This window comes from Anser anser (genome assembly GCF_964211835.1).
Source record: "Anser anser genome assembly, chromosome: 5".
In the NCBI taxonomy this organism is placed as follows: domain Eukaryota; kingdom Metazoa; phylum Chordata; class Aves; order Anseriformes; family Anatidae; genus Anser; species Anser anser.
The window spans coordinates 9,971,213-10,110,639 of NC_139725.1; the positions used below are offsets into that span (position 1 = coordinate 9,971,213).

At 41.3% G+C, this 139,427-nt stretch overlaps 3 protein-coding genes and 1 long non-coding RNA gene across 6 annotated transcripts in view; 3 read left to right on the top strand and 1 right to left on the bottom strand.

The window, feature by feature from the left end:
- LIN7C (lin-7 homolog C, crumbs cell polarity complex component) overlaps positions 1-12,124 on the top strand; it is a 13,016-nt gene extending 892 nt beyond the window's left edge. The window contains exons 2-5 of the mRNA XM_083838653.1: positions 4,072-4,190; positions 5,294-5,365; positions 5,709-5,918; positions 8,566-12,124. Coding sequence (XP_083694779.1) covers positions 4,072-4,190; positions 5,294-5,365; positions 5,709-5,918; positions 8,566-8,721 — 557 coding nt within the window. The 3' untranslated portion in view covers positions 8,722-12,124. The remainder of the gene's footprint in view (positions 1-4,071; positions 4,191-5,293; positions 5,366-5,708; positions 5,919-8,565) is intronic.
- A 6,727-nt stretch (positions 12,125-18,851) lies between these two features.
- Positions 18,852-94,229, top strand: LGR4 (leucine rich repeat containing G protein-coupled receptor 4). Of its 3 annotated transcripts, none has more exons than XM_083838647.1 (18): positions 18,852-19,251; positions 50,117-50,188; positions 65,257-65,328; positions 66,802-66,873; positions 77,446-77,661; positions 78,189-78,260; positions 79,995-80,063; positions 80,657-80,728; positions 80,815-80,886; positions 81,575-81,643; positions 81,886-81,957; positions 83,085-83,150; positions 84,394-84,465; positions 85,363-85,434; positions 85,750-85,875; positions 87,298-87,395; positions 88,057-88,131; positions 91,259-94,229. In XM_083838647.1, exons 1-18 carry the CDS (start codon positions 19,061-19,063, stop codon positions 92,533-92,535), a joined length of 2,835 nt encoding a protein of 944 aa, XP_083694773.1. In that variant the 5' UTR covers positions 18,852-19,060; the 3' UTR covers positions 92,536-94,229. The 3 variants fall into 3 exon arrangements, with proteins under 3 accessions (XP_083694773.1, XP_083694772.1, XP_083694774.1); XM_083838646.1 differs by having other exon boundaries at positions 18,855-19,251; positions 87,298-87,419; XM_083838648.1 differs by lacking the exon at positions 18,852-19,251 and adding an exon at positions 34,049-41,052 and having other exon boundaries at positions 87,298-87,419.
- LOC310900528 lies at positions 93,862-99,405 on the bottom strand. The gene is made up of 2 exons (XR_014585200.1): positions 98,004-99,405; positions 93,862-95,598 (listed from the first exon to the last, which is right to left on the bottom strand). It is a non-coding gene; the product is annotated as an uncharacterized lncRNA (long non-coding RNA).
- Positions 99,406-99,524: 119 nt separating this feature from the next.
- On the top strand, positions 99,525-121,668 carry CCDC34 (coiled-coil domain containing 34). Its single transcript, XM_083838652.1, has 6 exons — positions 99,525-99,716; positions 103,004-103,139; positions 104,397-104,504; positions 118,393-118,551; positions 119,411-119,552; positions 121,215-121,668. The coding sequence occupies exons 1-6, from the start codon at positions 99,559-99,561 to the stop codon at positions 121,427-121,429; spliced, it is 918 nt and encodes a 305-aa protein (XP_083694778.1). The 5' UTR covers positions 99,525-99,558; the 3' UTR covers positions 121,430-121,668.
- The last annotated feature ends 17,759 nt before the right edge of the window (positions 121,669-139,427 follow it).

Consider the following 139,427-nt stretch of genomic DNA (forward strand, 5'->3'; position numbering starts at 1 on the left):
AGAGCTAGCAAGGAGAAAGCTAAAGTCCATTCGTGTCGTCTATCCAGCGCTTTTAGGAGGCTGAGGTAAATCTCGGCCAGTGTGGTTCTTCCTGCCTGTGAAAGGGAAGGCGGTTACATGGGGGGCAGGTGACCGAAGGAACCGTTCCCCTGTTGCCGTTCCCTCTGGGTCCACCGGCTTGGCTCAGAGCGCTCGGTGCCTCTCTGTAGGCGCGTAATGCGCTGTATGTACCCGCTTTATTGTGCTAGCTGCCGTCACGTGTTACCTGCCACAGAATTCAGGTCTGTTTGCCCAGCCCTCCTTCCCGCTCCACGAGTAAATCGCTTGTAATGTGTGAGGGAAAGCCTGTAAATAGTGACTTATGTAAGAACTTTACTTCCCACTCCACGGCTCCAAAGCTTCTTAATTAGGGCAGCTGCTTTGGCAGTGGATTAGTTGCTCTTGGTAGGTCTGCTGAGTTAAACCTCAGGCAGCATCCTCCTCCACCTCATTACCCTGCCACTATGCTCTATCCGTGAAAACAAACAAATCTGCGGAGTTACTTGGGGATCGGTGGAACAAAGGAGCTATTCATTCTTCTGGCAGATTGGTCTTTTTAAGGAAAAGAAGAAAAAGGGAACACAGTGTAATGGACCTACAAAAGCAAGCGCTCTATTTACAGAAATAAACAACCTCTGTTAATTGTGTAGGGTTGACTGCAGATAACCTTATGATGAATCATCGTCGGCTTGAAAATGAACATCACTGATGTTGTTAGCATATAGCAGAAGAGAAGAGAGAATAGTGTAGAAAATGTGCTGATTTAAAATGGTTACCATATGCTTACCATGAGGGCAATGGAAAATTCTCCCCATCTGTTCTTTCTTCCAAGCTGCATTGCAAAAGACACCACCCAAATTTACTGGAGTGCAGGGATCCAACAACGTTTATCACTTGGAAATTTTTCTTATGTTTTGGTGGTGATGTGTGGCGAATCTGCGTATTCCTTAGGCGTCCACACTGTTTGAACATAAGCAGCTAAAGTGGTTAATCAGGAGTGTCTGTGAGGACACAGCATTTTCCCTCTTTGTTTGATTCACACATGCATGGAGTGGTGGCATCTCACTGTAGGTTTGTTTTTGTTTTTCCCAATGTTATTTTAGTTTAAATGCATCTTCCTTTCAGGTTTCCAGTCTGGTAACCTGTGATCAGAAAAATAATTCCTGAAGAATGGGCAATTAATCTAAAGAGGCTGAAGAGGTTAAAAGAAAATAAAATTTAAAATTATTTATGAATTCTGTTTTGCAGTGAGTTTTATGGGGGTTGTTTGTTTGTTTGTGTTTTATCACATCTGGAGTTACTTCTACATTGTTCCTTCTTGAAATCCTTCACGGAAGCAGAATTCTCTAGTGTTCATTTCTGTCTAATTCTGAACGGTTGGCTAAACTATAGTGTCAGGACTATGAGGAAGACAGCTTTCAGACACCTTTTTTTTTTTTCAGTAGTTAAAGTGCATTTTTGCTTTAGTTTCGTCTAAAATAAAACCTCCTCATGTGCGACCTGTGTGTATCACAGTAACTTTTTGACAAGCTGAATCTGTGCTCTTAGTTTGCTTTTTGAATGACCCAGCTGATTCCCAAGCTAGCTGATTTTGCCTTAAGGTATAAAACGCTACATAGTTAAAGTCTGAGCTCTTAGGAGATGCAGGTGGGAACTGTATCCAGTTTATTGACGAAAGATCCATGTTACAAAAGAGAAATTAGCAAGTGGAGTTCTGGAGTCCTGATTACTGCAGCTACTCATCGGATCAGTAGACTGCTGTCATTTTTTAAATTGATTGTAGTATCCTAATCAAACTGTTAGGTAACAACTTCACGCACTTACAGCATAACACGATTCAGGGACCACAGGCGTGAGGACTACTGCACGGAACGGTGATCTTCATATGCACGAACCAGTCATTTGTCTGCAAACATCTGCACGTATTTGATAGTTGTATTGTAATTTACATAATTACCAGACTTCTGTCATGAATATATGGAGTGTTGCGGGATTGCAACTGCTGCTGTTGCCAAGGGAGGTGAACAGCTTCTTCCTTCCGTTTGTTGATCGTTCCACTTCAAGCTGTTCAGTGCGAGACTTCGTGAAACGAAGAGAATTTGTGCTGCTGATGCTGAACATAGAGATTCCTGAGAATTTTAGTCAATTTGCATCAGTAAGATAAAGAGATTAATAAACAATCGCACCTAGAGTATCTTCAATTTCATTACATATTTTTTAGTTAAAAACAAATCCAAGTGTGTATTAGGAAATTAAAAGTTTTAGGAGCGTTTTCTTCATTTGTAATTTTTGTACAAATAGCAACTATGCAGTGCCTCTGTGACGCTAGTTCTCTGCAGACTTGGGGTTAGTAATAGCTCGAATGTAGGTTTTGACATTTATTTGTGTTAGGCACCCGATCCTCTTAAAGCTTGAAAGAGCCAAAAAATGCGTAGTTGTGTTGGCATGTGGAAACTTCAACTCTTGTGTGAAATAATGTGTCTCGTGGCTGTGGCTGTGATACTCGGGTGCTCTTCTGTGAATGATTTTTTTTTTCCAGTCCCTGGCACAAACACAGCTTTAACTGTGCTAAGGGATGACCAGTCTGTTAAGTTGGACTTTGTTTAATTGACTGTACCACCTGATAATCATTGTGGCAGTCTGTAAGAGCTCTGACTGATACCTTACAGAACTGGACAGCGTTAGCTGTGGGTTGTCTTTTGTCAGTGCATTTCACCTTAATTTCAGAACATAACGATCAGTGTCTTTCCATCCTGTTGTGACTCCTCACTTCTTACACTCCTGTACTCTTGCAGGCAGTTTCGTGGCTGTTGAATGTCTTCTGTGCTGGTACAATGCCATCGAGTGGACGTGCATTTACATGAAAAATGATTGTCTAAAGGTTAATTACTGAAAAAAGAAAGTAATACATTTGGGACGTAGCTGTGTCCCAGATTTCAGCCTTTTCTAAAATGATCAATGCTTTGTTTGTATAGTAGATTAATCACTGCTTCTTTGTGCCTTTGTGGTAATGAAGGCAATCCTTTCTATCTACCTTTCTGAGAGATTGTTCTACTTCTGTTCAAGGACTTACGTGATTCAGAATCGTCGCTAATGTAACACTCTGGAAATACAAGTGAGGAATATTAATCCTTCCTACTCTTGAAGAGCTGCCTGCAGCATATCACGTAGCATTTGATGTCATGTTTGATGCGCATCTTAATTGGTACTGGTCTGAAATCAAATCCTTCAGAGGGGAGTTTGGTTTCACCAAACAGCATGTGCATTTATTAGAATATCAACAGGGTGATCTTTAGGGACAAACGTTTAGGATCTGGGAAAAAGGTTTGGGGTTCAGGATTCTGGGCTACAGAATGCTCAGCTGAGATTATTGAGGAGTTTAGGTCGTTTTTCGAAACGCTTTGATAAATTAGATACATCAGAGATAGAGGAAATAAGAAAGCATTTCAAACTGGTAAAAGACCTAGCCAAGCTTTTATGATTCCAGACTGCTGTCTGGAATCCCGTTAATGTAATTGCAGGCTAGTGGTGCCTGAATAGGCCAGATATTACTCAGTCCTGTTGTGGGGAAAGCATTGGGTGTACGCTTGTTGAACTGGGTTTTGAATGTAAGAGGAATGTCAGCATACCTGACAGCACTCCAGGTGGTCATAACAAAGTGATATCCACGTAGATAGATTGTGACGTTCTGCATGTGAAATGTTGGTAGTATATATTATCAAAGAAATATTTCAGCCTGATCTCAGCTTCAAGGAAAAATCAAATTCTTTAAAATATGGATATGGTAGTGTTATCTCCAGATTCTTTACAGGCTTGTATTGCTGTGCTTGACCTAAATAGTCTGTAAATAAGGTTTTTTATGGTAACATTTTTAAATACATAGAGGTATGGAAGAAATGAAACTATAACATAGTCTTAAGATGTACACAAGCACACACAGACTGCTCTATTAATTTAAAAACAAACAAAAGAAAAGCCACCACTAGAATCTCCTCAGGCATTCCTCTTTACCAGTGCTTTGTTTTTCCGTAGACATCTGCAGAGCAATTGAGTTGCTGGAAAAATTACAGAGAAGCGGAGAAGTGCCGCCACAGAAACTACAGGCTTTGCAAAGGGTCCTTCAGAGTGAATTCTGTAATGCTGTAAGGGAGGTAAGTTAACTGCGCGCTGTTACCTTGCGTTAAGAATGGTACTTTTCTTTTTATGTTCAGTTCAGTAACCTACTGTTTTTCTTTCTAAAACTGAATTTGACTTATGGATCTTTTTGGAGCAAGACTCATTTTTTAGAAGTTCAAGAGAAAATAATTCGGGATCATATAGGTGTGCTAAGTAATGGCTCAGAAACAGATTACTTACTATAGGTTATTTTGAGGGTCTGCCCTTACCAACAGCTCAGCTAGCAGTGTGTTATTCTGTTGGCAGGTAAGAATGGGTGAAGTATAAATGGCCTCTGTTTCTTTTCAGCCAAATCAGCATCGTAGCCTTGCACCACCTCTTCTTCATTCCAGATACTCTTTCAGAGATTTGAAGTGATTGAAAGTGCCCTATAATTGCTGCTGGCGATGATGCTACCACTGGTGTTAACACCTGCAGTGATTTAAAAGATCTCTTTGTAGGCAGGGAAGTTGTCAAGGACCGTGTGTTTATTGCTTAGCAAATCCAGATGATTGGCAGGTCAATGTGAAGATGTGGTTAGCTCTAGGTGTGAGCACCTCCCTGGCATTAGTGTTCTTATTGCCTCTGTGTTTTCAATACTTTTCTTAAGATACTCGGTCTGTTGCATCAGTTGAAGGAACATAAGGGTTTGGGGGGGCGGGGGGGGGCAGGGGCTGGATGTTCGGGAGGGCTTTGAAGAGCAGTCCTTAAATTAATTTTTCATGCATCGTTATGGAGGAGTTCCAACTTGAATCAAACATGAGAAGGTAATCACCCATATCTCCAGTCAGGTGTGTTACGCTAGCAATAAACATTTCTAAATGGATAATGACGTCTGCATGCCACAGAAGGAGGGAGTATTTGGGTTGAGACCTAGAAGATCCATGGTTTGACCAAGAAATAAAGATGCTGAGAGAGTTATTTTCTCATAGTATGGGAGATTCTCACTTGGCACCTTGCAGGGAATTGGAGAGCAACTTATTAGAGGTGTAGGTTTTTTTCATCTACACAGTTTTAAGTTGTAACTGGTATTTTGTTACATTGTTTAAGCATAAAAATAACTGTTTTCACCATACTTAAGCTGTTTTTTTCCCTACAGGTGTATGAACACGTATATGAGACCGTGGATATCAGCAGTAGCCCAGAAGTCAGAGCTAATGCGACAGCAAAGGTAAAAGCCAAACTGTAGATTAAGTAAAATTCAGTAGTTTGTTGCTTTAGAAGCAGAAGATGGGTATTTAAAATTCAGAAGGGTATTATCGTGATGTCTGATAAAATGGATAAGCATAATGGGTCATTAAAAAGTATAATAAAAGACTTGTTATTTTTAATTTTTTTACATTGGATTTTATTCTTAGGGTTCTAAATTTTTCACACTAGTGTTGGCATCTAGGAAATTAATCTCATTTGTCTTGTACAAATGAGATAAAAATAATTTTTCAACCTGCTCACTGTGTCTAGCTAAGGGGTCTATATTTAATTTCTTATAAATAGGAAAATTTTATTTCTTACAGGCCACTGTAGCTGCATTTGCTGCTAGTGAAGGTCATTCCCATCCCAGAGTGGTTGAACTACCAAAAACTGAAGAAGGTCTTGGATTCAATATCATGGGAGGCAAAGAACAAAATTCTCCGATCTATATCTCTCGAATTATCCCTGGTGGTATAGCTGATAGACATGGAGGCCTGAAACGCGGAGACCAGCTTCTTTCTGTAAACGGAGTGGTAGGAATTGGTTTTCACTTTACGTAGCAGTAACTACTTGCTTCCACTTGGGGGCATACAAAGAATATACATGGCATGAGCTCAACGTCCTTGTCTGATCTTGGCCTAATTGGTTCTTTTTGTCCTTGCAAGAACATCTTGCTTAGTTTTCTGAACTTCAGTGTGTGCAGTGAGAGGCCTTGGATTATGCTTTCGTTACCATTCTCTACTGGGAACTGTACTATTTATGTCAACATTTCAGATTTTAGAGGTGGTGTAAGTCTAGTCAAGGTGTGGTATTCTGAAATAACATTCAATTGCCATTGTGGCTTCCTGTTTGATCCAAATTTGATGATGCAGATTTTGATTAATAGACTTTTCTGTAGCTTCTAAAGGTAAGTAGTAAATTAGGTTACATTGCTCTAGACTGAGGAGGGGTTCCTTGACATCATTATCCCAATAAATATGCTAGTGCATAATGAAAGCTGTATTAAGATGGAAGAACAAGGTGGTGTTATCTTTGGTTGTGTGCTTTATTGTCTTCGCTTAAGTGTACTGAGCTTCAAAAAGAGGCTTCCTATCGTTTGAAGGAGTATATGTCTGAAGTGCTCTGTAGCTATTTATTTTTAATAAGTATCCTCTTCTGATGAGTTACAATACAAAAAGAAAAACACAGGTTGACTGGAAAGAGGAGGCTGCGGACAGGATTTGATTTAAGACAGCTGCTTGTCAAATGCGGCTAAATCTCTCAAACTTTCTGTTTTATTTACAGAAGCTTTTATCATATGGTAGCTTGACATCAATGTTCTTGTAACTACATCTGCCAACTCAATTTAGCTCGACTCTCAGTCTTGAAATAAATTTCTGTATAGCCTGAGTGTTTTTGGACTCACGGAAGGAATGGAGACTTATTGGCTGTCTACTGTGGGAAATTCCTGCTAGCAAGGACCTGACGTGCTTGTCTCCTGACTGTTACCTGGGAGTCCAACTGTTCTTTTCAGGAAACACTCCTGAAATTATGGCCAAAGTGCTGCAACTATCCCTGTCCTAGCTTTCCTAGTACTTTAAAGTATCAAGGGACAAGTCTACTGTCCCTGAAGTATCAGCTGTCCTCAGATGAGGCCTTCCCCGCCCACAGACCCTCCTAAAGAAAAAGCAATCACTCCACCGCAACCTGATCCTGATCATCAGACAGTTGTCACAGCCAGCAGTGCCTGAATCTGTGTGCATACATGTATATAAGTATATAGAGATGTGGTAAGAATACAGTGAGTGCATAAAATACTGTGAGAATGCAAAATCTGACTCAGAGGGAGAACCTCCTGATGTTTACAGATGGATTACTGTCATCTTAATACATGACAGACATTATTGTAATTGTAATTGCTAATTTAATACTTGAAAAGTAATTTGCCACAGCCAAGACTGCAATGAATGTGCCTTAAAACAAGTTGTGGGGTGTTTTTTTTTACTTTCCCACTGGGAGATTTTAAGTGTACTTCAGAATTTTAGGTATTTGGGCATAAAACTTAGCCAGCTTTTTGTTACCGGTTTTAATTGGAACAACCTACACATCCACTTGAATAACAAACATGAAAGCATTCAACTGTATGTGTTTGAGTCTGACAGAGGAGAAATATCTTGGGTTTTTTTAACTGTTGTTTTTCTTTCTGTAAGTAACTTTATAGTAACGGGGATACCCTCCAATCAACAGGTACATCACCTGCCTTCTAGCTTCTAATAGCACCAGTGGGAGGTAGGCTTGGGGTAGTCCCATCATTGTGTTTGATAAGTTTGGAAGAAATAAGTTGTGCTGATAGAATGTATGCTATCCAGGAATGTGTATTTGGATGCAGTTGTTGAGAATTGTTGCTTCAATTTTATAATAGGATGAATCTAGTATAACCTTAATAAATTGTGAGAGTTGTTTTAGGAAGGGTTTTTGTTGTTTTTGCTTTGATTTGTGTTTTTTTGTGCGTGTTTTTTTTTTTTATCTGTTCTTGTTTATTTGGGCTTTGTTGTTCTTGATCAGTCTAGGGGAAGTTAATCCCAATACCTTGCAGTTATGATTAGACATATATGGAGAGCTAAGACAAGCAACGTGCAGTGCGTTAGCTGTTCCATTGCACCTGCCCAGTAGACACCATTTTGCCCAACATAGGATAGCATCCAGAAGGCAGCTACCTTGCAGGGTTTTTTTTGTGGGGGGAGGGGGGGGGGTCGCTTGTCCTTAGCTAAATGCAAGATAATTTGAAGTAGCTTACTAGGTAAATTGAGGTACACTGCTAAATTTAAAATGCGTGACAAAAGAAGAAGCAAATTACAAGCGTCCTCCTGAAGTTGTTGATTTTTAAATATAATTTCATAATTGCCTAATACTCTCCTTATTTCACTTACTGTATGTAAATGAGTAGATGTATATAAAGGCTCAGCATAAGCCTAACCAGAAGTTTTGCACTACTCTTACTAATATTGATCAGTATATTTATTTTCACTTCTTAGTGATATGCTGGAGAAAAAATCCTAAGCTTGGGTGACGTTGTTCTTGTGAAGTCTTCGAACTAGAATATTTTAATATTTGATTATATAGAAGTTGTAAAAAAAAAAAAAAGTCTTTTTTCTGTGTTTGTCCTTACTAATATGATACTTAATGCTTTATGCTTTGCAGAGTGTCGAAGGTGAACACCATGAAAAAGCTGTAGAACTGCTGAAGGCAGCCCAAGGAAAGGTTAAATTAGTTGTACGATACACACCAAAGGTCCTGGAAGAAATGGAGTCAAGATTTGAAAAAATGAGGTCGGCAAAACGCAGGCAGCAAAACTAACGTTTGTATGCAATAACTTAAAGAGAAAATATATTCCATTTACATTGTATAGTTTGCTTTGTGACTCAGTCGATGCAATTCCTGGGCTGCAAAAGATACTGTCATTTTCATAGAATCACAGAGTGACTGAGGTTGGAAAGGGCTCCTGGAGATCATCTCATCCAACCCCCCAGCTAGAGCAGGTTGCTTAGGGCTGTGACAAATTGAATTCTGAGCATCTCCAAGGATGGAGACTCTACAAGATCTCTGGGCAACCTGTTCTAGTGTTCTGATCTCTCTCACACTAAAAATGCCCATTTTTATGTGTAAATGGAGTTTCTTATATTACAATTAGGGGCTGTTGCCTCGTGTCCTATCACTGTATACTACTGAGAAGAGTCTGGCTCCTGGTTTTTTTTCTTTTTAACTCCTCCACGTCAGGCATTTACAGATCTTGGTAAGAAAACCCCTGAGCCTTCTCTTCTCTGAGTTAGACAATCTCAATTGTCTCAGTCTCTCTCCTTGTCTGTCAGATGCTCCAATCACTTAATCATCTTTGTGGCCCTTCACTATATGCCCGTGTCTGTCTTCTACTGGGGAGCCCAAAACTGGACCCATCACTCCAGCTGTGTCTCGTGGGGGCTGAGCAGAGGGGAAGGATCACCTCCCTCGCCTTGCTGGCAGTGCTTTTCCTAACGCAGACCAGGAGGCTGTCACCTGTCTTTGCTGCAAGGGCGCATCGGTGGCTTGTGACCATTTTGGTGTCTTTCTCTGCAAGCTGGTCAGCCCCCGGCCTGTACTGGTGCATGGGATTGTTCTTCCCCAGGTTCTCACTTTCCTTTGCTCAGCGTTGAGATTCTTGATTGCTCATTTCTCCAGCCTGCCAAGGTTCCTCAGAATGGCTTGCTGGGAGCGTACTCAGTCCCATCACTCATGTTATTAACCAAGATGTTAAACAGTATGGATCCCAGTAGTGACCCCCTGGGGTACATCGGTAGTGACTGGCTTCCGGCGGGACTTGGTGCCACTGATGACAGCCCTTGGCAGTTCAGCCGTTTTTAGAATGTTTTCAGTTTCCATGCGTTTTTCACATTTTAAGAAGAATGTGTACTTTTAAAATAGCCTAGGAGACCCTGAAAAAGCATGTATATTGATTTTTATAGATCTTTTTCATGTCAGACCTTTACGCATGAAAGTGAATTTACAGATTTTTGAAAGGCATTTAATAGGACCTATTTCTACAATTGACATCACTTTTTTTTTCCCTATTTTATTTTGGCATTATTTAACATTAAATCTGAAGGTTTTTTGCTGAATTATTTTGGAAAAAAGATTCTTATGTAGCAGTATTTTGGCACTTTTCTTAAGAACATGTTATATATCAACTACAAAATGTAATCATGATCTACTATGTAACTGATAACAATACCAGATTTTGTAATGCTTTGGTGAGTACATTATTTTTACACTTCTGCTAAATCGTAATTCGTTATTCTGAAAATTTTATTACCTCACCTGTAAATAATCTACAGTTGGTGTTCTCATATAATGACTTTGTAATAGCTGACATTAACAAATTTGCAGCAATCAGTCTTTCCTGTAACTTATTTTGTACTAATTTTAAAGCAGTTAGGGGGAAAAGATGTAATTGTTTGCAGTTCTGGATTAAGTCTCTATATGTATTTTTATATTCAAAAACAGAAGATATGTTAATGCAGTGAAAAAGAATTCCAGATGTTTCCCTGACTTTCTGCTGTTTAAAAAAAAAAAAAAAAGCTGAATTTAACTGTCATACCTCTTTTGTGTTCTTAGTATGTCCTATTGTAAAGTCTTACATACAGAGTGACTGTACAGAACTTGGAGTCGTTAGTATCTAAATTACTGATTTACTGATCGTTACATTTGTAAGGGTAAAAAGTTCCGAGGCTTACATGTTGCGTAACCCTAACGTGAACTTGTCTGGGGTTAATTGCTGACTACTTCTGATTTGGAGGGTTCACGTTTGTAGTGCGGAAGGAGTAGCATCAACATCGCTGTAAAACCTTATATGGAATGGTGCTGTGGTGGCAATAAGGAAATCTCCAGGTATAAACAATGTCTTTTTCCAAGTGTGGTTGATGGTGGCTCATTTTTTGTGTGCCATTCTAAAGAACCTCTTTTCTGGACAAAAGTACACTTCTGTGAATCTACCAGGTTTGAGGCTGTACTTGTGTAGCTTAGTTTATTTTAAAAGCTTCACTTTTGGGTATATATCTATAATTAACTTGATTGTCTACTGGGTGTCTGTTAACTTGTATGGCAGCTATGAGTGCATCCTAATTGACTCTTAGTAATAAAATTCTTAGAGACTTAAAAGTGCAGTTCTGACCGTGTGGCTACTCCCTAATTTTTCCACATGGAACAGTACGATCGATTGTGAAATAATTCAGTATGTGAAAGAAAGTAAAAGGTTAAAGATCTAAAAATGGCAGCATGAAGTTTGTACTTCTTCAGCTAATCTATGGGAAAAGAAAAAAATGGGATTGCTACAGGCCAGTGAGAAATGTGATTGCTTTCTGCATGTTTGCAAGCATGGTCAGCCTGCAAAGAGAAATTGAGATTTTAAAGATACTGATAGTTTGAAAATGCAGTATAAATATTTATCAGTTAGATGACATTGAGCACTGAAATGCATGGTTGATTATCTGTCATAGGTCTCTATCTAAAGGCCTCATGTCACTGATAGGACCATGTTGTTGAATTGTATATTTTTATGGAACAACTAATGTTTAAAGTATTGAGACCAAAATCACTAGTTAGATCAATCGTGGATGTGTGTTAATTTAATTGTAAAATAGTAGATATTTGCTTTAGAGCTATATATATAAATATATATATATTAAAGAAAGGTATGGATACAAGATAGAAATGTGCATTTTAAAACGTGTATCCCTTGGTGTTACTGAACAAAGCAGTGGTTTCTGTTACTCTAAGGAAATACTTTAGTGTAGCTGGAGCTGCTAAATGCCAGTAGCTTGTCATTCTGAGTGGAAGCATTTGGATACAGTTTGTCATCCACTACAAAATGTGAGGGAGTGTACCCGGGCATATAAATTGTACATGTAGAATTTAATACCAAGTTTTTTTTAATTGCAACAACAAAAAACATCCAATAAGCAGATAACTCGTTAACGGTCATCTTTTATTACTATGAAAACCCTATTATATTGAGGAAAGGGTGGATTAAAATGTGCTGAGAAACTTGATTTCTTTTACTACTGAGCAGTGCCTGTACTGTGTTAATATGCAGTCCCTACACACTTGACATACTTGGGTGTGCAAACAGATTAAGAAGAGATAACAGTTCTGCAGGTAACTTCTGCATCTATTGCTGCTGTGAGGGATCTCTGGGTTTTATCAACAGAAAAATAAAAGGTGAATTTCACGTGCATTGTGTTTGTGTGTTTTTTTCTGACTTTCCATTTTTGGTACTGTTTTCAGGCAGCTGTAGTTGGGTGTTTATAATCTCTGGGGCATAACATAAACAGTGCATGTGTGTGGGCGTGCAAAGAAAACTTTAAATCCTGGGTTTTAGTTTGTTTTCCTGGTTGCTTATGAATCTTGCCTTTTCTGCCCTATGTTTTGTGATGTGTTGGAGAGACGAGGAGAAAATTAGAATGCTATAAAGGGCACGTAATATCGTGGACCTCCTGCATTTTAGAGACCTCCTTAGTTTCAGCTGCATGAACTTACATGATGCGTATTATTCTGAGTCTGATATTATCTTTTAATTGTTTGAAGCAAGTATCTCCAGTAATGAGATGTTAAATATCTGTAATTCCTAGCTTAAAGACCTTGTAAGGTCTTTTAAGAAAAATGTGCCTGAAGTTACGAACTGAGATAAAGGCAGGAGAAATGCTTCAGTTCTGAATGCAAAAAGATTTTTTTCATATAGGTAGGCTGGAATGGGGATTGAAAATATATGCAAAAATATTTTTATATATTTTTTTATTTGATACAGAAGACTCGTATCACTCGAATTGGAAGTATGAATTTTCAATTTAATTTTAAAAAATCAAATAATTTCCATGATCTGGCTGTGTTCTTCTGAATATAATCCAGAATCATAGAGAAAAGCTCTGAATTGCATTTTAAGACTAAAAGTGAATCGAAGACTGAATAAAGGTAATGATGTTTCGTATCTTAAAAAACATGAGCTTATCTACCTCGTGTTTTTTATTGTAATTATGGGCATAACTATTTTGACTTTAAAACAACTGGGGAAAAAATGGTAAAACACCTATTTCTACCTGACTTCTGATGTCAACCATAGCAGTCAGTATCCAAACAAGGTGGAAAAGTACTTTGTCAAAGTACATATGCCTTCTTAAAAGTGCATCCACTGAGCAGAACCAAACTTTTACACATAATAGACAGAGCAGCTGTTTCACTGAAATTATTTTTCCCTCCCAATAATTTCTTATGGAGGTTCGTGCTGGGTTTGGTGCTACTGTGTATTTTCATCTAAGTTTAAAACAATGCTAATTGGAAAAGGTAAAACTTGTATGTATCTGAGACTGGCTACGTATTAACCCGATGAACCCTGCCTGCTGCACTCCTAACACCTTTTTGTCCTCGGTTTGCTTGCTTGTGCTGGCACTCGCCGGTTTCTGCCCACATACTGCGCCGGTTCAGTTCAGTAAGCTAGCAGAGGCCGGTGAACTGTGTCTTAGTTCTTTCAGTTTTTCTGTTGCCTTACGCGAACTCAAAAAGTGCAGCATATGGTTGAGGGAACTGTGTTGGTGCAAGGGAGGGTGTGACCACAGTGGATAGACAATGGGGTGAAGTGACATGGAAGCCCAAGAGTTGGAGTCAGCTGGGCTTCTGATTAATCCTGATCAGAAGCTAATTTGAGAGCTGTGTTCCTATGCAAGATGTGTGTGAGTTGCTTAGAAGCAATTGTGTGTCCTGATGAATGTAGGTATCAGGAGACAAAGTTGTTTTAATAGGGTTAGCAAAAAATGGTTTTCCCCATCCATCCATCCATCCATCCCTCTCTCTCTCTCTCTCTCTCTCTCTCTATATATATATATATAAAAGGCATTTGTGTAACGTCTTCTGACTATAGGGCTGTTGGTTATTAGCAATGCTGTGTTAATGACCAAGCAAAAATACTATAACCTACTTCGGGCATGATAATTGTCCATAGTCCATAGTTTGCCTCCTCTTGAAAAACTCTTCTGCTTTCCCCCTTTAAAAATGAAGGAGAAAAGCCTACAAAACTGAGTTGTATTCTAATAGGTGCTTGCCAAAAAAGCCTTCAGATTAGACACATGCTAATCATTTCTTCCCGCTCTTCAAAGAAGAAAGGCGTATTGTTGCACGTTGCAAGACTTGGGGAAACTTCCTCTACTAATTTCAAAATGAGCTGTCCTCAGATACCTATTATGATCTTAGTATCTGTTTAGTTCTGCCACTTGATGTATTGATAAATCTTTCATATGTAGAAGCGTTTCTGTTAATGCAAAAAACAGAGTAAAATCAATACATTCTGATATTGCTGGGTGATCATCTTCAGTTTTAGAAAATACTGCTTTGAAATGTGTCTTGTTGAGAAATTGTGATGTTTAAATAGTAATTTCCTCCCTCTTACAATTAAGTTCCCTCCCCTTCTTCCATCATTTTAATAGTACTTTATTTTCCTGGCTTGTTAATGTGATTTGATAGCACAGAAGGCAAATATGATTATCCAAGTTAGCCAATTTGTGTGAAGTTACTGGACTTTTGTCCGTCATGAGTCTGATGATCTAAAACAGATGATAAGTTCTTCCAAGTTTCTTTCTGATTTCTCCTTTGCTATTTAGAAAATAGATCTGTGGAGTGCAAGGGAAAAAGAATAATAAAGATAAAATATTAATAATAAAAAGGAAAGTTAAAAAGTAAAAGTAAAAAATAAAATGTTGTCTTCCTGAGCAGTGTTGGGCTTTGTCCTGTGTACTTCAAAAGGTGAGTAAAATCACCTGCATGTGGTTCTTATCTAATCACAGCTCGGCTTCTCTGCCCGAGCAGCACAGTAGTATTGTCTGAATAAAATCTAATCTGTGTTGGAGACAGGCTGGCTAGCAGCAGAGCAGTCCTCACAGCTCTCACCTACTCCAAGCGGCAGTAAGTAAAATGCAAAGGTTAGTGATTTATTGTATTACTTGCATTTCAGTAGCACCTCGGAGTCCCGGTTTTGAATCAGGATCCTATTGTATTTTGCAATGTAAACACGGTACAAATAGTTTGGCTCCAAGGAGCCTCAATCTATTGCTGAGAATTCATAGGTTTAGTGACTGAAGAGAACTAAAGTGAAAACACAGTAGACAATTACAAAAACTTTTTTTTCCCCAGTTTCTTCTGTAACTTAATTTTGAGCTTTTATTTATTTATTAATATTTCCAAAGGATACAAAAGTGAGTCTGGCTATCAGCACAGACAGGCAGCTTGAGATGCAAATACCCATGTCACCTGTGGTAGCCTTTTGTTTGTTTGTTTGTTTTTGTGGTCCCAGGCGCGCTCCATAGTTAATGCGGTGTTGCTGATGCTTTGTGAAAGTATGAGATGTGTACAATGTGTCTGAGTGGCTCCCGGCAGTAACTGTGTCACACTGCAGTTTGGTAACTGTGTGCAGGGACAGCTTTAGGTGAACGTGAAGGCATAGTCAAAAGAGAAGTCCAAAGTAACTCTCATTAGACAAGGAGAATGCTGCTAGTTAAGTAATTTAAAAATAAAAAATAAAAAAGGAAGATCAGGATAAAGCGTGACAATTACTTCTGGGAAGTGATACTTGTCTTTGAAGATTGTGATCCATGAAGCACTGACAAATAATGTCACTTGGTGCCTAGTGTCCCCAAAAATTTGCACATTAATTCCTGTGACCCATCTGGCATTTTTGGCATAAATGCCATGCTTTTGGGTCATTCTTGCAATGATGGTGGGTGGATATATATTCTGAGTAGCAATTCATCAGTGACCGGTCCATTTGCTCTCCTTCACCAAAACGATATTTGCAATGTGTCCAGACCCCTTGGAAAGCATCAGCATTAATGAGTGTCAGATCCTGAATCTGTACCAGACCCTCTCCAGTGCAAGTATCCTCTGACTTTTAGGCCTGGTGGTGATTTTAAAACTTAAAGATGTTTTTTCAGTTTTTGTATAACCTCCTCACTATTTAACGACAGAGGCGACATCATAAAAAATATTTTCCAAAAATTTGACTGCTGGCAAACAAAGCTGATCTCTGAGGTGGAGAAATGCTCGTGGCCCCTAAGGGACCTACTTGTCTGGATTTTGCCCTGCAAATGTTGAAGGGAGGCCTTGGATAAAGCTCTGCTGAGCTAGGGCTACTGGTTGGCAGGAGAAACGTCGCAACCTGTCTGCTGTGACCAAAAAGCCAGCGTGTTCTCTTGAGGAACAATAGCTCTGTGACGTTTACAGCTTTCTGGTTTGTTTTGCAGGTGCAGCTGTTTTTCCATTAAGCTTATGCTACAGAACACAGCTTGAATTTCCCTGCATTGCAAGCCAGAAGGAAATTATAGGAAGTAGATTGTTGGGAGGGGAGGGGAAGGGAAGGGTAGTAAAAAATTAGCAGAGAGAAGAAAATAGTCCCAAAATAACTAGTGTATGCTTATGCCCAAATTTTTGAAGATATTTTAATAGCTGATAAGTCAATTTGATTATAAAAATTACTGAACAGTTACTTTCCCTTCCTCCATACAAAAATACAAACTACTTGAAATAAGGCTCAAATTTAGCCCTTACACCTGGTTATAGGAAATCTGAAGCCTGTTGGGTTGGGCACCTTCTCAAGAGCTTTTCAGGGTACCAACTTAAAGTTAGTCCTAGAGAAACTAAAACACCTTCAGATGAATAAATTCTTTATAATGCTTCAAAATATGAATCAACTCAGATCTGCTGTTTCACTGCAGCGTTTGAGGGAGTCAAGAGCAGCAGGGATCCTGCCCTGTTAGATAACGATGAGGAATTACTCGCTGTAACAAAACAAAAATAACACTTGTGTGGATTTTCAAGGCTCCAGGTACAGGGTTATGGCAGTTACCTAGTCATTTCTGAGAACACGCCAAAATAAGATATTTGGCATGTACACAGCCTGACTTGGATCAATAGAGGGCATCTGGGAATGTTATTGGGTTAATTTATACTAATAGAAAATCCAACCCAAAAATCTATGGGGTGCATATCCCCTGCGACTTCACTGGGGATGTTCTGTTACCTATGGCTTAAAAATAAATAATTTGCCTTGCTAGTGCAGCCGAATGTTTTGGTAATGAAAAGAGCAGAGCATGTAATTGCTCCCTTACAAGATTCAATGTGTGCTTTTTTTTTTTTTTTCTTCCCAGAGCATTAGGGTTATTCTGTGATGATGATGGGAAATTTATCAAGGGAGGTTTGTTTAATAAAGACCTTAATCAAAAGGATTACTTGTACTACACGTACTTGTTTTGCAGCCCCTTGGGAAAGCCCATAGGGCCTAAGGACTTCAAAGCTGTGCCCAGAGGAGGGCGAATGAGGAGTTGCTGCTGAAGGGACGGAGGGCCAGGGGAGGGCCAGGCGAAGGATGGTCAGGTACCAGCTGCCAGCAGGTACGGCGCTGTCTCTGGCGTGTGTCTGAGCAGTGGGACACCTGATGAAGGCATAAAATGAGTCAAAAAAAACCCAACAAACCAGTGGTGATGGGAGGTGACTGAACTTCTCCATCAGCAGTGAAAAAACATAAGCGTATGCTTGGTGAGCAGAAGTTTTCCACCTGTGGTCTTTCACCGATGGACCGCTTTGGTAGAGGGGGCTCTGGCTGTAAAAGGCCCAGGTAGCGCCAACCTTATGCACGGGGTATTTTTGTGGGGAATCACAAGGCCGGGTAAGGGCCAATTAACCCGGTGCAGCTCAGAAACCTATTGAATTACTGCCAAGTACATAAAAAGCCAGGTGACGCTCGGATCCAAACCGTGGTATCGGGCGGGGGGGGGGGGGCGGTGGCAGGAGAGCTGCCCGCTGCCTGCTGATCTTGTATTTACGGTGCACCATCCCCTTCCTACGCACAGCCCAGCTCACGGGGCCGAGGGTAGCTCTGGGGATACCCCAGCAAGAGGCAGGTCACAGAGCCAGGCCGCCAAGTGCTCGCACTCCCTGCAGGCAGCCCTTGCTGCAGGGGGTGCCGCAGGCCCCGTGCCTTTGGAAGCTGGAATACCATTTACGCGTACAGGTAACATTTCATTATGAGCATTTTTTTTTTTTAAATAAAATTCCTCTCCTTTCATTCAGTATATGAGCTGTGTATCTCTTTCCTTCGCTCTCCACGTGCTGTTTTTAAACTGTGAACCTCGGGGGCCTTGCTTGTCTGCATCAGCTTCTCTCGTGAGGTAGACGAAGGTGTCGTTACGGTCGCTTTCTGGGCAAGCCTTTGGCCTTACCAAATTAAATCTCTTTTATTTATTTATTTATTTATTTACTTATTTATTTATTTATTTCTTCAGTGTAACCGTTCTTCTGAAGTCTCAAATTGTCCTTGTGTTTCTGAGCCGTGCCAAGGCTTGGGTCGTCGCCCTCGTTATCTCCGTAAACTCGGTTTAGCCTCTCTCAGCCCTGAGGCGTTATTGCGGCGAGCTGTAGGGGTTTCCCTGCACCACCTCCCCACCGGACCTCCAGGGCGCTGCCGTGGGGCCGGGCCGGGCCGGGCCGGGCCGGGGTCGCTCCGCGGCGCTGCGCGGTCGCGTCCAGGCCGCGGGGGAACGGCGCGGAGCCAGCGCCCGCCCCCGCTGCGCCCCGCCCCCCGCCGCCCATTGGCCGCGCCGGGGCTGCGCTTTGCATATTCACGAGCTGCGGGCCAATGGGGGCGCCGGGGCGGCCGCCTCATTAGCATACGCACCTCGGCGCAGGGCGCACAGCAGCAGCAGCCGCCGCCGCCGCGGCTCGCAGCGACCCAGGGCCGGGAGGGGCGGGCGGCGCCCCGCAGCCCCGCCGCAGCCCCGCGCCGCTCGGCGGCCGCGCTCCCTGGGGACCGCCCCGCGGCAGCCGGCGATGGCCGCCCCCGCGCCCTACCTGCGGGGCTGAGCCGGGCCGGGCCGGGCAGGGCAGGGCACGGCGCTGCATGGGGCGGGCGCGCCGCTGAGACAGCCCCAGGGCCGCGCCGCGCCGGCCAGCACCGGGCTGGCGGCCGGAGAGGGCTTTTTTTAAATTATTTATCGCTGGTCGTTTCCGTGCTTTTAATTTTTTTTTTTTTTTTACCTATTGTTTTCATTATTCTCGCGTTTTTGCGGGGGGCCGAGCCGTGCCGTGCCGTGCCCCGGCGGGCGGGCGGGCGGGGGGGGGGGGGGCGGCGATGCGGTGCCTCCTCGCTCTGCTCGGCCTCGTCGCATGGGGCCCGGGGAGCTCGGCCGGAGGGCCCGGCGGCGGGGCCTCCCCCCCGCCCTGCCCGGCCGCCTGCAGCTGCGACGGGGACCGAGGAGTGGACTGCTCCGGCAGGGGGCTGGCCGCCGTGCCCCCGGGACTCAGCGCCTTCACGCACGCCCTGTGAGTGGGGCCGGGGGGCGGGGGGCTTGGGGCGGGGGGGGGGGGCTGCGGCCCCTCCGCCTTTAAACCCCGGGCAGGGGGCGGCGGCAGGTGGAGGCGGCCGGGGACCCCCGGTGGCGGCGGTGGGCTGCGGGCCGGCCGGCGGAGGCCGCGGCTTCCCCCGCGGGCCGGCCCCGGGAGGGCAGGGCAGGGCAGGGCAGGGCGGGGGGCTCCCTGCCGGTCCCGCGGCACGGCCTCGCGGCAGGGCCGGGCGGCGGCCCCCGGACCCGCGGGGCTGCTCGCGAGGAGCCGTGGGTCCGGCCCCGCTCCCCGCGCCGTGCCAGCGCGAGAAGCGCCTCTGCCCTCGGACGCGGCGCCTCGCTCCCTTTGTTCGGCAGCGCCTGAATCTGCCCGCGGGTCACCGGAGGCTCCGGCCGCTGAGCGGGGTCCCGGTTTCCCCGCCCTGCTTGGCCGAGCACCAGGCCCTGCTCCTGCCCGCGGGCACCGGGAGCCCGCCTGCGAGCCGCCGCCGTGGGGTGCCCGGCCGGGGGACGGAGGGAGCCCGGGGCTGGGAGGCCTCAGGCTGGCTGGTAACCTGCCTTCTGTGGCCCCCCAGGCGAAGCGGGGCTGCTGCCCCCATGTCAGAAGCTACTTGGAGTGTATTTGGCGGAAGCCACGTTTGAGCGCTGGGTTTTACGGCTCCTGCGCCGTCTGGCTGCCTCGTGAAATGGGATCGGTACATCCCTGCGTGCCTGCAACATGGCATTTGCCGGCTAATGGGTGCGAGTTGTCACAGCCAACACCCATTGCAGATAAGGTTGCCGAAGAGTTTCAGGTGTAGCCTCCTACTTTCCGGGCAGGTAGGTTCCCAGAAGGCTTGTGCTCCGGCTTATGGCCAAAGCGAGAGGGGACACACACACACATGGAGGGAGGGGTGTTTGTGTCTGCCTCGCCTGGCCCAGTTTGAAAGCGAGCAGCAGCTTCGTGTCCATCTCGTACTGCGACCGTGGAGGATCCCCACTTGTGTCTTGGCTCTTGTTTCCTCATTTACAACATGAAAAAATGGGTGCCTTCGTGGCACTTCTGCGCTTGAATAAGCCTCTGTTGCAGCACGGCTGCTGGAGGTGTAGGGTATGCACAAAGCAGTTTTGTAGGCCATAGAAAACTCACCTCTGAACCTGCTCGGGCTGTGCAGCGTGCAGCTTTGCCAGAGAAGCTGAATTAGCTTGTGTGGAGCAAAAAAAAAAAAAAAAAAAAAGTAATAAATAAATCGCACCCCCTAGCTGACACGTTGGTGTCACGGTCAAGCGTCTTAGCGACACGAAGAGAAGAAAGCTTCCCCGTGCCTGGCAGCACAGCTACGCCAGGAAATCCCCTTTGCCTTGCTATGGGGCTTTTTTTGATTATAGCCATGGCAGCAGAGATGGCGTGGAGATGGCTGAAGGAGGGCTGCAGGGAATGGGCTGCGATACCAAGGGCCAAGTCATGCCTACGTTTTTGGCTTTGGCCGGGAGAGAGGCTGGGAGCTGTTGCTGACAATTAACCCGAGCTGGCAGCCAAGGACTTCACAGGCAGCGGGGAAGCATGGAAGGGAGCTGGCATTTCTGTTTTACTACTCGTGTTTTAATTTCCCTGCGTTCATTTCAATAACTTAACGTAACCTCCACCCGCGTTGTTAAGGCAGCGCCGTGTTCCTGGGGCCGCAGCGAAGGGCCAGGCGGCGACTCCTTCGGGGCCTCGGCAGCGTGTCCCTCGGGACTCCCGGTCTCGCCCTGCATTTCCTTCAGCCGCTGACCACGGCATTGCATGTTCCTGCCCTTCGGTGGCTGGTGGAAGGTCCAGCAGACCTCTGGGGGGATGTGTGCTGGGCAGGGAGGCCTGTGGGGATGGCCATGGGGATAGCCATGTCAGGCCCCGCGGCGCTGAGGGACGGGCCGACCCGCTGGCAGGGCCTGAGGAAAGGAAAGGCAAAAGCGTGCCCCCAGCTGCCAGCGTCTCGTCTCGTCTCGGTGGTGGTGCTGGGAGGTAGGAGAGCCCTGGGGGGTGGCAGGGGGCTGGTGGTGGTGGTGGGAGGGGAGGAGTGGGGAGGGAGCCGGGAGGACACCGCCGGGGTAATTGCCTGGTGCTTGTGCTGGAGGTGGCCCTTGGCTCCGTGTAATTTAGGTGGGTGTTTATGTAACGCTTAATTACCAGCTGCCTGGCTCGCTGTTTGTGAAGGTTGTGATTTTTACTTTGTTGCAAAATAACTGTCGTCTGACAAGTTGATATGCCTATGCAGTAACGTCCAAGTGTTTGTTTGGCTTCGCTAATCAGTGCCGTACGTTCCCCATCTTTGCTGTGACATTTCACGTCCTGCGTGCTAGAAAACTTCCACGTTAATGGAAGGAAGTTACGGCAGGGCGTGCTGATGGTGCTTCTGCTTCCAGTGGGTGCCCGTCTGGGAAATGAAATCCCTGGTTTGGGAGGCTGATGCTTGCGTTAGTGGTCTGCAGGAGACAAAAAACAGATAATCCTAGATAATGGCTTCAGGGATGTCTTAAATGGGCCTGGCTGTTTCAGGGGCTTGCCTGACAGCCGTCGGTGATGCAGTCCCTTCACAGGGCCTGCAATTATATTTTGGGCACTTTAAATATGAAAACATTGCAGATAACTTTCTTTCTAGTGCCTCTGATGAACTTGACCAGGATTTCCCTCCCCCCACCGCTACTCTCATATTTTCCTAGTGGCAGGGTCCATGGCTTTAATTTTTCTTCCCTGGAGTTGCGAAGGGAGTGCTTTCAAGCCCCTGGTGGCCCTGCAGTCTTAACGCTTCTACACAACGCTGGGCACAAATGCTAGAAACAGCACACTTGTTTATGCTCTCTGCTACCCTCCCTTTGTGAAGCAAGCCCACAATCGCTGCTTGCTTTTGTTTTAAAAGCACTCCAGTTTTGCTGGCCGTGTTCTAGTGTTCCCTCCTTCCAAATCCATTGCCTCTCAAAAACCTCAAATCTCCTTTATCCACTTCTCCCACAAAGGGTAGTCCTCTGCAGGATGGAACAGTCCTCTTGGCTTTTGTTTTTCCTAACCCATCTAGCCTACTTCTGGCAGCCTTTCTGTGTGCTGTGTTACGCAAGACCTCCGTACGATCAAGGTGTCCAAGTTCAGAAGGATTCTGTTTTAGTCATTTTGTAACACAGGCTGGTTCACCAACCGTAGAGAGCTGATTGCCTTTTCAGTATACAGATTAAGTAGAAATACCCCGCTGTCTCACGTTTGAGTTAATTTCCTGCTGTGTTTATGTATAAATGGCAAAATTATATAGTTCTGTTTGGAATCAGCAAAGCTTGAGTGTTTTTGTGTCTTTCTTTCTGGTACTTATATTTTTTGTAGAATGGTGATGCAACGCGGTGGGTGGATGTGAGATGTGGCCTCCTCATATACCAGGCACCAACACGTGGACATTGAGCATCCCGCTGTTGTCAGATAAGCATGGTCAAGACCTGGCTGAGGTTCTGCGAATGGTGTCTCGCAGAGTGGTTATGGTGAAAAGTAAGGATGTCCAGACCCGGCCTTGAGTCTGGAAAACGTAGCATAATTGCTGCCCTGCTGAGATAGAGAAGCCTTATCTAATTAGAAGGTTTCACAGTTGCACTGTCTAGGTCTTTGCTTGCATTCGCTGTATACTGGTGCTAGGATGGCAAGTAATAAAACACTCATTCTGTCTTTTGAGAAACATGCTTTCCATAATTCTTCAGGAAAGGTACAATCATGCCATTTTAATACACGTATTTGTGTTAATCAGCAGAAACGTTGTTACCCTGCTTTACTAACCCCTGGTGCTGGTGCAGCCCCACTTCTCTGGCTGGTGCAAGCGGACAGAACCCGGCCCTAAAGCTGGCAGGGGCTTTACCTGTCCCTCATCTCGGAGATGCTGGAGGTGGCTGTGTGCACCTTTCAGCCATGGCACCTCTCTGGTCCCGGTGCTGCCGCCGTGGCGTGGTGACATGCAGCTGGCACGAGGGGACCGGCTCTATCTGCGCGACGTTGGGCTGCTCCGGGGCACGAGAAGTGGTGCACAGAGAAGTGAGGTTGCTGTTCCAAAGCCCGTTGCATATTTTTGCCCTTTTTATGTTCTCTGTTGGCAGCAGACTTTGTGTTTGGCCACTACCACTCTTTCTCTTTTCTTCCTCCCTGAAAAAACCCAATGCCCCACCATAACACATAATTTGTCAGGTATTTGGCGTGTGTTTGATATGTTGAGCTCATTTATATCAGCAATATGTCATTTCTTGTTTGGTGCTTACTGGCAGAGGCTCATAAATGTGACTTGGGGGAGCAAATACTAAGATAAGTCTGCAGTGTGGAGGAAAAAAAAAAAGGTTGGACTTTAGTGTAAGCAGGTTTATGCCAGTAAATAATTAGCTAGTTCTCGAGAGGAATTTACTAGTAACTATCTGCTTGAGATGGAAAATATGGAAGCTGTAATATAAGGACTCAAAAACAAAACAAAACCCAAAGAAACCTCCTCCGCAAGGATCTTTATTTGTTTTGTATTCTACATCTAAGCCAGCAATTTTTGCAAAACACAAGCTCTTATTTACCCAGAGAAAATTACTGGCCTAGATTTCGGAAGGGCTGAGCACCCATATCTCGTTTTAGAGAGGGTGGGAGCTGCTGGGCTTGGGGAGGGTCTCTGAGCGTCAGTCGTGCTCTTCCCTTCCCTCTTCTCTGCCACCCTTGTGCTTGTTCCTAAAGATCTCCCTTGTGTCGGGAACGGATACGAGCTGCTGTGTTTATGTGCTGGGGAATTTGCAAACAACTGGGATTTGCCTGCTTAGTGTTTCCCAAACAAGCAAGGGAGTGAAATGGATGAGGCTCTTTAGCTTCGGTGCTGTGTGTGGGACTTCACGGCCGGCAGCTATCCCACCGGGATCCCAGTGGGGTTCAGGCTGCGCTCTGTGCTGTCGGGGCCTGGCTTTGGGGCTCTTCAAGGAGGAAGTCCAAAGTCGAACGCAGCCTGGGGGAGAAATCTGCACGATCCTAGAAACAGGAGACAAAGGTCGGAGAAGACACACGAGAGGATAAGACAGGAGAAGAAGCCATCCCGACATGATCAAAATGATCAAAAGAAACCTGTAAACAGAGGCTGAGGAGTTAAATGTTAGGAAGCCTGTGTTAGCAGAGGTTTCGAGAGCATTTCCAAATGTTAGAGCTCCCCGGCCACCCTCCCTACCTGGAAGACTGCGGCAGTGGTGACCCAGGGTTTTGCTACAGGGAAATTCTCTTCCGTAGTTTTTCATACCCGCCTTTCAAGTACTGCTGCAGTTTTCTGATAAGATATTCTCAAACTGTGGTCAGAAAAGAGATTTCTGCACATGTGATATTGGTTCTTAATTATTTCCCAGTGCGCAGTTGCCCTGCAGAGCCCTTCTGGGAACGTGGGTGCAGCTGTGAACACTTCCTCTGCTAACACAGAAGCAAACAGCTCAGGGGGTGTGGGACAGTGGCTTAGGCAGAGGAGAGGAGGACCTCGACATCATTGTGTAAGCACCGTCCTCACTAGGAAATTGTGCGAAAGCCTTTCTGTCAGAATCGGGTCCAGATTCATTTGAGTTTGGGACCCAAATAAAGCTGTGAAGTCCCAATGGAGAGCATCTAGTGTTTTATGTGTTGGTGCTTGGAAAGTGTAATTAAATGATGCAGAAACGGCATGTGATCTACCTGGCAGCAGAGTGGACTTTATTTTTAAAAGTGCTGAGTTACCGCAGCTGTCAGCGAGTTTCACCGAAGTAGGAAGTTTCCAATATTTTCAAATCTTATGTCATGTATTTTAAAATACATAACTGAAATAGTTGTCTGTGTTTCGTTTTACTGTTGAATAATTTAACTGTTCCAGGACTGTAGCAAGGCCAGAACTCACAGAAATGCACTATAGTGGCTGAGAGATGAGGGGGGGAACCAAACCGGGTTTCAGCTTTATCCTGAATTTGACAGCACATTCTGTGTAGTCAATAAAATGACATTGTTACTGATATACATCTCAGAGAGAACAACAGAGCACTGTATCGGTCTCAAAATGAGCGCTTGAGTTTGGGTGTCTTTAAAAAAAAAAAAAAAAAAAAAGAATTAGAATACATAACAGATAACTGATGGCTTTATGCATAGTGTCAATCGATGTGATAACATGTTTGGGGAAAAAAAAGCAGATAGCTACTCTTGAGCAGGTGATATCTGTGTGTGTGCCCTGGTGGAGCGGGGTCTGACAGCTGTGAAAGATGTTTGGCTTTGGAAATGAAGGACATCACCTGATGAACTGTTGCCAGCCTCGTTTTCCAGGTGCTTTTTATATTTACTCTGCATACTCACTGAATTACAGGGGAGTCATATTTTTCTTAGGTGGGCCGTTCACTCATACGGTGTGCCTAGAAATTAGTAAAATTCTCTTAGGGAAGAGAATTTCAACTGTAATTTTTTTTGTAAACATGTTAAAAAGCATGTCTGGATGATTTCATTTGGTATCTTGTCAGATGAAAAATGATCTTCGCTGCATGGCAGAAATAAATTGACTTCCTTACAGGCTTTCCTTGTTTGTATTTTGCATTCCCATGTAATGAGTACAATTGGCTAAGGACACCTGAAAAGCAATGAGCATGTGGAACATAAGGGCAGTGCGTTTCGCGCTGTTGAAAAATGTTTCTCTTGTTTCTCAAGTGATGCCACTCTTAAGTGTAGCCAGATGTTTGGTGCTATAACACAGGGTAACTCCTGAAACTTAGAAGGTCTGTTGCTGAAGTGTGATGCACAGTATGACAGTAGATTTTGTTGTTGGCCAACTCTGTTATCGATAACTGCACATTTAATTAAAAGTTCTGCTCTATAACTTTGCCTGTAAGTCCTTCAGACAATGATCTGTGACTTTTGACAACTCCGCCTGAAGGTTTTGATACAGGGAAGATGAGTATTAAGCAATTTTTCAGTCTGACTTTTTTATCACCTGAAGTTGAGGAAATATTGAAGATAATTGTGTTCAGGAGTAAGAAAACTGTAATGAAAATGGAGGAACTCTTTAAAATACAGAAATCAATTCCTGTGAGTCTTACATTAACAGAGCAGGAGGAACCTCAGACCACCTCTGTGGTCTGGAGGGAGGGAACAGGAGTGATACAGGCGGTGGTGTGATTGGGGTAGGAAGAAAGACACTCGCCATGACAGCAAGTGCTATTTCTTAATCTTGAGGAAGAAATCAGGAGAAATCCCAAAGGGAGGTTAAGTTGTTGAGAGTGTTGTGAGGAGTGCCCTGAGAAATCGGGCCTCCGGAGAGCAAACAGCTGTCTTTGCAGCTCTCAGTTGAGCGCTTTATTATTTAAGTATGATTATTTAAGTGCTGTACTTCCTTCTTTCCTCTCCCCCAGCCAGTGCTGGGGGAATGCTAGGTCTCACGAGGGCTTTTCTTCACCCTGAAATCTTTGAGAAAGTGTGTTGGGGCTTTCGAATGGTGCACAATTAGCAATGAATCATAAATGGATGTGCAATTTCTGAGGTATGCAGGGGAGGCCTAAACCTGTTTAATTTAGCTTAATGATGCTGCAAGCACAGTTGTGTATTTTATAACCTTGTCCTGTGAAAATGTGTTGTTGTTTGGGAGTTCTCCCATTACCTTCTGACATCCGCATAGCTGCACATGAATAGCCTGACCCGGCGTCTCAGCGGGGAGACCCGCGTGGCTGTGCTTTCAATAGGCGTGTTACTGACAAAGAAAACATATGGGATGTTTCATTCCCGTCTTTGCAAGCAGCACGTGGGGCTGTGAGGGCACAGGCCTGGAGGCTTTGGCCTCGTAAGCTGGCCGCGAGCTTTGCGGGGAGCTCGCGAAACGCTCCTGCCAAGGCCGTCGTGCCTCGCGTGGCCACGTGTGGCTGAGGGGAGGGAATCCCAGGTGGACAACAAACCATCTCGGCAGCCAACGTCAGTAACGTGACCGTGTCTCTGAAAGCAGAGATCTGGGTGTGCGGGGCCAGGTCTCAAGAGCAGCTGATCCCTCTGCACAGAGACCTGCCCGTGCTTCTCGGCTTGGCAGGGCTGGTGGATCCAGCTTGGCTCAGCTCCAGCGTGCACAAGCTTTGAGAGAGCCATCTTCTTTCTCAGGAGGCATGGTTGAAGGCGAGAGGAACGTATTGGTTTTGAACCAGAGGAGACCTCCTTTGGACCAGGAGTTGTGCCTGCAGCTCTAAGAGAACTTCACAAAGCTGCAGTCGGCGATGATCCACAGACTCCTTGTTCATCTCTCCTGGTTGCGGTTTTGCTCACGTGGCTGCCCATCTGGAGCACTGACTGCGCACCCAGCTGTGGCCTCGCTGGGCATCTCCTTGGAGTCCCCGGTGGTCTTCATGGAGGTTGTGGTGCGGAAGAAAAGGATAAGATCCTGAACAACTTCACATGCTATGGGGCTGTGCTTTGAAAACGTAGCTGCTGCTGGTTTGGACCTGGATGGGCTCCTGCCTTCTGATAGTTGTTACTGCTGGTGGGTTTAACACTTGGATTTGGGAAGGGAAAAAAAAAAAAAGAGAGAAAATGCATGTGCTAATATTGACCAAACTGTTAATATTTTACAGAACTAGCGTGAGTCTTGTTAGGTGTAGAAAATCCATGTCTCTTCCAAGGGCAAATGTGCTAGCACTGAGTGTTTAGTGGAGGCATTACATCTCTTGAATATCTAGGTCAATTATTTTAGAATTGACGTGCTCTTCCTTGAAATCTCATTTTCAAAAACTCCAACTAATTTGTTTACGTGTTTTTTGTTACTGTTTTTCACCATGTTTCCCACAAAAACAGCTCTCTGGTTTCCAGGTCAGAAAACGTGCAGTATCCTGATATTTATTTTTTTTATGCAGGTTTTTGATCTCTTGTGAGGATAATAAATAGCAGTTGCTTACTGCTTCAGCAGAAACCTCTGCAATTGTGCAGCAGGGCCAATTCTTCCTTTGTAAAAACACTCCTGAGTAATTGTACCAGTAAAAAAAAAAAAGACTATCATTTAAGCAACAACATATCAAAAATCCTGCCCCAGAGTAGGACTGCTTGCACTGTTGTCTCTTCATTCACATAAGACAAATTTTTGTGTCCTGATACTATCATCGGGAGAGATTCCATCGCACATGAGGTTGACATGTATATCCAAATACCCTGGATATTTGTTGGACTTGTCTAACCAAGCACATTCCACAGTTCCTTCAGGCAAAGTGCATCACTGGGTCTCAGTTCATTCAGTGCCGTCATGAACAGAAAATAGGGAAATAACAATATTGAACATCAAAAATATCCTTCCCAATGCCATTTTTTCATCAAGTTGACTTCAGTAATGGGTTTCCCGTCTTGCTAGAAAAGGACCAGTTGGATTCCATAGGCCATGCTGCTGTGCAGGTTGCTCTACACCCAGCTTGTCCTTCGCCATCGTCTCTTGGATTCGACAGCTGCTGTTTCAGCTCCCTGCCACCCAAGCCCCTGGCAGGGGACAACACTCAGGGCTTGCTTCTTGCTCGGGTCTGTCTGGCAGCACCGAGGCCTTTGGGCTGTGCGATGTGGGGCTGGCAGGGAGCTCTGTACAGTTTGAGCCCCTGCGATCTGTTGTCTTAGCAAGTGTGCCAGATTGCTCTTTGTCCGTGTATGCTCAGTTGGTATAATAAATGTAACAGAAACAAATGCTTCCAACCACGAGCCATGTAATGTGCATGTAGCTTAGTAATCACGAAGTTAAGAAATTCTGCCTTAGCAGGGCAATATGAAATCATCTTCCTCCATGAGCTTCACTTGTGCTAGTGAAGAATAGGTGGTCATACGTGCCTCATGCTACCGAAAGAAAATGTTTAGCTCTCTTGCTTTGCTCCCTGATGACCACAAGATGTGTACTTGAACGCCTGGGACTTGAGCATCATACCCATCCTGTCTGGCAGCCTGATACCCAAAGCACACGTACTGCCATACGTTCCCATTGCTTTTCTGGTTTGGGGCTGTTTTATAGAACATCACGTTAATTGGCAAACATCTGTGGATGTATTAATTTTGCTATGTCCTCTAAAGCCACCTTGCTCTCGCTGGAGTGGAGTCCCCTCACTTGTTGACAGTACAGCTCAAAGAAGTCTGAGCTTTTTTCTACAACTTTAGAGCAGTAAATATTAGTCATGACAAAAACGATTATGTGTTTGCCTGCATGGAGCTGGACCTGTTGAATGGCCAAGTACTCAATGTGTACTTTACTAAACTCTAGATGACTTTTTAAAATAACTTTTTTCACTGTCCTGTTTGTGTGTTGCAGCATTGAGGACTGATGACATTGCTGGGTTATCCCTGTTCTCTAGCCTACTTCTTTTCAACAGGTGCTAGTTGAACGTGACTTCCACCTGTAGCTCCTGCGCAGTCAGTCCCCGCTGGCTTCTCACGCTTTTGAGGTACTGGCGAAACCAACTCCATGGTATTTATCCCAGAATCATCTAGGTTGGAAGAGACCTCCAAGATCACACACATGTAAAAAACAAACAAAAATGGAAACAAAAACAAAAAAAAATCCAAAGATGGTAAATCAGAATTCATTTTGCTCTTATGGAGAAAAAGGACAACAAATCTGTAGTGCCTACAATTGCTCATCTCATTTTAATTAAGTACATTTTTAATTGTGGGTGCCCTTCTTGAACTACCGTGCCGGGTTGAAAAGTGGCTTCTGATTTTAAGACAACAGGTGAATCACAGCATGAATCACCAGCAAAGATGCAGAGTATTTTGTATGTGACCATCTTCAATATTACAAAAGTCCCTGCACCTCTGATTTAAAAAAGAAACCCTAGAGTAGCAACACGTTGCTTCAGGGTTGGAGTCCTTCCTGTATGTTTGTAGTACAGAGCAAGGTGTATGTGTGGTGGTGGGGATCGCTGTGCAGACGCTCTTTGGGTTAGCTCTGTACCTCCACAGAAACGTATTGGTACGTAGAGATACAGTTTGGAAAGTTAATCTAAGGGATTTGCTGAAGGGGTTAAGAGGCAAGCAATTATGAAGTTGTTAAAAGTTTTGTAAAGGAAGCAGAACAGTTCTTGCAGCACAACAGTGTTAGCAGACACTTCTTTTGAGGCCGATAGCAGATCTCTTAACAATGCATATCTCCAAAAATATTGGGAAAGCCTTAAGGTTTGTCTACTGTAAACATTTTGCTTCTCTTTTGGAGCTCAGACTCGCAAGCATGGGTTTATATGGGATTTTCTTCTTAACCTTTCATTACTAAATAGTCTCTTTTAGATTTCCCTGAACTGCATAAGAGTGCATACTCTGTATGTGCTTTGTATTTTTAAAAGCAGTTAGGGCATAGTTTATTTTCAGAGAATATATGCAGATCATCCGAGAAGCTTCAGTGAATAATAACCAAGTGTTTGTGTAATTAAAAATGCAAGCAAAGCCTACTCTGATGCTGTCTTGCCAGCAATAAGGCATTGCTAATGCCTTAGAAAGGCTCTTTGCCCTAGATAACGCAACTCGCATAGAAGGAGGAGTTTCTGTTGCAGCTTTTCTTCACAATCTTTTTGGGTTGTTCAAATGACTTTCATTCGTTTTTTTCACAATAGCCCAAGGCTTTTGAGGAACTGCTAGACTGGAAGCTCGTCACACTTGTTCCCATATGTTGCAGTCATTTGAAGAAGGCAGTTTCCAAAACACAATGGTGGTTGAAGCACAACAAGCATCTTAAACGTTGAAAATCTCGGTCACATTTTAAGTATTTTTAACTGTTGAAAAGATGCTATCTGGGGAGAGATTAATGAGCAATAAGTAAACTATGTTGGATCCGGGCTTGCAGAATGCAGTTTAACTGCTTTAGGTTTCAGCACACTCGTTTAATTACTGGGTTACTGCATGTTTTCTCCGGGGGGTGGAGGGACGTATATATGTGTGTGTGTAGGGGAAGTGTATACATTTATACAAAGAACACGAATTAACTTTGGGGATACTGTGTTTGTGTTGCCTAAACAATCACACTTTAGATTACCACTGCCTTAATTTCCTTTCAAGAAAATTGTAGATAGGTCTTGCTATCGCTTACACTTGATTACTTCAGTATTAAATTCCCCTGTGTGATTTAACATGCATGAGCTTAATTATTCTTTTCTGGCCTAGGGAGAGATTTCCTTCCAATAATTACCTTCACTGCCCTTTACCCTTCTGCACAGGAGTTTGTTTGGAGAGCCGTAGTTGCTCGGTAAGCAATTCCAAACACGGCAGTGCCTGAAGCTGTCTTGGAAACATAATTTATACCTTTTACATTGCGTGTTAAGCTTCGTTTCACCGAAGCACAACTACTAGGTGGAGAGAATTAGTGAGTTTTAAACGTTTCTCACTTCACTGAAGGCAGTACGTGTTCACCAGAAAAACACTAGTTTGCACCTCCCTTTTATACTGTGATGGGGTGATTCAGGTAAAAAGGAAATGAAATATAAATTAGCGACTAACATCTATTAATTCAGCCATTTCTTTTTACTAGCAACTGCTGTTTAGTCATATACTATTTAAACGTCAAAAGAGAATGACTCCTCATGAGCTGGATGTGATGCAATGTTGCCAGACTGATCGCTCCTGCGATAGCAAAGAAATACATATTTAATCTGGTGGAAATTCTCAGGTCTGCATCTTTCTGATTGCTCATCATACTGCCCTTCCTGATATGTAGTATGGAGGAAAACAAATACAAGTGGTAAAGATGGGCAAAAATAAAGCAGAGAAGTTCTTTGTTAAAATCTTTTTATCTTAAGTCAGTGGTAGTTGGAGGAGGCATGACTTCTTGATTGTTTCTTGGAGTGGGTGGTACAGAATTAGTTCTAAGAGCTTTGTGCTCTGCAACTTGTATTAGGCTGTACACTATACAAGATACAGCCTGCTCTGTCCAAGGGATGTGGATGCTGCCTTCTCTGCCATGGTTACTGTTGTAGTCCACACGTAACTGTTTTGTGGTAAATAGAGTAAAAAGCAGCAGAAATACCTTTCAGATTTGGTGGTGACTCTGAGATGTGTTGGTGTTTATTGTGGGATCTGACACCGTAAGTGCAGAGTGCTAGTTCAGATCTGGTTTCCGACTTTTATAACACTTAACAAATTAAAAGAGAATAGGGCTTACCAGTCCCAATAAAACCCTTTCACCCTCTTAATTTTTTGGGGGGGGGTTAATTTTTTAGTAGTATCTTTTCACAGTTTTGCTGGCTGTAGATTGGAAAAGCTGATGGTAGTAAGGGATGAAATTGGTAATGAGGGAGACAGTGCGTTGCTAGCCCTTAGGTGTCCGTACCTGGGGCAGGTTTTGAGCCGCACGACAAGTTTTGCTGGTCCCAGCTTACTGATTCAGTAAAACAGTCTTTAAAGGGAGAAGAAACCAGACTGGATTGAAATAAGTGAGAGCAAGGAAAACCAGATGTCTTTATTAATGGAGCTTGGGGTATGTGCTTTGTCCAGCTCGCATCATCCTTTAGCGTTCTGTCTTAACAATAACGTTGTTTTTTCATCAAAACATAATGTATGTTGATCAGTGGCCTTGAGGTAAGAACTGGGGTGTGTTTCCCTGCCCATGTGATAGTTATCATGGAGCAGGAACACGGCCGTGTTCTTTGTGTGGAGAAAGCTGAGGAGACACAGGTTTGCAAGTCCAATTTTCTTGTTTGGATTCATCTGCCAAATGCATGCTGCCAGGAAGATGCACATGCACTTCTGTCTACAGGCAGGCTGGAAATACAGACAGGTTACATGGTTGCCTTTTGTGGGTCTCTTGCTTTTCCATCACACGTGCATTAGATGTGTTTGTATTATAAAAAAAAAAATAAAATTGATCCTATGTACATGATTAAACTTGACAAGCCTTAATCTCTGTTGCAAAGAGTGTGGGCTAGATAGTTCATGTGGTAGGTCTTTGTTTCTCATGTAAATACTTGTGATGTTGTATTTGCAGTAAGTATGCTGTTTTTCTCTTGACAGTTTACTGATAAAAATCTACTCAGTTTTAAATATAAGTGTAGTCATGTAAGTACTAAGAACAGTGTTAAACTGAAGAGAGAAATTGACCTTTTCAAGAAAATAACTAGTAATAAGTTCTTCTTTGACCTCATTTATTCATGACAGGGGCAGGCAGTGGCTGTCGGTTTTTGTCTGAGAGTTTCTGAGGAAGATTTCATTTGCTTTTATGATTTTCTTTTAAAGAAATAGAAAATACACTAACAGCTCTTACTTCTTTAGATTCTTGTGTCAGCAGCGGTAAGCGTTATTATCTTTTATTGATATTAGGGGAGAATCCAGAAGTGCAGAGCTCTACTACTGAATTTGTTTAGCACAGCTATTCAGCTTGGGCTGCGATTCCTGACCAACCAAGTCTTGCTGGCAGTTTCCCCCGATGTGCGGACAGCTGTAGCAGCAAACCCTGCCCATGCTGATACAGCTCGTTCTGCTTGGGCGGCGGGGCACCGAGCAGGGACGGAGGGATCCTGTCCTGATACGAGGGCAGCTTTGCCACTGTGAGCAAAGGGACAGTCCTCTGCCAATCTGTGCTACTGCTGCCACAATTCCACTGGCAAAGTGTGCCTTTTTATTTATTCTATTTGTTCTTTTCAGGCCATAGCTGTGTGTAGGTAGTGAGATCTATCTGTGTTGGATGCTAAGCCATGCACTAGCAAGAGGCAGGTCTTCCCCTTTGTGCTCTACCTGTAGAAAAAAGCTCCGAGTCTGGGGCTTTTTTGGGGGGCCAGGCAAGAGGGAGCGGGGGGTAAGTCTTGGTTGTCTTTTTTACATTATATTGCAGTGGCATGTGTTACTTCCAGTGAGAATCTGTGTGCCTCGGTATGCTGTATAATGTGTAGGGGATTACTTGGGGTGGTTTGGGAGTTGGTTTTGAAATGTGTTATACCAGAGGCTCTCGTTGAGATATTTTTTGTAGCTGATGCATTGGATGCACTCGGGATGACACTTGATGTGCATTGTTGGAATTTAAATTGCTGTTCTTTCTGTTTGCTGCTGCTCTTGAACTCCTCTGGTAAATAATGACTGGAATTGCCAATAACAACGTGAGAGCAAACTCCTGCTTGACCGATGTTGAAATTCTGTCAAGGCCAGTGCTATAACAAGTTGTGATAAAGGTTTGTGGGCAGGCTTCCTAAAAATGTATGCTTAGAGTTAGGCATTAAACCAAATCATGCATATATTAGAATCATAGAATCATAGAAGCATAGAATATCCCGAGTTGGAAGGGACCCATAAGGATCATCGAGTCCAACTCCTGGCACCGCACAGGTCTGCCCAAAAGTTCAGACCATGTGACTAAGTGCACAGTCCAAACGCTTCTTAAATTCAGACAGGCTTGGTGCAGTGACTGCTTCACTGGGGAGCCTGTTCCAGTGTGCAACCACCCTCTCGGTGAAGAACCTCTTCCTGATGTCCAGCCTAAACCTCCCCTGCCTCAGCTTGACACCCTTCCCACGGGTCCTGTCACTGGTGATAACAGAGAATAGGTCACCTGCCTCTCCACTCCCTCTCGCGATGAAGTTGTAGACTGTGATGAGGAGTCTCTCTTTCTTTTTTTTCTTTCTTATCTTTTAGTAGAGCTATGTCATATTTTCTTGGAGTAGAAGGAAGCAAGAATGCTGTGGGGAACAGGTGATAGTTGTCTATTATTTGTTGGGCCTTAAATCAGCCATCTAAGGCTGATTTAGATGCCACCTACGGCCTGAGCAGCTCGCAGGACGAGCTTTGTTAGCTGTTGGGTCTACCTTCTGCGCCTGCTGTCCCTTCCCGTCATCGCCTCGCCACTTGGTGACCTGCCAAGCAAGCTCCCATGTTAGCTTGTCACTCGGGCTGGTTTTGGGTGGAAAAGGGCTGGTTTGGGTGGAAAAGGGCTGGTTTGGGTGGAAAAGGGCTGGATGTCCTGAGCAGCCTACACCCACGAGGAGGATATTTTATAGGGGTTTTCTTAAAGCTTTTATGTTTGCTGTTTGGGGGAGAAGTCCTTTAGGAAAAGAGCTGCTGTTTGGTCTCACACAGTAAGTTTCTGTAGCTGTAAAGAGTTAAAGGGGCTGTTTAGCAGAGACTGCCTACATTGCTGCAAAGCGGCTGTGACGTGCTGTTTCACATAGAGACGCTGATACTCCAGCGGTTCGGTTGTAACTAACGGAATACAGATGACCTTCATCTGTATTATATACAAGCCCGCGCTGAATCGGCTGCGAGGCCACCAAGACCAGCAGGGTGTACCCGAGTGTGGACAAGCGCTGGTGTTTGGGCAATGCCAGTGCTTGGCGTTGCGGTCCCAGCAAGTCGGCATCCATATCGCAGCAGCTTCCTCATCTGCCCGGGCCCAGGGGTGCTTCAGCCGCATCCCCGCCGGTTGCCTGCCTTCTGGGAGCTGCTGCCTTGTGGTGGACGTGGGCGAGCTGCTCTAGCTATGTCACGTTTATGACCGGCTGGATTTTTTTTTTTCCCCCCTTAAAACAGCAAGGAACATAGAGCCAAGAGGGGACGCAGTAAACTTGGACTTCTTTTTATTGCCGATAATATTTAAAAGCTGAAATGTAACAGTATTTCGGTTGTGAATACGTGGAAATTGTGTATACTGCTTAATGTGTTTCAGAAATCCCTGTTACTTTTCTTCCTTAAATACAAGAAAACAGGCGTGTAATGCCTCATTGAAAGGAGCCTGTAGGGGTGCTTTGTGAGGGTCTTAATTAAGGGCTTTGAAAGACTAAACAAAAGGGAAAAGAAAATGCTACAGGGTTATTGTTATTCCAGCCCATTGGCTCAGCTAGCTGCCCATCCATTGGTGCCTTCTGTCCATTTGGAAGCTGAATGACACTTTTGTTCGTGGTTAACAGAGGTGAAAGAAGCCAATTATTGGCTGTCTTTTCCACAGGGCAGCTGCAGACGGATTTAACTGCAGGCAAATATGGACTTTTCTGCCACAAGGATGGTTGTGATGACAGTTAGTTTTGTGGAATTGTATGAAAGAAAACAGATTTTTTTTTTCCCCTCCAGTGACTTGTGTAGATGTTTATTGAAAACTACTGTGAATATGCTGGCTTGGAGTGGGATTGTGTAAATGGGTGGATTCCCTCTGCTAACAGTGTACTCAGCTTTTTCTCTGTGTGTGAGGGAGTGGGATTTTTTGTGCTGCTTTTTTTTTTTTTAATTGTAGTTTTTTTCTTTTCCTTTTTTTTTTTTCTTTTTTAATTGCTATGCAGTGTGCATTAACCCTCCTATAGCTGCTAGCTCAGAAGCTGCAGAAGGACACTTGCAGGTTAGCAGGAAGTCCTAGGGCTGCAGAATAACTCGGTGTATGCAACTAGGGACCTCAGAAAGTATCTGCGTGCCAGGAACTTGCCACCCCTGCTCCTACATCTCTAATCAGCTGATCCAAAATATTATCATATCTTTTCCTCCAGCCCTTGTTTTTATAAAAAGCGTACTCCTTTCCCCCAGATCTCTCTGTTTAAACCTATGGTCGTAGTTTACACGTGTGCAAAAGGCTCGGTTGAGAACAAATCAGGTTCGCTAACTGTGTTGGTTCTGGAAAAGTCTTGGGGACAAATTTTGATAAAGGACCCTTTTTGCCTTCGGAGTTTATCTATCTTAGTTTATTGTGCTGAACACCGTCTCAGCACATTAGCTGCTCAGAAGACCTGTTGGTGATTATAGTAGGTTGCTTGTGGCCTCTCTGCATAGCCACCCAAATCTGCCTTATGGCTTAGAATAACAGTATGAAAAAAAAAAAATAAAGCCCGTGGTGATCTTCTGTGGCTTTCTGCTGGTGGTGAGAGGAGTCTGCCTGTTGTCCTCTGGCTGTGGGAGGTGGCAGTTGTATGAGGTGACTGGTGGTTCATCCTGGGGTGCATAAAGCAGAGGTTTTGTGCTTTCAGTTGCTTTTTTTCTTCAGCCTGGCTGGTTACTTTCTGTTACAGACCTTGTCCCCGGCTGACTGTTTACCTGTAGCTGTGACTGCCTGATGGCCAGCACAGGCCGATGGCAATCCGCCGCGTCCCCTTGGCAGGGCGCAGGCAGCCTCCTCTCAGGCCTCCGGCCTGTCTGAGGATGCAGCTCGCCGGCCATTTGCCATCTGCTGGCTGGCGGCAGCGTAGAGCCCGGACTCTGCCAAGTTCCTGAAAACACACAAGATGTGTATGTGAGCAGTGCCCTGAAGTCATTTGTGCAGCCTTGGCAGCAATGGCTGAACGCACAGATGCGCTGGCAGGAACGAGGGTGACCAGCCTGGAGGCCTGGCTAGCCCTTCCAAGGGGGCGAGGGAGCAGCACGGGTCCTGTGAAGCAGCTTCTTTCTCAGCCTGAGGTGCCAGCAAACGGAGGTCCCCAGGTGGGGGCTGAAGGTCCCCAGGTGTGGGCCGCCTGCTGGGGGGCAAGTGCTGGTGCTGACCGCCCCCAGGCTGTGCTCTTGAAGTCCAGGCCTTACTCGCAGGAGAAGTAGAACTAGTCTGCCCGTCATTTGGAAAGGAAGAACAGTTTGTGGCCAAATTTGGAAAGCACTAATGACTTGCTGTTTTTTCCAAGTGTTTGTAATGCCAGCTAGTTTTTTATTGCAGGCTTTATGGGAGGGAACCCACCATTATGTATACAAAGTACACGGACACGAGTACTGCTGTCCCTGTAGGTCCTGGACTTTGGTGCATGTCATATTCAAATGGAGTTTGGGGGAGGAAAAAAAGTAGTTTAAAAGCTACGCAGCTTTCACCACCGAGGAGTTATGCTTTTCGAAAGAAGGCAAAGCATACCTGAGGTTTTATTTCTTGAAATGTGAGTTCTGTGTTTAGTCTGATAGGAACGAGATAATTCTTGACACTTTCATTATACAAGAAAAAATAAAGCTGAATTGAAATACTTGTTTGACGACCCTTGGTTACTAAAGTAATGATGAAGTAGAAGCTGAACCTGTAACTCGTTCCTAAGAGTGTCCTGGCAGGCGCTTTGCGCAGCTTTCATTTTGATTAGTATCTAAGGTTCATTGGAAGGTAAGAGTGGATGTTCAGCCTGCATTTTCATGTGTATTAGGGACTAGGCAATACATCTCAAATGCAAAAGAGGAATGTGGCTGAAACCAGTATAGCTCAAAAGGGATAGGAAGCTTTTTCCTTAAACTGAAAATTAACTTGTCTGTTAAAGTGTGGTAACTGATGACTAAGAATTACCCAAACCTAAATTTTACATCTTATCAAAACTGGCTAGCTCATGCTTCATCAGCTAGTTTAAGATGCCTTGCAAATTGCTATGTAAAAGCACATTTAGTGCTATAAAGGCAATTCCAGGTGCTGCCATGAAATCTATTTTGACACTAGAAAGCGGTACTGTGTGCTTTTTGTTTTCCCACAGTATATAGATAATTATAGTGCTGTAGTGCAGAAAAGGCTTTTTTTGCCAGAAATAATTTTTAGTTACATCCAAGTTATGTGTTATATGCAAGTGAAAAAATGGTAAATGTTGGCACCGTTATGTACAGGTTTGGCCTGATTGGAATGTTTATATTTTGTGTTCTTGCTTAATCCTATCAGTGACCGTGTTCATACACTAACTTTGTTTTGCTTTTTTGCTTTAGTCTTCTAAAAATGTAGGGCTTACCCAGACTTTTGAGGCTCAGGTTGCTTTCTAAACATTGGGTGGGACAGACTAGCAGACCAAAATAAACCAGAAGAAAATGAATAAAATTTAAAATACTCAGAGTTACTTAAGTTGGCTTTTTTATGAAATTGGATTTGTAGCTGTTCGTGTTCTCTCTCTCTCTTTTTTTTTTTTAACAGAACAAAAATACCAAGCGAAAATGCAACAGAAGACTTTTATAGGAATATAAGCGTACAACAATAGTACTGCTTTTCTATTGGCGTAAACAGATTTAAGTGCCGGGCTCTGTCTGGACAGCTCAAAAACATCAGTAGTTTTATCCCCCCCCTGCTTCTGAGATGCGGAAAAGATTTTTCTTCTTTGAGTAGGGTAGCAGGGGCTTGGAGAGGGGAAGCAACCTGCCCAGCCCCACGGAGTGAGTCCGGGTGGGGGTGAACCTCCATGGATGCCTGCCTTTAGCTCGGGAGGCTGCCATGCTCTCAGAGGAGCGTTCAGCTGGAAGTGTTTGTTGCAGTAAGTAAGTGCACTGTTGCTAGGTGGAGCGAGACGTCGTGTCCTTGGAGTCCAAAGGGTGAACGTGGCTCTGTACGCTCCTGTTGGGCGGTTTAAATTTTATGGAATTGCCCTTGGAACTGTAAGATGGAATGAAACACGCACTGGACGTGTTTATGGCTGTGAAATAGGGACCAGAGAGTGGAGGTGGGAAGGGGAAAAAAAAAAAACACTTTACTAAGCCGGTTAGATGCATAGTTTGGAGATGTTCTTAATATTTCAGCACTGGTTGTTCACAGAAGCTTTTGGTAAAGAAAAAATACTTACGAATTTGCTCAACAATAGTGTGCCAAACATTGACTTTTTCACATATGAAGTGTCTGGGTTAGCAATATGTGCTTTGAGTTAAAACTCCAATCTGTCTCTAACCTGGGACTAATGTAACTCATTGATGAAAATACCAAGTTCTAGAGTTGTCGTGTGGTCACCTTGCTGGCTGATGGTATGATGTGACTGAGAGATGGCAAGGACAATTGTCCCTACTGCCTGTTACTGTCCTGTTTGAAGGTGGTTGCAAACATAGTGTTAAACTTAATTTATTTAAAACATGACAAATATCTTTCTGTCACAATCCTTTAGGGAAATTGGTGTTCATTTCACTGGAGACGTAGCTGCTATGTGTAATGTTTTCTTTTGGTGGAATGTGTATTGAAGCCTTAAGCCTGTAACCTGTTGCTGTTCTCTTTCCCCTTGTGACAAGACTGGTGTCGCGTTTGTGTGTGGAGACCTATGGATTAACAATGCCTTACAGTTGGCTTTACGGGCTTTTACAAATAATCTCAAGTCTTGCCAGCAAACGCTGGTTGTTGTGAATGGTTTGGACACGTGTCTGGGCTAAGGGGATCCCAGATGCCAGCCCCTCATGTGTGGAAAGTTGTTAATCCAGCCAGTTTGATGGCGTTATTGTTAGCTGAGATGAAGGCATTAAAATATTCCTCGTAGTTCCTCATATCTAGGAGATACCTTAGTAAAATATGAAAATATCGGTAGCACGAGAATAGCATTTTGAATGTTTGTACCCCAAAATTCCGTCGTCAGGTTTACAACTTCTCTTAGCTCCGTGCTTAGACTGAGCCGTGGTGGCTGGAGGCAGGACCCTAGCCAGAAGGAAACGAAGTGGATAAAGCACAGAAGATGCACAGCAGGCATCAAACAATTACATGGCTTAGATTTGACCCCCCTCGCGAACAGCCTGGGTGGTGGCAGGATGCAGGGAGCCTGCCTGGCGAAGGTGCTTGGCGGCAGTGCTTGGGAAGATGTCGGTCCTCACAGGCACTAGATGCTGCATGGTTCTCCCGAAATCCCTGTGCTGCCCGGCACAGCACGACCCTCAGCGTGAGGGGATTATCTGCCTGGCATTCTGAACCGCGGGTGGTCTCGGAGCCCTGGATAGCAGTGGTACTTTTCATACAGAGTTTTTAAAAACCGTGAAGTCAGAGAGTAGCTGCGGTAAAACCGTGCTGAGAGCCCCTCTGCTAGGAGTGGGGTGGCAGCAGGACGTGCCAGATCCCACACTGACCTGGGACACAACACGCATGACCCCAGGTCCCGCTCTCTTCCATCCATCCACAGACTTCTCCACAGTCGGCACGGACCACTTGTTCCTGCTTCGTGACGGATCCCGGTGGGTGTACGAGGAGCGTCGCGGGCTGCTCGCCCTGCACAGGTGAAGCCTCCCTGCTCAGTCCCCAAGTCAGAGAGTAAATGGTTACAGACACCTGAGGAACGCATCATTTTACTCCCTGCTGTAAATAACTGCCGCTTATGTGAGGGAAATGCTCGTACCCACCAGCCCGTAATCTGCACCAAACGTGCGGCTCTTCTTATGTGAAAGGAGGGACGCAGGAACTCGTGCTATATTTCTGTTCCAGGCCACCATCCCTTTCCTAATAATGCAGTGGAATTTTTTTCGTGGTTAATTCCCCACCATGTGTCAACAGAGACCATTAACCGTACGTGTGATTGCTTAATGGCTGGCCTGCAGTGACTCAAATACCAGTCCAAAATAGGTCTCTGCATACAAGTATTGTTCTCTCCAGGATCTTGATGATGGCTTGATTGGCACATGAATAGGGTACATTAGAGCTAGTTACTGTGTCTGAAAGAAAGCTAAGACATCATGTTGGAGGAAAAAAACAGGTTGATGTGACATGGGAAGGAGAAGGAAGGAGAAATAACTTACAAATATGGTGGGGGAAGAGAGGGACGTTGCTTCTGTTGCAGGAACAGACCTGTCTGGCATTTTTTAGCCTTTCTGTGGCTGTGAGTGAAAATGTTGTAGGTCCTGCTTCAGCAAAATGCTCAAGGCTCACTGACATCAACAGAATGTGTATGCGTTTTTGGTATTTTCACTGAAAAGAGCTCTGTGTACCCAGATTATTAAAGCTTCTCAATGTCTAAGGCGCCTCTGGTAGCCAGGATTTGTGGCTGTTTTGAAGGGTGATTGCTCCCTGAAAAAACATGTTAAGTGCTTCATCCACAAGTGAGTGTCACACAAATGTTCCAGTTAGATCCACAGAGAAGTGGATGGAAACCCTGCCCAAATAGCTGAACGTGTCATTAATTTCCATCTCTACGAAATGGACGGAACCTACACATCTAGCAAACGAGAAACCGAGAAACCATCAGAGCACCCTCCCATCCTGGTTCCTTGCTTCAAAAAGAAGTAGAAGGAAAGGAATTTAGTCTCTATGTCTGCTCTTTTTTTGTTTTATGATTTGGATATGTTTACTTCTGCAGGTGTTTTGAAAAGGCCATTGTAGGCAGTAGCTGGGCGCAGTGGATGAGAAGGGCGTCGTGGGAGCTGGAGGGGCATCCAGGCTCCTCCTGGCTTTGGCAAGTTGCTTCGCCCTGGTGCTCCTGGCTTCCTGGCTTCCGTCCCGTGCTGTTTGTCTTGTCCACTTAGGCAGCAAACCCTTCCAGGCGAGGAGTGTCTCCAGCTGAGTATTTGTCCAGTGCCAGTCACACACGTTGAGCCGGGGCTCTTAGCTTCTTGTTGCAGTACAAACAATGGTGATAAGGCGTTGTGCTCATTAGGGAGATAGTGTGCGTACTTGGGAGACGGCCAGGGCATTTGCTGGGTGGGAGGGCAGCAGTGCGTTAATACCGGTGGCTTGTTGAGCCAATTGCAGCAGAAGTTGACTAAGGCTTTGAGTATTTGGATATTTCCTTTCTTACAAGAACAGTATCTTAGAAGAAGTGGAAAAGGAAACATACGCATAAGTGGCATGACTGATGTGTTTATTGTGAATGCAAAATGGGCTGTGCATAAAGAAAGGTTTCTGCACTTTTTAAGTGCTGGAGGTCTCTGATCATTTCAGAGGCAGTGGGACCGTATTTAAAATTAATGAGGAGGGATGGAATCACAAGCAGAAACAGCTGTAATAATGCAAAAATGATTTCAAATCTTCTGCTTCATTTTACCATTAATAAACTTGTCAGTGTGAAAAGGAACAGTAAATGAAGTCTGCAAGGAGAAAAATGTGCTGGGGCATGGCGGTGAGGACTTGGGGATATGGGACAGCTAGCGCTGGAGCACCCAAGGGTGCCCTTGCCTCCTGCTGATGCTTGTGCAGACCTTGTCAGAACACGGAGAACTTAAATTGTAAATGCAATGCCAGTCAAATGTATTGGGGCATCAGTGTGCTATTACTTTATAAATGTTAACTAATAGCATAGGTTGAGGTAGCCAAACCTTGCAGTAGTGAAAGTACGTAGTATGTAAAAGGTAAGAAATTAATTAGTCAGCCTATTACTTTACCATTTTTGAAATTCAGGCACTGTTGCAAGCTCACTTTTCAAGCGTAGGCTTCTCTGTAAGCATCATCTTTCCTTTGTCTGATAATTATTTTCCTCATGTTTGTGATTTTTAGCTGATGGGCTTGGCATGTCTGCATGTAATGTACCCTTGAGTTGTAGCTGCATTAATTGGATTCACAGTCCAGGCAATTACTGTTCAAAGTAGTAGTTGTGAAGTAATGCTTCTGGGAGATAATTGTTTGCTTCTTGTTATCAGGAAGATGCAGTAAAACAAACAAACAAAACCCCCTACTTTTTTCTTTTTAATTGAATGAATTTAATCAGAATTTCCTTGCTGATTCTTGAGGTTTTCTGCACTTTCATTACATACCAAATACGACTAAGACGAGGGACAGTGTTAATGCAAGCTCATTTGCTCTGTTCCTTGAGAGTTTTTGTTTTCATCCTGAAGGAGCTGGCTAAGGGGGAAAACAGTTCTGAAATGGGGATGGAGTTGAGCTCTCGGTCTCCCCTGAGACTGTCTGCTGGTATGTGATGTGGTTGAAAATGACATTGGTTTTCATCCTGTGAGCATGTTCCTGCAAGGCATTCAACGCTGCATGTGCTTCTTCAGGACCGTAGCACCGCAGTGCAAATTAGAAGCAGCCGAAGGTCAAGTTCCTGCCAATCTCCCTCCCTGCTCACCCTCCGCTCCAGCTCCTGTGCCTCTCCGTGCAGCTTTCTGAGCCCGTTCACTGTGGGTTGAACAAGCACCGATGCTGGCACAGCAGTGAAGAGGAAGGAACCCAGTATGAAGTGTGCACAGAGCTCCTGTGAAACCGTTAGTAGGCAGGAGTGGATTTTTCTTTGTATTATTTTTGCATTTTGCTATTATTTAATTGCCGTTCTGTGTAGGATGTAAATGACTAGCAGTAACAAAACCTGAAGTATCCTCCGGACTTGCACTGACTTACGGCCTCAGAAAGGCAGTGCCATTTTTAGCAGTTCTGTTAGCTAATGTGGGTTTAGCCTGGACTCTATTCAAAGCAATGACCGCTGCTGTACAGCTATGTATTTTTCTTAGTATACCAGTATATGAACAATTCTGTGTCTGATTGCCAAAAAAATAGGAGGGAGGAGAGGGTACAGAAAAAAATTGTTGCTTTGTGTTGGTGATCTTCACCTAAGTTAACGTAACCGGACCATTACCCAGGTATTAGTGGTCCCAGTCATAACGGACAGCTCCTTGTTGTCGAGTGTTTCCCAGCATCATGTTGACTTACATTTTCAATAATCTCGTTTATTTAATGGGCTTTTAAGAAATATTAACAGCTCCGGCTTTGCCTAGTACTACTAAACTGGGTCAGGGTTACTACCTGGGGAATTTTACATAAGACGAAGACCTTTTACCTAATTGTTTTTGTACAAGTAGGTGGGAGGGCTTTATTCAAATATAGATAACTCTGCCTAAATCATTTTGTAAGTGTTATAATTAAATTGTTCAGTGGCAGAGGGCCCAGACCTTGGAAAAGACTGAATGGAGCCTACAGTATTACATGCTATTATCTATCAGCAAACAGGTTAAGCTTGCTCAGAGGGAGTATTTTATAGGATTTTAAAGGTGCCTTGTTGAAACATGATCTTCTTTCCTTCAACAAACACTCCTCTCTCTCTGCTTCCCCCTCTCCTGTCCCTTCTTAGCTTCACAAAAGATAGAGGTGAGGTGGAGGGACAAAAAGTTGGCTGTTAATGAAGTGTAGGGGGAGCGCAGGAGTATTTTAACTTTATTTTTTAAGCAACCCGTCTTGACTGGCTTTGACCGAGATTTTCTGTAGCTAGCTCTTGCACGTCTTTTCAGGCTTAAGGCCTTTTTTTTTTTCTAACCAAGCAGAATGTTTCAGGCCATCAGCATGTGCTCAGATGCAGCGCACAAGCGTGGTGGGAAGGAGTGTGTGCAGGCTCAAGGGGTGATAGCCGAGCCTACGGTGCAGGGTAGGAACCAGCACCAGCATCTCCTGGGAGTTTGAGGAGACATACCTGCACACCAGGGCTGGGGGGGAGGAAGGTTGTTCTGTCTAACATAGGAACACCTTTCAGCTGGGAAGATGCAGTGAAGAATGGTACATTTAGCCAGAAAAAAAAGAAATAAAGAAAAGTTGTTGCAGGTAGATGGCCCTCAGTTCAGACAGACTGGCGTTGTTTTCTTTTTCTCTGCCCATTAATTACTGTGGCTCTTCAGCTTTCATTCTCTGCCTCTGTCTTGGGCCAATTTTTTGATCACTTCTGTGTGTCCTTTCTGTAGTACTCTGCTGGAAGCCGGTGCTTTCCCATGTTGTGTTCCCTCGTTGTTACAGCTTTTCTTGCCATGCAGGAACTATTTGTTGTTCCCCCTCCTCTGTTCGGTCACCTTCACTCAGCCGTCCTGCCTAGACAGAATCCCCCTGTAGCTGTCAGCAAGGAGGACATTTAGGACAAGTCGTCTCACAAGGGTCGGGCTATTTCTCAGTACAGGCAGTAATTTAAAGTAAGAGAGAAGGCTCTCTGTGCCCTGCCTGAGACTGTGAAAATGCTGGGTGTGCATTTTTATCTAATTCTTCGCGTGATCTCACCGATGAAAGCCTTGACTTAAGCCACGCTCGAAGATAGATAAATGCAGTGTTTTTATTTTTAATGCGAGAGGGTTAGTTAGGTGCCGTTCAAGACACAAGAAGTGGTGCGGAGTTTGGTGCAGCAGCGGTGGCCAGATGGGGGGGTGGGGGTGTTAAGGGACTCAGGAGAGGCACGGGATGTGTGAGGGCTGCTGTGGGGCTGGCAGGCTGCAGCAAGCCGGGAGCGCTGGGTCCTGAGAGGAACGGGAGCTGCTGGGGGATCGGGTGGGATGCGAGCGCTTCCAGCTAACCGCCACGCTCAGGTGTGGTGTTCCTGCTCGTCTCGGGGCCTGGGCGAGTTCGCCCAGCGATCGATGGAGCAGCGACCAGAACAAGCCGGGGGGGCCTGCTGGAGTGGGCTGCAGGCCGAGGACAGCGAGTAGCCGCTGGGGTGCTGCTGCTTGGCTTGCTTTCACCTTTGGCCAGGAAAAGTTAGACTGCCGTACCCGGGAGAGCGAGATAACATTTCCAGCAGTTTCTGCGAGCTACCTGTTTGACTCGTTAGTTTGTTTGCTTTCTTCCTTGGTGCGTTCCTGGAAGAAGGATGAAACCTGTGTGTTACTGGGGTGGGCGGCCGCTGCTGCGGCTCCTCGGTCCGGGCGCGTGAGCCTCGGCGACCCTGTGGGCGTCCGGCCCAGGCAGCAGCACTGCTGCCGGAGCAGGCACCGCGCTGCCTCCGTGCCGCTGCCACGGCTCCTCCGCCTCAAGTGGCGAAACTCACGGCGGCGATAGGGCCGTGATTCACCTTATCCCCTCGATGCGGCTTACTCTCGCTGAAGCGGTTGCCACCTTGGGCTGCTCATCCCCGCGGTTTCGGTGCCAGCTCCTTGCCTGCTCACGCCCCAGCCTGTCTGGCTTTGAGGCAGTGAGGGAGCCGCGGTGCGCTGCAGCTCCCCGGCGCAGATAAGCCGAGTTAATGGCTAACTGCTGAAAGGCACAGCTCTGCCCCGCGCCGTGCCTGCGGGACGGGGCACTTGGCTCGCTGAGAACAAGTCATTTAAGCCTTTCAGATATTTAGTCTGAACTTGAGCGTACCAGGAAAAGGTAGGGCAAGGTTTTTTTCGTAACGGTGGCCACATTCTTTAAGTGTTGCCTTGCTGTCACATGCAGATGTGAGTCCCAGAAGGGATGCTTTGGCATGCTCCTGCTGAAGTGTGCCGTGCCTGACCCTGCTTGCTGCTCTTCCAGCTTTGTGGCAAAGCATCAGGACACGCTCTCCCCAGGTACAGAAAGAAAATAGAGGGTGTCTATTTCAGATACTTCTCAAATCTTCACTTTTAAGGTGTTCTGATTAGTGCTTACATCCAAAGAGTCTACTCCCCATATTAAAATTATAGATGCTAACGCTCAGAGCTACAGGCAAAACATTCTTTGCTAATTTCAGATCCCAGAGAAAGCTGAAATTACGTCGAGTTTGGATGTCAGCCATGTGAGATGTGTACATGATTTCCACTGACTCTGTGGACAATTTCATGTGAAGTTTCTGAGCATCAGGCATTTCTGGCTCTAGAAACTTCAAGGCTATTGCTTTCAGATGGGCGGGATAACGTATGTCTGTCCTGAAGAGCAACAAATGCGGTTGCACGCAAAATCCTTGACGAGGTGATATGTATTTGTTTGGGAAGTGCTTTCTGAGGATGTGACCTGCTGCCCTGTTTTCACCGCCACCATTTCATACGGTGTACAACAATAAGGATTTTATACCACCTGTACGGGCTTCTGAGAAGCTTTACAGGAAGAAAGAGAGTTGTGGTTTCCATGCACACCTTACTATTTCTTATGATTCACTTAGGGGGTCTACTCTCTTCTCAGGCTCTTGCCCTACTCATAAATGCTTCCAAATGGATAGTGGAAAGGCTTGTGTGGTCGTCTGGAAGGGAAAGGACTAGCCTGGTTGTGAGAAACGCGTGTGTTGGTGACAATTTGAAAAATGTACGTGTGTGTCGGGGCAGGGGGGCAGAGAGAATGAATGTTGCAGTCTCCTGTGGAGCAGACAGCTGACGATTCATGCATCTGATACTTTTATTTGCTTTTCTGCACAAGAAGAAAAATGTCCCCCCGCAGCAACTGCAGCATCTTGCGGTACCCAAGCTGCTGGTGAGATACAAAGCGCCTTTTAAAACAGGCAGACGGCAGAACTCAGAAATAAATCATCTCTGATTCAGCTCCTCCTGGAGCGGAGTGAAGGCGCCTCTATTGTGCTGCAGTGAGTTTTATTTTGGTCATCTCTCACAACTGGACTTGTTTTCAGTGTGCTGAACCTTATTTTGATCTCCATTGATATTGGTTTACATCAGTTTACCAGCTGCTGAGGAGTAAGTCTCTTGGCTTACATTGGTGTATGTGTAAATGAAGATTTGGTCTATGTAATGAACAGCTAGTTTAAGGAAATAACTGCATCCAGATTTCATGTAGCAGGGTAATGTTAGTGCCAGCGGCAGCTAGGGCTCAGTGCTGCTCCAGAGGGAGAGCAGGGGGCAGCATACCAGATAGGTGCCAGTTATTTACCGATTTCAACATAAATTCACTGGCATCAGTTGACTTTGTCAATTGCTGTAGAGAAAAAATATTTTTCCCAGTAACTGTGCTTTTTTTTTTTTCTTTATATGGTACATTCTGTTGTCAGTATAAATACGGAAACTTTTTTAATGAGCTAGGTTAGACATTATGGTCTGGCAATTGGAGGAATAATGTGGGCATTCTTCTCGAAAAGCGGTTTAATTAGCTACTGCAATGACTTTGATTGTAGATTATATGGTACTGACATGGCTTTTGGTTCGTCACAGCATGAAAGGAGGCACAGATACCCTGAGATAGCATTTCCTTAGAAGCAGCACCAAGCCCTTTGCACGTTCCTTGCTCTCCTTTCAAGCCAATTCTGCCCTGTCCAGCACCGAGTCCTCTCCTGGGTGGGAACCGTGGAAGAGTATATCCTAATGATGAGCCTGTTCAGTTTCGTGACTTTTTTTTTTTGCTGTTACAAAATGTTTCTTCATGGATCTGTGCAGTTAGCGCGCAGCAGGGAGAGTCTAAACTGGTCTTCCTCTGCCTCACTAGAAGAAGCAGATGTTTGAAACACGGTGGAGGGTATGGCCAGGCTAGGAACATCCATACCTTGTGGTAGTTTAGGGCTGGCACTTAATTCTGAGGCTGAGCCTTTGAGGTGACAATCAGTCTGCTGGCTCGCATGCAGTCCTTAGGCCTGTGGCTCTTCGTGCGAGAGCTTCAGGGTACTTGCTGAATATGGGTGAGAAGGAAGGGGTTGTTTGGTTTGGTTTGTTTGCTTTTTACCCAAAGTACGTGGGGAGGTGACACAGATGCTAGAGGACAACAATAGTGTTCGTTTGGAGAACAGCAAACAGAAGGAGGTTGGGAAGGCTGTGCTAACGAGCATCACTGGATCTGTCTTTAAACTACATTAAAAAAAAAGAAAGCAGTCAAGTAGAAAGTAAGAACTTGGGTTATGTCATGAATTGTTAGGCAGTTATTAGTTTAATTATCAAACTGAATTGTTTTTGTGCTACTGTTACTTATATTGAGTAATGGCTTGCTTTAGGATGAGATTATCCCTGGTGGTTACGTAGATGTGAACTGAGGTGATGGCACCAAGTTTGCCACTTACTGCTTATGTGGAAAGAAAAAAAGCTGAACAGGTCTGCATACCTATCATGTAAGCACTTGCTGCTGGCCTGTCTCTGCTCATGGACTGAAAATGAAATCTGCTTAAAACTATTACCTCGAGGACGTCTATAGGTTTTGTAAAAAAAAATGACTGTGGTAGAGCTGGGACATGTTTCTGCTCTTCTTGTCAGTTGTTCCAGAAGCTGTTTGCCAGAAGCTCTTTATTAAGTCCCAATATATGTTTTTTGTTGTTGGTGGTTTTTTTTAAAGACATTGTGGGGTGAAAATTTGCATGGTGGGTGGTCACAAGCTTTTTTTTTTTTTTTTCTGTAATTTTTTCATATGCTGTGGTTTTCGAGCAGCCTTATTTGTGTGTTCAAATTGTATACACGTGCAAGTTGGCAAAAACTAGTGCTGGGGATAACAGTACCGTAGAGACTGTTCTATACATGTGTACCGTGCAGTTTACAGTCATTGTTTTGCTTATAGTTATCAGAAAACATTTTTATCAACGTTGCATTACATAGGCCTTTGCTGCAACCAGAGTCTCAAATTGCTGTGCTTTCAAAGTTTAGCATGCAAATTTCTAGAAACAGATATTACTGTTTGATGATATTTTTTTTTCTCCTACTGTCTGATCAGGCTTACTTTTTTCTCCTCCTTTTTCTAGAGTGGAAAAATCCCTTACTGTTTATTGACAAATCTGTGTTTCTTCTTCCACAGAGATGTGAGCATGAATAACATCACAAGGCTACCAGAGGATGCGTTCAAGAACTTCCCCTACTTGGAAGAGCTGTAAGTATTTCACACAAGTTAGTTTTGCTACAACATCAGGTGGCTGTGTAAAGTGGAAGGTGGGTGGGGAAATAATATTGAGTTGAGCTGTGAACAGAGAAAGCAATTATACCAAAAAAAAAAAAAATCCTCTACGTGTTTGGAAACCGGAACAGTAAATGCTACTACCTACAAGGGACTTTTTACAGTAATTATTTTAATCATGACTAGAGTGATGACACATCTTAATTACAGCGTTATCCAAAGATAACACAAGAGGTGTGTAATTACCATTGTTTCCGATGGAGCTGCAGTGTATCTGTTGCATAACTTCCATAAAATATATGTTGTTTCAGTTACTGAGCAGCTTGCTCCCTTTGCCCTTGTAGGCTGCAGAGACAGTGTTCACAAGCCCAGCCTGACCTGCTTCAGAAACTGAAGTTAAGTGGTACAGGACTTCTTGTTCTTAGTTTCTCTGTCAGAAGCTCTCTCTCCAGCTCCCATTTACCTCCTGTCCCACTTGCTTTTTAGCTTTAGGTTTTGCTTAGGTGGTACTTCTGAACTCTAGTCCCTAGTTTGTGCTTGATTCGTGTGCCCAGTATTTTGCTGAACCCAAGTCTTCACTGGGATGCCTTTGCAAAGGCGAAACCCTTAACAACACAGCGCTAAATGAGATTGGGTTTGAGAGCTGTCTGTTTTCAGAGTCAATAAACAGGGAGGAGGCTTTGACTTTGAATTACTACTTTCATAAGTACTATTATGTTACAAGTAACTTCTGTGTGCCTTAGTTTCCGTATCTTTAAAAGAGGGCAGTGGTTCAACCTTTCCCCGAGAATGTTGAGAACTTGGAATCATAAAATGTCCCGAGTTGGAAGGGACCCATAAGGATCATCAAGTCCAACTCCTGGCACCACACAGGTCTACCCAAAATTTCAGACCATGTGATGAAGTGCCCAGTCCAAACGCTTCTTAAACTCCGACAGGCTTGGTGCAGTGACTACTTCACTGGAGGGCCTGTTCCAGTGTGCAACCACCCTCTCGGTAAAGAACCTTTTCCTGATGTCTAGCCTAAACCTCTCCTGCCTCAGCTTGACACCATTCCCTTGGGTCCTATCACTGGTGACTAGGAATAAATCGGCGCCTGCCCCTCCACTCCCTCTCGTGAGGAAGTTGTAGACTGCGATGAGGTCCCCCCTCAGCCTCCTCTTCTCCAGGCTGAACAGGCCCAGTGACCTCAGCCACTCCTCATACGTCTTCCCCTCTAGGCCCTTCACCATCTTCGTCGCCCTTCTCTGGACACTCTCCAACGGTTTCACGTCCTTTTTGTACTGTGGTGCCCAGAACTGCACACAGTACTCGAGGTGAGGCCGCACCAGCACAGAGTACAGCGGGACAATCACTTCCCTCAACCGACTAGCAATGCCGTGCTTGATGCACCCCAGGATACGGTTGGCCCTCCTGGCTGCCAGGGCACACTGCTGGCTCATATTCAACTTGCTATCAACCACAACTCCCACAACTTCCAGTAGTAAGCAGTAGAGAAGCAAAAAGCACTGCAATTTTCTTTTCTTTTGCATTTTCACAGTGTCAAAGTAACATTTCTCATGGCAAAGAACATTTAAAATACAAACTAAGGCTGTCCCTATTTGTGACTTCATATAGCCTGAAAATACTAATTCTGTGTTAAGAGATTTTTTTCAATAAAAGTACCTTGGGGAAAGAAGAGTTCAGTTTCCAAAAAGATATGGGTCCTTACGAAGTAGGGAAGCATTGTTCCAACTGTTAAAGAAAAAGAAACTGAAACAAAAAAGGAAAGCCATTTATAGACGGCAACCCGATAAATTAACGCCACAGCAAAACTACAGATAAAACCTGGAACCTTTTAATTCTAGTTATCTGCTATAACTGCACCTCCTTGGAACAAAGGTACTGAGAAACTGATAGAGATGGCTCAATTGCTCCTGAAGAAAGGCTTGTGTTTCTGAAAGCTTCTCTGTGTTTGTCCCTTGTGCCGCGGCTACACTGATGGGTCTAATAAGGTGTTCTGCCTCTACTTAGAATTTTGGTCTCTCCTATGTCCTGATAATATAGCAGCTACCATTCCTGATACACGTACATGTCTGATTTCACTGTGCTTTAAGAGACTCTGGCTCAGGTCATTACAGTTGTGAAGTGTTAGATGAATGTCAGATGAACTGTGTGTGAGATTCCTCATTTCATGCTCAACAGGTTCTGTTTCCTTGCATATTACTTTAAGCATTGCTTACTTTTACAATATAGTCTAGAAAACCTGGCAGGAAACAGATTTACCAGAATTTCAGATGGTTCATAGTCACAATTGACGTGATTTGAGAAAGGCTGCGGTATGGCATGAGTAACCAATTCAAAAAAAGGAAAGGAGAAAAAAAAAAGAGAGGCCTGGGGGAAACTTGCTTGGCTCAGAATTTGTATTGGCCAACACTCCCTGTGTGCTTTATAATATGTGCTACTGTGTGGCTGTATCTTATTTTGTTAGCCTATATTTGTAGGCCATTTGTTTTCCAAATTCTTTAGCTGTATTTCACACCAAAAGTGGAAAGAAACAATTCTGTTTTCTGAACTCCACCCCCAACTTCAGATGACTGTGGGAGCCTTTATTTTTTCAGTATAAGTAATTAAGCAATAAAACCTAACTGGTGGGTGTGCATATTGTGTAACTTCCATAAACCCAGGGGTGTGTCAGGAGGTAAAGAGAAAAGGCAGAGCCTTCAGCCACCATCTATTGTGCTTATTGCCCAAGAGTCGTTTGCTACATGCACCTCATTGTCCCCTTAAATTCCAGCATTTCATTTTGCAAAAAAATAGATCGACATTAAGAATTAGATGTGAACACCCAAAGGCTTTAAATCATTCCTAGCGTGCTGACTTCAGGGTTAAATCAACTTCTGAAAACAACAACAACTTTACAGTGAAAATTAGACTTGCCAAAGGTTCAGACATACTTGAAGCAATCACAGATCCTTAGTACAAAAGAAAAAAAAAACACCCGATATTTTTTTATGCTTGAGTTACCTCTTACAAAAGGTAGCTGTTTGAAGCTGATGTTCTTACTTTGGAAGATTTGGGAAAGTAATCATGTATATCAGAGTACGTGAGTCAATCTGTTGTTTTACCCGTAGTCTCTTCTCCCCTCAGAAAAACCAGCCAGTAGAATTATGCTGCAGGGGTAGGAGAATCTCCAGAAAGAACAGTTTTGTTTTTTTTTTTTAAAGAAAAACTCTCCAATTGACAACCTGTCATGTGTAGGAAGACAGGAAGGTTGCCCAAGAGAGCAGAAGATAAATATGCTATATCTACATACTCTTCTCTTCAAATTTTCTCACCAAGAGAGCAGAAGATAAATACGCTATATCTACATACTCTTCGAATTTTCTCACTTGAAAACCATGAAGTGAGACGTGTGAGTTGTTAATGTTTCGCAGCAGCAGCCTGCTTACAATTGGAAGCCTGCCTGCAGAGCCTCTGGACCTCTCCACTGGCAGTGGGAAGGTTTCTTCTTGTTGCATAAAGATCTGGTTATGGTCATCTGCGCACAAGTCAGCTCCAGGTTCCCTCGCTTCATTTCGTGGTCTTCCTAGAGAGACTCTAACAGCCTAAAGTAGACACAGGGAAGTTTACCTCCCTATCAGAAATAACTAGTACCAGACATGGCACATTTTGGCTTCATTCTGCTGATTCCCTTTTCTCTATGGGAACAGGGTAAAGAAGCTTCTAGTCTTTACTTTTCCTGGTTGTTACTAGAACAAACTGTCGTACTTCCCAGTGTACAACCACAATTTTCCCTCTCCACTCAAAGACGATTTTCAAACTTTCTTCCTGGATTTTGTTTACAGTTGAACAGATCCAAGTTCTGACTGCCAGGCGCTAGCAAATTTGCTTTTTCAGCACACAAACCTGGGTGTGAGTCTCCATGCCAAATAAAGAGAGATGGAGTTAAAGCAAAGAGGTGTTGAAATCTGTGCTGGAAGCAACTTTTCCATCTAGACCTTTTCCCAAGAATTACATGCCTAAAGCAAATGAGAATCCCACAAACTAATGTGAATGCAGTAAGTACCACACCGCCGTGGACACTAGTAGCTGTCTTCATCCAGGAGATGAGCCCCACATACCTTTTTCTTTATACCATGGGAGAGCATGGTTCTCTCTAAAGCGTGACTTTAGCCCTGCTGTTTGTCAAATCCTCCAGGAGATTAGCCCCTTGAAAGAGTTAGTTAATATTGCAAAATAGTATCACAGAATTTAATTGAATGTAAATGGGAGGCAATTAAATGTATTATGTAGGCAACTGAGTCTTACACAGTACACATGTGGAGAGGATGGGATTAAAAAATGCATTAGGAGTTCTTTAATATGGAGCTTGTCATCTCCTTAATGCAATGTGGTAGTCTCCAGAGATTTCAGAGGATCGTTTTCCAAATCCTAAAAGGAATGCTAGCAAATAAAAATGAAAGAAGTAGCATAACAGATTTGTAAAAGCTGGCTGCTCCATTAAAAAGTGTCTTCCACATCACTAAAAGGTGGTTGATTTGGGTGCCTAAACACCTTCATCCAGTGCTGTTCTTAGGTGTGCTAGGTTTTCTGACCTAGATGCAGATGGGAGACCGGTGGCCTCCTGGAATGGCAGCGGGAGACCGGCTGGAAGAGGACATTTAACGTGACACTAAATGGCCGTGTTTAGGGAGCCGACTGCCTGGTGAAAGATCATATTTGCAGGTATAATCTGAGGTTTTGTGCTGCAGAGGTGCTGTTGTACGTGAGTCTTACTAGGAGGTACAAAGAAAGGCATTCCAGCTGTCTGCAAGCCAAATCTGCCTGGTGGGTTATGTGCTCCGTGTGCCCCTGCTCACAAGCTCGTGCATGTTGCTGCACAGTGTACTTACCATGTGTCTGTAGGATTCTTGCACTATTTATAAATGTTATAAAAATTCTCCATTTCTGTGTAACTGATACCCATCTGGAAGTAATTTGCGAATGATTGAAACAGCAATGGTCAGAGTCAGCGAGGAGCAGACCACCAAGGGTTTTGCCACAGCAGTTAAAGAAGTGTATTCTCCAGAAAATGTTAACATAAATATGCTACAGCCCTGAACTTGATATGGAAACTAAAAATCCTTGAAGAATTTGGCCACAGTTTTCTAACCACACCTTAAAGTATTTATAGAAAGCTAGAAGGGGAAAATATAGCTAGCTAATGCAGTGTTTTTAGAAAGCAGGACCCGTTTTCCAGTGTGAATTTTTAACTAGAAGAGCAAGGCTGTGCCATGTTTTGATGCTTTTCTAAACTGTTTTAGTTCCGTTCCTTCTAATATTTAAAGTTATCTGAAGGAGTCTGAAGGGTTTTGACTACACAATTTCTATTCACTGCATCGGTGGAAGATCTGCTGGATTAATTAAAAGGTGCTCTCTCATCAGGGAAGGCAAATTGAAATGATTTTTATTCTTGGCAAGTTTTCCAGTCTGACTTCAGAAACGTGCACCACTCAAAGAAAGCAAATGTCTCCTTGACTTCATGACCTTTTTACCATGGCTTGATTTCTGCTCTTAACCTTTTAAAGCATTGTCTTCTTATCTGCCCTGCACTGTTGAATAAAGTTTTGCCTCGCTGCCTTCTGGTCAGCGTGAGCTGGTGGGGGAGGCAAAGCAAAGTGTGCTGCTCATCTTCAGGCTGCCGGTGGCACAAGCGTGTGGCTGGCAGAACAAGACCATCGCTCACCCCAAGCCAGCCAGCCATGGGCAGGGCTCTGCACTTCCACAGAGGTCAGGGAGGATGCTCACTGCTCTCTGCCTGCAAGTTTCAAAGAGCGTATCGTGCCCAGTGTTATTGAGAGGAAAATCATTGCTCCTGAAGGCACCAAGAGACAGCAGTGCTCGGTTATCTTGCAGATGTGTGCTGATGCCGAGGTCTGTTTTGTTTCTGGTTTTTGTTTATATGTCATGTGAAACAGTCTCTCTTCTGTGACACTGTCCTCAGATAGTTTTTATTGGTCACGGGCAAATTTGATTGAGATTTTTGTTTAATAGCTGGTGAAAGTGCTTAGGGAATGAAAGTGACACAAAGAAAATTTTGATCTAGAAAAGGTTTCTCTTTTCTGAAAGACAATGCGTGTCTGCTTTTGGAGAGGTGAATAAACAGCGAGCGAGAGAGCATGCAACTGTAGTTTTTCAGGAAAAGGAATAGTAGGACTGAGAATGGCTTGACTATTTGATTATAGCTATGCTGATTACAGCACTAAAAGGTTTTACTGAAACACCTCACACACCCCTCCCCCCAAGCCAGAGCTTCTGATCGTGGCTTCTAATTGACAAAATACATTTTGAGAACGTAAGGATTAATTAAAATGCATACAGGCAGTGGAAAATGAGGTGTTTTGGCCATGAGGTTGTAATCAGGAAGTATCTGCAAGGGAAATGTCTCGAGTTATTTTTCCTCTTGACTGCAGCTGAAGATGACCACCTGGCTGAAATGGCACAGCTGCTTGCTTTTGTAGTATCTGCTTCAGCGTGTAATTGCGATGGTCCCTTCCTTCTAATTTCCGCATCGGTACCAAGCCGTGTTATCCTTGAGGAGGGAGGGGGAGCGTCGGTCTGTTTTATTACTTGGGTTTTATGAATAAGACATGTCGTGGAGTTGTGCCAAGGCCACCGAGGCTGAGCTGGTAGCTCGGCGTGCAGCGGCTTTCCTCACCTGGCTGCGGAAGCATTTGGTGGAAGGAGGTCTTCGTCCTTCGGTGCTCGGGCTGTTCATACAGTGCTCGCAGGGTAGCGTGGGGCTGTTGATAAGGTGGTGTCATTCCTCTCCCTTCCATAAATACAGCTAGCCCTCGGACTGGTAATGGGAAGCTGGAGACAAAGGGCTCATTCTGAGTAGAAAAGGAAGGATGAATCTCCGTGAGAGAAGTCGTCCTGCTGACATGTGCTAACTGAGGCTGTGGTTGAGCATCCTCTTGTGAAACTAGCTGGTGCGACTGGAGACGTCACTGCCCCGCACCTCTCCGTTCAGCTCCCACAGCAGGGACGGAGGAGCAAACCAAGAGTTCTCGTCAGCTGCTTTATTGTCAAGGCAGCCCGTTGAGCCGTCCTGGGTCGGTGTTTCAGAAATAGCCGGCTGACGGTGGGTTGGAAGCCGACGCGTGCCCGTGGTCCGTCTGCCAGCCCTGAATATTTGAACAGCTGGAGGAGGCAATTTCTTCACTCTCTCCCTCCAGCTTGAATTCCGAGAGGTGAAGTTCTAATGAAGAAAATGTGAGATGTAGGTTTCACGTGTGTTAGCAAGTTAAAAGCCTAAGCTTCAACTTGACCAGCTAGCATACATTAGAAACTTTTGCTGCCTTGTGTGTGCTGGAGCTTCAGACAGTGCGCCGGCGTGTCGCAACTTGCACCTTCGCATTCTCGTCAAGACAAACCTCTAGGCGAAGACTCCCAAGTAGAATTAACCACAGTCAGCTAAGATATTTTTAAACATCACCTACTTGGTCTGCACTAGATGCTAAATGATGTTTAAAAACATGTTGGCCAACCTGCGTTTAATTAATGTTTTCTTATCTGTGTGAGTCCTAAATCAGTTTGATTCTGGATGAGTTTCAGTCCTGCTGATACAAGAACAATGCTTCAGTGGCTTAGAAAGTTCTCACTGTGCTTCACAATCGCGTATTGTTTTCTGTCTGAGGGCTGAACCTTACGGTGTCAGACTTCGAGACCCGTCTTACAAGCCAGAATTGATTACGCTGCCTCAGCTGCCAGGCTGGGGCTGCCTGAAAGTATAAACCAGGTAAGAAACTTCTGGAGGCTGAGTGGCAGCCTCAGAACCTCTCGGGCTAGGCCTCCCCAGTTGCAGAGGTGTCTACATAAACTAGGTATTGTATTTGCCCGGTATGTATCTGAAGTGGTTAGAAAAATGGTAACAGATTTAGTTGCCAAATATATGTTGATTGAATCCACTTCCACATTTTGCAGTGTCACTTGCTAGATGCGTGGTCATTCAAATGATCCCATGCCTGGAAAATCAATAAATGTCAGGGCAAGAGACAGGCCGTATGGACAGAATAAAGCAGCTTTGAGGATTTACTGGCTCAACTGACTTCTTGTTTTCACCTTCTCATGTCTAACTGTCAAAGAGTTTTGTGATCTTGGAAACCCGAGCATCCGAATAATAGTATCTGCCAGAAGTGCAAAGCTGTAGTTGTTTCAAGAGCTGCATCCTAGCTGATGAAAACATATCTTGGTTGCCTTGATCTCTGCGTTTCTGCTTTACAGACTTGGTAAGTGAAATGGATCTATAGCTAGGAAGGAGTGTGTTGGTGCTGGAAGAGCTTCTGTCAGCTCAGTGTAGCGGACCACGTGCTGATCCACACAGGCAGCAGAGGGCCTGTGTCCATCTCGTGGCCTGTGATGAGGTTGGTTTCAAATCCACGCATCCAGCTTGAAAAGTCCAAGTCCTCTGAACTGGAGCTGTCAACCACAAGCCTCTGAGAACATCAGAGACCCTGCTCAGCAGCTGGCCCACCACTGTTGAAGTCATTCCCGTAGCACAGCGAGGTGCTCCCTATCTCTCAGTATCCACAGTGAAAAGGAGAAGTTAGTGCTTAGACATGGCTTTTGGAATCAACAACAAGAAAAAAGAAAATCCCCCCAAAAAGTCATCTCTTCTCCAGCACTGGCTTATTTAAGTTTGGCTATCATGGTGAGGAATGTGGGATGTTTGTCTCAGGTAGCTCCTTCTCCTATAAACGTGATGGCATCTGTAATAGCGCCTGTTTGTGCTCAAAGAAACACAGAAATCCAGAGTGGCAGAACCTAGATCAGCTTGTACAGACCCACCCTAGTGCTTTGGGGCAGCTATCCAGGGAAAGGTGTAGCTGGGAAGGAAGCTACTGCAACTTCCCAGCTTACAGCTACTTCCTACTGCAAAGGAAGGGTAGTTGCCATGACACGGTGCAAGACATGCAAAGGCAAATAGGGAGAAGATGTATTTTATAAAATAAGTTCTGCTTTCAAGGTAGGAGAAATTGAAGTTGTTTACTGCAACAACTTGTCATTATGACTGCAGAATAGTTGTTACCAATTCTCAAAGCAGCATGTTTTTACTGATTTTTAGAAAATTTCTGCAAATTTGTTTTTGTTTTTTGTTTTTTTTTTTCCTGGTGAATACTAATTGGGAGTACTGTGACAGCAACTCATATTGTGTAATAACTGTTTTAGGTTATATGTATTTCCTTAAGTGCACATGACGGTCCCTGATGGTCACCACTTCAAGGAGGTCTTGCCCAAATATTAGGCATCATTCAATTTGCAGGCAGTATCTCGCAAATTAATGACGACTCATGTTTTGCATAGAGGGAAGTACTCGCTTTTTTCGATATCAGTTATTTTCCTCTTAACAAGAAAAGAATATCACTATAAATATTCTGTGATAGTCCTTGAAAAGGAGTATCATACAACCACATTTTGTCTTACAGTAGGTGCTAGTGACTCTAGCCGAATATTTAGCATTAGAACTTACAGAGAGGCTGTAGACTTTCTTTTGTTCAGTTTAGTTTACTTGGTCTTTTTAAATTTCAGATCAGGAATGCATTTGGAAAACAAACTATTACCTTGGAGTTCACTATAGTTTATAGACAACTGGAGATGTGAACAAGTCTCGGGATGGGAAGTGCCTGCTCAGCCTGATGGAGCTGGTGCAGTTTCAGTGCTGGTTGTAGTTGTAGACCTTCTTTTTTGGTTCCTGATGTGTCTTGGCGTATGTAATCAGAGTTTTATAAGTAATGGTTGAGATTGTGGAATAAAGAAACCAGTGCAAGAAAAGGAGATGAGGATGAATGCATGTTCCATTAGCAGAAGCAGAATAAAGTATCCATTTAGTTAAGCTAAACTGGCACGGAAGAATTGGAGTAATCTGTAGGTTACTGATTTGCTTCACAGCAGTGCAGCAGGCTGCAGCTGACAGAAGTCCCAAAGGGGCCGTTTGCTTCTCACAGATAAGCAAAGTGAAGTTTAGTCCAGCAATACTGCTTCCACTTAAAAGCGTCCCCCCTTCTGCGGCTGCTGAGGACGGGCAGGAGCTGTCTGCACAGGCGTGTGCCCTCTCAAGGCATCGCTGCACGGGAGAAGCAGTGAGCCTTTGATATTTTCCTGCAAGCGTCTGTACCTCTTTTGTAAAACTTCAAACCTTTAGGAGTAAATTGCAGCATGTAACTATGGATCTCCAGCGCTTTTCACTTGTTGAAGTTAGAAGGTGGGTGTAAAATTGTCATCGTCTGCCTTTTCTGTATGGCTTAAAAAAAGCAGATAATCATACATTTTATCGATTCTTTGCACTTAAGGAAACAGAATTCCATTCCGAAGTGGCTACTTTGCAGGAATAAGTGGAACATGAAACTCTTTTCCTAGGTCTGAGAATTTAATCCATATTCTCCATTAGGTGTATCTGTAAGGCATTTTCAAAGGTTACTTCTGTAGCAGGAGAACTTGAAGCAAAATGCAAATTTGTGTGTGAAGCACAAGGAACCCCAAAAAAGCTGATGGTAGGGGTATGGACACGTATGTAAGGATGACAGAATAGTCTGGTGGAAGACAGCAAAAATGTAAAGAAATTGCTAAAGTGTGAGTGGGGAAGCAACCAAATGTTTTCCTTTAAGATGAAAGTATGTAGATAAAAGTTGGAGAATTAAAAGGAGACGGGGAACAGGCAGAGAACCGGTGGCAGACGGTCTGAAAGGAACTGTGAAAGGTTGACTCGATCTTGAATAGGAGTCTTGGGTCTCACTAGAAAGCAGCTAAGAAATAAAAATAATAAAGCTTGTGATTTCTTATGACATGTAAAGCTTTTATTGTGTGTCAACATATGAATTTTCAGTTGAGAAAGCCAGATTACAGTTGATCCGTGGAAAAAGTAGCCTATGTATTATTATGGGAGACAAAGACTGCCAGGTAGAGTTAGGAACACACAAAGGTGGAAAAAAAACAACAACCTGAACTAAAATAAAAAAAAAAAAAAGGCAAAACCTCTCTGTCTCTCCCGGTGTGTGTGTGTGTGTGAGAGAGAGAGGTTTTCAGAAGGACAGGAGGAGACCTATTCTTTGCTCAAGTAACTTGGGTTCACCACCATCTGGGATGAAAGACAAGCAAGATGTTTGTGTTGCATCCTGTCAAGATGAGAGTGGTGGTTTTAATTGTTATGGCCAAAGATGCATCCGTGGGACATCCTCCCTGATTTTGGAGTGACATGAGGGATTAACTTGGCTCGGTTACCATGCAGCAGGGTTGCCAGACTCATCATTGCAGAACTCTTAATTTCCCAAAAGAGAGCAGTCTTTGCTGCCTTCAGAACAGTTTCACTGCAAGAAGTGATGCTTGCTGTGTACTCTGGGAATTAGATAATGTGGAAGATTATTCCCCAGCCGGATTGTGTCCCGATTTCTGTAATAACAACAAGGTTTCCTCTACATTTGGAGATCATTTACTGTGCCACTTAAAATAATGATTAGAGTGTATCGGTCTCCTACCGGAAATGACAGGATAGCAGAATTATTTTGTCCTCCGTATGTCCTACTTACTCTATTATGCTAATACACTGAAATGAGTTTTGTCCTTTTGGATGTGTCCAAAATGGCAAAAATTTTATCCCAACAGTAGTCTATTAAATTACATTTTTACTGTTTGTCTCTGTAGACGGACCTATTTTATAGTCCTAGGCCTTTTGGAGAAAGAGCTCTCCTGAATGTTGATGTGACTTGGCCAGCCTAACTATGGACTGACTTTCAGCCTAGCTCTCTTAGTCTGTTCCCATTCAAGAGGAAGAAAAGGGTGGGTTCTCAGCTCCTGACAGCGTAGGTGTAGGGCTGCCTTCAGGTGTCACTTCGGAGCAGCTTGGAGTTGTCCCACCGTGGTGAGGAAGTTTCCAGGCCTGGGCCCGAGCAGACCAGGCAGGCTGCTGGGAAGAGGTTAAGCTTGCTTCTGTCCTGCTGGGGCTCTGAGCCTTGGCAATGCTGGGATTTTCCTCAGCCCACTTACGCCGTGTGTTTGTGAGAGAGAAACAGAGGTGCTTTATTTTTTTGTGTGTGTGTATATGTATAAAAATTATACTTTAAACTCTGAATGTGTCTATTTTTCAGACATGCTGTAAGGAGGTATGTGGAAAACCCAACTGCACTATTTCAGTGACATTTCAGTGCGTGTGCTGTATACGCGCTACGTTATGTGCCATTATTTGCTCTTTTCTCTCTTTAAAATGAAGCTGATTATGCAAAGAGAAATCCCTCCATCCGCCCAGCTGCTGCGTGCTGCAGCAGAGGGAAGTAAGCGTGCTGAGAGCGGCGTCCAACACATTCGTCCTTGCCTACTGGAGAGCTGCAGCTCCAACCTCCTAATGAGTAGCTATGCTCCCCAAGGCTAGGACACGAATGATAAATGTATATTTGGCAAACTGATTAGTAAAGCCTTTGCACACTTGGCTAGTTGTATCCTGTTTCCTGGAAGGCTGCCAGATGGAGGAGAAACGGAAATGTATTGGATTGCAGTTTTTTTCTGCTGGTTGGTTGCAAAAGGCTGAATAAACAGGAGTTGCCTTGAGGTAGGCTGAGTCTTGCTATTTGAAGTCACGCAAGCCTTGCTTTGGCTAAGTTGTATTTTGTTTCCAGTGCTCTGTAAATTGTGTTAGGGACACTCGGTGAGGCTGGGGGAAGGTTGTTCAACTGGCTTTAGTTTAGCTTTCTAAAACAAATCATAATCCTGAGTCTCTCTGGGAGGAAGAAATTACAGCAGATGCCTGATATGTCACACACCAACCCATTTAACTGGAAACCTCAGCAGAGCTGGAACCAGAGCTGCTTGACAAACATTCATCAGGACTGCTGCGTTTTGAAGCACGTGTTAGGTAATCAGCATCCACTATTGTTTCGGTGCCAAAATAATTCAGTGCTGAAGTCTCAGTTAAATTTCTCTTGATTTAAGGATTTCTATTTTGATGTTTTGAATGCTTTTTAAAACAAACATGTGTTCTGCAGATCACTGCCAAAATTACTGGTGTAGAGACCCAGCATGTTTAATCTATTTCTTTCAGTTTACAATGACCTTCTTAGGAGAATGTTAAAACGAAAGCCATGAAATACTGGAGAACTTCTCTCCCCACCCCCCCCCACCCCCTTTAAGGTGTAAAAAAAATGATTTGGGGCTGCTACTGGCAACAAAATGAATTTGGGGAGGCAGATATTTAGTTGCCATTTGGAATTTTTCATTCCTGTTAAAAATTCAAAGTATTTGAAAAATCATATCACAGCTCCCAAGTCCCGAGGTTCTTTGCAGATGGGGGATTTCAAGAATAAGTGTATGTTGTTTCTCCTTTTCTTCTGGTTCAGGGCTGCCCAGTTATATACAAGCCACGCGAGCTTTTCACAGCAGTCAGCTCTCTATTTTTTTATTTTTATTATTATGATTTGTTAACAGCAGGTGATGAACTTTAAGCATGCTTGAGATGATGTTGGAGCCGAAGCTATGGCGATTGGGGTGTGCATGGGAATGATGGAAACTAAAAGCAAGTTCTCTAAAAGCAAGTAGGATCTGCAGCTACCATCCTGTTTACCGTGAGCAATCCTCTTCTCCCTTCGCTCACAAATGAAATCGTCTGCCTTTGATGAATGGATTTAATAAACATAACTGTTATGCTCTGTATTAGGCAGCATTCGATTAAGCCATTAATTCTGCTATGAGCAGATTGCTATTGGAATCAAATGCTCTGGGTGATCGCTGCTATGTGGTTAGAGAGCAAGATCAAATGTAATTGTGTTGTTTTGTTAAGCTGATCCTTTAGATGATGCCACTTTATTTCCTTATTTTCCTGTTGGAAATAGTATTTTCTCCTAGTGTGGCTGTCTCACTTCAGTTTCCGGTAGCAGTGGTGTGTCGTGATGTTCTTTGAAGCACATATACTGCTTCTCACTTATGAACGCTGTGTTGTACGTGGTACTTCCACCAGATGATTTCGTTACACGACCTCTTCCAACATTGATTTTGCTTAGCTTGGGTATGAAACCAAGTCTGAAAGCAAAGACCTGGCCTGAAATGATGGCGTCTTTTGGCAGCTATGGATCACCAGGTGTTCTGCGTTGTTGTCCTTATCCCTAAAACATACACCTCGTGTCCCAGCTATCCGCAGCTCAGCAAAGGTTGGACCACACGGGGTCTGCTGGTCAGGATGCGGGCAAAAAGGTCGTCGAAAAAAGGAGAGGGGGATGGGAGGAGCTGCTGGGAAGCAGCTGTTGGGGCTGATGTTTCTGCTTTGTCTTCTGCAGTGCCTCCTGTATGTATTGCTGCTGGTCTCGCAGTTGTTTTCCCAGTTGGGTTGTGTTAGCATCTAGCAGTCCAAGGCTGAAAGCAGCCTCGGTTGGAGGCAGTGGGATTACTGCTGCGGATGCTGTTCCCTTCCTTCTTTCTCGCTTCCCAAAACAGTTTTCTTTCTGAAAAAAATATCCAAAGAGCTGACAACAAAGTGAAGGATGACCAAGACAATTGTCTTGGTGATGTTGGCAGGCTTTCTGTCAGCTGTCAACGCTGTAAATGTACAGCCTGCTTGTGAGTACCGTTCACGTTTGAGACTCCAGTACAAACTTTTCCCTCCCTCTCCTTACCATCTAGCTATTTTTACTTCACTGCAGTTTCTTTAGAAACTGCTGCATAGATTAAAACCACATGTATATCAGAGCATGTGTTTCACTGAAGCAATGCTGAAAGCCTGAGGAATTGCACTGGTAGCGGGAAATGAACTTTTCTCAAACCTAGTACCATAAGGAGATTCTTTATTGTTCTGTAGTGCTTTTTTTTTTTTTTCCCTAGCATGTTTGCACAAGTATATCTGTGAGGCTGAGTGTATCCCGGTTGTGAAAAGAGTGTAATGACTGAAGCAACTGATACAAACTTGGAAGATCGTAAATATAGCATAAGTGGATGCAAAATACCTCATTGCTTGCAAGATTTCTTGTGTTGGTGATTTGTCTTGTTAGATGATTGTAGAAGTACTGTATTTTATGACTGAAATTATTATTACAATTTTTTTCCAGGCGACTGGCCGGCAATGACCTTTCTTTTATCCATCCGAAGGCCTTGTCTGGGTTGAAAGAACTCAAAGTTCTGTAAGTAATCGGGTTTTAGAGCTTCGTAGCTAGATGTATGCTTTCTTATTGCATAGTCAGCCTATTTACTGATGGGCTGCCTTGAGATTTTTTTTCCTGCCTTTCTCTGCTAAAACAGTATTGTGTGTCCCCCCCCCAAATTTACAGCGCTCCTACATTTTATATAAAGCCTAAACAGAAATTACTGCATCCCGTTAGAACACTGAGTTTTTTTTTCCAGACGTATAGCTTGTAGCAGAGGAATCCTAAGGAGGAAAAATCCTGAAAAGGGCATATAAAGCTTTTTTGTTGTTCTCCACCCCCACATCTTATTGCATCAGGTAGTGCTAGTGCTTACAGAGATTTATGATACCGGTTGAACTTTGCACCATACCCTACCGGAGATATAAGTCATTCTGAGAGTTTCATGCTGCTTTAGGTGAGAATGACTTACTGTTAGAAAAAAAGTTCAACTACTTTTCTATAGCTAAGGATAAAAACAGCTTTTTGCTCTTTGGGGTTTTAAAAACCTCTACCCAGAAATTGTAGCATTTATGCAGATACAAATATTTCCAATTGCTGGTAGGGTAATAGATAGTTAATTAAACAGGTATTTAAATAACCTAATGACAAAGGACTTTGAGGTTTTAAAGAAAGAAGCATAAACACACAGCATAAGCAGGATGCAGATTAGGAAACTGCTGATCTGCAAAGATGTTTTGTGAATTGAATGCACAATATGAAGGCCCTTGAAGGTATCTCTGTTGAGATACTCAACTCTGGAGAAGCCTGAAATTTTCGCAGTTCCTGAAAAAATTGGTGTTTAGATATTAATTAACAGGTAACCTTACATGTCCAATTACAGTTACCCTAATATGAACCAAAACCTAATAATATTTCATAATGTTTGAGAATCTTAATTATTTAAATTCTCTTTATATGAAAGTACTCATCATGCCATGCTATGGTGTCCCATAAAAGAAATTCTAAAAATACAGCATAACTGAATTCCACTTGGCTCTAGTTTTGTTCTGTATCTTTTTAATGTTGTGCCCAGAGGTGCTTTGTTGGGAATAAACTTTGTAAATTAGATTGCTAACACATTGTGTATTGATGCGGCTTTAAGAAGAATTAGAGGTTTGTGTATTTTGTAGCATGTATAGGAAGATTTCACAAGAAAATAATAAAATGTCATTCGTTTTAGCAAATTTGTACTAGCATTAAACTGTTTGGCCTCTTCAGTGAGTTCTCAGGAATTTCAGTGTGTTATGTCAGAATCTTATTGTCTGCAAGTTAATACCATTAATGAGTTGCAAATGCAGCTCAAATAGACCATTTTCTTGTTTCATCATTGTCTTTTGGTATGTTGTCTTGATAATCGCACGTGCTCTTATGTGCATTAGAAGTGAACCGTGGGCTCTTCTGTCTGCTCTGCTGTTTGTATAAAGATGATTGTCAAAGTCTACTACACTAACACACTGGAAATTTTTACAGAACCCTACAGAACAATCAGCTGAAGACCGTACCTAATGAGGCCATCAGAGGATTAAGTGGTTTACAGTCCTTGTAAGTTTTCTTACTTGGCTTTTCTTCTTGCATTGTTCTCCAAGTCCCACTTTCGGTCACTTCGTACAAGTTTGCTTCATTCTGTAAACTTCTGAGGTATAATCGTTTGTGTAATAATGTACCCGGACTTTCTGATATTGCTGTTTCAGCTGAGGCAAAGTTTTCCAAGTTCACAAGGTATTGTATTCATTGTCCTTGGGGTGTTCCAGACCCAAACTCTTTCAAAACCCAAACCCAGGTACATGATTGCTGTATAAATGTAGAGGTGGTGGAGTTAAGTATTTATCATTCTTATGCATGTCCTAAGGTGTTTAAGCAATTTTAAAACGTTGTGCAAAAATGAATCATGCCCGAGTCTTTTGTATCTGGAGGAGGAAAGGGGGTTTCTGGGAAGGAGCAGTGCTTGAGACATGCATAGTATTGGTTTTACTGGAAGGTGTTGAAATCACATAGACAGTTACGAACGCCTCAGCCATTATTGCTAGTTGCTCATAAGGTATTTCGTATGTGCTTATGCTATCTCATGGCTTATTATGTTTTATAAAGCATCTTAATCAGACCTTAATAGTTAGCTACAGCTCTCTAGGTGGTAGATACTTATCACTGATGAGGAGGCGGAGGGGGGGAAGGGTTTCAAAATTTTTCCTCCTTTCTGCTTACCTACAGAGAGAGGGCAGATTATCTACTCCTTCTGTGCCAAAACTCAGGTTTCTGGCTAAGATCCTGTTTCTTTGTGTTGCATCAGATTACGGAGTAGTTGTGCAACTCTTGCAAAGGTGCTTTCTGCATTCCCTGAGCTTGGATCTTGGCCACTACATTCTCATGGTTGCTCCTGTATTCCCGCCTTTTCCATCTCAAGAAACCCCAACAAGCTGCACGGGGCACTGTGAGACTGGCTGCAGGTTATCCCACGGCGGAGCAGGAGTGGGACAACGTGTAGCGCATGCCATGGGGGCTGCTGCTGCTCATCTCAGGGCTGCAGTCTGCTTGGTGCGGAGGTTGTGCATCGTTATATAACCCCGCCAGATGACGTGATATGAATAACCCTGTAGTAAGATTTCTAAAGAAGAACCAAAATGCCTCCCTCCTTGCTTCCAGCACTTCTGAGGTGCCAAAGAAGAAACTGCTTCAGTAAATACTTGTTTTCTAAAAATAATCCATTTCATTTTCGATGAATATGCTTTTGTCTCTGCTTATTTACAGTAACGTTTGTTCTGTATTTGAAGTTCAAAATATTTAATCTCCAGTTGTTGGTTTGGTAATTTTATGGGCAAAAGAAAAAGGTCAAAGTTAAGGGGAAAATGATAAAGACATCATTTTTCTCTTTCTTTTGAAATTAATATACTTGGATATGGTTAGAAACAAGTTGTTCAAAAAAGCAGATATTTTAGGTTTTAAAAAAAAGAACACTGATTATGCAATACCAAATGATATAAGTGATATAATCGTGTGATACAGTGTCATTGATACTGAAACATGAAGCCACAATTCCAAATGTGGTGATGTCTGCTGTTCTGGGAGCTTCGGTGTTCGTAGACAAATGATAAACTATCAATTTTAGGAAGGTCCAAAAGGAGAAAATTGGATTAATAAGTAGCTAGATGTTTGTTTTTTCTTTTTCTGAGGAAAACCAGATTGTGTTTTCAAGAATTACTGTGAGAAATACAGTGGACAAATCCAGTCTGGAAGTCACTGAATATCAGTGTCAGAAAGTCAAAGAGTTTTCTTCTCTTTTTAGAAAAGCGTAGTGAGAAATGTGAAGCATTTTTCCTGTGTGATCGGTATGCTTCACCAGAATGCATTTCTGTCATTTTCACGTTTCAGGAAACCTTCGAATTTCTTGCATCGCTTGTAGAAATTGCAAAGTAGTTAGGCAGATCCCCTGCTAATATAGACAGCACCTTCTGGCAAAAGAATATTGGACTGGTCCTCTGAATTCTGTGTGAGCATGGAAATCTGAATGCCTGTGTGCTGCTTTATTTAGTAAAAAAAAAAAAAAATGCAAACAAACAAAAACTTTTTGAAAGAATGTGTCAAAAATGGATTTAAAGCTCCTGAGCTGCTCTGACCTTCTAGAACAAATAACTTGTTGCAGAATATATGCTTCTACCTATTTATATATAATCTCAATCCAAAAACTGCAAGTTTAAACATCGCTTAACTGAATGTCTTTTGGCAGTTGCCCAGTTTGCTCTAAAGGTGGCTTTAGGGGGATTTTTTCTTGGTGAAGACACGGTTTGCTTGTTCATAAAACTTTATAGTATATTGATAATCTGAGCTTGGTTTGCAGCTCCCATAGAACCCTGTCTCGTTTCAGTCTTAATGTGCTCCAAGTCCCGGCTGCGTAGGAAGGCAGTTGCCACATTGTGTGCATTAATGAGCCCAGTAAACATACCTGGGTTGAAATAAATGAGATGGTTACAGGAGCTTCATGATTCCGAGTGTTTATACTATAGCTGGAGAGTAGCCAGTGTGGTTCAGAATACTAAATGACAGCTCTTTATTTTCTGTTTATATTGGATATTTTCCCAGCTCTGGCCTCCTAAAGAGAGTTAGAAAAGAGTTATTATTTATGAAAATGAAATTTTACCAAAAGGAAGAGTTCTGGTGAGTGGAAACTCACTTTTTAGCACCTCAGAAGAGCTTATCTGGCAAGATATGCTCTCACATTGCGCGATGCAGCGATACCTGTGGGCAGAAACTGGGACCGTGGGACTGTGCTGCTGGGATGGGAGCCGCCAGCTGCTTCTGCCTGCAGCTTTTGGGAGCAGAGAAAGCTGATGAGTAAGGAGCTACACACGGAAGCAATACTGCACTGACAGTGTATTTTTGTTACTACAAGGTAATGAAGTGGCATCTTACATTGCTTAAGTCTGGGAATGGTGTTGGTGAGGTTTACCGGCAGTCCAAGGGTCACACAGAGAGGGGCAGCAAGGTGGTGTGCCGCTGTGATGGTGTGTGCAGATACTGAAAGGACTGGGAAATAACTTCAGAGGGTCACTTGTTTCAGTGTTTTAGCGTAAGGTGTGTATTTGACTGTGATAACTTTTTTTTGGTAATACTGTTTATTCTGGGATTTAACCCAGAAATGGTTCTTTAAGCTACAGCAGTTTCCACGATTCCTCTAACTCACCCCCAGAAGCCCAGATAAACTGAATTCTTTGTCATAACACAGAATTTTCTAGTACAAACCAGAGCATGATGAATACTGAAGCTACTGCATTAAAAAAATATATTAAAAAAAAATCAGGTGCTTTGGAAAAGAGAACTGTATTCCATCTGAACTCAGAAAATGGATTGCTGCTGCTGTTGTGTCGGGCATTTGCCATCAAACCCGTGAGTCATTTCTGAAAGCTCGTCAATGGCCACCAACCCGTCAGAGACCACGTCTTGTAATTGCAGCCGGGGAAGCGCGGAGCTGTTGGCCCTGCACATGTGCACACACGCCCGCGCGCAGGGAATGTTCGAGCGTTCTCCAGTACCAGTTCAAAGCACCGCAGCCTCGGTGTTGTTCCAGATTCCCAAACGGTGGTGTTGGGACGGAGCCAGTGCCGCACTCGGCTGTGGTAGCTCCTGCCTTGCTCTGTGTGTGGGCGTTCACCCGAGCTGCAGGTATGTGGCCGCGTGCACCGGGCCAGCTGCGAGCATCCGTGGTACCCAGCCAGCTCCGAGCAGCGAGGCCCCGCCAGGGAGGAGCTGAGAGCTGAAGGCTGGGGTCCTGCTGCGGGACGGAAGGAAATGAGAGCGGCACCTTGCTTCGCAGGGCAAAGGTGTACAGTAAAAGGGTGGGAACAGGGGATGGAGGCGTATTTCGGCCACATTTTAGATATGCTGTAGCACATACCTCCTCTAACCTCGCATCTCTAGCATCCAGTCCGTCTGTGGCTGTCTGGCTGTCTTGGAAGGATCCCTTATCTTCCTGTATATACAACAAACAACAACAAAACCCACAAATCACTTCTAGAAACGTTCTGCTAGTACCGTAATTGAAATACACAGCTTCAAGTGGTAGTTCGCAACGATGACAAAGATTTTAGTAATGTAACATATAGAAACTGAAGCACATTGACAGGTGTCACAAGGGAAGATCCCTGAATTTGGAGAAGACCACACAAACACTGCTTTATATTAAAAAAAAAAATAAAATAAAATGCAAGGTTCAGCTTGCTTCTTAAAAAAAAAAAAAAAAAGTCTTAGAGCTTCTGTTGATAATTTTGTGTTTCTGGATTACCAAATCTTGAAGGACCGGGGGTATCTGTAAGGATAATCTTCAGTGGAAGACTAGAAGATGTTGATTAATAGCAGTAACTAGATGAAGTTAGCAAGCATCCTGTCTCAGATGATGCACGCTCCTTCAACAGTTGTAGATACTTTTTTTTTTTGAATGAATCAACTTTGAATGGGTTTTCTCTAGAGGTTTTTCATTTTCCTTCTTTGCTGTTACTAAAATGATAAAAGGAACCAGCCTTCAAGTGTGTCTGTTGTCAGCTGAAGAGTTAAACTCTCAGCGTCAGAATGGGAAAGGGAGAAATCTGCACACACTTTACATTGTTTTTGCAGGTTAAAAACAAATTTAAACGTTCTGAATGTGCTTTTCCCTTCAAGAGCTCTCCTCAGCATGTTTGGTTGTGCTGAAAGATCTTTAAATATGCAGAAGTTAAAATATACTGCTTTGGAAACTTTGCATACTTGCTGTAGGACAAATAAATTAAAAAAAATAATAAATTTCTGTGCTATGTGCATTTTTGGGAGCTCCTCTGATTTTCTTGTACGTGAGGCATGGGTATTTCTTGTGAACCTCAGGATTCTCTGGGCATTTTGTATCTTATTTTTTCAGTCTAGGCTTGTTTAAGGCACTGCTAATGTTTAAATAACAATCAATAAATGATTTAGAAACAGAACGCATTGGAAACTTACCTGGAGTGGTGGAAATTATCACTCTTCTGCTTATTGGTTGTTTTTCTTTTCCTTTTCACAGCATATAGGTAAAGACCAGCTGAATCTTCTATGGGCAATTGGCAGCAAACTCGGTGTAATTTCTGCTTAGTACCATTTGAAGCATTTCAGTGGGAGAAATATACGTGCTGTCAAATCAATACTGGTGATTGAAATACCTTTGGCATGTATCATTTGTTTCTGAGAGCTGCCGTAAATTTGTCTTCAAATAAAGCAAATCCTTGTACTGATGTTCACAATACGCAAGGTGCAGAGAGCAGCTGTTTGATGCAGTGAGCAAACGAACTAAGTATGTTAAAGTACCTCTGTTAACACGGCAGGTTTACTGCCTTACATTGTAGCGGAGTTTCCGATGTATTAGTCTTATCAGGACTCAACTTCAAAACCTAAAAATCAACTCCAGTGTTATTTGAGTGATTTCTTTGTGGTTTTTGAAGGAGCACTTTAAAGAGCAAAGTTCTTTAACGATTGCCATTGAGCAGAAGTGGTTTTACACAAGAGTCGGGAGTGATTTTCCTTTTATTAGCATCAATGTTCAACTCTTGCTATTAGTACAAGGCTGTTACAGTTTCTCCATCACTGAAACCCGGACTGCTGTGTGTGGTTGCAGGTGAGAGCTAGCGTGGGGACCGGCGAGGCTGTGACAGAAGCCAGAAATAAATCTGACAGTCTCCTCTTCCCTGGCAAATATCGATAAAAGGCATGGCAGGGTTACGAGATGCAGTGCAAGTACATTTGTAACGAGTATTGCTAAAACTGCATGCATGAGGTGTCTTCTTCCACTGTAATGTATTCAAAAAGCTGGATGGCATGCCATTGTGCCTCACAAGTATCTGCCCCAAAATTGTCTGTGCTCTGCACACACCAGCATGTTCCTGGCAGGCCTGGGCTGAGGCTTTCAGTACAGAGTTTTGAGAAAATTTAAGATATACTGGACTCAGAATGGTAATGTTACGTGTGCTTATATAATTCACGTACACACACGCACTTAGGTGTTAGTTAGACTTTGGAACTCTTATTCATTTGAATTAAGGTAGGAGTTCTTATTAGTTTTACGGTTTCCTTTATGTGAAGTTAATTGTTTGTAGATCTTTCATTTGCTTTGTTCTTTACCTGTTCTAACAATACGTTAAAATCTCGCGTGAGAGCTGTTGAATGTATAGGCTTTTGTTGTGCTCCTGCTCTTTCTTCTTGTGCACTTGTTGGAGTTTGTGTGAGGAGAGAACCCAACAGGAAATGCCAATGAAGATGACAGCTCAGAAGGTAAACTCTGAGTTTAGAGACTAAAATTTGAAGGCCTCTCACAAGTCAGTGCTTATAGGGCAGCTGGAACTGGAGTAGCTTTTGAAAGATGAAGGAATTTAAGTATATGCTGCAAGCTCTAATTTCAAGACCATAGAACATCCTTAAAACCAATGGAAAAGGACAGACTTCATTAAAGGTCAGTCTAAACAGCAAAGAAGATTTCCTGTACTTCGTTAGCTATTAGTGCTAGTGAATACTCTCGTGCCATCGGAAAGAAAAGGTGTGGTGCTGAATTGCACTATTTTATGGAAGCTGTCAAATATTCTGGTTTTGCTTTTCAGTTGTTTCATGAAGTACACTGTTGCGTGCATGCCATGTTATACAGAAGCATCACAGCTGTGATTTCCACAGTGGAAGTAATGTAGATAAGCTTAAATTTTACCGAGGGGTGTGGGGAGGTGGGGAAGTAAGAATAACTGTGGCATATCAGGTTTACACCAAGAGGAATGAAGGAACACAAACTGTGAATGAGACAAAAATGGCTGAATTAGTTAAAAATAAATCTCGACGTCTGATAACTAATAACAGAAATTGAGCTCCAATAAATTATTTTTTTCTGTAACCCTAGTAATACCCAGTTGGGTTCTTTTTAATGTTATACTTGCTCCTGTTACATTTGTAAATCACAGGTTTTCCCTTTAAAGCTGTAAATGCAGCTCAACAAGAGCGCTATGCAAACCTTCGGTTTTCAGCTATTTTGCTGAGATGTCCGATGGCCTTTGGGGAAAGCTGGGGCCAGCACACTGCTTTTCAGACTCGCAGAGCAGGCAGCTGCTATGTAACTGGGGGATTGGAGGGATGCAACCCATCACAGCATGCTGCCCCGTCTGCCTGCTTAACTTGGGCTTTATGATTTGGCATCAGTAATTACTTCCAGCTCGGTTCAGACATTGCTGTTGGTTAGATGATGCCAAGAAGCCACAGAGAAGGAAGAAAAATGCCCTTTCTGTCTTCCACCCGCTCTCCCGCTCCATGGGAACGGTGGCTGTTTTGCCTCTCCCCCCTCGGGTTTACTGCTGGGGGCAGAAGATGAAAATTAGAGATTGAAGGGCTGTGGAGAGCCATCGGCGTATGACCCCGATGCGGAGTTACGTGGGTTCTGGATGGGGCTAAGAGCAGGGCCAAGGTCCCGACCAGGGGAGCACCTCGGTGACCTGCCTGGCTCCCTGGCCCTGCGCATCCGTCCTTCTGCCACCCGCCTGCCGGTGAGCGGCCGGAGGGACAGACCCCGGCCTGGGATTTCTGTGGGTTTTGTTGTTGTTGTCTGTTCGCTTGTGTGGTTGTTTTGTGTGTTTTTGCCCAAATCTTCTTGGATAAGTGGAATTTAATAAGGAGCACAATGAAAGTACAAGCATAGGTGGAGACAGGTAGTCCCAGGGACTAAGTGCTGCCTGCCTCTCAGGGTGTGCTGCTTCTCTTACAAAAATAATAATAGAAAAATCAGTTGAAGAGAAGACTCGGATATATTTATTCCACTGGAAAATAATTCTTTTGATCTTCAGGGAGGTGTGTGAATTCAGGAGGGAGAAGAAAGACAGGTAATTTCTATTTTTTTTTTTCTGCAGCAGAGCCTCAGGCTTTTTTTCTCTACCTGCTCCCCCCCCCCCCCTTTTTTGTAATTATCACCAGACATTTAATTTCTCTGAAATGTTCCAGTCTTGAAGCACGCTAAAAGCATTCAAACAGAATGGTGTACACACCTGTCAGACCATGGGGCAACTGATAAGGGGATGCCAATATATGAACCATAGGAATTAGCTCTTTGATATATAGCTTTAGAGCTAATGGCACCTCCCTCGTCTTAGGAAAAGAGCCTTTTGGCTGCGGTTTTGTAAATTCCTGCTTATATCAGTGTATTTGTTGCTTAATTTTGTGTATTCCTTGACTTGTTATTATATGGAAATTCAGCTGCTGACATGTTTTTCTGAATAACTGGGAATATTCAAACCACGTACAGCACAACAGCAAGACCCTCTTTCACAGAAGTAGACGAAGGGTATTAATGCCTTATGGATATTATGTGGAGATTTCTTAAGACGGTGTGATCAAGCTTTTCTTCTTTCTTTGAATTTACCGTATATTTCACATTTTGGAGAGAAAATAATTAGGCTAATGCTGACCACTTTGGTAAACCCAACATTTTAACATCTTAATTGTTCAAGGTTGATTTAGATGCAATAAAATGTATCCTCACAGGTATGCACAGTGCTGTAAGCTAGGCTGAAACAAGATGTTTCCAGCTGACTGCAGGTGGAGCAATGTACAGAAACACCTCCCCTTCTCTTGGCCCTTTCTGCCTTCCCAGTATGGTCCAGTGAGCTGGGCTGGCTGATCTTCATCTGCTCTTGTACACGGTGAAAGAGGAGAGAGCCCAGAAGCCCCCTCGTGATTACTGGAGCCATGGTGACCGTGCACAGGGACAAATGTGGAGCAGTCACCTGGGCCATCCTGCGCCTGCCGAGAGGGCCAGGATGAATGGCTGCAGGCAATGACTTCTTAAACTGATCCGGCTAGATTTTCAAGAGCATGTCTGATCATGGCTTCAGAAACGCAGTGCGTGCTTAATATAACTCCCAACCCGTGCTGTGCTGGTTTGTATCATAATAAGCATCAGCGTTAATGGAGTGCATACGAGTTTTGTCTCCCCAGACAGCAGCATACATAACACAACTGGTACGCCAGTCATCTCAAGCTAGTTATGCAAGGTGTTTTCTTCCACGTTTGCAGTGAAGTCACCAGGTTTCAGCTCTGTGTTGACCTGCAGAAGACTGAATGCCAGGCACTCTCAGCCCTACACAGACTCAATTTGTTACAGTTCTCTTTCTGTTTTTTTGTTTTGTTTTTTTTTTAATAATTAGTTGGTTTTGTTTTCTTTTTTTCTTTTTTCATCTTGTGGGCTATCATTGCTTGCCTTTCATGTCCTCCACTTACGAAGAATAGTGCTTTATTAATGTTTTTTGCTTCTTCCTGGGTCATCCCTCGCAGCTGCCCGTTCTTGGGGCTTCTGTCCGTGTAGACCCAAACTTAAGCTTTTACTCCGGATGTTTTTCCATTTTTATCCCTGACACAGCTGGTTATGTAGCAAAACATGGGCAAACCCAAACCAGGCCGTCTGTACGTTCTGCCTGCTGTGGCTGCCAGTGATGCTATCCAAGTCACCATGCTGCTGGAGTAGGAAGATGAAAAAGCACGTTGATTCAGAGCGTGTTGCACGGGGGAAAAGCACACGTAGTTTTGCATAAGAGTTTCTGTTGTCACTGCCAAAGCCAGGCATCGGACAGGGAGCACACAGTACCGCGTGGATGAGGATTTGTGGTGGGGCTGTGAGTAGCACCTGCACCTCCGTCGTGAGGGTTCACAGCTGGAGCCCAGGCTGAGGACCTGCCTTTGGCCTCTGAGGTGGAGGACCGTGGAGTTCTTCCAGGTGTGGAGTTCTTTTTTGTTTTTTTTTTGATGCTTTGAAACATGAAGAAGCTGTGAAACCCAAGAGCATATGTGAGCGAGTAGTTGTAACAGGACTAACTGTAACACGTGTGCTGCAGTTCTTTTTGAAAGGCAGCAAAGCCATTTTCTACATGTGTTGCTTCTGCTAATACTTGCGATCGGAGTTAATGTAGGGAAAAAACGTGAAGGCAATAATGTCCAACACTTACCAGTGCTAGTGTTCTGGTTTGCATTTTTTGTGGAGCGTGACAGAAAGAGATCAGCTGTCAGACTGAAAGATATTTCTCCGTTTTGGCTGATGGTGTAATGTTTTATTTGCCAACATGGTTCATAACTGACTTTGTTCAAGAACTGCATTTGATAGTCGCGTTTCCTTAAAGTAGTTGCTTAAGGTGTGTAGCAGTACCACAAGACAATACATATGACAGTATACGGCGCTATTGACAATGGAGGTACAGGGATAATCATTCAAAGGAGTAACGCTCTCTGCAATCTGTGAGACAATATCAAGCCACCTTTCAAGGTTGTGTTCCAGTAGGGTACCTACAGGAGCTGGAGGGTTTGTGGGGAGGAGACTTGTGTAGTTACCAATTGACGTGGGTAAGCTGATTGTAAGCATGTGAATTTGTTAAAATATTTTATTAAAAACATCTAAGAAGATATTTTTATGAAGCTTTCTTTTTTGGGTTCATGTGACTTGAAAGAGTGTTCGCACGTCGCTTCAGTAAACTCTCAAACTTATCAGTATTAAAATATTTCAGTAAAACACATTTAAAAAATGTTCAGGAGTGACAGGACTTAAATCTGCTTTTTTACTGCTTTGCAGTTTGTGGATTTACCATGGAAATTCTTTCTGTTTCAATCCAGGCGTTTAGATGCGAACCACATCACAGCCGTACCAAAGGACAGTTTTGAGGGCCTGGTACAGTTGCGTCACCTCTGGCTGGATGACAACAGTTTGACAGAAGTCCCCATCCATCCGCTCAGCAACCTCCCCTCTCTGCAGGCGTTGACACTGGCCCTTAACAAAATAACACACATTCCTGACTATGCATTTACAAACCTGTCAAGTCTTGTTGTTCTGTGAGTATTTGTTACTTTGCTTCATGGTCACTTGGGTTTGTCCCCGGTTAGAGCTTCAGTTTATCTAGGATGGCACTGAAAATGGTATTTGGCTGTATTTTAGCTCAGTTGTCTAGTAACGGCCTATACCACCAGTGCAAGTTGTTATCATGTATACTCGACAGTCCGCTGCAGGTTTGCTGAAGACTTTCTCCTATACAGAAAGTCAAAAGTGCTATGGGTAGTGAGGTTCCCGGATATCTTGATACCATATTTTGATTTATACGTTTAAATCATGTTTAATTGCACTTCTGGATAGTGAGTAAAGGTTTAAAATAGGTTGTTTTGACTGCAGGCAATCTATTCTGTTCCCATATGAGGATGAGATGTTTCTGTCTGGAAGTGCAAGACATTTTGCTGCATTATCCATCCCATGAAATGTTTTTTCTAAAGCATTTAACTGTCTTGATTTCATAGAATAATCTGCTAATTTGTTAATTTACGTGAAGTTATTCACTGATCTTCATTCTTGTTTTGTTCTTTTTCAGACATCTTCATAATAATAAAATAAAAACTATAGGAAAACACTGTTTTGATGGATTAGACAACCTTGAAACCTTGTAAGTATGCCTCTTAAAGTAATTCTTTGTTCAGTGTCATTTGTCTCATTCACAGCTTAATTGAGCTTTATGGTGAAGATTTTGCAAACAATGCATGTGTGCAGCACAACACATACCTCCAACACTTATGTCCAGCTCAGGTTTCGGAAGCGAAGGCTAATATCAGTGCAGTGCTCCACCAAAACTAATTAACTATGTTGAGAAGCGGGTAAATATTAGCCTGGGTGAAATGTCGTGCAGGATGATGTGGCTCTAGTGTTCCTGGTCCTGACCTAGCTGGTGTATCTTTGCATAGCACTCCTCTGAGTCAGCTGGATATATCAGAAGTGTTTGAGTGGCCCTGTTATGTGATAAGGGACAAATATTTGTTTCTCAGATTTACCGTGGGATTAAACATATTTAAAATACGCTGTCAGAACTGTTGTGTGTCAATAGGAGGTTTCTCAGAGGGCCCTAGTGGGCTGTTTCTCCACTGCTCCTCCTCTCTTACTGGATGGGCACCACTGCCTGCCAAGGAAACTCTCTATCTCAAGTGTCCAAGCAGCTCCTAAAGTGATCCTCAGCTCCTGGGTTCCCAGCCTCTCGAGACTGACATGAGTTCACTTCAAATACTGGCAAATATTAAACTGATAGACTGCTTTATCTGAAACATTGAGCGTTGCATTCCTTCTGACAGAAATAGGAGATGCAGGTGCACCCGCACCACTTTCCCCTTGCCTCGAGTCTGTTGTCCTTGCTGACAATTCATACTTATCCCAGTACCACTTTTCTATAGTGGCCTGTCAAGACAGGGTCTGGGCTCTTTTCAACCTCCAGAGCACCTCCTAGGAGAGGAATGGCCTTCAGCTGCTTGAGTTGCATTCCCTGTTTCCCTTCGACTTGCTCAATGAATGTCTAGTAAGCAGTGTTTCCTTCAGCGGTGCCTTTAGTTATGCTTAAGAGAATGCTAAATAATTAAAACTAATGAAGGAGGGCAAGGGCGCACGCTACAGCCACTGACAACCTCTGTTAACATCAGGAGTTTGGAGGAGTCCAGGAACATTGCTTACTCCAACTACCTTGTCATTCTCTTGGAGCCTTCAGTTATTAAATTAGGTAATAACCAGGTACTATGTAAATGCATGCAGCTGCTGTGAGACTCTAAAAATGGTTTTGTTTCTCATAAGCAATCCTTTTTGCAGAAGTTTATAGCAGGTTCTGACATAACTGCTAGAATGGTGACAGGTTAACAGTCCACGTCTGTATCATTGACGTGCACTGATTCAGTGTGATGTGATGGGCTTTACCTATGCTTCTCTTTAATATTTAGAATTGGTTTTGCTACAAGGTCTGCTATTGCCTAATGGCTTATTTACTATTTATTTTCTAAAACCAGAGAGAAAAGTTGTCAGAGTAAGCTAACAAAGAGTAATCATATGTGTCTACTTTTTTTTTTTTTTTGTCGTTGTTACTTTAAAATCTTAGTTCATTGTCATGTAAATTCATTTGAAGAAAAATCTGTGAGGTGTTGAAAAATACTGAGCTTTGCTGTAAAGAAATGTCATAAGTTATTAGCTGGTTATAAAGTATGTAAAACATCAGAATACTGAATCTAAGTTAAAAATCAAGTTATTCTGTAGTCTAGTTAAAGATGTTCTGAAAGTTTTCACTTTCACAGAATTGTCTTAACTAAAAAAGATTTTGTTTCATAACCATGATAAGTATTTTCTAACTTTTCTGTTTTGTTTCTTCTAGGGATTTAAATTATAACAACATGGTAGAGTTCCCTGAAGCCATAAAAGCCCTCCCAAGTCTAAAAGAGTTGTGAGTATTATCTATTATCCCTTTTTAACTCTTTTCTTTATCCTTTCTGTAAATAAAAAGAGAAAAGAAATTCCCAGATTTAAGAATGCTCATCTGATTATGCAGCAGCCTAGATCAGATCAAGTTATGCTAAGTGATGCTGTAATTAAAGGAAAATATAATCAACAGCTACAGAGGGAACCTATTGAAAATGATTTTGGAGTTATATAACCAAGGAATTTATTCAGGAGTACCATTAGCATAGATCTTAATCATGAGCTGGTTTTGGCCTCCCATAGCAGAATTATATATTCACTGATTGTGCATATTTTCCTTGTTCCCTCCTTAAAAAGGGAAAAGGAGAGAAAGCATAAGATCGTGTTTTGGACAGAATATTTTCTTCCTACTGAAATATTTTCGGTATAGCTAGAGTGGAGTAGACAAAAATCACGCCTTCAAACTTGCTCCTACATACTCCAATTTAACTACAACCTAACTTTTGGCAGGATTAGGAGTTGAATAGGTGTAGTGTATCCGCACAAAGATGACGACTGTTGGTTGAATCTACTGGCGGTATATTTCTAAATGTGGGTTTTCTTTGCTAATATCTTTAGGGCATTTCACAGTAACTACATTTCCATAATTCCTGATGGTGCATTTGCAGGAAACCCCCTTCTAAGAACGATGTAAGTAATTTTCATGCTTCTATTTTTAGTCTGTAGCAGACTGCGACTGTAAGAACAGTGATTGAAACATGTTTTTCATTTCCCAGACATTTGTATGATAATCCTTTGTCTTTTGTGGGAAACTCGGCATTTCAGAATCTGTCAGATTTGCATTCCCTGTAAGTATCACCTCAACTAAATAGTACAATAATTTGATATGAAATGTTGTGGCTAAAAACTGAAAATAACTGAATTTCCCAACTGCCTCTACCTCTTAATGTGTAATTTTTTTAATCAGTTAACTTTAACAAGCATTGTTATGGTTGGGAACGTCCAGTTTCATAAGAAGTTCTGCTAAATACGCTTTACAACGTTGTTTTTTTTTAATCTTCATCACCTTGCGTAAGACATAACCTCAGGCTGAATGCTCAGGTTCTTACCTAAACAAACTCCAGTATGTCCTGGGTGTTTTTTGAACAGGGGTGTACATTGTGAGAATACTTTGCAGGTTAGTGCGTGCATGCTCTCAAACGATATCAGTTCTGGGGGTTAGGAGTAAGCAAAATGGAGTTCCAGCTTTGAGCTACAAACTACCAAAGAGTTTAGGCCCTTTTTCTAAGTGTTTTGATATGACGCTTTCCAATTTGATTAGTTCCAGTTAATTGCTAACAGAAGTAATTTATTAAACAAATTATTAGTGTAAGAAGCACTTAGAAGAATATCTTCATGTGTAAAATTTAAATAAAGCAGAAATAATAAGGATGTTAGAATGTCTGCTTAGTGAAAATATCTACCTGATAGTAAGACTGCATGTCACAGTTCATTTGCATAATAATTTACAGCTAATTTTTGTGGGGATTTTTTTAGGGTCATTCGGGGTGCCAGTATGGTGCAGTGGTTTCCTAATTTGACAGGAACCATTAATCTGGAGAGCCTGTAAGTATATTCTGCAGAAATAATTTCCAATGATTTCTTGGGTTTGTCCCATGTGAAATGATTGAAATGTGATTTAGTGGGTCTGGAGAGCATCTTGGATATTTGTTCTCTTCCTCTCACTAAATGTCTTTGTTGGTGAATCTAGCACCTAACAGCTAAGGCACCATCTTCCGTCTGTTCCTATGTATGCTAGTTTTGTTATACCATCAACGATACAAATATTTATATATTTTTTTTCCTAGAACTCTAACAGGGACCAAGATAAACAGTATTCCTGTTAATTTGTGCCAAGAGCAAAAGATGCTACGAACTTTGTAAGTGTACACGTTGTGCTCCTATTTTCATCTGGATCAAAATGTTTTGATGTAGAGCTAATTTAAAGAAAAGGTTTTGCTCAGTTAGTAATGCAAAGGAAAAACAGAAAAAGAAGAAGCAAGGTGTGCTGAAAATAAATACAAAAGAACAAACTGGAAAACATAACCATTAGGGGGCCAAAGCCATGTTTACAAAGGATGCATACGAAAAAATGGAACAAAAGCACTTTGTGAGAAATGGAGGAGAAAAATACCTTTTGTTTTCCAGGAGATAAATTGGGATGAAGGAGGATGATGATGTATGATTTATTTTCAAATACCCGCTTATCTTTTGAACAGAACTTGAAGGGTTGTTTGCAAGTTTCTAGTCTCCCTTTTTTGCTGCATAGTTTCACAGGAAATTCTGGGAGGTACCAGTACCCCAAATCAAAATCTGCAACAAATTCCTGCATCACATACTAGCCATCCAGTTCATCCTAAAAATCCAGTTTATCAATAAACCTTTTTAGATTACAGTTCTAAGAATTCAGGAAATTTGTACAGTATGATTTTGGGGTATGCATGTATCCAGACATAGAGCTAAAAGCAGCGCCTATAGGATCAGAACTGTTGTTTGGAAGGGATTGCATGAGCTGTTGAAGCCACTGCAGAGGTACAGCCTATTTCTCCCTTACATTTCAATTGCAGAACACTAATTTCAGTTGTTAATGTTTGCCAAATAGAGTTTTCAGTTGATTGTTTTTTCTATGCTTGCTCACTTTACATTACTTGTTGAATATTTCAGGAAAGTCAATGATAATTTTGTTCACCTAATTCAGAGAATTGATGGGGGAGATAGAAAAGTACATTTTAACAAGGTTACAAGAATGAAGTGTTGTAAGGCAATAAATCAGTGTTTTACGGAGTTTAAAATAGCGTTATTTCTGTTACTTGTTGATGTATGTATGTAACACGTATAACTGAAGTGCACAACGGGACTAGTCAGGGCAGCTGTCTCCACAGATGATGCTTGTAATTCCCTCTTTAAAAAGTTTTTTTCCTGCCAATCCACTTGGTTACAAGCAATGAGATGTTTCAAGTAGAACAGAATTAAACTAAGCATCCTCCTCCCATTTTCTGTTTTGAAGGGACTTGTCTTATAACAATATAAAGGACCTCCCAAGTTTTAAGGGCTGCCACTCCTTGGAAGAAATGTAAGTAGAAATATATGTTGGTTATTTTATTACTTCTTTAGTTAGTACATTGAATCCTGCTCTCCAGAGTTGTTTTTGCTTCATGTTTGAGCATAAGTACAATTTGGAAATTAAGGCCAGAGTGAAGTAATATGAACCTGTCATGATGGACAGAGAATTTAACCAGTTGTGTTTTCCTCAATCAGCTATGGTTTAATTGTTCTTTTATCACAAAAAAAAAAAAAAAAGAAGGATGCATAAATCCTACATTTCATAGAAGTATTGCTATATGCATAAATGGAATGAGCACTTAGGTGTTTTCTTTCATGCCTGTTATTTCTTCCACTCTTCTTCAGCTGCCTTCAACTATCAGCCGATGCTTGGATAAAATACTTGCTTTATTCCTGTAGTCCCTATAAAACACATTATTTCACAAAACCCATCTGTGTTTTTCCTTATTTCATTGTTTTAAAACTTCCTAAGCTTTATTTCTAGGTCCCATGCAATTTTTCCATGTGCTTATGTTCCTACTTCTCCTTAAACCTCTCTGCTCCTAATCTTCTTGACTTTTAATGAGATTGGAGATAATAGACTTCTCACAGGTCTTTGCTGTTACACTGACATCTTTGGGCTCATTGTGCACGCTTTTTCCGTAGAACGTCGAGCAAAGCATCTTCAGAGCTTGTTGTGTGTGAAGGAAGCCTGTTAGTCTCCAACAAAGGCACCACTGATGTGGTGTTTGTTAGAAAATGCTGTTACTGTATACACAGGGGAGCCTAAGGGAGTTTGTCTGGAAGGGACACGAGGAGCAAATTTATTGGAGTATAATTTAATTGGCCCATTAGCTCTTGAAGCATTTATCAGCGTTTTCCTTTCAAAAATCTGTATTTTGAGAAAAAGAAAGCACACCTGAATGTCCTAAAGATTCCTTGCAGAATTAGGTGGGCTTGCGTTAAATCTCTATGACTCCTGAAAATTCATAAAGTGTTACTTTTCACTTGGAAGTAATACAGTCCACCCATGACATTCTCTTCTAAATAATAAGAGTTGTGAAGTGGGATTGGGCAAAGGTGCTAAAAAAAGAGCTTCATAATTGTACTAACATAGCTAATGTGAAATGCAGAGCTGATACCTACACAGTTTGTCTTCAAGGGGAAACTAAATCTTGCCATTGGTAAGGCTAAATCTACTTAGTAGCAGCCACCAAGCTATTCCATGGTTTGAAGTCAGCCCGGTTTGCCAACAAAGTTTTGTTTCTTTGCAGTTCCTTACAGCATAATCAAATCCATGAAATCACAGACGATACCTTTCAAGGACTGTCCTCCCTTCGTATCCTGTAAGTGTACACAGTTGCATACTGAGTAAAACAAGATAATGTTTCTGATTCCTTCCTAAAATGATGGCAGGGCTTGGTGTTGCGAATCTGGTTTACGTCCAGTGGCCAGGTATGCTGGATCCTAAGGTGAAGCAAACAATGTGCAAGAAATACTAGCAGCAGCCAGTTTCAGTCCCGTTCTTTTTATTCTTTGTTTTGCTTTTGTAGACTCTCACACATATGCGTATCTAAAGTGATTTTTCTTGGGTAGTCCACTATTCAGCATTATATGCTTTGTATTGGAGCATCTTATCTGTTTTCTTCAAGAGAAGCAAACCACTAAGCAAAAGTAACCCCTACCTTCACATTAGCTGTATGAAGATTATATAGAAACACTGCAATTATCAGTTAAAAAAAAATACAGAATTTGACAGGCCGTTTAAAAGGAATGTCTTAAAAAGTCATAGTGGTCCAGCAGGAGCTGGATCTGGAATTAGAAATCCAACCAAGCAAATGCCCTTCTCGTTATTCTTCTGTTCTCTTCCTCCACCCCTTCTGACTTGCCCTACTGCAGGTGTGGTTGTCACCAAAGTGATCTAGCTGGCACCTTCACCCTGGGAATGGGTGATGCCAGAGCCTGCCTCTGAGTTGCCAGGGTCAAGGAAGGAAGGGAAGGGGAGCACTAATGGGATGCAGCTGCTGCCTTGGTAATGGGATGAAGCCAAATGCGGCTGACTGGCCAACAGATTCAGCTGCTACTGCACTTGTCCAGCTGGGGAGAGAGGGGAGGTGGGAGGGTCATTCAGCTCTTCTTCAAAGATACAATGGGTGTGTCACGTTAGCTTTTTTCTCAGAATAGTGGCTGTTGCAATGTTTTGATGAAACTGCTAAAATAATGTTATTTGGCATTCATTGCAGTGACCTCAGTCGAAATCAGATCCATAAGATCCACAAGGAAGCTTTCATCACCCTTGGAGCTATTGTTAACCTGTAAGTAGGCTATTCTGTATGGGAACCTCCTTTCTCTACCGTTAAATTGCTGAGATAGTAAATGCTTTTAGCTTAAAACTGGTATATCTCCATGATTTTTTTTCATCTGTGTTGATCACAAAACCTCTCGTGAACTGAATGCATGTAGGACACAGTAAAACGAGGCATGCTTCTTTAAAGTGCCTGCTGCAGCGACAGTCGTTTTCCAGACCACAGCCTTGGTGCAGGACTTTAAAGACTTCCTACTCCTAAAAGTACGCTATAGGATCTTCAAACTTGCTTTGTTGTAACGCTATCTTAATATTTATATTTCAGAGACCTAAGTTTCAATGAACTCACTTCAGTTCCAACTGAAGGATTAAGTGGACTCAACCAGCTTAAACTTGCAGGCAATTCCGAGTTGAAAGAAGCTTTGGCAGCGAAGAACTTTGCGAAGCTCCGGTATGTTGGTAAACAACACTACAGAGTGCCTTGCTTTTCCTTTGCCTGTAACAAGCAACGTGACAATAAATGAAGCCGGTTTATTAGGTAGTACTGATGACAAACGATCAGGCCCTTCACTGAGTCCTGCAGTGCCTCAACATTGGTGTATATTAAGGTGTATCCTGACTATTCTGATGGAAAAAAAAAACATTTGTAGACAATTTTCTTGGAACCTGTTACATTTTTCCTCCACTGCTTTTCAGGCAGATATAATCAGCTGACTTCAGATTAGTGGTTTGGATGGATTCCATTTGTTATTGAACTGAGCACATCTGTCTTTCAGTGCGTGGAAAATGGGAACAAACTCACAGGTGCCTGATTCCATAATCACCACACTTCATACATATGCTGTTTATTCACGGAGGCAAATTATATAAGAGTAACAGTAATCATTTAAATTGGAACCTGTTACTGATTTCAATACACGGTGGATAAGACAGTGATGAACTGTTTTGCATTTCCAAGATCTTTGTACACATTGATATTTCAATCCTGAAGAAGTAGTTAAAAATTGTTTTCCATGCTGTCCAGTGGAAAAATGGGCATGAAGATACTGTTAATTTGTGTAAGGCTATTAGAGGGTTCTTTGTCAGTCTTAGAAACAAGCCTTGGCAATCCCGTGGAAACAACACATTTTTATGTTGTTGTTGTTTTTGATCTGTGCTTGAGAACTAATGCACTATGGGATCCTTCAGACCAATGTTCCTCCTAAATATTTACAAGAACATAATTCAGGAACAATACTGCAGATAGTTGATATTGTAGCCTTAAGTCAGAAAAAATAGCTTTTGGTCTGCTATTACTGAGTTGTTTATATGCACTTTTAAAAACTCTGCAGCTATACTTCTTTTCTACACAGATTAGTAGCATGTACCATTTCCGGAAAACACACAGAAAGACAATAGCAAAATATATATATATATTTTTTTTTTTTCTGGCCAACAAAATGAACTGAAAAGGAAACATGAGTTTTTAATGCTGTGGTCATTTGGGAATTAACTTTCTTACAAAACAGTTATGCTGTAATTAACTTGCTTGGTGAATTTTTGATTTAATTTGTACAGTAACACCACAAATATTGGTCAGAACTTGTTTTGTATAAGGAGGAAAAGTAAAAGCAAAGAGATAAATGTCACAAAATATTTTTGGTACTCCTTGCTGTAGACGACACTTGGATGCATCACCTGTCCTTTATCTCAGTGAAAAAGTTAATCAGAAGTGGTTACAACTGATGCAATTTAAAATTTATTTTTTTCTTAGTGACCAGACAAAATACTTCTGTTTTAGCACTGAAGTGTGCCGCTTAATGTTTTTTTAATAGGTGGTAACCTTGGTTAAAGTTACAGCAGGTAAGTCTTCATTGTTCTGCCTGTATTTCAGGTCGCTCTCTGTGCCATACGCTTACCAGTGCTGTGCGTTTTGGGGTTGTGACTCTTACTTAAACTCGGATGCCGAAGATTCCAGTCACCAAGATCAAGGTACCTTGGTGGATCGTGAGAAGGGTAAGGGTACTTATCCTAGTGAGGAATATGCGTTAGGACAGCAATAGTTTTTTTTGGGCCAGACTAGACCAAATAAAATGTCTATTGTCTTTGAGTAAGAAAATATGGAAAATATCATCTTCATAGGAGTACAGAAACCATCTGTGAAAGTGATTAGCAGTTCCTGGCCAGGTGGGCAATGCCACGTTCTTTCTAAATGTGTGAGGACTGACTGTTGTTTAAAACTATTTCCCACTGCCAGATTGTTTCCGTTATTTTCTGCAAGAGCAGAAGATGTTTTATTGATCTCAGTATTTCAGCCTTCCTGTACAGAAAGCTTGTCCTTACGCTATCTAGTTCAAGGCCTTGTAGATCTTTTCCCTGTTGATTAAAAATGTTGCTGCTGTGTTGCAAAACGCTGTGAGTAGTTACCCAGGGCAGTAGTAACTTACCCTGCTGCAGCAGTTTCTGCGCTGAGTGTTGGACCATTTGTGACAAACTGGAACAGCTCCGCTTGTTATAGGCTAGAAAGCTGGTGAAGTGTTGGTTCTTTGATCTTCCAAAGCTGTACTTCCATCCTAGGCAGCTTTGTTGCATTTCGTTCTTTTTTTTTTTTTCTTTCTGCAACTAACCTGATTTTCATTTTATTTGGGTACAGCTGATGCAGATGTTCTGAGAAATGATGAAAATGCAGAACTGGGACAGACTATTATTCACTGTACACCAGCAACAGGTAAATCTCATAAAGTGCTTTAGCCACATGGCAAACTTTAGGCATGGTGTTATGCAAATAGCTGTCTGCAGAATTGTGTTATGTTCCTCTGTACAGAGGTTAAGCTGCAGTGCTTGGGTGAAACTTCATTTGATGCCATTGTTGTTTTGGACAAGCAGTCACAAAGAATTGGCTCAGCTTTAGACATAGTACTGTATGGGAGAAATATGTTACAAAAAAACCTGAAGTTGGTTTCCATATGCAGAGCATGTTAGACTGTGATACTTACATTTGGGGCTTGCTGTGTTTGCACTGCCCCCTAATTCTGCATTACTCTTGCCAAGGAAATATCTGTGGAGCAGACTGTATGAATGCTCATCTGCTTCAGTGAGAAGTTAGCCTGTGCTTTAAAAAGCTTCTGTCAAACTGCTGTCATTCGTGGTTTAAGCTAAGCCTGATATCTTTTCAGGAGAGAGGATGAGGAATGCTCACGTGATCTGTTCTCTCAGCCCTGCCTTAGCAGCATTAATTGACAGCAGAGGACTGTTACAAGTAGCTGGAGTAGCATCTTAAACTGCTACAGATATTTGTGCTATGGGTACTCATATTGGCATACCAGAACTACTTCGATTTGGGCTTGAACAGCCCAGGAGTGTTGAAAGCCTTTGATCTCACAGATGAATATATTCATTCTAGGCAGTTTCATTGCTCCCCTTCTGCTTATCTTCCTTCTTCTGCACATTTCCACACACGGTTCCGCTCAGCTCCTAAAGCGGAGGCTGTGCTGCCTCTTACTTCCTCACCTTTGCCATGGGCTCACAAGAAGAGAGAAGCTTTTATACATCTTGTATCCTTCTGTTTGCATAAACAGGAATACGTAGATAAGGGGGAGAGTATGCTTTGAAGAAAGCTGATTCTGGATGAACGCGGGTTTTCCAAGCCTGGTTTCATTCTTTTCTCCTTTACTGGTATTTTACATCCATTATGAAACTTCATCTGTTTGCTCTTCATCTTTTGGGATAGCTCTGGCTGTAGTGTACGGAATACTGCAAGGATTTCTAGGTCACAGCAAAAGAAAATTTGTGGTGGTACTAATGTAACTGCATGATCTGAGAGGGAATTGAACCAGTGTTGCTTATTTGCTTTTGATCTCCTGTTCACAGAATGAGAGTTCAGATAGTATGTTATATGGGTTAAATCTTTAAAGCCTTTAGCTCTCTTTCTGCCCATGCCAGAGATGCTGTAACTCTAAAAGGAATGAAGAGCTTGTTGTACAAGTTCACAATTTGCCTTGTTTTTCACCAGTCCCTCCCATACTAACAACTTATTTTCCCTGCCGTGCTGTCGTCTGGTCATAAGTAGGACACTCCACCCACCACCCGAAGTTCTGAATCATTGCTCATCCCACAGAGCCACTTTCCACCTTGCCTAATGGCAGGAATGGATTGCTGAACGGTGGCACTCAAGTAGCATAGCGCTGAAAGCAGCAAAACCCATCCTTCCTAGCATGAATTTCCCTGGTGGGTTGGGAATGTTAGTGGGAGAGGAGGCTAGCTTCGTGCTATGATAGTTAGAGAGAATGGGAGTTGGGAGAATGACAGGAAGGTGTGGTGGAGTTTGTTGGTTGTGTAAAGATGACCCATGATACAGCTGCTAGATAGAAAAAAGACTTCAGATTGATTTTTCAAAACACAGAATTTGCATTTTAAAATTTCCTAAGTAGGAAGTTGTTTTTATTTTAAAGTATATTCAGGTTAGAAGATTTTGCTAAATAGAATGGTCTGGGTGGGAAGAAAAGAAAGACCGTCTAGCTGCAACCCCTTGCAACGGGCAGGGATGCCTCCCACTAGATCAGGATGAATGTCCGTGGTGAATGTACTTCAGAAATAATTCCCTGAGTAAGAGATGCTCACTGGAGCATACCTGCAAAAAAGGGGATTGTACTGCTGTTTTTACTGGTCTGATAATCCAATTAACAGCATTATTTCTTGCTCAGAAATGAAGCTTGCTCGTTTAAACAAACAAAAAGATTCTTTCCGGACTTGTCAGTTGAGTTATTTCTGGAAGTTGCTTTAGGCCTTGGGAGTTTCTCGTCCTGATGTTTAATCTCTCTGTGCAGTCAGCGTTAGGAATGGGTTGTGCTTACCTTTCACCTGCCTAAAAGGAGGGGATGAGGCATGTGGGGCTGAGGGCTGCCTGGCCGCGGCTCAGAAGCTGCTTCGCCAGTGCGGTTTGGCGTTCCTCTGCTTCTCCTTCAGCTCGCAGGGGGCCAGACTACATGAGAGATCCCTCGGTATTGTGTTTGGGACAATTAGCAGTGCTTAATGGAGATGAAGGAGAGGTTAAACTCTTGTAATCATTACATAAAATCAGTGGGATTTCCCTATGGAATAAATAGCAATTAGAAGGATTAGAAGGGTAAGCAGAAACAGTGACCTTTTTTTTTCCCTTGTCTTGCCTTATATCATTAGACATTTTATTTATCTTTATTTTATCACTTAGTTTTTTACCTCAGTGGCAAAAGAAGAAGAAAATCCCGTTTTTCCTATGACTTTGCAAACTCTCGATGCCTTCCAGTGATGGGGGTGGGAGAGAGGGTTTGTGGTGAATTCCTGTCCCTATTAAAGCTGATAAATTGAATTTGTTGGCTGTTTTACAGATGTTTCCTTGTGACCAAAAGCTACTCCGGAAGGCATGTTTGTGAATCATTTTTTGAGAGAAATGTTACTTATAAGGGAAAAGGATATTATTTTTTTTTACAAGTGGGTTTTGAACTTTTGGTTTTATTTAGTTATCAACTTTTTTTATCAAGTATGAAATGTTTTAAAAAAAAAAGTATTTAGGGGGCACTACTGAAAGCTATTTTGAGTAGCTGAGAGGTAATTAGGTTTGTTTATCTAGTTTGTTTATAGAAAGTATTCCCAAGTGACCATTCATTGCAGTAATTACTATTTCAGGCATAATTAATTAGTAAATAGCTTCAGCAGAGCAGTTTACTTTCAGCTGACCTATTTAGCAGTTCAGCTGGGTACTCTGTTCATGAATTAATGAATGAGGAGTGCTCTTGTAATACCTTTGAAAATCTTGCTTATTAAGGCACAAGTTTTCTCCCTAAATTGGTTGTCCTTCTGTTTTTTTTTTCTTCTAGGTGCTTTTAAGCCTTGTGAATATTTACTGGGAAGCTGGATGATTCGACTGACTGTCTGGTTTATTTTTTTGGTTGCTTTGTTCTTCAACCTGCTTGTCATGTTAACAATATTTGCATCTTGTACTCCATTGCCATCTTCCAAACTGTTTATAGGCCTGATTTCTGTGTCTAACTTATTCATGGGAGTCTATACTGGTATTTTAACTTTCTTGGATGCTGTCTCTTGGGGAAGATTTGCTGAATTTGGCATATGGTGGGAGACTGGCACTGGTTGCAGAGTTGCTGGGTTTCTTGCAGTATTTTCATCAGAAAGTGCCATTTTTTTTCTGATGTTGGCAGCCGTTGAACGGAGCTTCTCTGCGAAGGAGATCATTAAAAAGGGGAAAAGCAATCGGCAAAAACAATTTCAAATTGCAGCAGTCCTTGCTTTCCTGTGTGCTATGGTAGCAGGATGCTTACCACTTTTCCATAAAGTGGAGTATTCGGCATCACCCCTTTGCTTGCCCTTCCCCACTGGAGAGACACCTTCACTAGGCTTCACGGTAACTTTAGTTCTCCTGAATTCGTTAGCATTTTTGCTAATGGCTATTATCTACACTAAACTTTACTGCAACTTGGAAAAAGAGGACCTCTCCGAAAACTCACAGTCCAGCATGATTAAGCATGTCGCTTGGCTAATCTTCACGAACTGCATCTTTTTCTGCCCTGTTGCATTTTTCTCGTTTGCACCGTTGATCACTGCAATTTCTATCAGCCCTGAAATAATGAAGTCTGTTACTCTGATATTTTTCCCGTTACCTGCTTGCCTGAACCCAGTTCTGTACGTATTCTTCAATCCAAAGTTCAAGGAAGACTGGAAGTTGCTCAGACGCCACATGACCAGGAAGAACGGAGCAGTAGCAATTTCCGTCAACACTCAAGGGGGCTGCGTGACGCAGGACTTTTACTATGACTGTGGCATGTACACCCATCTGCAGGGGAACATCGCCGTGTGCGAGTGTTGCGAATCGCTCCTCTTGTCCAAGCCCGTGCCATGTAAACACTTAATCAAATCACACAGCTGCCCCACGCTGGCAGTGGTGCCTTGCCAAAGGCCGGATGGCTACTGGTCGGACTGTGGCACCCAGTCCGCCCACTCTGACTATGCGGACGAGGACGACTCTTTCGTGTCGGACAGCTCAGACCAAGTGCAAGCCTGCGGCCGCGCGTGCTTCTACCAAAGCCGAGGATTCCCTTTGGTTCGCTATGCCTACAACATACCAAGAATTAAAGACTGAAAGGCTTTGCCGTCAGCTCCTCTAACGAAGAGGTATAACGCTTCATAGACCGTTACCTGTTTTGACCTTTTCAAGCAGGAAGCACTTTTGTAATCGTTGTTTAGCGTCGTTTGTAAAGAAGGGAAGTGGGCAGTAATTTCTTGAGCCATACATTTAAAAATAATGAAACAAATAAATAAATTGCCCTGACTGTAAATAATTGGTAAACCAAATTTGTTACCCAATATTTTTACTCTTTCCAAGCAATAGTGGTTCCTTTTATACGGTTTTTATATGCCTAATGGTCTGTTTCCATGTTGTGCTCCAGTTGTATTTACTTCTGCTGGTGGTGAGGTAAGTTCTGATGATTTTTTTCCTGCCAAAGCACAATATAAAGGACAGCTGTTAATATTAAAGAAATTATTTTTAAATGTGACTTTTCTATAATTAAGCAAACAACTGTCTTGCTAGCTTTGTATAGTGTATTCAGCATTGAATCTCAGGATGAATTTTACTGCAGGGCCAAAAAAGGGATTAATTCTCCCATAATAACTGTGAGAGCAATATAGGAATACCGTGTTTGTTTTGTATTTCAAGCCAATGTTCAATCTTTTTTAGACAAAGAAAAGATTGCTATAGTAAAAGCATTTGTAATCCACAATATCTGCAGACTATGAAACAATATTAACAGCTGTCAGGCACAATAGGGCTGAACGCATTTTTCAGCGACAATGCATTACTTCAGGTGAAGCACGGCAACTTTCTTCAGTATTATGCAGTAGGGTCACACTGTTAGGAGGAATATCGATGCATCAGGTGGCGTATTAGCAGTGCCGTCAATGTATACAGCTCATGTGCTTGTAGAAAAAGACTGGCTAATACTGTGCAGCCTGTTGAATGTTGGTGCACCCCAATAATATCTATGAATAGACTGAGATTTTAGCAAATGGAGAGAAAAAGGAATTTTACAATTAAAAAAAGGCATTTTTTCCAATTATTTTACTGAGTGTGATGTACACTGTGCAAAGTCACTGATTTTCATGTAAATCAGTGCTTTATTTTAAAACCATTTAAGTCTTGAGGCCCAAATGATTTAAGTACAATCAGTGATTCGTTCATTTAGTTTGAAATCTGATCAATATAAAGTTATGAATGCTCGATTAAGTAATTATGTTCCTCAAATATGACAAATCAAGAGCAAATTCACTGCCATCCCAGTTACTCTGGAGACATTCTTCTTAAGATTTAAAGCTAGATTGCTGTTTTGAGAATTAACCTGTATATACTGTTCATACAATGAATTTTTATCTTTGTATTGTAAATTATTTGATAGAACACATGATGGGAAATGTGGCTTCAGTTCATTTTGTTAATTAAAGCTACCTCCTAAACAATAGTGGCTGCCAGTAGCAGAATGTTTAAAACATGGTTTATATACTTTTGCATTGTAAATAGACATGGTTGTATATTGTCACTGTAATAAAAACAGAATCCTTCTATATCAAAAACATGTAGTTTGTATAAAATACGGGAGGATTATTTACTGTAATGCTGTTAATTTTGTAAGCCAAAATATTCACATGTAAAAACAAAGGAGAAGAAAACCAACCACCCAGAGTTGTTAATTCTTATATTTACACTCATGAATATTACAGCCACCTGCAATTAGCATGGAATGTTACACTGAAAACAAATAAAGGGTACATGAATATTGATTGTTATTTATCTCTGTTTTTCAGAAGTTTAGGGTAAAAGTGGTGGTTAGAGTGTTAATGTGGTTAGAGTGTTGGGAAGGAATAGCCAGCAAAATAAGCAAGTTGCCAGTTTACATGTAGACCTGTGATCTCTGACTAATGCTGTCTCAGGGCGTGCAGATGATTAAAACATTCAGAGAAGTGCTTGCCCTCTTCCAAAGCAATCGCGTTGAAAAAAGACATCACGTACTGTATGTAACCCCAAATGTGTGATACATCTTGGAAAGTCATACAGAGGATGATTTTATGTTTTCGATATCATTTCCCTGCTAGGTGTTACTTTTTTTAAAGCCATAGTTTTGTAGAGTCACAGTTTGTTCCATGCTCCCTCTGTTGGCCAACTAGTCACAGGTAACAAGAATACTTCTAACAAGAATACTCCTCAAAAAGGAAAACAAATTTTAGATGGAATTTTATAATCAGCAGGAAGGAAGTCCAACTATCAAGCTTCCAACTACATTTTCCAACAATATTTTTGAGCATGGATATATGTCGCTTGTTGTTTACAAATGAGTCCTCACTGAAATGCTATGAAAGTGGCCAAATGGAGTTCATTTAGAACTCTAGTATTTTGTTACACTGCGATATGTGTTTTTTTTCAGTTAACTTCTAATTCAGTCAGTCCAGTGTCTTCCAACATGTGCAGGTTTTACTGATAGAGGTGAAGGAACACAGGCAGTAGCTAGTAAAATCAACCCGTTGAGAAGTAGTGCTGCGAAACTCGCCTGGCTCAGCATCACCGCATGCCCAACACGACCACGTAAGAACGCAGAGAAGCGCAGCCACCAGGTACCAAATAAATCCCTTGTCACATCTTCGCTGGGCAAGCTGATCTCTGTAGCTGTGCCTAATGTTCAGATGTTCACAGCTGCAACAGAAATGATCTGCTGAGAATTCACTCCCTCTCTTCCCGGCTCTGAAAGCGGTATTAGGTATGTGGGGACAGCTTGCCTCGAAGCTGCGCCGTGTTGGTAACACGTGGGGGGGATTGCTTAGCTCTGTATGAGTGATGTCCAGAGTGCTCTCCTCCCTTGCTAGGCAAAGCTTCGTAATCTCCATTTTGATATCCAGGCAAATGAAACCTCATAAGTTACATCCTTCTTGGGTGTCCACAGGAAAAAAAATCCTCTGATTTCCTACAGTCTAGAGTTATCTGAAACTATTTTTACAGTGACAATGTCACTTACCTTATCTCTAAACACTGCCGAGCAACTGTTGTACTGAGCTTCGGTACCAAATTCAGCAGACACAAGGAATTTGCTGTTGACTTTAAACAAATGAAATCTTTTGAGCAAGACGGGGATTTCTGCTGTTGTGAGGAAGCAGCTTTCTGCTAGGGGACAGAGGAGAAAAATAGAAAATGCCAAAAGTTGTTGCTAAGATATTCCACACCTGCCCCCCATTAAGTTTACAGACAGCTGTTAACCTGCTCTATGGAAGTATTCTGGTGAGATCTCTTAATCTGGAAGGAAGCCTTATTACTCTCTTACAGAAATAATGCATCTACTCGACAACTGTTTGGTCTAAATCCCTTTTGACTTGTTTCATTTCTCTCCATTAGAACTTCCTGAGTTTAATCACACATTTACTCAGAAAATTCCAAGTTGCACAAGGATACTTTTGACTTCGATTACAATTTTTAATCCTTTGGTTTTAATTTATAGGGTAATGTTTTTAATTAAAAGCACAATGCACGGTTTGTTTCATATGTACTCTCAATTTAATAACTTTTAATTACATAGATACTTTTGATCTTTTACTGCTAGCATAATAAGTTTATTTTTAGGTAGAGATTTTTAATATTGCCTTTCATATACTGTACAGTAGAATCTGAGCAATTTACTCTGGAGCTAGAGTTCAGTTGAGTGTGATTCCCAAAATAAGGAAATGAATGAAAGGTGGAGCAGCATAAAGCATCACAAATTACTGTGTTTTGTTTACTGCTGTATGGTGTGAGAACTTGGAGGATGAATGGACACATTCTCTGTTGTTGCATTCGTGGCACTACACCAATATAAAATACCATCATTTAGGTCTTACTGAAGAAGTACTAGTTAATGGGAATTGTGGCCTTTATTATAAGGAAATTGGTGTAGATTTGAGAGCAATGACATGTGAGGTATATCAATGGTTTCCAGTAACAAAAGCGTAACCTACGAGTGTCTTTTGAAAACTTTAGCCCAAAAGCGAGTGAATAAATCTGTTAATAACTGATGCTTTAAAAGAGTATAAGGACCGAAGCAAAGACTTTGCATGAAGTAGCCAAGCAAGTGAAGGTTGTTCAGCAGCAGGCTGTGATCTCCAACTAATACAAAAACCGGGTGCATTTTGCTTGAATATAAGGTGAAATCCAGCCCAGTGAGTTGAGCATGAATCATGCTATTGATTTGAAAAGATGAGATTTTACTTTGTTTGTTTCATAGAATTCTTGCACGTTCACCTAAAAAGAGAAACATGTCTTCTCAAGGCTGTGGTCCTTGAAAATAGCTGGCTCCATATGTGCAACCTACAGAAAATCTGGACTGGGACCAGTAGTGGGTATGGCTTATTGCAAGGATGGGAACCCGTCTGAAAGTGAAGGAAAACTGAAGCTATCCAAGACCCCTCAGGATTCATAGCATCTAATTAAGCAGAATTACAATTGCAGGTGCAAAAATAGCTCATAGGCTAGCATAGACATTGATCGGTCAACTCCGATGGTGAGCGTGGAGCCAAGTAGCTTTCTTCCTTGCAGAGGCACCTGCTGCACCACTTACTTTTGCCCACACCAGAAAAATCTGAAGACTCAGGGAGACTTTTTAAATTCATCTACATACATTTGGCTTAAATTTTGTATTTTTTTTTCTGTTTGAGTAAAATGTAGACAAACATTCTCAAAATGTGTGCTTTGTTGATGCCAAGAAGCTTAAGGCATGTTGTCTGTGCCTTAGTTTGTGCCTCAGTTTAGTCTTTTTCTTTTCAGTAGGATTATTTTATGTTTTTTCTGTGTTCCTGAATGCAGGTATGGAACTAGAGACAATACATCTGAGAACAATGTCATTTGATTCTTTTCATTAAATCTGACTAGTATTAAGTTCAGCTGAGAGGTTTCCTCCTGACAGCCCTTGCGTTCTCTGAGGCTGAGCTGATCAGAATATAGTTGAATTTCTAAAATTTAAATATTTTATAAGAAAGAATTGGCAAATTCACTTATTGCATAGAGTTGTCAAAACAGGGTTGTTAATAATTGAGGGTGGTTGATTTATGTCTAGGATTGAATTCATTTCTATGTTTCAGTTAGCTCTAAAATTGCTTTCTCAGCACCATTTTCTACGTAAAATCTTTTTTCAAGTACAGTGGATGACAATTAGGGATTACGTGTCAGCAATCTGTCAGAATCATTTAGAAGTTCAGACATGTTGATTGACTTTGAACTGACATAAAGTATAGGTCTGTGAATATGCACCTGTGGTTTTACTCTGAATTTAACTCCTGTTGCTAGATAGCTTAAAAGTACTTCCTCCATAGTCTGTGATGGTGTGAGTTCAGTTAGCTCTGAAAGACTGAATGTAGATTTTGTCACTTGTACGGTGGGAACTTCGGCTGTTTTTTCACAATGGTATCAACTGTAGGGGTTATTACCCCTACATGTATGCCCACCCACGCACATATACATTGCATACATATATTCATTCACCGCATCCAGTTCTTTGTGGCAAATTTTGTGCCTCATCGGGTCAGTTTGGTTTTACTCACGGGCTTCAGTAGTATCAGTGCTTGATTCCTGCCATAGCAGATGCTTTTCAGAGACAGTCTTTCCTAGGAAAAGTTCACAGAGTTAAAGTTTTGCCATGAAGCATGTCCTTGCAATGTGCCATTTTTCTATTTGCCAGTCCTTCTGTGGCCATAGAAGCTGTGTATGAACCTGCAGGATTCCTGTTTCAGTCCTTATTATTTTACAAAATCTCATTGTCTGGGATCTTGCCAGTATTAATTTCGGCAGAGTGACTGGACAGAACAAAAAGAAAAGGGGCAACAATGATGTTACATTATACCTTTACATCTTCAAAGCTGGATGTTTCTGCCATTCCAGTAACGATGCTTTAATTCCTCAGAAGGCGAGCAGGCTTTTGCTGCCCTCTGCGTAAGTAATCGAGGCATGAACTCTGGTGCCTTGTCACAGCAGTAAGGTTTGCACTGCTTGTTAATACCAGCAGCTGGCCCAACACGGTCTTCAGGAAGTGAGGCTGAAGGGAGGAGTGGGATATAAGCAATCGTTTGTGAGGATAAATGATATTTCTGTTCTGGAATCCTCAAGGAATTATTCTGTACAATACTATGCAGCTTTCTTAGGGAAGAAGAGAACAACTCAAATGTGTTGTTATCTGGCTGCTGCCTTTCCTTGAGGCGTCCTGTTTCATAGTCGGTGCTTGGGAGCAGCAGCAGGGTCCGTGCTAACTCTGGCTGTCCTGGACGAACAGCGCGGGGCTTCACTGGCAGGGTGAGATTACTGGTGCACTGAGCTCCTGAAACAATCAGTTCAGTGAGGACCGTTATTTTTTCCCCCCTCTTATTTAAGACTGTTGCCTGTGTTCACTATGAAGTGGGCTTTAAGGTCACAGGAGGCTTTCAGGCTGTCAGCAGATATCTTCCAATTACGTTGGTCTGCAGCTTGTTGAAATTCCTGACATTTTCATGCCCACCATGATGTGAAGCTTTGCTCTTGCTGCTTCCTAAGTCATTGACTAAAAAACGTAGTTTCTAGTGCTATCCTGTTGCTTCCAGTGCTGGACTTAGCTTAGGTTATTTTAATTACTGTAATTTGCTGTCTATTACAGACTGTAGCTCGTACTGCTCGAATCTCTGTGGACGACCAGCTCAGCAGCCTCCTGTGGAGTTAACGCCACGAGTATCAGCTGCTGCACGGAGAGGCAGTCCGTGTTGTGAGTTAGGAGTCTGACCGGGTTTGCGTTTCTGACCCTGGCCTTTTGTTGTGCTTCTGAGCCTGGCCGAGGGCAGTTTCAGACCAACACCAGCAGCCAGCCCCGGCTGGGGGCTAACGCCGGGGCTCTCCCTGCGGGAACCATCACGGCGTTTCTCCCAGCTGCGGCTCCTGTGGGGAGCTGCCACGGGGAAGGGCAGACCCCTCACACGGGGCAGGCGGGACCGATGGCGCGGGCAAGTCGCGACAGGCGGGCGAGGAGGCGGCTCGGGGCCGGGCCCGCCGCGCCGCGTCGCGGTCGCCATGGCGGCGCCGCGGGGGCCGCCGGGAGCTGGGCGGGGGGAAGTTGGGGGCCGTTAATGGCCGTTAATGGCCGTTAACCGCTGCCGCCTCCCTCAGGTGCTTGCCGGCGGCATGAGCAGCGGCGGCGAGGAGGAGGAGGAGGAGGAGGAGGAGGAGGAGGAGGAAGGGGCAGGGGCGGCAGCGAGGGCCCCGTCCCCGTCCCCCTGCGGCCGGGCGGGCCATAGGTAACCGCGCGTCTGGGCCCCGGCCCGGCGGGGAGGAGGCTGCGGGGTGCGGGCTTTATTTTCCCGTGGCTTTATTTCGCCCCCTTCTGCAGACCTCACGTGTCTGCTTGGCCTCGGGACCTCCTGTGCTCCGCAGGGGGATAAACAGGCGCAAAGGCGCGTGCTGGCTTTAAAAGGAGCGTGAGGAGCTGGCAGTGCCCGGGTCGTTCTGGGATGTGACCTTCCCGGTGGGAAACGGGTAGCTCTGCCTGCACCTCTCGGGGCAACTGAGCTAAAAGTGCCGCTGGGGCAAGGGAAGGACCACGCTGAACCTTTCTGGCAAGCATTTCCCGAAAGAAGTGCTCAAAGTCCAAGAAAAATGTTCAAACGTACTCAGAAGTCTCAGAGTAGAAAGGCTGTTAGCCTGGTCGTGGTCCCTCCTGTCTTTCGGCCCCTTCCCAGTCACTAATGTTGTTCACGTCCCTCGAAGCTCTGTAGCACTCGGGTCAAACTGCTTGAGATCTTTGAGGTCTTTGCAGCTTGAGATGCTAGTTGAAACAGCTCTCGGTTTTGGGGCCTGTTGCTACAGTATTCACTGGCAGCTGTAAAATGCAACCGAGGAAGACCTCTGTTAGGGCTTGAGTTGGAACAGCCTCATTAAATTCTGTGGGCACAATATAAATTTCACTCATACATACCCCGCATCTGAATAATGCTGCTGTATTGTAATAAGTGTCTACCAAACGTTTGCGTAGTAGCTTCCGTGTGTAACTGCCAAGATCTCAAAGGTATAATAATAAAAAACATTTCTTACACAGACTTTACCCGCCCCCCCCCCCCCAAACACACTTTCTCAGAGTCTTCTTGCTGTTGTTGTCTTCTTAATTTGCCAGAGGCAGAGGTTTAACGTGGGAAATTTTAATATTTGTAGAAGCTGAAAACAAGGCCTTGTGAAAGGATGTTAGGCATTTTTGTGCTTTCAGTATAGATCAATATTGCGTCTGATGGTGGGACTTCAGTGAATGTATGGTAAATAATAATCACAGTGTTTTGTTAATCAGGCTTCCGTTTTAACACCAAACACATTTGATTTGGTTTAGGATACTTATTTAAATACATACGCACACTTAAGAATGTGGTACTTCAAGAAGTCTCGTTTTAATTACTCTGATGAAGGTCATAGCTGTGAATATGCTAGCATTTCAGAAAGGAGTCCCATGAAATTTAAGTTTTGTGTGGCTCAAAACACAACCAGTGTGCCACAGGGAGTGGGACTGGTGGCCAGGGTGTGCATTGGGAAGGATGGGGTTCCAGTCCTTGCTCTGGTGCAACCTGAGAGCTTTGGGCAGAGAACTGCAGGAGAGGGAACACACTTCTCCTACCGATTCTGCATCTTCGGCATGTGTTTTCCTCTGTTTAAACTCCATTTTCTGTTATTTCTGACTTGCACTTAACAAGGGTCTTGTTCATTACTCTGAATATTTTTTTTTTGAAAAGTTAACAATCTGGACTTTATTGATCTAAGAAAACACATAGCGAATAATGTTTTTCTGAATTGATTCCTTCCGTCAGTGCTTTTTCCCAGGTTAGCCTAGTATGTCAGCGTTATTTTGGTACAAAGTACCATAATGCAAATTGTGCTGAGCAAAGGAATGTGTTCAGGAAGTATCCCTGCCCAAAACATCAAGTCTGGACAGAGTTGCATCGGTTTGCTGAATTTGAATGCATAATACCTTTATCCTTATCTTTAATAAACTCTCAGAGAGTTATTTTCTAACAAAATGCGTTATTATGCATTCTTAAGTTGTATCCCTTATATCTGCCTGTTTAAAAACTGCCTCTGTTAAATTTTTGGTCTTCCTGCTTTCGCATCCAAGACCTAGGGTGCAGCAGGTGTTGGACAACGCCGTGCTTGGGGGTGCTTGGCCTGTGCTGCTTTTCTCCGCTTGGTGTCTGCGTGTGGCCTGTCATTTCCATCGCGCTACCATGCCTCTGTGGCAACACAGTATAAAGAGGGTTGCAGGCTGATTCTGTGCAGGGAACATGACCCTCTTTAAGGGTTAGTTTCAACAAGAAGCAGTTTCCCTGGAATTCCACAACGTGACCAGTGAGCGGTCATGTAGGCACATGCATGTGGATAACAGCAACGGAGAACAGTAGGATAAAACTCCTTCACATTGCCCCCAAGTGCTTGCTATCACGGAAATATATTCTAAAGATTACTGGGACAAAATATTTTGCAATATATTATTGCTGCTTCTTGTGAATATGCATTACTTCCATGTTTATAAAAATATGTTATGCTTAAAAGATCCATTTCAGAAGCATTAACATAATATGCTTATTTGGATGGCTCTTTCATAGCTCGAATTAAGCAAGCAGAATTACTCACTGTAGTAAAGTGTGTAGGAAGGTGTTTTCAGAGTACATGCGTTCCTATAAAATACTAATGTGAAGTCTAATTTCATTGTTTTGTTGTTATGAAAAAAAAATTCTATAGGATAGAGGAAAGCTTATAAAGAAATCTACTGGCATGTTTTCAGTTTTTGTTGACTTAGAGCCCAATATATTTTCTTTCTTAGGAGGGTGTACACGTACAGAATATTATAAAAGATATTTCTGGCCCAAGGCTAGGATGGCTGCATTATTCATGAGTAAAGAAGTTACGAGTGAGTTATGCAAGGTGTCCTACTAAAAGTCTAACCTTGTATAATGTCATCAAGTATTGTGTGCTAGCCATAGTTCTTGTGTATTTTTCCTATGAATGTGTTTTAAGAAGAAAATCGTAACCGTTAGAATGAATGGATTCTCAATGCTGAGGTTGCTTGATATCATTAATCCAATTCCATAGGACTTGAAAGAAGAAAAAATAATCTTGATTATCTTTTCCTTGTGCTAAAGGCCCCTTGATACTTTGAGCCTCTCAGTGACCAAAGATTGGATGTTAATGTAAAATCTCTGATTTCCTTTGGTCTCCGTATGTGAGAAGGAAGGTGACACTTTGATGTTTCTGGTGTTAGTTTTTCTTTAGCTTATAAAAGGTAATGCTTGAATCTGTTTCACCATTTGGAACAGGAACTAAAAAAATCACTAGCAAGCTATAATTTAGTAAGTAGAATGTAAGTGGGATGGTCAGAAATACAAAATAAATGCTGTTTATCCATTCTGGAGATTACTAGACAAGTAGAAAAAATGATTTTGTTGTCACGATACAAAGAAATGTCATTTTGGGGGGGCAGCAGCACAGGTTAACTTTTCAATGAAACATTACAGATAATATTCTTTTACATTTCTCATTTTTAACTTAGGAAGGCTGCTGAAGACTCAGAAATAACAGAAGGAAAAAAACAGTCTCCTTTGAAAGACAGTCTTTCACCATGGGAAGAATGGTTCATTGGGAAAGAGAAGGAACTGCGTGCCCGCTTACAGGCGAGAGCTGCAGAGGTGAATACATCTGATTAGCTTGACATCAAGTCTAATAGAAAATAGCAAGCACCAAATACAGGAATTCTTTTACTTTTGGTTGTGGAAAAACAAGTCAATTTTGTCCATTATTTTAGGGTTGTTATCTCTCCATGTTTGGTAATGCTTACGTGATTCGTGCTCTGCATATTCTCATTTGCTAAACGTTGCACATCATTGGTGGTGCTCTATAATGTTTTTCTTATTCGACTGTAAGGTAATGGTTCAAGTTTAAAAGACTAAAACATTTCTGTAATTGGTACCTTCATTTTCATCATGGGTACATACGCATGCATGTAGGTAGTAAAACACGACAGGGTGTGTGCTGGGCGTAAGCATGCCAAACTGCTTGGTTAGATATGAGGCACAGTGTTATTACCTGCTTAGTGTGTAATTACACACGTCATTTTCCAGGCTGTGCTTCTCTGTTTTTCCTGCCTTCCTTCCTGCCTTCCATTTTTTGCCCCCTTGCAAACAAACAGTTCCTGAATACTGGGGAAAGGGCAGAACTAAGTGAGCGCACTATATCTTTTCTTGATTAATGTATGGGTAGTTGCAGTTGATTAAATGATACTATTGTTTACAATCAAGTTGGAAACATTGGGTAGTGGTTAGAATAATTACATCAAAGTTCGATCATTTCTCACTTTAGTTACTGATTTGCCATTTGACCTTGAGCAATGTCCTAACCTTTCTATGATTTCCTTTATCTGTAAAGTGAAAGTAACATAAATATATTTTTATGTGGGTTACCTTGTGCTGTTATTAAACACCTACCACTGGAAGGTTATAGAACAGTGTTTTAGAGGTCAGCATAACACCAAAATAATTTGTTAATCTTGAGGAATATTTTCTTATCTGTTAGTGTTCACCACACATTTCATGCTTTCCCGTTTAGATTCCAGTTCGGTAGTTGTCTCTCTTTGTAGTACTGCATATTGAGATCCCATTAACTGAAAGGACATTTAAAAGAAGGGGTGATTTACTATGTTGAATTGTTTCCAAAGCCCAGCTAAAAATACATATTTCCAGTTCATCTTCTAAAATATATATTTCCATTGGTTGTATTTCATAATGTTTCGGTGTTGGCTGTCATCCATCTTTTACAAAATCTTAGTGAAGGAAAATTTTCTAAATCTAATACTTACATTGTTTTAACCGCAGCACTATTGATGGTACTGAGCGCGTTTGTGTAGGCGGCCGTGACATATTAAAGTTGTCTACTTTTTCTTTAATTAGCAAATGAATATACAGCTTGAGAAGATGAAGCAAAAACAAGAATGTGAAAGAAGGAAAAGGCTAGCTGAAGAGAAGCACAAGGAATGGATGCAAAAAAAAAGAGAAGAGGTAAAATACTCTTTGCCTGCAAGAGTTCCAGCATATGCCATGCTTAAGTAAACCTATGTAAAATTTACTTAGACTGTTTGGACAGCCATGTTTTTAGTTTGCTGAAAGAATGACTGTTTTAATTGAAAATTACAAAACCACACCAACACAGTTAAACGTTCTCCCAAGACTGATTTCTTTTTTTTCCCATGAGGTATAAAGAGATTTGTTTTCTGAGTAGTCAGATAACTGACAATTGGCTTGCATCTTGCAGTAGACTTCTGCTAATGATAGCTGGGATTCTGGTCTAGGGTATACCCTAGTCTTTCTGACTTCCTAGGTTCAATGTCCAAGCATATTGGGTGAAGCATACAACTTAACTGCAATGTTTTGTACACCAAGTAGAGCCAGAAAAGGGGTTTAGTTAAGTACCATTGTGGAAAGGCAAATAGTACAGTAGAGTTTAGAGGGATAATTGAGGTGTGAGGCCAGATTCAGGAAATTCTCAGTAGACCACAGCTAGCAATTGGGAGTTCCTTCATGCAAAAAGTCATTTCTGAGTGGGATCAAGAAATCTTTTTCAGTTCTCTAGAGAGGATGCCCACGTCCAGTGTCAGAAGCAGACAGAATCCCGATCTCTACAGGGCAATATGCAGCTCTGTGTGCCACAAACAGTGTGTGCACTGAGTGGCAACAATGGAAAAGCTTGAGAGATTTGGTCTTGTTCAGCCCCTGGTAATTCATGGACATATTTGTTCACTGTCTTGTGGTCTGTAGCAGTACCAGTTACTTACTGTTTCATACTTCTGTTTCTCAATAAAATCAGATGAAAATTGATTAAAAATAACACAATAGCACTACGTGGGCTAGATATCCAGGCCTAATACATTTGTGTCTCCACCTTCAGGTTCAGTCTAGAACCACTAAAATAACCTGTGTTCGGATCTAACCTGTTTTCTCGTAGCCTCATTGCTGACTGGCTGACTAGCATAAATCTGCACCAGAACAATCCTGCTTCAGATGTTTAATATGATGTAGAAACGATCCGTCCTTATTGAAGTACACAGCAAAAAGTAAAGGATGTATTATTCAGCAAGAACAATGCAATTTTCCTCTTCTAAAACACAAATTACAGCTGTCTGTAACTATTCATTGGCTTGAACAAGTTTGGGTTGCCTGTTAAAATTTTTCACTTCAGAGTTCAAAACAGTCAAAATTCTCTCTCAGTCTATCTATCTTAGTCAACTTCTGTAAATCTCTAGCTATTTGGGTCCTCCTTGAAACTTTGTGGGTTTACTGATGAACTTCTTCCTTTCTGTTGTCCATGGGAGTAGGAGATCTTTTTGATGGCACATCAGCCCAGGGGACAGTGGGGGAAAAAAAAAAAAAACAAACATATTTGTGTCTGGACTTGTACATGTTATGTTTTGGAAGAATAAGGTCATCCTTAGGCCATGTCCCAAGCACTTACCAAAAGTAATCTGATTTTCATTTAAATCAGATGATTCATTGGCTAGTCTTTTCTGTAAACTGCACTCAAATCAAGAACAAACTGAACTTAAAGGCTTAGCTGTCTTGAGAATATTAACGTGTGTTAGATAGTCCTCACCACTTCAGGTTTCCGCAAGATTACCTGTGGATCTGAACACAGACTGAAGGATAAGCATGTCAATTCAGTGGCTAAGAATGCGTTTAAAATTGCATGAAGATTTCATGTGAAGTTTAAGGTTGGATTCATGAATACTTGCTATGATTTCCTTGAGGAATGCGTGTGTGTATTGTATTTGGGAAAGCTCTCTTTATTTCCTTCTACAGTCATGAAAAAGTGCTCCTTCTTGAGGGCAAAATTCACAGTATTCTTCACTGAGTTAAGCATTAAGCACTCATCCTTTTCATATCTTCCTGATTCTCACCCTTGTGTGTAAATTGCAGAAAACGCGTTATTCTACAGGAGGCAGTCCTTTCAGGGATGTTACCTTTATGATCTCTGCAGACCTATAATCCTTCCCCATTGCTGAATACTATACAGAGGAAGGAAGTACAGGATGGTTGAGCATACATGAAACTTTTTCCTTCATGTTGAGCACAAAATCTTTGGGCAGCTGCAGGATACTGCTGGAAAAGTCTTTGTACTGTGAATGTGAGGGATGTTTATGCCAGAATTAGAATAACTGTATTTGCATAGAAGCATTCTGCTCTTTTTCTGTCTATCAAGTCAGATTTCTTGCATTTTGTTATGTGGCGAAGTAAGTTGTGATCTGACAGACTTTTCAGGTCATGTCAGGTTAGGAAGCAACACTTGAGGATCAATTTCATCTACTGGTAGTTACTGTTTTTTTTTGTTGTTGTTTTGTTTTGTTTGTTTAATATCTATTTAAAAACATGTGATGTGAAGTTTTCATACACTTCCAGTCATTTTGCATAAATTATTTTTGAAAATAAAGTGTCATCAGCACTTAATAAACTTCTATGTAAATAGCTTTTGTGATTTTAAAGGATGAAAGTGAACTAGAACTGATATTTTGAAATATGAACTATCAAAGGACATCTTAAGCCGTGAAATATGTATGCAAATATAACAAAATTTTGCAATTTACCAGGAAGTAAAAGCTTAATAAAATAAGCTGTCAGGTGCTATCCTGGTTCTACTAATGCCTTTCCAATTTTCATTAAGATACTAGATCTCTGGTGGACAAAAATAGTCTTACATTCTCTGTCTCCTAAGGTTGAGTCATTTGTGGGCAGACAGTAAATTGTCTGTCTGACTTGTTCTGTTTTAGCTGTAATAGAGCTCTATCTTGTAACAAGTCAGAGGAATACTGGTCAAAATATTTTAACTCTAAAAGTATCTCCAGACATAGTTTTTAATCCAGAAGAAAATTTGAATGAAACCAACAGGATTTTGTACGTATTACTAAAACTTCTTTCTCTGTTACTGTTAGATTTATGGATAAAAATGAGGTGTGCATGATTATAAACGCTGGGCAAGTGAAGTTGTTCAATGTCATTTTTTCATTATTAAAGAAGCCTTATTTTGATAGGGATTTGAGTGGTATTCAGAACTAAACTTAGATCAGCAAAGCCGTTAGAGTCCGTCTTAATGTTTCTGGCATGTTAAAATGATTGCTTGATTGTTAATTGCTGTATTTAGGCTCCAGTTTGTAAGGAGCTCTGTGTAGGCAACTCATCGTTGAACTGTGAAGCTTAAAAAGAAAGAAATTGACATCCTTGATTCCCCCATCTCATCATTGATCTAAATCTTGAATAGGTATTGAAAGCTGCCTACTGTCTCATTTCTTTGGGTTAGAGTTAGTGCTTGTGAAAGCTTATTTTCTCCATGTCTGTTCATTCTGGCACTTTTTGTTGTTGTATTTTTTATTGCTATTTTTGTTCTACGTTTCAGTAACCACACATGGGTAAATCTGTTAACATTATGTGGAATAAAGTTGTTAAGAGGTAAAATTGACCTATATATGCATAGTTTATTTTGGATTGAAACAGTGCAGCCATGCTTACAGAGCTTGTAATTCCTTGTGCCATACATAAATTTTATTAGGTTTTGAGTACAAAGATGTATTTTTGTGAAGTAATTTAAAACTTCAGCTCATTTTAAGCTGTGATGTGGTAGGTATATATTTATGTAATTGTATTAGCTCCTAAAGCAGTTCAAATCTGTGATGATTGTACCAACAACTTACTTATGGTCCTATTTTAAAGTCAGTCACTGCTTTTGTTGTTATATACTCCCTAGATGTGTATAAGTCTAGAACTGTAGAGAACTCACTCACCTACTTTTTACAATAATAGGAAAGCTGTTTTTCCTCTGTCGTTTTCAATTTTATCAGTACAATCTTGCAAGCCTGTAAATGTCCTTCTCATCGTTCTTTATTATCTCACAGTCCTTGAAGGAAATTACCTGATTTCACTGATTGATCACATTCTTCCAAATTCTTTGAAAATATGCGATTCTTCTGTTTAAATTCAAGAAATTTAAAAGTGGAAGTAATCAGGACTGAAGTTGTACTTTTAAAATATATAAAAGTAAACCTTTGAAAATCTCTACAACAGCAGTCTCGGTATGGACTGATTTTGAAGATCCATTTATGTGTCACTCTTTCTTGTCTGTGTTGTCTACGTTGCTTTTTGTGGCTAAATGTTTTTGCAAAAGCTGGGTGTATTTCTTGTTACTATGTCATTTAACGTGCTGATATGATGTGTAAGCACTAAATCCAAGCAGCTTGTGGAAGCATTCTGAACTAGTACTCAGCACTCTGTTTCCTGTACTAGTGACAAACAGAAAGATAAAAGTTCTCAGAGGGCCAGGAAAGGGCCCTTTCCTAGTGGAATGAAGCTAAAGGCTTTTTTTTTTTTTTTTTTTAAAGAGGTAAAGAATTGCTAGAACTTATAATTAAAAAAATAAAAATTGAGACCCTTGAAGTCTGTCAGTTCATGTTTATATTCTGACTGACTCCCTGTAGACGATGAACAGATCAGTTAACTTCAATCGTTGTTTACCACCACTGAGTAAGGTTAAAAAAGCAAGCCTGTATCGTTGAATCATTGGGACTGGGAGACCTACACATGTGATACGTTTTGAAAATCTCCTCTCCGTAACAGCATCTTTGTAACTTGTATCTTGTCAAATGCGCTCTTGCTTGACAAATAAGAGCTATAGTTTTGTGACTGTAGGTGATGCTTAAATGATTTGCAGACTTGGGTAAATAACAGTTTAAGGAGGAAGATAAAAAGTACTGCTTTAATGTCTTCAAAATATTTGGGATTTCCATCTGTGACTCCTTACAAGGGTTTTTCTTTGTTATCTGAATTTTGATGGATGAACTGTAATTACAAAACTGAGTATAAAATGAGCAACAAAAATGTCATGAGTGAGGTCATAGGTGTTCAGAGCTGATCACTCATTCATGCTTTCTTTTGTAGTGTTTCCTTTGAAGATCACCACTATTCAGAATTTGTCCAAAATGGTTCAATTCCAAGTTCCTTCACAGTGTGACCAGACACTGGTTCTACTGCCTCATTACTCCCTATGTTCTACTCAGTGGAAATTTGGAGATGCTAGTGAAAAGCTTCTCTTCTCTTTTGGAAAATACGTAAGCTGCTGTCTGAAGCCAGTTTAGTGGTGTTTGTTTGTTTGTTTGTTTTGTTTTGTTTCCTCTTTTCCCTTATCTGCCCTGGAGTTTCTGAATTCAAAACATATGTAGCCTTTTTTCCCACAACCTCATCTTGCATGAACGAGGAGCAGTACACAGAACTCTTGAGTTAAAAAAAACTTTGTCTTCCAGACTCCCTTTCTTCCTTACTCCGTGTCCTCTTCCTGGTATTTCTGGAAAGACCTGAGGATGGTTTTAATTATAGATGTCTCACACGATGTGTTATTAAGTTATCTTCATGTAAACAGTGACACAGCCCCTGCCTCTTTGGTTTTTGATAATCTGGGTTTAAGACTTGTCCGCTTGTCAAGACTGCTGTGTTTACAAGACTATGTCAGAAGAACCCCGGTTTTATCCATGAGCTACTCTCTATTGTTTTGCTATAGAATAGAAAGCTCGTTGTTGACAGTAGGAAGGTTTTTTTTTATTTCTTTTTTCTGTTTTACATAACTGTTGATCCACAGATGTGCTTCTTTGGTTCCTCTCAACAACTGTGGGATTGAACGCTTAAATTAGGTACATAATTAGCTACATTTAATTGCTCATTTACTGATTAATTGCCATCAACTCAAAGTACCAGAGACTTTGAGAAATGCATTATGGATGCTTGAACTGTGAAACGTTTATGAAATGATATAACCATTTAATTCTCTAGAACATTTTCATAAAAGAACCTCTAATGAATTAATGCTGATTAAAATATCAGGATTAAAAGTAAGGGATGATGACAACAGTTTTTTGATTAAACATTTAAAAAATTAACATTGATGCAGTGCACTTCACCCTCTACATTCTATTTAATATTTTCATGTCCTGTTAAATCCACCTTTATTAACTGCAACGTGACTTCACTCTTAGAATACCAATAGAAAATAAACCTAGAAATATCTAGGGAATTTGATTAATGTATATACATAGTGTACGTATAAATACTCACATTATATGTTGTTGTTGTTTAGCTCTGGTAAGTGGCTAAGCACCACGCAGCTGTTCTCTCACGTAATTCTTCTTCCTTCCACCCACTCACCCACCCTTCTAATGGCAGGATGTGGAAGAGTCCCCATCGTGCCGAGAGGGTAAAACTGAGAAAACTTGTGAACTGAGGTAAAGACAATTTAACAGGTACAGCAAAAGACACACATGCAAGCAAAACAAAATAAGGAGTTGATTCACTACTTCCCACTGTCAAGCAGACATTTAGCCATGTATCAGAAAGGAGGGCTTCATCATGCCTAATAGGTACTTCAGAAGACAAATGCTCTAACTCCAAATGTTCTCCCCCTCCTCTTTCTTTCCCTCAGCTTTTGTTGCTGAGTATAACATCATATGGTATGGGATATCCCTTTGGTCAGCTTGGGTGAGCTGTCCTGGCTTCGTCTGCTCCCAGCTTCCTGTGCACCACCAGCCTACTTGCTGCATGAGAAGCAAGAAGGCCTTAACATTGCTCAGCAATAGCTAAAACATTGGTGTATTATCAACACTGTTTTGGTCACAAATCTAAAACGTAGGGCCGTATAACCTACTATGAAGAAAATTTACTCTGTCCCAGACAAAACCAGTGCGTTTATCTAATACACATTTGTAACAATAACAGAAATCTCAAAAGCAGAATGCTTGCATCCCAAAACAGCTGTAATTCTGAAACTCGTGTTGTTAGCATCGTTGTCTTCATTCTTTAACTTACGTATAATACATTATGCTATACTAATGTGATATCCAGGAAAGTTGTGAGAGCACAAGGAGTAAAACTGCACACTTCGCATTGGAAAAAAAAGTATATATATACTAATACCAACATTAATTTGACAGTAGCATCTCAAATGCTTTGTGTCGCTGAATAGAGAATAAGGCATTGCTTTTTATTTTTTTCTTAAAACTAAATATGAGCAAAGGAGATGTTACCCTTAGAATTCTGCTGCTCAATTTTTTGTTCCTTTTTCATTTCTTTCAGTAAGCCCCCATTGCTTGTTGAGAAACAGCATTTTAAAGGAAAGAAAGGTACAGGGTGGGAAAAGTCTCTGCTGTTGCTTTTTCAATGAAAAATACATGTTTTTATAACTTTTCTATTGGCTGACAGTCTTTATAAGAAGGATGAAGCAATAAGAAATATGAAAGCTAGAACCGTCATGCTATGAAATAATGAATGACAACGTTCTTAGAGCAGAATTCCCTTTCTTGGGGTACTGCATGATTTCTCCCGGAGGAGAGTCTTAGATTCTGACTCTTACTCCAAAGACTTCTTGTTTAATGCATACTTTATCTCACTATTGCTAATATAGAATACAGGTTGTTCAGCAGCTTGAACATTACTTTAGAACTGAAAAGTAATTCACTCCTCCTCTCTTGCTTCCATTCAATGAATATGTAATTTTTTCATTTTTTTTAAAAGCATCAAGTCAATGTCTTTTTACACAGATCTTTTCTGTGAGCCTGTGCCAGGCCAATGCCATTGATATAATTTTAGGTTGTACCTAGATCTTATTTGTGTCAGACTTACTTTTAGATTTCTGTAGTAGAATGAACTAATTTCTCGTGTTTAGTGTTAAAATGAGTTTGGGGTAGACTTGTGGAGAATAAATTGAGGGTGGCAGAGGATTAAAGTAAGAGTGCTCGTGTTTTGCAGCAGTTTTCACAGAGTCTGCATTATTCCGAAGACCCTTCGAGTGTTCATGGACCAAATAGAAAAGGAATCATAGAACATTTTGGGTTAGAAGGGACCTTAAAGCCCATCTAATTCCAATCCTCTGCCACGGCCAGGGACACTTCCCACCAGACCAGGTTGCTCAAAGCCCCATCCAACCTGGCCTTGAACACCTCCAGGGATGGGACATCCACAGCTTCTCTGGGCAGCCTCTTCCAGTGCCTCATCACCCTCTGAGTGAAGAATTTCCTCCTTATTATCTAATCTAAATTTTCCCTCTTTCAGTTGAAAACCATGAGTCCTTGTCTGTTTGGTACATTCCTTAATAAAGAGTCCTTCTCCAGCTTTCTTGTAGCTATGCCCCACCCCTCCCTCCCCCCCATTTTGGTACTGGAAGACTTCTGTTTGGTCTCCCCAGTGCTATTTCTTCTCCAGGCTGAAAAAGCCCAACTCCCTCTGCCTGTCTTCGTAGGAGATGTGCTCCATCCCTTTGATCATCCTCGTGGCCTTCCTCTGGACTTGCTGTAATAGGTCCATGTCCTTGTACTGGGGTCTCCAGAGCTGAACGCAGTACTCCTGGAGGAGAACCACCTCCCTCAACCTGCTCGTCATGCTTCTTTTGATGGAGCCCAGGATACGGTTGGCTTTCTGGGGTGCAGGTGCACATTGCCGAGTCATGGTGAGCTTCTCATCAACCAACACCCCCAAGTCCTTTTCGTCAGAGCTGCTCTCAGTCCGTTGTCTGCTCAGCCTGTATTTGTGCTTGGGATTGCCCCAGTCCAGGTGCAGGGCCTTACACTTGATCTTGTTGAACTTCACGAGGTTCGCACAGGCCCACCTCTCAGGCCTGTCCCTCTGAATGGCAGCCCTTCCCTTCAGCGTGCTGACTGCGGCACACAGCGTGGTGTCATCGGCAGCCTTGCTGAGGGTGCGCTCGGTCCTGCTGTCCATGTTGCCAACAAAGATGTTAAACAAGTGTTGGTCCCAATACCAACCCCTGTGGAACACCACTCATCACTGGTCTCCACCTGGACATAGAGCCGTAGGACTCGTGGAACTCTTTGAGTGCAACCATCCAGGCAATCCCTTACCCACGGAGTGGTCCGTCCATCAAATCCATGCCTCTCCAATTTAGAGACAAGGATATCATTTGGGACAGTGTCAAATGCTTTGCACATGTCCAGGTAGATTACATCAGTTGTTCTTCCCTATCACCACAATGCTGTAACCCCATCACAGAAGGCCACCAGAGATTATAGAGAGGTTACAGAGGCATTTTTATGAACCAGGGTTGGTGATTGAGCTGTGGAAAATATAGCTGTGCTAAATTAAAAAGATAACAACAGTTGGCTGAATGACCCATGTTTCCGAGATTGTTAAATGTGCCTGACGTTCTGGATTGCTGTGAGTATAAATGAGGAAATTTGGATGTATGTTCTGTTGTTGGTTCCTATATTTCACTGTCAGCATAAAATTATGGTAGAATATGGAAGCTAAGATGTCAGAGCAAACAGCTGTGAAATAGAAAAGAAAAATGTCCAAAAAGAAAAATGTTGTTACATTCTGCAGAGTGGGAAATAGGAAACGATTGCTGTGAGAAGTATCTTAGACATACAAAACAAAACACTGATTTCTGGAAATATTTCTGTTTGCAGAATCACAGAATAGTTTGGGTTGGAAGGGACCTTGAAAGATCATCTAGTTCCAACTCTCCTGTCATGACACTCTGCATAGAAAATGCAGAACACATAGCAGCTCTGCACTTGTCCCTCTCTTCAGCCTCTCATTTAATTGTTAATACAAAAGTACAGGAATGTATGTTTTACTGATTGTCTTCCAGTTGGATATGTTGTCTCTGTTGCAGTGCTAATTGGGGTATTTTCTGCCTGGGAAATTCTTCCTGACAGAAGGCAGATATAGTAAATAAAGTGTGATGCTTCTTCAAATTTTAAATTCCTTTGACAGTTCTCAGCATATATGTAGATGTGATTTTTCTTAGGAGGTTGATAGTTCTTTGATGAGACATGGGTTTGGTACTGACTTGGTGAGACACGTGCTGCCCACTGAGTCACCCGTCCTGCTTTGTGTGATGGCTGGATTTGTTTTGGGTGGCGGATTTCCAGGTACTGACCTAGCCCAGCCTTTATAACGTTCACAGGCTCGATAGGATCACAGCCCAGAGCAGTGAACCTGCAGGCCAGATTTGTATCCTTTCTCCTTAATAATGTGCTTGGGTGGGGTGGTGGGAGAACACGCCTTTCTTGCAATGAGTAATTGGATGTTTTACAATCAATACCTTAATTTATGTAATATGTGTAAACATATTTTAAAGTGCATGTAGATTTCCTAGTGGTTTAGTGAACAGATCATGTCTGTTTGGAACAAAGGATCAAAGAGAATTTTTAAAATCCGATCTGACGATACCAAGCATAAACAAATGAAATCCATCCCCCACCCCCCCAGTTGTGGAAGGGGAGTGAAGGGAGGATTGAAGAACATATACATTAATATGCACATTCCTAGCATTTTTGATAGACTTGTGTAAGGGAAAGTAATGAGGCTGGAGGGAAGCTGGCAGGGCTGGGGTGACAGGAGTTTGACATGAAGCAGGTTATTAAAGCAGCTGAGAATGTGGTGTACGCTAACTGTATGAAGGAGAAGCTGTTCTGTGCTGGAGAGAAAAAGGAAGCGTTTCTGGTTTGTCTGCAGAATAATTTCTAGGCAGCTGCAACATCTGCAATTCTACAGGGAGTCTCCCAGTCTTCAGGGTGTCTCATTGGAAGGAAAACTTAGCAATAGCTGTGGCTTTCATGGTAGTATGCAAGTATGCATGGCATATCATTGTTTACATAGGGCTTTATTTAACTTTGGGACAGCCTAGATTGTTGCTAACCTGCTGAACTCATTTGAAGTATTGTGATTAAAGATTTGTTACCTAAGAAGCTCCCCTTCCCCCGCCCTCCCCTTTTAATTACAACCTTTGGAAAGATTTTTAGCCTATTTTCTGCTTAAATATTGTCGATAGTGTATAAATCCCTTATGTATGGAAGGGCCCCATTTTTTTAGTTTCTCCTATATTTATTTTTTTTGCTTGTTATATAAGAGCCTTAGCTAAAAGCTGTTGGTTTGAAAGATCCTTACTTTTGTAATTTAATGTTACGGTATGTTAAGTCCTCAAATTTTGTGTAGAGTGCAGATAAGCAAAAGCTAGCAAACAACAAAAGACTTGAAATCCTTGTAAACCTTTTTTTCTCAAATGATTTTAACTCACTGTTTTAGCATGTATCTCTTATCTACATAATGCTTGCTGTGTGTCAGACTGTCATTGTCTCAAAATAGGAGTTGTTGAGAGATGCACGTGAGGAATATTTAGAAATGAAGGGACAGAGGAACAGCTCTCAATAAAAGAGAATAAGATGCATTATAGAAGAAGGGGGAAAAGCTTGGTTATTTGTTTTTTCATGCAGATGTTACTTAGGATCTACATAACTTGCCAAAACCAGGTGATTTTTCTCTTTTTTACATATTTAAACAAAAAAGAGTTTTCTTCGTATTAGGAAAAATCATTTCCATTCTTTACTAGTACAGAAGTGTTTCAGAATCTCCATTATTTTTTTTTTTTCCCCAAAATGAAGTTCTTCTTTTAATGGTCTTAGTTGTAATCAGTAATTTTATCACAGGTACAGGCCTTTTCTATAAACCCCGTTGTGCAGTCATGTTATTAAGACTGATTATTTTGTAGTTCTGTGGAGTTTTGTGTTTCAGAGTATGCATTGAAATTGTCATGTATTCATATCTGACTGTTTTCCCTGTGCTGCAGAACAGATTCAGCTGATGTTCACCAGAATTTATTAGAAGTGAAATGGAAGAAAAAAAAATACAAGGAGAAAATGTAGTTATGTAGCCAGGTGTTTTTTGAAATTGAGTGCAGTGTGTGCACAAGTAACTGTTTCTTGTCATATAAGAACATACGACAAGAGTATACCATACAGGGCTCCCGTATGTACCATCGTAATGAAGAAATGTACCCCAGAGGTTACGGCAAGTACAGTCAGTAAGGCATATCTTGTAAAAGTAAAAAACAAAACAAAACAACAAAACAATCACTTGATGCATACTTTAGCTGCTGATGTGAACATTGTACTATTGCTTCTAGTAGTGCCAAACACAGATAGGGACACACTAATGCAAGTAGTTCAGTAATCTGTCTCCTTTAGATAAGAAGAGTGCAGTTTAACATTATGACACTTTACAAGGAAATGAATGGCAAGAGTAAGCTAAGGTTATGCTTAAAATGACTTCTTTATCAAGACAATTTCATGTAGTGTGGGTAAAGCTTCAAATATGAAAATATTATTATCCAGTACATTCTTACAATAAAAATAGCAAACATTTTAGAGAGAAAATGTATTGCTTTCATGTTATTGGCCTTGTTTTTGCACCTCATCCAGTAAGTGGCAGAAATGAGTTAGTGTTTTACGGGGCAATATAAGCTTAACTTTTCTTCTGTATGATGCTGCTGTATTGGATTACTGACAGGTTTTGTTGCTAAGGACAAGGACTGACCCAGCAAATGTCCGCTTTAGACCAGACCAAGAGAATTGTGCTGGTCCCCAGCTCCAGTTTTATGCCTATTGTTTCTTTATGCATAACTGCATTTTCCAGAAGAAAACAGAATTTTCTGGAAGAAAAGCAGGGGAAGAGGGGAGATCTAGCTTTCTATCTTTGTGTTTATAAGTGAGACAGGAAGGGACGTGTATATGCCTGTTTGTTTTTTTGCTTTTTTGTTTTGTTTTGTTTGGTAAATGTTTTTCCTCTTTTCACTGAAAAAGACATCCAGTTTGTTTTACTTTGCAGTTGTATTTCTAGGCATTAGACATCCATACTGCCAACTGTAGTAATTCTGAGAAGGTGTAATTTCCAGCTATACTGCATGTCCTTTATATAGTCAAAATTTGTTGTAGTATGTCAAAATAGTTCAGATTCTCCTCCTTATTGGCAAGGAAGGCTTACGTGAAAAAGATTTCTTGAGAAAAATATCTTTTTTTGGCAGTTCTTTTCTATAAAATGCATATGACTCTCCTCCAAGTCATGTGTACAGCTTGTCTAGTAAAGATTTTTGCCCCTGTGTGTGTATCACAGGTTCTTCAGAGCTAGGTAAGCTAAGCAGCAGTAGTAGTACTGAACCAGCAGAATCCCAGGCATTTCAAAAAGGTTGCAGGAAAGGGAAGTGAGAGGTATGGTTAGTCTTCAGATGAAAATGCCTTTCTCTCCAGATCAAGAAGAGCCCTTAAGTATGTGCTTGTTAGCTTAGAGAATGGTTCCCAAAACATCACATGCCACACTTGAAAAAGACGGAGAAGTAATGACACTTCTGTGTTTTGTATTTTAAAAATCATAAGGATAGCAATTTCACTTCACACTGTTACTTTTCACCAACCCTAGAACGTGTTTTCTCATTTTCCATTTCAGCATTTAAAAAAGAGGATCGTGTAGACGAACAGGAGAATTTCATATGCAAATAAATGAAAAAATATCACAAATGTAGAAAATATAATACATGAACTGGATTCTCATTTGGACTTCTTATTTGCCGTATCCATTTATGCTTAAGTGTGCTGAAAATCTGAGTATCTCAGTTATTCTTAGAAGGGGATAGTTTGACTTCCATTTGGTACTGGAGTTTGCTCTAGGTTCTCTGAAAAGTGGATTTCTTCATCTAAAACTAAAACATGTTTGTCAAGAATTGCAACATATATTTCTTTCCCAGAAATACTGAGAAGTGTTTGAAATTTTTTAAAAGATGTTCGAAGAAATAAAACAGAAGAGTAATGTTCGAAGAAATAAAACAGAAGAGTAAACATAACAGCATAGGGAGTCCAGAAAGTCAATTTTTATCATGTTTTATGACAAGTTTATATCTTTAAAACTATTTTATCTGCAGCTAGTGATAAATAGGTTCTGTCTTCAGAGATTGCAATTAGATTTTTTTCAAGGTTTATGATAATTTTATTTGTAATTATATAATAAAATAAACTATTCATCAAAATAATTGCCCATTGAAATTTTTTATTCTGTTTCTGTTATCTGTTTCATGTAGGAAAGAAGGGAAAGGGAACAAAAGCAGAGCAAGGAAATGGCAGAAAAAGCCACAAGGGAACTAGAAAAAATGCAGCTACAAGAAAAGGCTGAAGTAAAGTATAAAGAATGGTTAAAGAAGAAGAGAGCTGAAGAGTCAGAAAAGAAGAAGAGAGAGAAGGTATTATTTATTTATTTATTTGGGTGGGTTTACCTAACACGTTAAATATATTGGTTGATTAAATTGATTGGAATTTATCAGATGGAGTGTTGTATGTTAGGAATAGTTTCAAAAGTTATATTTTTAGTGCAGTGAAGACATTGAGGTATGGCCAGCAAAACATGATGCATATTAAACACATTTGTTAATAGCCTCTGTTGCAAAGCCAAGCAAATCCACTGCAGTCATGATGTGTGATATGGGAAATGGAAATACAAACCACGGAGTATATCTTCATTACTCAGCCGAGGCAGAAAATAAGCGGCATTCTGGGCATTTTTATCCCAGTACCGCTATTATCTTGGTCATTATACTTGCACGTATTTCAAACTAAAAAAATGTTCTCTTCTATCTGTCTGTACCAATCTGATGCTAGGAGCCCTAATTTTAGTGTTCCTTCATATTTAATAATTAATCGGCTATTTATTTTTATAGGAGCTTCATAAGACCTCTTACTTGTTGTAAGCGTCTTCGAAGTCCTAGACCAAATTTTAAGAAAGCCGCGTTTTCAGAAATCATCCAAAATTCCTCTGTGTCATGTATTGGTCTTCCAAAAGAGTTTTGCAAGCTTCCCCCTGCCCCCAAATTAATATAGAGAGGGTGGTGGTGGTGAGGATGTGATTGTGTGTTTTTTCAGACTTAAATGAAAAAATTGTGACTTTTCTATTTTCAGGAAAATGTGTTCATATATGAAAACATAACTGAAATATATTCAGCAGTCTGGGAATCTGCAAAGATTTTATTTGCCATTTTTTGTATATTGTACAGGGCTTTGTCAGTAGGCATCTTAGTTTTTTTTTTTTTTTTATTTCACTTTCAGGAAAAAGAAAAAGAAAGGGAAGCTGAGCTGCAGGAGAAGAGAGAGAGATCAGAGAAGATCTTTCAGGAATGGCTACATAATGCTAGAAATAAACCACGCCCTGTTTTAAATGGTTATGGCTTACCACACAGGAAATCTACAGGTTTGTATTCCTGCTACACATATGTAGTGGCTTAGGTTTGTGGTTCCTTCCCTCTAATCCTTCAATGTAAAATTAAGCCTGTTTAAGAATTTCATCTAATACATAGTTTTGACACATAGGAATGAATATTCCATATGGTGTAAGTTCGAGAATCTTTTACAGTCAGACATTAGTACATTTTTCATAGCCATTTATTGGAGGAGAAGAATGTTACTTGAGAAGACAATAATGTATACCAAATTATAATCAATTTTGACCTCATTGTGTTCCTTATCAGGCATAAGAATCACCAAAGCCAATTACTGGTTCCTGTGAAGCGTATCAGCTATGTTAGCATCCTTGTAAAGTCAATGTTTGTGTTAGAGGAGCTGTGTGCCTTCTTATTGCACCACAATCTGTGTTTGAAACGGGATTTTTGAGATGCAAAAATTAACAGAAGCCTGGCAGAAGTCCTGTCTGAAAAAGAAGACACGGAATCATCCTCTGTTCTTAGCTACAGTTTGCTTTCCATTTAGTGTTGCAATTGTATCACACCTTCTTGGGTCTGTGGTCCTATTCTTGTTTTACTTTTAAAGGGAAGTGTTAAAGAGAATACTGCTGATAGCTGGTATGGAGTTTTGAGAGCCTCACTTGATTTTTGTCTTTTCTTTGCAATCCCACATGGTACAAAAGCTGAAGAGCAGTAAGAAATAGTATTGCACATTACATTTGAGTGCTTAATTAAATTTCCTTTAAAAACAAACAAACACAAGAAAAATCTATGCTTTCATCTTTCTTTTTGCATAGAATTAAAATCATTGTTATTTGAATTTATAACAGAAAATATTCCAGGACCTAAATCCCAGACTTAGAATGTAAGAATGTAGGAAATGTATGTAGCAGATGAACAACCAGTTGCTCTTGTGCTTACGTCTTTTTATAGGTGGTGATACGCTTTGCTTTCATGTTTTGTTTTGGAACCTCATTAGATCCTGACAGCTGCAATCGTTTGTTAAACTGATTTAAAAAAAAAAAGTAAAATCCATACTCAGTTGTGTTCACACAATAGAATACATTATAGACTTCGTTTTACCCAACAACCTAATAGTGCACTGGAATTTCACTACAGACAAGCGTGACTGATAGAGCAATATGTTCTGTCTGTTACATTTTAGGCTTTCTGATACTGCTTTACCGGGCCCTAGGTTAATAATTGCAGGTAATTAATGTAATTATGGAAAACCAACATATTTTTCTCCTCAGTCAAATGAAAAGTAGTAGTTCAGCAAACATGGAAAAATATGTGAATTTTACATACCTGGTGACAGGAAGTAATATTTATAACTGCTTTGAAATAATACAAAGTAGCCAATTTTTTTACATTCGCATCTTTTAAGTATACAAAAGACTGAGCATTCTGAATGTTGCATAGAATTTGACCTGTGGGTTTGTTGTTTTTTTTGTTGTTGTTTGTTTGTTTGTTTTTTTCAAACACAGATGAGAAATATGCCAGTAAAAGAAAGGTGGAAGATTTCTCTCTTTAAATCATTTGAATTACTTGATGTACCTTTTAAGATGCGGTTGTGTCTTTGTTAGTCAAGATAATTTTTATAACTGCTGGCATTATAAAGCTTGTAGTGTAAATATTCCTTTTTAGTTATGTATATTTTCTAAATGTTTTAGGGCGCCCTGATGGAAATTCATATCCAACTCCAGCATATTGCAACCCCATTCCTTGGAAACCAGTACATGTGCCTCCTCCAAAGGAAGACAATGTTCTTACCATGAAGAATAGTAAGAGACCTGTATCTTGTCAATCACATAAGTCTTCATCTATAGTAATTTATAAGCCCAAGAACAACCTTCGTGTTGGCTCCTTGCATAGAAAGCAGTTATAGTATGGAAAGCAAAATCATTCTTATGAGCTTGAGTAAACTGGGGCATAAATATCAAGTTACATGTACAAATGTGTTTGTTTTTTTTGAGAACCTGTTTTGTATTTATAGGTAACTGACCTAACTTATTATTCAGTGGCTCTTACATGTTGATTTTTTTTAAGAAGTTATATTTAGCTAATTATAATGGTATTGTAACTCAATACCAATAAAATATAAAGGATTGTTGGTTGCTTTCTTCATTTTTTGTTGTTGAAAGAGTTCTTTTGTGCATATGGTATTTCCATATTCCATGCATTTCCATATTTCCATGCATTTCCAGTATTATTGGATTATTTTAAAAATGGTGGTTATAACAGAGTTTAAAACAATTCTTGGCTTAATGGGGGAGAAACTCGAGGCCTGTCTGCAGCTACAGGGCTATGATGGCATTGGGATTACAGAGACGTAGTCGGATAGCTTACATCGCTGGAACACTGCAGTGGATGGATACAGGCCCTTTAGGAAGGAAAGTCTGGGACAGTACAAGGAGGAGAGCACAGTAGCAATGCATGAAGTTTTACCTGAGGACTGATGATTAGCCAGATGAGACCTTATGAGTTTGCATTAAAGGGTGACCAAGGTGAACAATGCTGCGATGGGCATCTCCTGCAGACCACCTGATCAGGAAGAATGTATGTGAGACACTTCTCAAGACAGCTGGAAGAAGCCTTATACTTGCAGGCCCTTGTCTTACAGGGAGACTTGAACCACCCTGAAATCTGCTGGAAGGGCAAGAAAGCAGAGTACAGCAGTCAAGGGAGTTTCTGGAATGCATTGATAACTTCTTGACCTTCCTGACACAGCTGGTAGAGGAGCTGACAAGCGGAGGTGCTTCTAGAAGAGTCTAGGTTGCAAGAGATCACCTGAGATCATCTGATCAAGCCCTCTGTTGAAACCAGACCTTTCAAATGCATTATCAAGGGTCCTGTCAATCTGAATCTTGAACATTTTTAGCGAGGAAGATGTTCTCATGATGATGATTTTTCTTCTTATATAGAGGTGCAATTTCTTCTGGAGCAACTCATGCCCATTGTCTCTCTCTGTCACCATGCAATCTAACGTAGAGGCTACCTGTCTTCTCCATAGCTAACTTTTAGATGGTCAAAGACTGTGTTTAAATCCCCACTGAGCCTTCTCTTATCTAGGCTGAATAAATGCAGTCTCTTCAGTTGTTCTTCATGTTACTATCCATATCTCTAATTATCATACCTGAAGCAATTGGGAAGGACAAAAGTGCAGGAATTACTGTAGTGTTTCTGTTGATGCTGTAGGTTTTTCTATACGGCAGAAGGATTTGAACACTTTATTGTTTTTTAACCTTGTCTTTCTGATGTGTTCAGCTTTGTGTCAGAGGTGACAGGAGTTTGAGAACAGCTGTCCAGAGTCAACATGTTCTATTGATGCATCGAGTCTTTTAATCCCTTGGTTGCTTTCATGCATAAGCTCAGAACAGCTGTGCATTAATTGCATTTTTTCAGACTACCTGAAAGAAACATCAAAAGCACCAAAAACTTTTGTCTTTTTTACTTATAGCATCCACTTTGGAGAACTGGTTAGTAAAATTTAGCAGGGAAGTAAAAGATCAATTTAGAAAGGAAAAACATTGTTTGGGTTTTGCAAACCTTTCAGCCCAGATATGATAGGGATAAGGATAGGGATAGAATATCCTATATCATTGAAGTCACTATTGATGGTGTGTAATATACAGGATGTCTTCTGCCTCCTGTGAGCAGCCTTATATGAAATAGAAGAAAACTGCTTTTAAATGTGGTCATTAGTAGAAATATTTATGTGGTGTAGATACATGGCTCTGCACTTAGACTTACAGATATAATAAAACTGCTATTCAACAAGGAGAGAATGAAGTATGGGGACTGATGAACCTACTACAGTTTCAGCCATTAAGTTGTTTTTACCCTTATCATTCCTTATCATTGAAAAAAAAAAAACAAAACACCACCAAACATCTTGTACTTAAGTGTTAACATTTTGTCCTTATCTTTTTTTATAAACTATAAGTGCTTTTTTATTTGGTCTTGCCTAGTTTTACTTTAGTGGTTAAGCATTCAGTAACTGTCGCTGTCCTGGAAAAGGATGTATTATACTTAAAAACACATGGGGCATGACATACCCATGTTAATAACTGCATATCTAAATAGGCAATGAGAGCCTCTGTACTTCTAAAAAGTGTTTCTTACTGGGTCTCTGAACTTGGCCTCTGCCTTAAGTCATCTGTGTTACCAAGAAGAATAATCTGTTAGTGTGTAGCATAACTAAGTGATGCAATTCTGCGAGATGGCTTATCAAGGTGCAGGCAAGCTTCAAGCAGAGATGTGGCTTAGAGTGCAATTCTCCTTGCTTAGAAAAAGCTGTTATTTACCATGAAGGAGATGGAGGTTTTCCTGCCAGCAGCCCTAGTTCTTAGTGACAGTAGTACAGAAATAGGAACTAAGTCTGACTCACCACTAGTAAAACTCAGGCTATGCTCAATAGACCTGTGTCAGAGAGCTGTAACCACTTCCATGTGGACCTACATATTTTTAATACTATCCTGTGTACATACACATACATACGTATGAATATATACACCAGTTTATCACAAACTGGGAGTGCGCAGGCTGATCTGATGCATTTCACTTCTACTGTCTTGTAAGATACTTACGCTCAACAGTGTGCATGATGGGACCGTTCACTTTCTGCTTTAACAATGTGCAAATAAAGTGTAAAACATTTATGAATATGTAATGTATAACATGAATGATCATTATATTAGTTAATGAATGTCTGCTAAGAGTACATGAATTTCTGCAGTCTAGTATTTGTCGTAGGGTATATAGAGTAAAAGAAAAAAGTAGTCTTTTTATGCTGTACTTATTTAGTAATTTAACCTATTTATTCTAATACGTAAGTGAATTAGAGATGCCTAATGCAGCTCTCATGAAAAGCAATAACAACTAGCAAGGTCACTGCCACGACTTAATATAGTGTTCTCTTAATGTTGTTTATAGGTTATTTTGATGTTCTGAAGTATATAAAGCTTTTGTTTCACTGCAAGTTACTTTTTTTTTTAAAGGGCAGAAAATATGTTTAATTGTTCGTGCACTATTCTGTGTATTTATTTGTTATTAATTTGACTAAAAACAGGAGAAATTTGGAATCCACAAAATGTGTGGAGTGTCAAACTCTGTTTCTGTTTAATAGGAGTATATGGGCTTCACAGAAGAAGTCTGCACATTATCATCAAAACGTAGAACTCTGCGTCCACCTTCTGTTGTAAGGAGTCCATGATGAATTGGTTTTGAAACCAGTGGATTAGCATATTAGTTGTCAATCTCTCCTGCTGACGTTCCCATGTGGAGATACGTTATGTGAGTAAGAAGTTTGACAATTGTGTAAGCTACCAGACGCTCATCAGCATTTAGATGAAAGCACAGCATTTTACTATAATGTGAATGATGAATTTTGGCTTAACCTACATTGATTTTTTAGGACCCTGCTGTCATTGAAGAGGAGCCCTATGCTATCATGTTAATATTTTCTGGGATAGTTTTTCTGAAATAGCAGGTGGCCACCAGTAAGGTGTGTTGACTTAGTTACATGAGTGTATGTTTATGACTTTGAATTTATACAATGTAAATGCTCTAACAAATAAATGTTACAGTGTTTATTTGAGGTAAAATGATCTATCATATAAAGATAGGTATTGACAGCATTTATATTAACAGAGTATGAAAGAATCCATGGCTCAATTCTGCTGTAACACATAGTTGACAAGATTTCTCTTGGCTTGAATAGTGACAAATGGCAACTTAACAGACATTCCTACGCTGAAATAGATAGAGTGGTCCTTCATGATTTCATGTCTGTACCCAGGCAGAAGGGCTGAATAGATCCGAAGTGCATATTTGGTTCAGGAATAGGGATATATCGGTAAATGTTGAAGTCTAGTAGATTTTTTTCAGATGCCCCAGCCAGAATAATTAGGCTGAGTACTTTCTGGAATTCTGATTTAGAGGTTTTAGAAAATACTAATAAACGTTGAAAGCTATTATTCCTTTTCTCTTCCAACCATAGATGGTATTGTTTTTCCTCCACCAAATTTTCTGTGGAAAGGTTTATCCTGTCTTCAGAATCAAAACAACATGTTTCATTTGGAGAGAGACAGCTTTAAGTGGACTTAAATAGGAAGTTTAAAATGAGGCCCTTGCTGTATCTTATCTATAGCATCGTACATACAGTTCTGTCCTAACAAGTTTACAAATAAGGTTAAGGCAAGATAGCTCATGAGTGTACATATTGGCTCTGATTCAATCAACATAGTGTTTTTGCTGAGCAAAGAAGAGAAGAGTTGTTTGGAATTTTTCCAACAGGATATCAACCACAAAATAAAAATTTCCTGGCATCATAGCGTAATTTAAGATTATATGCTACGGAAAGCTATAAGTTCATATTGTTGTGGCAGATAATTAATTTACACCATTCTTTCTCAAATGTTAGAAAGATAAAATGTTAACGCTTTGTAAGGTTAAACAGCATTCTCTGCTCTCTAGTTCTGTCCTGGATTTCTCTGCTCATGAAATTTCACAGTAGATCAAGTTGCGGAATCTAGAATTACTCAGAAACAATCCAAGATCTTGCATCTTGATGTCTATGCTACTAAAATAATATACGACTGAAGCTCAGCTTATTTTCATCCCCCTGTTTTTGTGGGACTTCTGGTTCTAAGAATTCACAGACCATTTCCAAATCCTGGCCACGGCATCCTTCTAGTATGCAGAGCCTTTCCTCCTCTCCGTCTGTCAGTCATAAATAGATTGCCACATTCAATCTCACTGTGAAGGATTGCATCTCCAATGAGCCTTTGCTGTTTTTCAAAATTTTACAGTGTAGGTGCTCCATAAAACAACATGACTTTCCTATAATTGTCAGTAGATCCACACTGATATTTCAGGGTTGAAAGTCTACAAGCTGTAAGTGGACCAAAAGAAATCAGAGAAGAAAATACGATTAGTAAGAGGTCACTATTATTGTAGGCAGCATTGCGTTCTTAGGAAGTAGTCCTATTAATGTAACATAATACAGCTTCACTGATGGAAGTTTTGTTACTGATTCTGGTGTGGAGCCAAAGTCTCATCTGAACCAAGTAATGCATCAGATTTGAATAATGTTTTTGCCAGTGTAATGGTTAATTGTAAAATTAATTTCTTGACTTGCTGTCAGTAGTCCAGATGTCGTTTTCACTGTGAGATTTTTGTGAGTAAATATGGAAGATTCCGTCCTTTATTGTTGTGGTCAAAAGGTAAGTGTTCCAGCCTGCTGTCCTCTGGGCAACATGGTGAACCTAGTTTCAACTCAGTAATGAAAAGGAAATCTGAGCACCCTGATCTAGTAAAGCTTATAAACACTTGATTAGCTTGAAATGTGCTAGAGAGATCATTGATAAAGCAGGGCTAAAACTGTCCTGCTTTCCTGGATTAGAGGCAAGGGGCTTAAGTCCTGGTCAGTTGGCATAGCCTCCATTTCATATATAAAGTTATGTCCATGTTTTTACACAAGTAAATCATTTTACAATGACCTATTAGGCAATCTTCTGTAACTGTAGTTAAGTACATAAATTTTTGCAAAAGAAGAGTTTTTCTTAGTATCTGGACTTAATTGTTTGCTTGGTCTAACTTAGTGAATCAAGCAGGGATTGTAAATAATTCAAAGACGAATTTGAATTTATGGAAAATTGGCAGGATGGGTGATTCAAAAACTGAGATACTTGTAGCTCCTGATGTCAAAATCTACTGAACTATGTGGTGGTTAACTTTGCTGGTGGGTTTGATTATGTTAGTGATATTGTTACAAAGAACTCAGAGTTTGATTTCTTTTACTTAAGTCACAAGTGCAGTGGTTTCAATATTGCTAGCACTAAACATGGTAAGTGGTTAACACAGACAAGAATATTTTAATAGGTGCTTTTGTGCACAGGTTCAGTGGAAGATGCATCTTTGCCTTTCATGTGTTACTTAAACAATGCAGGGTTATGTGTTTGGGGATTAAGGCAACAAGTTGTAAATAAGTAAAGCAGCAAAGTCAAAATGTTAAAAGATGCTAGAATGTTTTCTCTATCGCTTCAGTCCGACTCTGCACTTTTCTGTCTGTACTGCTGCTGAGGCACAGTGTTCTCGGTACATTGTTATACCTTAGCAATGGTTCCCAACCCTCAGCGCTCCCTTAAAAGAAAACAGGAAGGAGATCTTAGTCTGGCATCCCTTCCTGTAAGTTTGTGGAAGTAAGTTGCAGAGTTTTGAGTGGGCTGGTAGAGAAGGTATTTGGTTTTGGACTTGACTGTGAGATTTGGACTTAACCTGTGGGTTATATATCCAAGTTGGCAGGAGAACATTTTGGCAGAGCAGGGTTGGCTTTATTTTCATAGCTGTTCCTGCTTTGCTTGACACTATTGACCTCTGCATTCAGTACTAATATTAGTATGGCACATTAACATGCTAAAAAAAAAGAAAATAGAACTTCTGTTATGCAGTGCCACCTTGTATGATTGTGCAGATCTGAAATTCGTAAGTCTTAGTTAAGAAGATGGTCAGGGTGTGAAGAAACCTCTTCAGTTTCCTCTTTATGTTGACACGTACATCCATCTTTAAATAAGTTACTGAAAACTATGTAGTGTATTGATCGGTACCCAGAAAGAAAGCAAGATGGCTCTGGTTCCTGAGTTCCAAGAGCCCTATCACAGCTGACATAGACTGTACGAAACTTCCTAGTTTTCTTGTGTGTACTTCAACCTCAAATGGCTTTCCAAATCTTAGCATTATTTCTTGCTCTCCTCAGGCCTGAAGATGGTAGGGTAAGTCTGTTTAACAGTACTAACATGCTTGGTGTAGCAGAAGTGAGCAATATAACCCCAACAAATTTAGCAAGGGAAGAATTATCATACTGGTTTAATCTGCTAGTAATACAAAAGATACAGGAACCAGAGTTTGGAGAAACTCTAGGATACAGGTGCCTCTGATTCCCCTCCCTTCCCTGTTTTTCTTCAGGCTGAAGTTGTTATTGCACTACTAATCAAAGCCGTGCTTAAACACTGACCACGATCTCTTTTTTGTTTCTGTATTGGTTAAGTTGAATGGCTTTGATAACTGGTAAGGTTTCATGTGATCTCCTGACTGCAGTGGATGTGCTGGTAGTGTTTCAAGAGATTCCAAAACAAACAAATCATTTGAAAAAAAAAACTTCCCACTTTTTTTTTTGTTTTGTTATTTCAGGTGGCCTGGGTGTGTTGCTCATAGAATTGTTAGGGTTCTTCTAAGACTGCTTCAGAGGTATAAGGTTTCAGGATTGAACCGTTTGGATGGGAGTAAGGTGACTAAACTTCAACATTATGCCTTTTAAAACTATTGAAGAGTGGACTTATACCTTTAAACTTAACCATAAACCTGTGATACTTTTAAAGCATAATCGCATATAACAGTTATTTGATCTAGTCAGTTAAAACATTGATCTATTTCATGTCTAGTTCTATATATGAAAGATGATTTATTGTTAATTTACTTTCCTTACTAATAAATTTACAGTATTTGATCTCCCTCAGGCCTTGCTGTCAAAATCTGTATTTTCAATTTTTAGTTTTTATAAGATAACTTACAAGTAGTAATGATTCTAGAGCCACTGGCCTAGAAGATAAGATATAGGAGTTTCAAGTCTTTGATCCATGAACTTTTACTTATATATGGAAACTGAAATACTTCCAACAGAAGGGATTAAATATCTCCAGGTAATCTATTCTCATTTGCTCCACTAGGTTACTCACCTGAGTATACAGGGAAGAAAGAAACAGAAATCACTGATACTCATGGTAAGTGTTGACTATTGGGAAATAATGTGCTTTGATTTTTTTTTTTCAGAAGTTTAGTGAAAAATCTTTTAATTATCTTATATTCTCTTTATAGTAACCGACACAAACTGTTTTATGTCGCAAGTTTGATGTTGAGCAAACAATATTTTAGGCTTTTTACCTTGGTAAGGACAGTTTTAGTTTGGGTTTGGATACAGTTTGAATGGTATCTTGGGGAGAGGGAAAATGTAGTTCCTTAACTGATGCTAAAAGCCTAATTATTCTTACAGTTCTGTTCTTTAGCATCTATGTTACAGTTAAGGTTTTGCTGCATACAGTTGTTTGGCAGAGTAGATATGCATGGATGGTGACTGATGTTTGTGCACTGCAAATTTTATTTCCCAGAGTGATCAACCGAGAGGCTAGCTGGGAAGAGTAATAGATTTACTTAGCATTTTGACTTTATTTGTAATACAAGTATTGCAATAGTGTGCTACTTTTTCCTTTTAATTTTGCGTATATTCAATGGTAAGTTATATCTAAGTCGTATATAAAAAGGATTTGCAGTCTAGACTTTCTAGACAAAATCACTGGTAAATAAAAGACACACCTCACAAGTTGATGATATGATCTACAAAGTGTATCCAGGGGTTTGTTTTCCTCTTTCTTCTAGTGCTATGAAGCACTTTTGTTCTGTTTTATCTTGGGACTTGTTTTAAGAGTAGAAACATGTATGAAATTATATTTTTATTTGCATAAGGATTTCAAATGCACTTCTTCGGAGTCTTATTATATATAATATGTGTATTTTTATATCTATGAAAAACATTTGGCTAAGTTTTAGTGTCACTTCAGTTTCTTAACTCAAAAGGGAAGCAAAATGAATAATCATAAGCTTTTGACTCATGATCGCAAAAAATAATTCCTGTCTGCCTCAGTATAGCTTGTGGAGTTCCAGAGAATACTCTTTAATTAACACTGAGACAGTATAGTGGCTAAAGAATGCTGTCTTGAGATGAAATCAAAGAACTTGATTTAAACCTCCTGAGTTATATATCTAACTGCCTCTGACTCTTTGTTAGATCTAGGACAAGCTAAGTAACTTCTCTCTGCCAATGTTAGAGCACGTCTGAAAGCTAGTATCTTTCATAAATAAACGCTTTTGATTGCCATGTAAAAACACACATGAAACAGGGCGTAGCAGGCTCAGTTACACTGAATAGCTGAGTGATAAGGGAGGACTGCCATTGTCTGGCTTTTTTGTAATGGCTGGCATAGACAGTATTGCTTTTACTACACTGATGATCCACTGCTATAAGAGGCAGTGTCTCAAACACATGCAATTAAATATTATCTGGAAACAAGATCACAATGTTTTCCACCACTTTGTTTTAATTTTGTTTCTATCTTTGCTGCCACGTTGTTGTTCTTGATCATGAGTTTGAAAGGCATGCTCTGCCAGGCAACTAAATGTACTTTGGCAATATGAACTTTTAAAAAAGCTAAAAACTGTAAGAAAAGATTACTGTAGAGCATAAACCAAACACAAACAATGTTTGGAACTAACATTGTATGCCAAAAAGTTCTTGCCAAAAAAAAAAAAAAAGTTTTGGCAGTAGAGGAACCTATAACCAATTGTAAATCCAATACTGCTCTCATACGTAGTATGTACAGAGCAGTTATTGCTTCATAAACATTTTCCTCTCTCTTAGTTAGCAGTTAAGAAACAGGTTAACTTTTCTACACTGTAAGTCCACCCCAAACCCCTTTGGTAGTTTTTTAGGGGAAGAAAAAATAAAAACCACAAGGCAAAAAAGAAACAACCATTCAACCAATCCCATGTGAAAGCTTGACTCACTGCAGCCTGAGGCATAGTGCAGAATCCAGCTTTTTGGAAAGACAAGTTCTTCCAGTTGCTGGAGAAGGGAGTGGAGGGATGAGAGCCTGTGTCATGGATTTCAAATGCAACATGATTTGCAATGTGAAGAATTGGTTGCTGTGTACTTTCAAGACTGGTTTTAAGTTTTTTTTGTTTTTTTTTTTTTTTCTTAAGTGAACAACTTTTGATATGCCCGAAAGAAGGTGAATTTTGAGAAGCTGCTGATCTATTTAAATCAAAATCTTTCCTCAAATTTGTCTCAAATAATTTGAGGCAAAAGAAAAACAAAAGTCAAGTGCCTTGGGTTTCATCTCACCTAACTTTAGACACCTACCTTGTAAACTATTCCCACTATGTTCCTTTATATCAATGAACATATATTGGCATGCTCAGGATGCAGTTACATATCTTTTAGAACGACAACTTGTGCGCTAGAATTTCATGCTTCTTTCCATTGTATATACTGACTGTCTGTGATGACGATATCTACAGTGCAGGTCTCTTAGGTCGGGTTTACCATATGCCATTTGTGTTCACAACTTCTGCAGCATTTGCTGTGTCTTTAAATAAACTGTATCTACCGTTATTGTTACTGTCACAACATTATTTTGAGACTTATATTGGATATTTTTTCATTACAATCCTAGTTTGAATTATAATTTCACTTTCATTAAAAACCACCTCCAAGTACTATGAAAACAGAGGAATCTTAGTGCTGTGATTTGTAAGCCAATGCTCCATTAACTTACTGGGGATCGACTCATGCTTTTTGCACTTCTTAGGTGCACAGCCATGCCAGTCAGTCCAAATTAAATTTCTGTTTGCTTGGCTTCCAGTTCCTCCCAAACATCAGGTGAGAACAGCATACTAATTTTTCAGTGCAGACCTTCATATCTATGTTGCACCTCTCTGTTGGATATTACCTGTTACTGTGTCTCATCACTAACTCCATCTGTACCGCAATATGGAGAAAGGCAAGAAGCAGAAATGTATATTATATCTATGTATTTGGAAATATAAAGATATATTTTGTATATATTCGTGTGCAGGTTTCTGGTAGGACAGTCACTAGCAGCCTGTATATCCTCAATCCAGCATCACTTTAAGCAGGACACAAATGTATCACAAATAAATTAATAATATGGGCTGTGCATCTGGTGCCTAGCAGCATTATACATTGTAAGAAAAGCAAAAATAATAGTTATATTTTATTTAATCTGTAAAAGTGAGCACCCTGCAAATTGTACGATGAGTTTGGAAGATGATTTTTGTGAAGAAACCTGTATGAGACTTATGAAGCTAATAAGTGGTTACAAAGATGAGATAGTTAGCTGATGATATGCCTAGATACTCAGTATACCGTTTAGTAATGGTATTGAAAATTGTGATGTGTGGAAAAAAAACTAAGAGGTTCTATCAAGCCTGATTAACCTTCATTTTAACAAATTTTATTTGACAGAAGCAATAAAATATCCAGTATATAATGTCTTTATGATCACTGGGAATGTAATTCACAAGTTTGCCTTGCTACCCATTTCCTAGTGCTTTCCCGCAGCTGTGTGAACACTACATGTGAGTTGAAATGAAACCCTTAAAATTACAACCGTGCTGTATCTAGTGAAATGATGAGAAATTTCTGCGAAACACTGGTTTAGTCCTTGGTGGCCAGATTGTGATACAAGATATATGCCAAAAGTAATTTGATCTCTAGCCATGACTGATGATGGAATCATAATCAGTTGTGAAAAGAACTCTCATAGATAATTTCCTCACAACATCACAAAAAGCAAAGTTCGTGTACCAAAAAATCTGAAAATACTAGGTCAAACCTCAGCAATTAAAAGTCTTTGTCCTGTGTGCTAAAGGATACTGCTTCCCCCATTTTAGTAGGCCAACAATGTCTGACCCAGCAAAAAGGATAGCCAATAGGTAGTACAAGACCATCTCAAATATAACAGGAATGGTAGTAGTGTGTTTGGAATTTATTTTTTTTTCAAGTCCTTGAGGGAAAAAAAATCTAAAAAAATCCTGTCGTGCTGCTGCTTTTTTCAAGATTTTTTTTCTCTCTGAGAGATACGGAGAGATTCAAATATAGATGCAGTGTCAATCCAGCATGTGCTATTTATTGATCATAAAAGTGGATAGGAATTTGCTTATATTTAATAATTATTATTATTATGTAAAGAAGAGAATATGACCTAATGTCCAATTTCAAGGGACCTGAAAGTTTCTCATCATTATCAACTCTTGCAAATTGTAGTGAACCTGTTGCAATACATTGATTTTTAAACCCCTGCTTTTGATTACAGTTGTTTGAAAATTTTAACTTAAATTTGAAAGAGTACATTTGTTTTTTCTCGAATATGGTTCATGTGTAATCTTACAACTAAGAAACTGAAATTAAAATATATTATCCATCATTAAAATGACCACTGCAACACCATCATTGAACAATTCACCTTGGCAGGATACGTCTCTCAGTATTACATCTTTTTTAAGTACTTCTCCACACATGGTTCCTGGCAGAATGTCAGGGGTTCTGTTCTCTGAACTGATTTGCTTGCTCATCATTTTAAGAGCCCCAAGAAGCAGTTCTGATGTATTTGAGGCTGATGAATGTTGATTGTTTGAACTGTATTTGGCAGGCCCATAAGGCAAATAATTAGTTGAATCTTTTCATTGATTGAGGAACAAAGTTATGGCAGGTTTTGTTATACTTATTGATGATAATCCAGTTGTGGAAAACTTGTGTTTCCTTTGAAAAGAAAGGAGGGTCCATGTCTTGAGTGATGTGTTTCATCACGATTTCTGAATTTTAAGTAAACGTGGTCTGTAGTGATAAATATGCCAGGTATCGGTTTAATGTTTAGCACTTAATGCCAGACTTGCACTATTAGCAAAAACACTAAACATTATTGCTCTGAGTTTGAAAGACTTTAAGTGTCAGCCAGAGACACAGATCAAGGGATTTGTCAAAGCCATTTTAGGGAAAGTGGGAAATGTCAGTTGCAAAAATACCAGCAGAGATAGGCCTTTCCTAGTGGAACTGGAGTTTTTCCATTCGTTATTGAGAGTGGAATTCAGAATTTGAATGCGCTTGGGTGTCAGAGATCTTACACAGGTGTATTTTGATAGAGTATCTTTGCACTCATGTTTTCTTTTCCTGGGAACTTCAGGAAGTGTAAAGTGTACTGTGAAAAAATCATGTAGTAATCAAACTCCCCTAGCAATGAGCCCATGCACTTCTTATATCTAATAAGTAAAAAAATAATACTGTTTTATTTATATAATTCCAAGTTGTTTTACTTGCAATATACTCTTCACTCATTAGAAGTTTTGGTGCTCTCTAAGTTTCCACATATGGTTTGATTCTTAGTAAACTGCATCTTCAAAAAGAACCTAAGGCATTACTTACTGAATTCTTGAATTTGTCAGAGCCGTACTTGTTTGCACAAAAATGTCCCTACACATTTTAGAATCTTTTCTGGATTTTAGTAACTAGAATGTAATTTCTATGTTGCCTGCTATGTAATAAGAATATGATGTCACAATATGACTTATAACTAATTTTGCTTTTTAGGAAGGAATGGTTACTTTTTGAATCTGAAAACAGTTCTGTCAAACCGAACAATCCTCATATCCATGAGAGGTTTGCAACATTTCTCCAGTTATTAACCCACATGAAAATCAATATTACTGTTCCCATGAGCTTTAGTTTTTTATATGGAATCTTTCAGCTTGATTTAAATAATAAAAAGATTGCAAACAAATAATTCAAAGAAAGTATAATTTAATCAGTGCAGTAGGCAAATGGCAAGGAGTTCACCTCTAAAGCAATTTTCAATATATTCTGTTTAGATGGAAGTGTTGATAGAAATGAGTGGGATTTTTCTTTCATCTCATTGAATTCTAGGTCCTAATGAATCTCTAGATTCTCTTCCGTTGTTGGAAGCTTATCCTCAACTGCTTTGAAGAACAAATATTTCATCTTCGGGACGCAGCACATTGCATGCCTTGCAGGCATTCTCTTGTGTAGTTGACTTCTTAACCCCTTAATCATTTTCCTTATCTCTAACTTCTCCTCTGAGTTAGTCGTGGTATCACAAGTAGGTTACAGGAAGGTGAGGGAATACAAAGACTTCTAGACTAGTATAAGGGAGGGGGACAGCAATTAACGTACAGTCGAACATGAGATACAAACTAGTTTGTTGTGGTCTTAACCTACCTGCATAACTAATACAGTCGTGGATTTCATTTTCATTTATTCAGAAAGGTAGTTTGCTTCTCAGAGACATTACATACAAAGTTTTATGTCGTTTCATGTGCTTTCAACAAAACTTTTTCCAAATTTCTTCACTAAGGAGGCAGTTCAACATTGCATGGGTTTCCTTTCATTGCTTGCATAAATCTCAGTCTGAATGTTTTAGTGTTATACTAAAAAGCAGACAAAGAGGTGTTACTTAATTTGATTGTCAGATGCTTGATTATCACAAAATATTTCTTAACATGCTATAGAAAGAGTAAACTTATGGAAAGCAAGTATTTCACGTTGCCGTTCTTTATAATGCTGAATATTTGTGACTGGCTAAAGTATTTACAAAACAGCTAGTCTTTTCATTTTTAAGAAGTTCCAGAAATTAAAAACAGCTGAGGAGGGTAGTTCAATATCTGGCAGAGGAGCTGGCTGTATCTGCCAAAGTGTATCTCACATATATAGTATACATGTGAAATATACAAACTTGTTATTGTGTGTATTAGATCTATGTGATGAAGATAAAACATCAAAATGCATGTCTAAATTTTTACATTTGCTATCAGGTTACAAATATTCAGGCTCCAGCTTGTCAAACCTCAACCACGTAAACACAGGCTCTATATGTTCATCCTGTTTTTAAAGATGTAAATCCTCATCTCACAATGGCATCACTTGGAAGGATACTAACTGTCTCTCAGAATGAACATCATTCGGTGGAGTTAGGTGTTGAACCTCTGGCACACGGAGGTAACGGAGGACAGGAGACAGTTACTCCACTCAGCATTTTAGGATTAGCCAACGCTCTGCAGCATTTTCTGCTAGTGTAGCTATACATTGTAGCTTCCCAGAAGAGCTCAACAGTTGTGAAGCTCAAGACCAGAAACCTCAGGTTAATGGAAGCTTTTAAAAATATTCTCAGGTCTTTGTTGTTTTTGTTGTTCATGGGACACTGATATAGTCAAAATTATTATGAAGTGTCACAATTGCTTGTGGCCCTCTAGCACTCATGAAAGTATCAGATGAATTGAGGAAAAAGCTTGAAAATGATCCTGCTTTCTGTGACTGAAGAAAGACAGATGTATCAGACAGGAAATTAACTTTATTTTTAAAAGAGGGCACAGTATATAAAAGGTCTGAGACACTTTGCTGAAATCAGAAATCAATACTTTTCAAATCTTGCGTAGATAACGTTTCAAAGTTCTGCAGTAAGACCTCTGCTTGTGCTGCTTTGAATGAAGCTATAAATTAAGACCTAATGTTAAGAATTAAAATTGTTACAAATTAAGTAGGGTTTATGTACATTGTTATGTTTTGTACCTCATTAGGATTCACAAAGGAGCAAATGATACAACACAAGGGAGCTACCTCATTTTTGAGGATTAGGATGTTAGTATCCGTTCAGTTTCCTCTTCCTGTTTGCACAAGTGTTTGAGAATAGCTCAGTGGTTTGGCGCGATGGGAGAGGAGGCAGATGAAGGGATGTTTTTGTGAAGATCAGGATCATCCTTCATGTCATAGGACTGGCCAGATGTCAGAGCTGAAGGATTTCTGTCTTGATCATATTAAATACTTGGAATTTTCGTCATAATTACTGACTTTAGAAGAAAGACATTGCAGCCTTTAACTGTTCCTTTTTTTTTTTTTCCCTGCAAAGTCATGTCTCTATTTGTGGTGTTACCCTGAAGGTGTTATGAATGCTGTCAGCAGATGATACAGTACAAGAACATGGTGGAACAATATGTTGGTACTATCTGTCCTTGTCCAGAGTCAGCCTTCTGTAAGTCCTAGGCCTTCTTGTCAGAGCCCTGATTAGCTCTGGGTATTCATCTTCTCTTGAGGCTGTAGCCAACAGAGAAGAAAGAAATGATTGTTCTTGTCTGAAGATACCAAAACCCAAAAAAAGGGCGTAAGTATCCCTGTTAATGATTAGAAGCATCCAATTTACTGAGTTCCATGGATTTTAAATAAGGTCCTATAATGAAGGTTTAACTCTAAGGTGATCTTGTTCTTTGAGGACTATAGGAAGTGGTTGTTTATATTTTTTACCCCTTCTCTAGCAGTTCAGTTTGTAAGGTCTCAGTGCTTGTCTCTGGCCAGATGAAAGGTTGGTTTCTGTCCAGCAATACTTCAGTTCAGCAGGACTTCACCTGAAGGAAATAGTACGGCTAAGTATGATCCTGTGCCAAAATCAACTGTTGTAACAGTTCATCCTTTGGCCGCGCTACCCTATCTGTATGCGTATGATGAATGATTCTATTTCTATTCTTTAGTTCTTCATGCGTTAAGAAACGTTTTACTGCTCTTTTTTCCGTCTGTGGTCTGGCTGCCACATCTCACCAGTTCAGATAACTGAACTTCTCATTTTCATTCAACTGCCTATGAAGTAGAGCATGGCAAATTGCATAGTTTCACTGTCTTTTACATATTGACTCGCCCACCTCTGCCAGGATTTTTGGTAGCTTCTGCTGCAAGAGATCTGTAGGCATGGTTTTGCAGATATGTATGTACTCAAGACCTAGAAGGAAGGGTAGTTAAAACTATCTTATAGAGTTCTTTAGCACTCTTCTCTTTATTTGTTTGAAGGTTTGTTAATGAAGAAAAAATATGCATAAAAAGAAAGTCTTGTCTGTGTTCCTGCGAGCAGCAGCAGGACTTTCAACTAGAGTGGGATCAGGATTTCATTATATGTCTGTAACATAAGGGCTGTGGGTAGTACCAGTGGTGTTTGTCCACAACATGGTTTACCTTTCTGACTGGATGGCTGTCTGGAAGGCCATGAATGCTACAAGTTTTTCCAGCAGGGAAGAAAGCATGGCTGTGGACTGAGGAGCCTCTATACTGATCCTGTTCATCTACAAAGAAAGTAGGATAAACATTTTCCCTGAAAACAGGATATAAGAATAATTAGGAAAAGTTTCATTGCTTTCAGCTGGAAGCCTCATTCAGCTAGCACCAGACCCTGCAACTTTTTCAAAGTTTTTTCCCTTTTATTTACACTGCCAAGGCTTCAGCAACTGTCTAGACGTAATCATTGATGCATCTGCCCTTTTTCTCCTCACTTTTTCTTTTCCTGCTGTCAAAGTTGCACATCTTCTGTTTAAAAACATTACACAGGAAACACATTTGTTTGTTCCTGAGCAAACCTGTATATGCTTTCTTTGTGTGTCAGTGATGTGTCTGTGGTTTGGTTTTGAGTTTCTGGCCATCTTGCACATTGAAGCTGGATAGAGGGTAGATTTCCCACTCATAGTTTGTAGGGAGATTTAACTCATAATAATACCGTTTACTCAACATCTTGACTGGTTATATGTGTAAACTGGATAGCAGCGGCCATTATTCTGACACTGTCATAGTTTCGTTGTCTGAAGTTAGTGTTCACTGAAGTATCATTGTTTCTTTATCTTAGCCAAGGTTACTGTTCCTTGTCAGAAACTATCGTGATGGCACTATGGTCTGAACACTTTAGATATATACAAAGGTCTCAGTTATCTTTCCCAGCAGCAACACAATCTGCATTTTAGATGACTGGGATCACACACACACAGGTTCTGTGGGACTGATCCAAGTGTAACTGACAGACGTATCACTTGAGTTAAGGGCTGGTTGCATGTCTGAACAGGCTGGTAACATCCTTATAAGAAAATTGTCGTTGCGGTTGTGTTGCCTGTAAACTTTTATTCAAAGTTTTAGAAATGCTAGATTCAGGCCCACTGAATAACCCTGTATTTAGAGCAGAAAATGTGGGAGAGCACCTGCCTTTTTTGAGGTGGAAACATGATAGAAGAAAGAGGGAATGTCCACAGTTATTGAAACTGCCTGCTGAACTGTTTTTGACCATATAAGCTAATAAAGTTCAACTGTGACCTTGTTTAAGCTTATTCCAAAAGTGAAGTCATTTCTGGCATCTAAAGCAAGTCCTTGAAGCTTTAAAATCATGGCTCTATAAACTGTGTTCCTCTGCATTACAAATAAACTATTAGTATGCACCATT

Coding starts and splice junctions, on each gene's coding strand:
- LGR4 (XM_083838646.1), top strand. CDS start 19,061: ATGCGGTGCCTCCTCGCTCTGCTCGGCCTCGTCGCATGGGGCCCGGGG. Junction 83,151..84,393: donor TGCCACTCCTTGGAAGAAAT/GTAAGTAGAAAT, acceptor GTTTCTTTGCAG/TTCCTTACAGCATAATCAAA. Junction 87,420..88,056: donor CTTGGTGGATCGTGAGAAGG/GTAAGGGTACTT, acceptor ATTTGGGTACAG/CTGATGCAGATGTTCTGAGA.
- CCDC34 (XM_083838652.1), top strand. CDS start 99,559: ATGGCCGTTAACCGCTGCCGCCTCCCTCAGGTGCTTGCCGGCGGCATG. Junction 99,717..103,003: donor TGCGGCCGGGCGGGCCATAG/GTAACCGCGCGT, acceptor TTTTTAACTTAG/GAAGGCTGCTGAAGACTCAG. Junction 118,552..119,410: donor AAAAGAAGAAGAGAGAGAAG/GTATTATTTATT, acceptor TTTCACTTTCAG/GAAAAAGAAAAAGAAAGGGA.